The following is a 121,896-nucleotide window of genomic DNA, read 5'->3' as shown; positions in this document are numbered from 1 at the left end:
TGGCTGAAGGCTACAGTTACCTTATAAGGTAACTGGAGAATGCACCCTTACAAGTGTATGTAACAAGACAGAAGGCCATCACAAATTTGCTTTGCTGCTCACTCCCTGATCCCTATCACTCAGCATTTCATTAGAGAATGATAACAGTGACAAGCATAGGTAAAATTCATTATGGGTGACAAATGATGTAGCATTTACAAGTCCAAGTGATTCATAGAGGAACTGAAGTTGTATCAATGCAGTGATTCAGTTGTGGATAAGGTGATACAATCATGGATAGGCATCTGTGTTGGCATGTTGTAAAATGGTGATTGTATCAGGAGAATGCAATTTATATTTCAAGTGCATTATAATGGAATACAAGACTAATTGTTAAAATTACATGGAATCTGGAGGAAATTCTTGAAAAACATTAGGAGGAGCACGTCCCTAGGGCCTGATGGAATCTATCCTAGGGAAGCAAGGGAAGAGATTGCTGGGATGTTGAAAATTATCTTTATATCCTCTTTAGCCACAGGCAAGTTGCAGAAGACTGGAGAAAAGCCAATCTTATTCCTTTGTTTAAGAAGGGTGGCAGGGTCAAACCAGGAAATTATAGAGCAGAAATTACATCAGAGGTTACAAATTTATAGGAGAAGGTTCTTATGGGCAGGATTTACTCACATTTCAAAATGCATGGAGCTATTAGAGATGGTCAGTGTGGCTTTATGTGGGGGAGGTCTCACAAATCTGAATGACTTTTCTGAGGAAGTAGCAAAATTAGTTTGTGAGAATAGGGTAGCAGATGTTATTCATGTGGACTTTTGACTAGTATAACATTTGACAAAGTCCTTCATGGTAGAGTGATCCAGAAGATTAAGTCACATAGGACGCACAATGAGCTGGTAAATTGTCTTGGTTGTAGACGACAGAGAGTGATGGTACAGGGGTCTTATTCTGACTGGAGGTCCGTGACCATGTTCTGCAAGGATCAGTGCTGTAGGCTATAGATATATATTAACGCTTTGGATGAAAAGGCAAAGGTTAAGGGGCAACCTGGTGGAAGGAGAGGATTAGAGGGATAGGAACCAAAAAAGCTAAGTGGGATTTGTTTAAATGGAATCTTGGTCAGCATGCAGGAGATGGGTTGAGGGGACTGTTTCAATGTTGTGTAGATGTGAATCTACATAAAATTATAGGACGCGCAGCTGGGAGAGATGGTCAGAGTCTTTTTCTTGTGTTGGAAATGATGAATAGTAGTGAATACAGGTTTAAAGGAGATTGCCAAGGGAGGTGATAGATGCAGATACGATTTTCAAGTTGAAGAGGCATTTAGATAGCCACATGAACATGCAGAGAACAGAGAGATACAGACCTTAAACACAACAAAGTCTGCAAAGGTGCTGGAAATCCAGAGTAGCACACACAAAATGCCGGAGGAACTCAGCAGGTCACACAGCATCAATGGAAATCAATAGATAGCGACGTTTTGGGCCGAGACCCTTCTTCAGGACTAAGAAGGAAGGGGGAAGATGCCAGAATAAAGAAGGTGGGAGAGGAAGGAAGCTAGATAGAGGTGATAGGTGAAGCCAGTGGGAGGGAAAGGTAAAGGGCTGGAGAAGAAGGAATCTGATAGGAGAGGAGCGTGAACCACAGGGGAAAGGGAAGGAGGAGGGGCCCAGGGGGAGGTAATAGCTCGGTGAGGAGGTAAAAGGTCGAAGTGGGGAGGGGGGTGGTAAATTGATATTCATGCCATTAGGTTGGGGGCTACTCAGATGGAATATAAGGTGTTGCTTCTCCACTTTGACACATCAAAATTAGAATTAAAATGTTTGGCCACTGTGAAGTTCGGCTTGTGGCTGACAGTACAGAGGTGCTCGACGAAGTGGTCCCACGATTTATGACGGGCCTCACCGATGTAGAGGAGGCTGCATCGGGAGCATTGGGCACAGTAGATAACCCCAGAAGATCCACAGGTGAAATGTGGCCTCACCTGGAAGGACTGTTTGGGGCCCTGAGTGGAGGCGAGGGAGGAGGTGTATGGTCAGGTGTGGCACTTGGGCCCCTTGCAGGGATAAGTGCCGGGAGGGAGGTACAGACCATGTGCAGACAGATGAGATTAATTTAGGTTGCATCAAGGTCAGCATAGGCCTGATGTGTCCATTCCTGTGGGCTATTGTTCTACTTTCTATGTCAGAGGTCATTAGGGCCAATTAGGGGATCACTTCGTCAAGTACCCCTGCTCCATCCACCAATAGTGGAACTCCCCATTGGCCAAACATTTTAATTCCCATTCCCGTTCTGACATATTGGTCCATGGCCTCCTGTTCTGCCAAGATAGGGCCATCTTCAGGGTGGAGGAGCAACATCTTATGTTTCGTCTGGGTACCCCTCAACCTGATGGCATTAGTATCAATTTATCCTCTGGTTAAAAAAAACAGAATCCCTCCCCTTCCCCTCTTCCTCTACTCCTCACTCTGGCCTCTTACTTCTCACCGACCTGTCACTGCCCTCTGGGTCCCCTCCTCCTTCCCTTTCTCCAATGGTCCGATCTTCTCTCCTATCAGATTCCTTCATCTCCAGTAGTTTACCTTTCCCACGCACTAGCTTCACCTATCACCTTCTGGCTATCCCCTTCCCCTTCTCCCTCATCTTTTTATTCTAACGTTTCCTCCCTTCCTTTTCTAGTCCGGAGGAAGGGTCTCGGCCCAAACCACCTGCTATTTGTTCGTTTCCATGGATGTTGCCTGACCTGCTGAGCCCCTCCAGCATTTTGTGTGCAGCTCGTCTGCCGAACAGGAGTATCAGCTAATCCCCGTGCTGGCTTTCTTCTTTCCTACTTGTCTACGTACCCTTATGTCCATCTTCGCTGTTTGCATCAATGACTCCTTACGGTTAAACATTGTCTTTACGTATTTATTAAAGATTACCTTTATTTGCCACGTGTACATCGAAACACACAGTGAAATACGTTGTTGCACAACGATTGACACAATCCGAGGATGTGCACACAATTTACTAACCCTACCCCGCACATCTTTGGAACGTGGGAGGAAATAGGAGCTCCCAGACGAAACCCACATAGGCACAGGGAGAATGTGAAAACTACTTATAAACAGCGGTGGGTATTGAACCCTGAGCGTGGCCGCTGTTAGCCGCTACTCTACCGTGCGACCAAACACCCATTTGGTAAAACAACCATTCCCGATTTTAAGCAACACACATAAAAAATGCTGGTGAATGCAGCAGACCAGGCAGCATCTATAAGAAGAGGTACAGTCGACGTTTCGGGCCGGAGCCCGGGACCCTTCATCAGGACTAACTGAAAGAAGAGATAGAAAGAGATTTGAAGGTGGGAGGGGGAGATCAAAAATGATAGAAGACAGGAGACGATTTTACTACTTTTTGATTAATACATTTTTGCTGAATATCCATTAAATTTGTCTGTGTCTATCTTCTATTTAGAGTTCATATTTTGCATAAGCAAAAATAATATGGGTTGATTTTTGTGTACCTTAAGCATTAATTAGAGCCATTACTGGGATTGTGCTGGGACTATTTGGATACAGTATTTCTTTTAAAGACCAAGCTAGCATAATGAGCTCCTTCACTATATAAAATGGTTCAAAAAAAAAGAAAGACCAAAAATATATTTTGCATTACTTAGCATCTAATTTTTTAAACGGCCTGTCAATAGCAATAATTTGGGTTCATGTTCATTTAATCTAGTAGAATATCCCAAGTCTATTTATGGGGTTCTAGCAAACAAAATTTGATAGATTAAACGAGGGTCTGTTGCATTGCAGCTTTTTGAAGAGATGTATCTTGGTGGTAAGATTGCCACTTCTTCCGATCACATTTCCTATATAGAGAAGGGAAATCGTGCATAAAACAAGAAGTCACTCTTAATCAACTTTTCGTGCGTGTCAGAAAAAGACAGACAGCCTCATTCTCTCGGAACTGTTGTGCAAGCCTATGATGCCTTGCCGACAATGGGCCTATCTCGGTGCTGGACCGGTTTCCCTTTGGGAGGCCACGGTTGTATTTGGGTGAGGGACGGTTTTCCGGTGAGGTGGCCGCCTGCCTGTTGTTAGGTTCGGGGCTTGGTTTCTGTGGAGGGGGATGACCGACAGCAGAGTAGAAGTGGCGGTCCCGGTCCCGGTCCCGGAGCCAGGCGCCGGCGGGGCCCCGCAGAGCAACAACAACCCGCTGGCCAGGAAGCTGAATAAAATTCTGGAGACCCGGCTGGACAACGACAAGGTGGGTGAGGCCGGTACCGGAGCACTGCCATCGATGTACAGTATTTATAAAATAAAACCCTCCCCACCTTAAATCCCAACACATTTCTTTTGTAACTTCAAGTCCTGGTCACATTAAAGAATTGTCACACTTTTTTGCACCTGCGGCGTGTTGAAAATGAAATCTGCAACGAATAATCAGCCCAATTCTTGAAAATAGAGATAGTAAAAAATTAGAAGTGAAAACAAAAAATGGTTCTTTAAGTTAGACAGCATCTGTGACAAAACAAAACAGTATTTCAGGTCCTGAACCATTCGTGAAATCTGTTTTCTTTCCACTGACGTTGCCTGACCTGAGTATTACAAGCATTGTCTGCAGTTATCTGTTCAGATAGATTGCCTTCGAAATTGTAATCTTCTTTAAGTTGAGATATTTGAACCTGGGTTTAAAACGTTACTCCTACTCAGAAATGAACAACGTTTGGGGGTGACTGGTTCTTTGATCAGTCACACTTCCCCGAAATAAGACTATACCAAGGTTTTGTCAAGTTCAGCTTGAATGTGTCTGTCACAGAGTTGTTTTGTCCTTCTTTCTCCAAACGTTGGAGTACTGACACTTCTCAATCCTAATTACCTGCCCCGTGTTATCCTGCTGAGTGAAGGTAATCTTGGCCAGCTTTTCACCACCTTCAACTGTCTCCCCTTTTTGTTGCTCTGTATTAAATGCAAGGAATTTGTGATTGCTTTTAGCAGTAGGATCCAGCCCTGCTTATTTAGTTTCTTCTTCCTTTGCTACCTACCTGGCAGCATGGTAATGTTGTGCTTAACACAAGAGACAGTGATTACTGTTGTCTGTAGGTGGTTTGTGTGTTCTCCTTCTGACTGTGAGTTTCCTGTGGGGGAGGGGGCTCATAGTTTCCTCCCACATTCCAAAGAGGCTATGTGGCTGCCAGAAGTGTGGCAACACCTGCAGGCTGCCTCCAGCACAATCCTCAATGATCTGATTGTATGTTTTGATGTACATGTGACAAATAAGGCCAATGTCTTATGCAACATCACATGATTCATTCTTATTCCCTTCCTACCCTACATGATCGTTCATCTCCTTTTCCAGAAAGCATATGCCTTTCTAATATTGTTCCATTTTTGTCAGCTACTGCCTGACCACTTTATAAAAATAAATCCTTAAATTCTTTTACTTCACAAAGTATCACAGCATAACAATATTTTATTCCCTTTGAAAAGCTCTAATTGTGTTATTGCCTTCCAACTCTTTGGCCACCTTTGCAATTGAATCTCTCCAATCAGGTTTCTGTCACTGCAACACACACAAAATGCTGGAGGAACTCAGCAGGCCAGGCAGCATCTATGGAAATTGAATTGACTTTATTACTTACATTCTTCATATACATGAGGGGAAAAAATCTTTATGTTATGTCTCTGCTCAAATGTGCATTATAGTAATTTATAATCAATATTATGTACGACAGGATAATCAATATAACATAGAAATACAGATGTGTCACCATGAATTAATCAATCTGATGCCCTGGTGCAAGAAGCTGTCCCAGAGCCTGTTTTTATGCTTTTATGCTGTGGTACTGTTTCACAGATGTTAACAGCTGGAATAGTTTGTGGTTGGAGTGACTCGGGCGTCCAATGATCCTTTGGGCCCTTTTTATACACCTGGCTTTGTAAATGTCCTGAATAGTAGTAAGTTCACATTTACAGATGCGCTGGGCTGTCAGCACCACTCTCTGCAGAGTCCTACGTCTAAGGGAAGTACAGTTCCCGTATCAGGCAGTGATGCAGCCAGGCGGGATGCCCTCAATCGTGCCCCTGTAGAAAGTTTTTAGAATTTGGGGGTCCATACCAAACTTCTTCAACCATCTAAGGTGAAAGAGGTGCTATTGTGCCTTTTTCAGCACACATCCGGTATGTACAGACCACATGAGATCCTCTGTGATGTGTATGCTGAGGAACTTAAATCTGTTTACCCTCTCAACCCCAGATCCATTGATGTCAATAGGGGTTAGCCTGTCTCCAGTCCTCCTGTAGTCCACAACCAGCTCCTTTGTTTTTGCAACATTGAAGGAGAGGTGGTTTTCTTGACACAACTATGACTTCTTCTCTGTAGGCTGCCTCATTATTATTTGGGATTAAGCCAATCAGTGTAGTGTCATCAGCAAATTTAATTAACAGATTGGAGCTGTGGGTACACAGTCATGGGTATACAGAGAGTAATGGAGGGGGCTTAGGACACAGCCCTGAGGGGCACAGTCAACATTTTGAGATGAAACCCTTCAGCAGGACTGGAAAAAAAAGCTGAGTAGATTTGAAAGGTGGGGGGAGGGAAGAGTGAAACACCAGGTGATAGGTGAAACTTGGAGGGGGAGGGATGAAACAAAGAGCTGGGAAGTTGATTGGTGAAAGAGACAGAAGGCAGTGGAAGAAAAGAAGGTGGGGAGGGGAAGCACCAGAGGGAGGCGATGGGCTGGCAAGGAGATAACGTGGAGAGGGACAAGGGGATGGGAAATAGTGGGAGCATTATTGAAAGTTTGAGAAATCAACGTTCATGTCATCAGGTTGGAGGCTACTCAAACAGAATATAAGGTGTTGTTCCTCCTACCTAAGTGTGGCCTTATCCCGACAGTGGAGGAGACCATGGGTGGACATATCAGAATGGGAATGGGAAGTGGAATTAAAATGGGTGGCCACTGGGAGATTCCGCTTGTTCTGGTGGATGGAGCGTTGATGCTCGGCGAAGCAGTCTCCCTATCTATGTCAGGTCTCACTGATATACAAGAGGCCACACCGGAAGCACCAGCAGACTCAGGTGAAATTTTGCTGCACCTGGAAGGACCATGTGGGGCCCTGAATGGTAGTGAGGGAGAATGTGTGGGGGCAGGTGAAGCGCTTGTTCCGCTTGCAAGGATAAGTGCCAGGAGGGAGATTAGTGAGGAGGGATGAATGGACAAGGGAGTCGCGTAGGGAGCGATCCCTGCAGAAAGCAGAAAGTGGTGGGGGGGGAGAGGAAAAGTTGTGTTTGGTAGTGGGATCCAGTTTGGGGTGGCGGAAGTTTCGGAGAGTCATGTGCTGGACACGGAGGCTGGTGGTGTGGTAGGTGAGGACAAGAGGAACTCTATCTCTGGTAGCATGGCGGGAGGATGGGGGTAAGAATAGACATGCGTGAAATGGAAGAGATGCGGTTGAGGGCTGTGTTGATGGTGGAGGAAGGGAAGTCCCTTTCATTGAAAAAGGAGGACATCTCCTTCGTTCTAGAATGAAAAACCTCATCCTGAGAGCAGATGCAGTGGAGACGGAGGAATTGAGAGAAGGAGATGGCGTCTTTACAAGTAGCAGGGTCAGGCGAGTTATAGTCCAGGTAGCTGTGAGAGTCCGTCGGTTTATAATAGAGATCGAATGGATAAGCTGTCTCTGGAGATAGAGACAGTGAGACCGAGAAAGGGAAGGGAGGTGTCAGAAATGAACCAGGTGAATTTGAGAGCCTGGTGGAAGTTGGGGGCATAGTTGATGAAACCGACAAGTTCAGCATGGGCGCAGGAAGCAGCATCGATGCTACATCAACGACTGCATAGGAAAAGTGCAGGACGCTCGCCAGTGTAGGCTTGGAACATAGACTCTTCCACGTAGCCGACAAACAGGCAGGCATATCTGGGACCCGTGCGAGTGCCCTTCGGTTTGAAGGAAGTGGGAGGAGCCAAAGGAGAAATTATTTAGAGCGAGAACAAGTTCTGCTAGGTGGAGCAGAGTGGTGGTGGAGGGGAACTGGTTGGGTCTGGTGTCCAGAAAGAAACAGAGTTTTGAGCCCTTCCTGGTGGGGGATGGAGGTGCATTTGGACTGGACATCCATAGTGAAAATAAGATGCTGGGGGCCAGGGAACCTGAAATCCTTAAAAAGATCAAGAGAGTGTGATGAAGATGGGGTGGGTCTGTACCAGGGGGGATAAAACATAGTCGAGGTAGGTATGAGTTCAGTGGGGCAGGAACAAGCTGAAACAATGGGTCTACCTGGACAAGCAGGTTTGTGGATCGTGACCAGAGTTTTTTTTTATTTGTTCACCGATACAGTGTGGAACAGGCTCTTCTGGCCAAACAAGCCACCCCTCAGTTCACCTATTTAACCCTAGCGGAATCCCAGGACAATTTACAGTCACCAATTAACCCACTAACTGATATGTCTTTGGACTGTGGGAGGAAACTGGAGCACCCAGAGGAAACTCATGCAGTCATGGGCGGAATGTACAAACCCCTTATAGATTATATATGCATTTGAACTCTGAAATCTGACGTCCCGGGCTGTAATAGCGTCACGGTAACCACTGTGTTACTGTGGTGTCCACCACAACCGCCATGTTACCATGGCTTTCTCTAGAAATGGCTTTATTTCCAGTACTTGTGCTCCCTTAAATACTTGTGATTTTTCAACACCTACACAATGCCCTGGGTGAAATCACTTGCGGACGTGGGATTAGTTTCCACATGTCGATGATTCCACAATCGACTTATATCTACTCTTTTATCTCTTTTATTGTGGGAATTTTGTGATTCCTTTTCTGAGATGTGAGATTCTGGCAGGAGTCACAATATTCTGTAGTTAATCATGAGCAAGATTAGCGTCAGTTTCTGCATAACAAACTTCCTATATTTGTTTGGATCGGTCTCAGGGGGCACTGACTTTCAGTTCTAAATGGAGTATTTTTCTCTTCCCCTTTTTTTCTCATATTGTCTCCTGGTTCTTTGGGATCTGGAATTTGAAATACCTTGTCCTATATGCTTTGCCTTTTATGGCGTGGCCTTCACTATCTCACGAGCTTTCTCACCTTGACATCTCGTCCTCCCCCATGTATTCTAATCTTTAATTTTAGCTTTTTATGTATTCCATTACTGCATTAAGGAAATTATGGAGACCTCAATTTCTTCCACACACCCCTTGGCACTCTATCCTCTTAAAGATATCTGTTAAAAACTTAGACCGTTTCTATAATCTCTGCTGAGACATCTTTTGGCATGTTTTGTTTTCTTGTGCATATCTTGGTATACTTTCTCTTACTTGTAGACAACAAAAAGCAAAGAAAAGAAAGCTTACAGTTATCCCTGGCTACAGGAATTGGAGATTGGAAGATTACTGATGTTGTTCCATTGTTTAACGAGGCAGAAAAGAATAAGATTCAAGATCATTTAATGTCATTTCCAGTATATAAGTGTAAAGGAGAACGAAATAATTTGTACTCTGGATCTAATGCAGCAGGAAAAAAAATACAAGACAAAGAACACAATAATAAAACAATAAACATAAGTATCTAAGATAAGGTGACTTTGACAAGAAATGATAAAGTAGTGGTGGTGGGTGGGTTAGTGAGTGGAGGTGTTGATCAGGCTTACTGCATGGGGAGAGTAACTGTTTATGAGTCTGGTAGCAGAGTAATCATAATTCAGTTGCTTTTCTTTCAGTGGACAGTAAATTATTGGAATCTTTTCTCAAGGACATTGATTTACTAATTGATTTTTGGAGCAGGTAACAAGGAAGGGCATTGGGAGCATAGTAGACAATGTTGTCGATGAATTTAGCTCACGTTTAAATTATAACACAGTAACACACACAAAATGCTGGAGGTGCTCAGCAGGTCTGGCAGCATCTATCAAAAGGAATAAATAGTCAAAGTTTCAGGCCAAGACCCTTCATCAGGGCTGGAAAGGAAGGGGAAAGAAGGTGGGTGGAGGGACGGTGTACAATCTTGAAGGTGATAGGTGAAGCCAGGTGAGGGGGAAGATGGGAGGTTAGGGGAGAGGGAATGAAGTGAGAAGGCGAGAGGTGAAAGATGGAAAAGATAATGGATGAAAAAGAAGGAATCTGAGAGAAGAGTGGTGAATCTGTGGAATTCTTTGCCACAGGAAACAGTTGAGGCCAGTTCATTGGCTATATTTAAGAGGGAGGCCCTTGTGGCTAAAGGGATCAGGGGGTATGGAGAGAAGGCAGGTACAGGGTTCTGAGTTGGATGATCAGCCGTGATCGTACTGAATGGCAGTGCAGGCTTGAAGGGCTGAATGGCCTACTGCACCTATTTTCTATGTTTCTAAGAGTACACCATGGGAGGAGGAGGGGCACCAGAGGGAGGCGAGGAGATGAGAAGGGTACGAGGGTGCGCAGGATTGGGAGTGGAAAAAAGAGAGAAGGGGGAGGGGGTAGAAATGACCAGAAGTAAGAATAATTAATGTTCATGCCGTCATATTGGAGGCTACCCAGATGCAATATGAGGTGGTGATTCTCCAGCATGAGAATAGCCTCATTGTGGCAGCAGAGGAGGTCATGGACTGACATATCAGATTGGGAAGTAGAATTAAAATGGTGGCCACCAGGAAATCCTGCCTGTTGTGGACAAAGCGAAGGTGTTTCCAATTTTCACCGGGTCTCACCAGTACAGAGAAGGCTGCACCAGGAGCACTGGATGCAGTAGATGACCCTGACAGACTTACAGGTGAAGTGTTGCCTCACTGAGAAGGACTGTTTGGGGTCCTGAATGGAGGTGAAGGGGAAACTGTAGCACTTGTCCTGCTTACAGGGGTAAGTGTCAAGAGGAAGGTCATTGGGAAGGTACAAATGGACAAGGGAGTCAGGGAGAGAGTGATTCCTATGGAGAGTGGTGGGGGGTTTGTGGAAGAGAGGGTGTCACGTACCCCGTGACGGGAATAAAGAACCAGCAGAGATGGAAAACACTTTGGAGTCCAGTATTGCTATTAACTAATAATATTTATTAGTAACTACGCAATACAGTAATATAAATGTAGATAAATCAAACAGGTTAGCAATGATTTTATTTTTATATATATGTCAGTATATCAGTGAGTGTGGAAATATATGTATGAAAAACAAAGCTTCTTTAAGTCTAGGGGTAAAAAGATACAGTCTTATGATGATGAGTAAAGTTGAGTTCAGTTCAGTTCGTGGTATTGGGTGGAGTAGTGACAGACAGAGAGAGAGAGAGAGAGAGGGAGAGACTTGAGTCTTCAGGTAAGCTGACACCGTCGACCTTCTCGTTATCCTTCGAAATCCTTTAAAAGTCACCGACTGTGACTTTAGCAAAGCAGACTGGTTTCCTGTGGTGGAGCTATCCCCCAGGCGAGGGTGGACACATGGACAACTCCCCAACAGTCAACCCCTTTCCTCTTTTCACTGCAAGAGCGATGGATCGATCCGCCTGATCAATCCTCCAAAACCTACTTTTCCTGCGGGCACAACAATGCTCAATTCAGTGTCCAAAACATGTGTCTGAGGTCTATCATCTGACCTCCTATTTTATCTTCCGGTGCTGAGCATCAACTGTCACTCAAATAACTCCTCCTTCCTCTCTCTGTGTAAGGAATGCAAGCAGGCGACTGTCCTTGAGAAGTATCAACAACCTGTCGAAAATCATAACATCCAGTGTCCATTAAATAACGCCCCCGGTCACCACAGCAACTTACGAGGTGCTCGGTGCCATCTCCAACTCAGCAGAAATCCAAAAGTTAACCAGTTTTTTCTCATTCCTTAAAGTGACAGTCCAACAGTTAGTTTTCGTCTCTCTCTCTCTTCAAAACAAGATATCGATGTTAAATAACTCTCTCTCTCTCTTTTCAAAAGCAGGGTAATTCAGGACCCCATCACAAGGGAAAGATGTGTTTAGGGTAGGATCTGTTGAAAATGGTGGAAGTTATTAAGAATGATATGCTGGATGTGGAGGTGGTAGGTTAGTATATGGGGAACTCTGTCCCTGCTATGGTGGTGGGAAGATGGGGTGAGGGTGGATGTTGGGGAAATGAGGAAGTTGCTGGTGAGGGGAGCATCAATGGTAGAGGAAGCGATACCCCATTCTTTGAAGAAGGGGACATTTCAGATATCCTGGAATGGAAAGTTTCATCCTGAGAACAGATACTGTGCAGATGGAGGAACTCGGAAGAAGGAATAACATTTTTACAGGTGACAGGATGGGAAGAGGTATGGTCAAGATAGACATGAAAATCAGTAAGTTTATAAAAGATTTCAGTAGACAATTTGTCTCCAGAGATTGAGAAAGGGGAGAGAGGTATCAGAGAAGGACCTAGTGAACTTGAGGACAGGGTAGAAGTTGGAGGCAAAGTTGATTGAAATTATGACATGGTCTGCATAGATTTTAGCAAGACTTGTGACATGGTTCTGCATTATAGGCTGGTCAAATAAACAAGTACATAGAGTCCAAGAGTGTGTAAAAAGTTGTATCTAAAATTGATAGCAAGAGAAGGGTTATCATAGAAAAATGTTGTTATGACCATTTGGCCTGCACAAAAGCTAATACAAAACATGTTTTTTTGTGTGTTTTTATTCATGTTTTGAATTTTGGTGTTGAATTGACTGATTTTCTGTACTATTGGATATTATCTATGTTAATACCATGACACACATTTATATCATGTTTTTCTGTTTGTTAAATAATCCCTTTGTCAATTTTCCACTGAACCCAATGAGTTTAAAGGCACTGTGGGAAATGGCTCCCATGTAAGTTCATTTATTATTGTTACAGAGAAAAATTTTCTTTTGCATCTTACCAATACAGATCATTTCATCATATCTGTACTTTGAGGTAATACAAGGGAAGACATTAACAGAGTGCAGACTGAAGCATTACAGTTACCAAGAAAATGCAGTGCACATAAGCAGTAAGGTGCAAGGCCATAACAAAATTGGTTGTGAGGTCAAGAGTCCATGTTATTATACTAGGGCACTGTTCACTAGGCATACAACAGTGGATAGAAGCTGTACTTGACTTTGGTGGTTCATACTTCAGGCTTTTGTTTCTCCTGGCTGATGGGAGAGGGAAAAAGTGAGAAAGTTAGGGTTCGGTGGGGTCTCTGATTATGTTGGCTGCTTTACTGAGGCAACGAGAAATGTAGACAGAAGGAAGGCTGGTTTCCGTGATGTTCTGAGCTGTGATGCATTGCTTCTATGGAACATTTATTAAAAAAAACACTGAAGGTCAAAGGGGGCATGCCAAACTTCATTATCCTTCTGAGGAAATAAAGGTGCTGGTGTGCTTTCCTGGCCATCATGCCTTCTTGGTTGGACCAGGACAAGCTAATGGAGATATTTACTTCTGGGAACTTGAACCTCTGAATCTTAGTGCCGTCGATGTAAACAGGAGTATGTGCACTGCTCCCTACTTTCTGAAGTTAATGACCAGCTCTTTTGTTTTGGTGACATGAAGGGAGAGATTATTGTCATGGCATCATGCCACTAGGCTGTCTATCTCATTCCTGTATTCTGACTTATCATTATATGAGGTGTAGCCCACTACAGTGATATCATCTGCAAACTTGTAGACCAGAGTTAGTGTAGGATCTGGCCATGCAGTCTGAGTGCAGAGGGAGTAGAGTAAGGGGCTGAGGACGTGGGCTTGTGGAGCACCAGTATTGAAGATAATCGTGGCAGAGGTTTTGTGCTCTGTTGCTCAGGAGATCAATGATCCAGCTACAAGGGGAAGGTAAAGAACCTCAGGTTTGGAGATGAGTTTGGTTGGATTTATAGTTTAGAATTTTGAGTTGTAGTCAATAATCAATAGTCTAACATAGGTGTCTTGACTGTCTAGATATTCCAGAAATGAGTGTAGGGCCAGTGAGATGATACCCACCACAGACAGTTTGAATGTTAGGCAAATTGCAATGGATTGATGTTGTCTGCGAAGCTGAAGTTGATGTGTGCCATGACACTTCATGATAGTGGTTGTCAGAGACACCAGGCACGAGTCATTTAGACTTGTTACTGCATTTTTCATTGGTACTGGAGTGATAGTGGTCTACTTAAAGCAGGTAGGAACTTCAGGTTGAATTAAGGAGAGGTTAACATTCTTTACAAGTATCCCCATCAATTGGTTTGCATAGGATCTAAGGAAGTGGCCGGGGCAATATCTGGGCCAGCTGCTTTCTGTAGGTTTAAAGGAAGACAAGTTCAAAGGGAAGATAAGCACTGGTGGCAAGGTGAGATAAAAAGGTGTGTGTGAAATATCACTTAGTGAGCCAGATGATGAATTATTGTGATTTCTGATTAGCTGAAGAGCAAATTATTAGAGTTATACTGGAAATTGAGAATATATTGTTAGCTAAGTACCCTCAAGATTCAATATTGTTTAATATCATTTCCAGCACACAAGTGAAAAGGAGAATGAAATAATTGTTACTCCAGATCTGATGCAGCACAAAATATGAGATAAAGAACACAATAATAAAAAACAAAAAAAAAATACCTAAGGCAACTTGTATACATAAATTTATTGCATGTTGATAAAGTAATGCTAGCACAGAAATGGTGACTGACAGGAAATGGTAAGGGTTGGTGTGGGGTGGATTAGTAGGTGGAGGTGTTGATCAGCCTTACTGCTTGGGGACAGTAACTGTTTTTGAGTCTGGTGCTCCTTGCATGGCTGATTCATAGCCTCCACACTGATGGGAGTGGGACAAACAGTCCTTAGCACGGTGGGTTGGATCCTTCATGATGTTACAGGCCACCTTCTTTGATAGCATGTAGGCTGGTGCCAGTGATGCGTTGGCAGTTTTGACTACCTGTTGTAGAGCTTTCTCTCCACTGCAGTGCAATTTCAGTACCATGCAGTGATGCAGCGTGTTATGATGCTCTCTACTGTACGTCGGTAGAAGAGACAAGTATAGATGTGCATAGTCCAGCTCTCCTCAGAAAGTAGAGGCATTGGTAAGCTTTTCCTGATTGTGTAGAATGTGTTCTAGGACCATGAGAGGTTGTGTAAATTGTGCTCTCCCAGGAGTTTGAAACTGCTCTGCTGCTAATGAAAAGAGGGCTGTGAGTGGTGCAAGTTCTCCTAAGTTGATAACCATCTCCTTTGTTTTGACATTTGAAGAGGGTATTTGCCTGGCACCAAGCCTTGAGCTCTTCCACCTTCTCTTTGTAGGACATCCCATTGTTGTTGCTGACGAGCCCCACTATTGGCATGTTATTGCCGAACTTGACAATGTGATTACTTGGGTGTTTGGCTATACCGTCATGTGTGAGCAGAGTAGACAGCAATGCAGGCTCAGCACTCAGCCCTGGGAGGCACCCACATTGAGGATGAGGAGGAGGGAGGAGCAGCTGTGCATCCAGTCTGTCCGAGGTATGGTTGGGAAGTCCAACACCAAGTTGCACAGTGGCATATTTAGGCTGAGAAGGTGGAGTTGTTCACCAAGGACTGTGAAACTATAGTGTTGAATGCTGAACTGAAATGCAGAAACGGCATTCTGACATAAATACCCTTGTTTTTTAGGTGTATCTGGGCCAGGTGCATGTTAGATGCTATGGCATCTGTCAGTAAGCATATTGGTGAGCGTCCAGTGTGGCGGGGGGGATCTGAGGACAGAAAGCCATGGAAGAAGGAAAAGGGGGAGGAGCACTATAGGGAGGAGATGGGCAGGTAAGGAGATAACGTGAGAGAAGAAAATGGGAATGGGGAATGGTGAGGGGGGCATTACAGGAAGTTCAAGAAATCAAAGTTTATGCCATCAGGTTGGAGGCCACCCGGACGGAGTATAAGGTGTTGCTCCTCCAACCTGAGTGTGGCCTTGTCGCTACAGTAGAGGACGCCATGGACTGACATGTCGGAATGGGAAGTGGAATTAAAATGGGTGGCCACTGGGAGATCCCACTTTATCTGGCGGCTGGAGTGTAGGTGTTCCGCAAAGCAGTCTCCCAATCTACGTTGGGTCTCACTGATATACAGGAGGCCACTAGTTATGCAAGGAAAAACACCGTCGACCGTACAAATGGCACCTCTCTTCCAGATGCTCTAAACAGCTTTTATACATGCTTCGAGTCTTGCAACACATCACCAGCCACAAAAGCTATCCCCCTCCCTGTTGAGCAGCCACAGTTAGTAACAGCAGCAGACACAAGAAGGACTCTGCAGAGAGTCAACCCCTGTAAGGTGGCCAGGTCCAGACAACATCCCAGGACAAGTACTCTGAGAGTGTATACACCATCTCACTGATGTCTTCATGGACATCTTCAACACTTCACTCATCCAAGCTACACACAAAACGCTGGAGGATCTCAGCAGGCCAGGCAGCATCTATGGAAAAGAGTAAACAGTCAATGTTTCATGCCATCAGGACTGGGGAAAAAAAGATGAGCAGTCAGTTAGAAGGTGGAGGGAGGCGAGGAAGAAACACAAGGTGATCGGTAGAAATGGGCGGCAGGGGAGGGGTGAAGTAAACAGCTGGGAAGTTGATTGGTGACAATGACTAGACACTCGTGTTTTGGATGCATAGTTCACCTTCAGCCACCTGCATACCATCTGTTATCTCAAGACAGTCCAGAGATTTACTGTAAGGCCATCTTGGTCCTTGTATGTAACATTTTTGGTGTATCTTGATTTAAATAATTAGGATACTCCAGTTTATTAAATTTAAATATGAATTTATCCTGAAAAAATAAACATCTGTGTAAAGTCAATGAGATCCTTATTGTTTAGTTCCAACAAGGTATATATGGAGTCTCTGCAATACCTTTATTTGTCGTAGTGATTCACAGCACTTAATTTTTAAGGAATTTCCCAAGGAAAAAACAACTCGTCAGATTCATGACAGTTTTTCTCTTAAGGTATTCTCATTCTCATTTCTCAGAGGGTCTTAGTTTTGACAAACTCATTTCCACAGCTATTCATGTCAATTTCTCAAGATGTGGAAAGTAATCTATCTGTAAAGTATCAGAAGTTATAATGCTCTTGTGTAACAAAGATATTCTCTCTGTTGCTGAAATTGTATGATTGAAGTTTAGATGAAACAAAGTTCTTCATTTAAATTGCAACTTATGAGAACCTTAATATCAAAGTAAACCAAACAAAATTTACAGCTTTGGGTCTTTAGATCTGTCATATATGAATAAAATGCTGCTCTATAGTGCATTCATCGTTTATTTTTCACGGTTCATTATATTTATGGAACATCAAGTTGTGGTATCTCATTGATTTATGGAAGCTTTTTGACAATTTCTTATAAAAGGGCGTGATAGTTAACTCTTCAGCTTATAATTTACAGTATCTAGAAGTGTATAGTCTAAATACATTTGCTATTAAACAATAAGACAAAATATGCCTCTTTTATCCATAGGATATGCTGGAGGCTCTTAAAGCCTTGTCAGTGTTCTTCACTGAAAATAGTTTGCGCACAAGGAGAAATCTGCGAGGTGACATAGAGAGGCGTAGCTTGTCGATTAATGAAGAATTTGTACGCGTGTTCAAAGAAGTCAAAGAGGTACAGTATGTATTTAAATTTAAGGTATCTGAAATGTTGATGCCATTTTAATTGTTGGATAATTGTAAAGTAAGCAATTGCTAAGGAACAAAATATAGCAAACAAAGTAAATACAATAGCTTATATTTTATCAACAGAAAGTTTAAGTTAGCAATGTTCTTTTGGAAATTATATTAGTTTTCAACAAGATTGCTTAATGGAGTTTGTGCTGGTGATATAGTTCATCTGGATGGAGATGAACTGCATTTCTAACACAAGACGATCAGGCCTGTGCTTACAGTTTTCAAACTGATGATCATAATGAAGAACTTACAAATGCTTGATGGTATGGAAATGGCTTTCAGTCGATTAAAAACCTTATAGTAATTTAAACTCTCTCTTTAGCATAATTAAGATTCGAGCAATTCCATTATTTTCATTTAATTAAATAGTCTGTCAGATACCTCAGAACATTCATCCTAAATGCACATTTCACCAATTTACATCATCTACTTCCATGTGCATTTTGAAGCAATAAAATGGATTTGTCTTACAGAAAGGAAATGGACACGCAGAAAGTGGCTGAAGCAAATTATGTAGATACATTGAAAGAGACAGTGGATAATCAACAGAGGGAAAAAAATAAAAAATACACTGATAGAGTTAGATATCGAAAGGCTTGATTTGATTATCAATGAGCACATGAACTGTTTCTCTTCTGAAAATCTTGTGTAATTTTGTCTAAAAGAATCTGGAATAAGTTTTTCATGGTGTAACAAGTAAATTCAAAGTATATTAAGTTTCTAATTGGGAAAAAAAACACTTTTTTAACTTCACAAACAAGAAGTAATTTAAAGTATATTTATTATTGCACACTGAAAAAAAACCATAATTTTAAAAAAAAATTTCACAACATTTAAAAATGTAATTTCTCATAGGCCCTTGAGAGTGTTCATGAAGATGTCCAAGCAATGAGTGCCTGCTGTCAGGATATGACCAGTCGTTTAAAGGTAAAGAGTGAGAAACCTTTATCTTTCACAGAAAATGTGAAAATATGGGTGGATTAATATTATAAAAAGTCGATATGGAAAAATCTAATTCTTCTGACTTGTATTAACTCAGCTGTTGTTGTATTATATGAAGCTGTATTAACTTCAAAAAAAGTGCACTTTGCTGTTTTGTGGCTAGAGATAGGATTGAAAGATGCCTTACCTTATCCCATAAACAGGACTGATAAATCAAAGCATAAGATTATTCTATGCCCGCCTGCAAGTAATAAAGAAGTATATTCATTGTGAACCCTATCCATCATACTAAAGCTTTTAAATCTTAAAAACAAATTTAAACTTCAGAAGCAAATAAGTTCAGAGCATCTTTGGGAAATCAAACAGGCCCTTAAAAGGGCGGATGGAAAAAGCGGGGAACATAACAACGAGGAGGAACCTATCGTTATCGCCTGTCTTCCCTATATTTCCATGGTTTCTGGAAGGATCGCCAGAATCCTGAAGAAGCACCAGGTTATTTCCACCCATACACCTGTAAAGAAGCTCAAATCACAGCTTATGTGAGTCAAAGATGACCTGGGATTCACGTCGGCTGGTGTTTACAGGATTCTCTGTGAATGCGGAACAAAGTATATTGGCCAGTTGGAACACACGGTGGAAACCTGCATCAAGGAGCACAGGAGACGTATCCGTTTGGATTAGCTGGAGAAATTGGTGGTAGCAGAACATTGACTTCAATGGCACAAAACTACTGTGCCTTGCCAATGGCTTCTGGGACTTCCTGGTAAAAGAAGCCATTGAAATAAAACTAGAGGAAAAAACTTTTAACAAAGACGAAGGTCTTGCTCTAAGTAAGAACTGGCAATCGATTGTAAACAAGTTGAAAGAGTGGAAACCTGATTGGATGAGACTAACAAATCGAGAGGGACGGACTACAGGACTATAAATACCACCAGGCTAGACATGCTCAGGCATCATTCCTGATGAAGGTGTCACCGAAACGCCGGTTATAATTGTTATCTGTAACCTGACTAGAAGCCCGAGAAGAGCTTATTCCTCATATACACCAGGAAAGCATTAGATCCTTTTTGAAAGTTTCATTGTTAATAACTTTGTGGGCAGTTGATTCCCTGGGATGGACTCAGAAAGGAGAGATTTAGGAGTGGAAGGCATGTTACACTTTATAATGTTGACACTAGTCAAATTCCACAGGATGAATTTTGCTTTTTCGCTCTTTTTCCAGCTAGCAAAGGAACAGACAGAAGATCTAATTATCAAAACTACGAAGCTACAATCTGAAAAGTAAGTATTGTGCATTATTTTTGGTTTCGGTTATCATGGGAGCTATTGGGTTGGGTTCAGTCACTTTAAAGACATGTTCTGCATTACCTAATTGGATTGCTGTAAATGTCTTATAACAGATTGTAGTCTAATTTAATTTTTTTTTTGAACCTTGGATGTTGGTCACCTTTAATAACAAACAAAAGTTAGTGATGTTAAGTTATGTTTACATCAAAGTGCCACTGTAGATGTCAGTCTTCACTGATTCTGGTTCCATAAATTGAATGGCATGCTAGTTGTGGTCTAACTTTGGGTAGAAAGGATTCATTTCTTTGGAAGTATTAGTAGTAGAGCTGGAGCCACTATCTGCTGCAATTTTTTTTCTGGCACTGGTCGTTAGAAAGACAGTTGCTGGAATGCTGAAGCATATTTACAAAGTAACACACAATTTCATAGTAATAGTTTGGGCAAGAGAATACTAATGGCTTGTTTAGACTGCCTTTAAAATCGCTTAAGAGTTCAATTCATATGATTATGAACCAGTAGTTCTAGCAGCTTTATAGCTAGGAAATGCAACACAGATGTTTAAGAAAGATGGACAGAGGGAAGAAAATGGAGGAAATTATACACTAGTTCATTTGACATCTATTCCTGGTACAATACTGGAATCCATCAAGAAGGATGTGCTAACAAGCACTTAAAGTTATAAGGTTATTACTTAGTCATTGCCCGTTTTTCCGCTGGCATTTATAGCAGTAATGGAAGTTCACCATCTCAGGCGGTGTTCAGGGCTTCTTTCATCAGATCAGTTTCTCTCAGTCTTCCTCTCAGTTTTCACTACTGTCAGTAATACAAGTCCCAGGTGGAGACTCAGGAATACCGTCATAGTCAGATGTAGAAGGATTCTTCATTGCTCTTTCTGTAATAATTTTGTTTTACCAGTCAGAGTTGTTAGCCCTGAGCTGAACCCCACAACCTGGAAGACTGATGGGCCACTCTTGTCTGGCCTCTACTCTTTGACCTGTTTGGCATGGGTGTTGTGACCAATAACCAACATAACTCTCCAGGTCATTGAGGCATGCAAGCTTCCAAACCCAACGACAAGATCTTGGTCCTGTTGGAGATATAAAGTTATTAGGTAGTCTTAAATCCGTTGCTTGAATTTTGCTTGGTTTGTAGTCAAAATACATTTGCATTATAGTTATACTATAGAATCAATTATGATCTACATTTGTTGCAACTTATGGATAACAAATCCTGTGTTTCAAGCTGTGGAAAATCTGGCAGATGTTCTGTAGGAGTTATACAAGATCTATTGTTCTGCCCAGTATAGAAATAAATTATATCTATTTGCTGTTTCTGTGGACATTTTTCATCTTCCAAATGTCAGTTCTTAAAATTTAAGTGATAGTCTTGTCATAGAGGGATAGGAAATTGAGAAGATTTCTCTGGTGACATATTGTAACCATTAAATTCAGTGGCAAATAAATAAATAAATATACTCACTCATGGTTTGTTTCATCAGGTTTTGTGAAGCAGCTTAAAGCTCGTAATCTGCAGATAATCAGAGCTGCTCTAGCTCACGGTACTATAGATAATTATTTCCTTTAATGCAGTTGTCAAATACTGTTTATGTTTGTTAATGCTAAACTCAGGCTCTATTCTAAAGAAGATAAGCTGCTGGAAATGATTGTATAGATGGCTGAATTGTGTATTAACAAATAGCTTTCTGAGAATTTAACAGAAAAAAACCCATTTATCCTGTAACATTAGTAAATGTGTCCCTTTCTGACACGCTGTGTTGCTACCTGCTGATTTTCTGCATTACTGATTTTCTTGTTGGTATTGAACTGACAGTAATTTAAATTGCAAGCACAATATCAATGCTTTTGGATATGCAATTAATTTGAAAATGTGGAAGTAACAGTAGTCACTTAAGTGCAGTGAAATTTCATGCTCTTTGTATGGGGGTTTTAGATCAGATGGTTTTGGACATGTGTATTCAACTGTGCATTAGTGGGAGAAAGTCAGAAACTAAAATGTTTAAGTTGCTGTTTTCTAATAGTGTGATCTCCAAATAATACACAATTTTGAGGAAAAACCCGCAATATGGGTCCAGACTCCCTTGTTAGGAACTGTGTGGCATGAATGTTAGTGCTGCTTATCGGCCGTCATCTGAGTGTTTTTAAGAAACTGCTGTATTTGTGTATTCACCGAAATGCAGTGAAACAACGTGCCTGCATTGGCATTTCAACTTGACATATGACTCTATTCCGCACAGATAGAAACTTCCTGTCAGTGAAATCCAAAAGTGGTCGATTTCGTGTGTACATTAACAAAGGTTGGTGCACAAACTTATCTGTTATTAGTAGTCACTGTCCTGGGGCAATTGAACATCTTATAATTAAATGCCAGCCATATTACTTGCTCAGTGAGTATATTGTCGTGAATAGGCAGAGACTAAAAACCACAACATCAGTGGTGAGGACCAAGAAGGTATGTATGGTCAAGGGAGGCAGAGCAGTGCTTACAGGACTGCTTTTAGTCAGTGGACTGGACAATAGTCAGGGATTCATCTTTGAGTCTGAATGAATATGCCACAGTTGTCACTGACTTCATCAAGACCTGTGTGGATGAGTGTGTGCCTTTGAGAACATACCAGACATACTCAAGCCAATAGCTGTGGATGAACCATAAGATTCATAGTCTGCTGAGGGCTAGATCTGTGGCATTCAAGAGCAGTAAACCAGAAGTATACAATAAGTCTAGGTTTGGCCTATGGAACACCATATTAAGTGTAAAAATGTTAGAGACAGAATTGGAAGCACGTCAACTCGGTGATAGGGTCTGCAGGCCATTACGTTCTACAAAGCGAAACCTAACATCATGACTAGCTGTGATGCTTCACTCCCTAATGAGCTCAAATCCTATTATGCATGCTTTGAAAGGGAGAATCAAACTGCATTTGTGTGAATTCCTGAAGTATTTGGTGACTCTGTGTTCTTTCTCGGAGGCTGACATCAGAATGTCTTTCAAGAGGGTGAACCCTTGCAAGGTGACAGGCCCTGATGATTTACCTGGTATGGGTCTGAAAAACTTTGCCAACCAACTGCAGGAGAGTTCAGGGATATCTTCAATCTCTCACTACAGCTGGAGGTTCTTACCTGCTTCAAAAGGGCGACAATCATACCATTGCCCAACAACAGCAGTGTGAGCTGCCTCATTGACTATTGCCTGGTTCAGTAGTTCCATTTCATATCAGGGAATGTATACAGTATACAACTTGAAAATCTTACTCTTCAGACATTTATGAAACAGTAGAAGACCCCAAAGAATGATTGACAGAAAAAAGTTAGAACCCCAAAGCCCCCCATTCCTCCCAAGCACAAGCAACTGTGAAGCATCAACTCTCCCCTTCCCCCCTTTTTCTAGCAGGAAGCATCAGTGCCCACCACCCACCAAGCAGTCAGTAGGAAAACTCCATAGGGCCTATGATCTGCTGTCCAACAAAAAGCTGCAGTCTAGAACCCAGCACTTTGACGTGTCACACACACACACACACACACACACGCACACCCCCTCTCTCCCTCTGTCCCTCTCTTTTCACACCAAGAGGGAGACCAACAGATCGCTGTTTTAATGTTGTAATCTAAAGCAACACTTATTCGAGCACACCCAACTCAAGAACCAGCAGACTCTTCTCTCCCCATTGAGAGCGAGAGAGAGATTGAGAGTGATTGCCTGAATGCAGAGGCCTCCAACAGCCACACACTGTCTCGATGTTCTAATCTCTGTGACACTCCAATTGGTGACACCAGTGAGGAATTGAGTCTTCCACAGAGACCACCCTAGGCCCCACCCGTGGTCCCTGAAGGTGCAAATCTTCCATACCACTGCTGAAGATATCAAAAACACTCTGGAAATAGGAACCTACCAACAGAAAGAACTGCAGTTTGAGTACAGCTGTAGATCATGGACTCCGACAGAATGCCAGCCACCTAGAAAAGGACGAAGAGACATTAAAGGGAAGAATATAAGCTGTTTCGCAGATGAGCTTGAAAAAGTTGCCCTCTGGCACTACCTTAGCCCCTCCCATCCCAATAGCACCTCCTCCTCATTGAGGATCAACACTGGTCACCTCAAGAATGCATGCTTGGCCCACTGCTTAGTTTACTGTCTCTTCACCCATGGTTGTGTGACTGGGAACAGCTCGAACACCATCCATAAATTTGCTGAAGACACAACTATGTTGGCAAAATTTCTGATGGTGATGAGGTATACAGGAGCAAAATAGATCGACTGCTTGAGTAGTGTTGCAGCAACAATCTTGCACTCAACATCAGCAAGACCAAGGAATTGAGTGTGGACTTCAGGAAGGGGAAGTCAAGGGAACACTCACCAATCCTCATCAAGGGGTCAGAAGTGGAAAAGGGTGAGCAGTTCAAAGTTCCTGGGTGTCAACATCTCTGAGCATCTATCCTAGACCCAACATATTGATGCAATTACAAAGAAAGCATGACAGTGGTTGTATTTCATTAGGAGTTTGAGGAGAATTGGTATGTTACCAAAGATACTCACAAATTTCTACAGATGTACAGTGGAGAGCATTCTAACTGGTTGCATCACCACCTGGTATGGAGGGTCCACTGCACAGGATTGGAAAAAGCTGCAACAAGTTGTAAACTCTGCCAGCTTCATCATGGGCACCAGCCTCCCCACCATTCATGATACCTTAAAAAAGAGATAGCTCAAAAAGGCGGCATCCATTATTAAGGACTCCATCACCCACAACATGCCCTCTTCTCTAAAAGTTAGAAAATAGACAGTATATTGCTACTGACACTTCGTGTGGTGAAAACTGCCCAGCGGATTATGGGCACCCAGTTGCCCATCATTGAGAACATCTACCATAAATGCTGCCTGGGCAGGGCAAAAAGCATGATCAGGGATGCATCTCACCCTAACCATGGACTTCTTACTCTTCTCCCATCCGGTGGGCGCTACAGGAGCCTCCACTCCCGCACCAGCAGGCACAGGAAGAGCTTCTTCCCTGAGGCTATGACACTGCTGAACCTCTCATCACAGCGCTAAGCAGTATTGCATCCGTATTGTACTGTCTCACCTCAGTACTTCTATATTTGTGTGCTGTAGCACTTTTTTTATTTGCAGTTATCTTGTAAATAACACTAATCTTTGCATTTCTGGTCAGATGGCTTTGTATCTGTACTCGGCACAATGACAATAAAGTTGAATCTAACCTAATCTAATACATGATGAGACCCAGGTGGTGTCAGGGAGTTCAGTATCCCTGGGGGAAGAAGCTGTTTCCCATCCTAACCATTCTTGTCCTAATGCTATGGTACCTCTTGCCTGATGGTAGGAGGTCAAAAAGATTTTAGGACAGATAGGAGGGATCACAAACAGCCCCACATGTGTAACACTCTTGATGAATATCTCTAATGGGTGGAAGAGAGATTCTGATGATCATCTCAGTGTTCCTCACAATCCTTTGTAGGGACTTGTAATCGGATGCCTTGCAATTCTCATACCAGAAGCTGATGCAATTTGTCAGGACATTCTTGATGGTGCCCTTGTAAAAATTGTTTAGAATGGGGAGGAGGAACCTTCACTCACCTCAGCCATGGATACGCTGCTGTGTTTTGAGGTGGTGTTGAGGGACCAGGTGAGATCATCTGGTATGTGCACTTCCAGGAACTTTGTGCTTCTAACTCTGTTGATGGAGGAGCCATGTATGTGCAGTAGGGAGTGGTCAGCTGCACCTTCCTAAAGCCCACAGTCATCTCTTTGGTCTTGTCCACGTTGAGACTCAAGTTCTTGTGTTTGCATCATTCTACCAGCTGCTTTACCTCCTCTCTGTATGCTGTCTCATCGCTGTATCATCAGTGAACTTGATGATCCGGTTTGAATTGGATCTAGCCATGCAGTCTTGTGGTCCTGGGGAGCACCACTGCTTAGCGTAATAGAGCAAGAGATGTTTCTGCTCACACGAATTTAATACGTTACCAATGGATTTGTTTTTCAAACCTTTTCTAAGATACTTTCAACTCCTAAGTGTATTGGAGCCAGAATATCTTTTCCATGTTCATAGCTAATCTTGCTACACTCTTCTGCCTCTAGATTGTTTTATTCTCACATTGATAGTGACGTAGAAAGCATAGATACTTGCTGTTATTTTTAATTATAGATAGATATTTTAGTGATCCTAGGAAAAGATTTTTCTGTCCTATGCTTACTTTGCTGCTTGCGTATCATGTTTCTGGGATCATGCTCTCTGATACTAAAATGCATTTTTTAATATAAGTGCAAAAGGGAGAAACATGAAATTGGAACCTAAAGTGGTTGGTGACAAAAACAGAGGAATAGGAAGGCTTGGAACTGGTTATCCTTCTTCCTGCTATATCATTGATGCTGAAATCAATTCCAACATCCCATTGTTGCTCTGATTCTAAGTGGTATACCAGGAAATTTGTTGTCTAAATGGCTTAGTTCAGTTTTGAACAGAACACTGCCACTGGCCAATGTTTCTAATAAGTTAAATGCATTTTAATGGTTTGTGAAGTAATCAGTCTTTGTTTTAAATTTATCTACAGGATGTGAGCACACCTGCTCATCCTTGTTTGCCTGTGAGAAAGTGGTGGTGATCTGCCTTCTTAAACCTTCTTGGACTTGTACTAAAAGGGAAAAAAAATGCTTGGCATGTTGGACGTCCTTCACTGACGAAATTAAAGTAAAGTTTCTTGGTCATGTTTTGTTAAACTTAAAGCCCGTAATAGTCAATTAATTTGACTTTTGAAGGGCATTTGTGGTTTCTATATAGGTGAATGCGGCAACATTTGAACAAAGAAACACTTTAGAGATTTTAAATATTTGGAAATATAAAAGATGACTTTATAAATAAGTGTGTTTTCATATTGTTGGCTTAAATTTAAATATTGGCCAGAACATTGGAAGAACTACTTGTTCTTTGAGAAGTGCCACCTTAATAGGGAGGTAGGTTGTAGTTTTAAAATATTACATGGCAGGGGTCCCCAACCTTTTTTGCACCGCAGACCAGTTTAATATTGACAATATTTTTGAGGATGCAACTATGAAAATGGACAAGGGAGAGCCAGTGGATGTAGTGTACCTGGACTTTCAGAAAGCCTTTGATAAAGTCCCACATTAGAGATTAGTGAGCAAAATTAGGGCACATGGCATTGGGGGCAGAGTACTGACATGGATTGAAAATCGGCTGGCTGACGGAAAACAAAGAGTACCGATTAATGGATCCCTTTCGGAATGGCAGGCAGTGACCAGTGGGGTACCGCAGGGTTCAGTGCTGGGACCGCAGCTGTTTACAATATATACTAATGATTTAGATGAGGGTATTAAAAGTAACATTAGCAAATTTGCCAATGACACAAAGCTGGATGGCAGTGTGAAATGTGAGGAGGATGTTATGAGAATGCAGGGTGACTTGGACAGGCTGGATGAGTGGGTGGGTGAGTGGGCAGATGCAGTTTAATGTGGATAAATGTGAGGTTATCCACTTTGGTGGTAAGAACAGGAAGGCAGATTATTATCTAAATGGAGTCAAGTTAGGAAAAGGGGAAGTACAACGAGATCCAGCTGTTCTTGTACATCAGTCACTGAAAGCAAGCATGCAAATACAGCAGGCAGTGAAGAAAGCTAATGGCATGCTGGCCTTCATAACAAGGGGAATTGAGTATAAGAGCAAAGAGGTCCTTCTGTAGCCGTACAGGGCCCTGATGAGACCACACCTGGAGTACTGTGTGCAGTTTTGGTCTCCAAATTTGAGGAAGGACATTCTTGCTATTGAGGGAGTGCAACGTAGGTTCACAAGGTTAATTCCCGGGATGACAGGATTGTCATATGTCGAAAGATTGGAGCGACTGGCTTGTATACTCTGAAATTTAGAAGGCTGCGAGGGGATCTTATTGAAACATATAAGATTATTAAGGGTTTAGACATGCTGGAGGCAGAAAGCATGTTCCCGCTGATGGGTGAGTCCAGAACCAGAGGCCACAGTTTAAGAATTAGGGGTAGGCCATTTAGAACGGAGTTGAGGAAAAACCTTTTCACCCAGAGAGTGGTGGATATATGGAATGCTCTGCCCTGGAAGGCTGTGGAGGCCAAGTCTCTGGATGCTTTCAAAAAAGAGATGGATAGAGCTCTTAAAGATAGCAGAATCAAAGGTTATGGGGATAAGGCAGGAACTGGATACTGATAGTCGATGATCAGCCATGATCACAGTGAATGGCGGTGCTGGCTCGAAGGGCCGAATTGCCTACTCCTGCACCTCTTGTCTATTGTCTATAATATTGTTGCGGACCGGCCGATGGGGGCGCTATTAATCATGACCAGAATGTAGGTGATAAGTCAACTATAAGTCACTTATCAGTGGCTAATACACTCAATTTTGTTTCTAAAAGAGCTTATCTAACGAATTTAATATTAAACACACAGCGCAAATTTTCCTTGCGTGAATATAGTGATAAGTCAATTATAAGTCATAAAGGCACATGTCCATGGCAGTAGGCAGAATCAATTCTTTAGCCTTAGCAATATGGTTAGCCACTAAGTACGGCGCTCTCAGAGCAGCAGCATTTGTGGAGGTGGTGGCTCTCAGCACTTGCTTCTGTTCCGCTTGCTCATGTTTTTTTCTGCTCAAAAACTTAACGGGTTCGTCTTTCAGTGCAGGGTGCTTGGACTGAAGGTGCCAAAGCAGTTTTGAGGGCTTCATTGCCTCATTAGACAGCTTGTCTCCACATATCACACACGGGGCTTGGAGCGTGCGAGTCACCGGTCGCAATAAAGCCATATTTTATGTACGACTCATGGTATTTTCTGTTGAAGTAAGCTTTCTTTTTTTGCAGTCTCAGCCTCAGCTGTCTGTGCGTTATCATCATCGTTAGGCCTTTTATGTCCCCTTCCTTCTCTTCCAAAGAAACTCTCAAGTAACGTTTGTTTTTTATTCATTGAGTAGTTGTAGGTTAATGACCAACTGATGTCCTCGCATGGGTAATGACCTCGTGTGCGTTCAAGTTCAACAGTGGGCGTGACAGGGAATGAGGAAGGGTGCAGATGACTCATCTCATTTCCTCGCGGCCCAGTAGCACATGCTTTGCGGCCCAGTTGTTGGGGACCACTGTTATATGGCATTCCCTCACTATAGGATTAATATCTCAAAGACTATTTGACTTGGAGCTTGTTAACTAATTTAGCCAATATATTATAAAACTTTTTAAAAAGATTTACAAATACAAAACACAATAAGTTTTAAACATAGTTAACTTTAAGTTGTGAGTTGTTTTGAATGATGGAACAGAATCAAGATCTGGCAAATGTGCCTACAGGTTTGTATCACTGTGATTAATCAGTACAGGAATTTATTTGATCAGGGGCTTTAATTCTTTCCACTTGGCTTCATAACATCTGCAATCAGTAACCAATTGGAATAGTCCCAAATCAACAAGCATTGGAAAGCTCATTAACCCTCTAGCTTAGTAAGCTGAAGACTGAATAAAATCCAACACCAATGCTGTATGTACTAATGAGGCAGGCTGGAGAAATTCAGCAAATTATTGAGTTTGCCTTAGCACTTGACTGAGTTCTAATCTTTAATCAGTGATGCTTTAGTCTCAGCTTGCCTTTCTTGGCTTTTTCTGGAACATAAATGCATCCTTCCACCTTTCCCAGAGGATAGTAATATCTTTGATTTCCAGGAGCATGACCATATCCTTCCTCCATTTCCAGAAGGATATATGCACTCATCAGGTATGTATAGAATAACTGCACCATACTGCCATTGGCACTGACTTGAATCCCTGGGCATTGTGTTTCCCCTTTACAGCCAGTTAAAATGACAATTGTTTGGGAACAATATTGTTTACTATTTCTGGGTATAGCTATTTAATTGAGTTTACCTTTTAATCAAAAATAAAATTATGTTTGTACTTTTTAGGTTTCATAGTAGTTTGGTAATGCATTCAATGTGCCTCATTATAGGAAGGATGTAGAAACCATAGAGAGTATGCAGAGGAGATTTACCAGGATGCTGCTTGGTATCGGTTGGGTGAGCCAGGGTTTTTCCCTTTGGAGTGAAGAAGGATAAAAAGTGACTTGATAGAGGTGTAGAAGATGATAGGAGGCATAGATAGAATGGATAGCCAGAGACTTTTCCCCGGGGTGGAATTGTCTAGTATGAGACAGAATAATTTTAGTGATTGGAGGAAAATATGGGGGAGGGGCGGGATGTCAGAAGTAAGTTTTTTTTTGAGTGGTAAGTGGGTGGAATGCGCTGCCAGGGGTAATGGTAGACATAGAAATATGAGGGGCATTTATGACACTCTTAGATAGGCATATGGATGTTAGAAGAATGGAGGGTTATGTAGGAGGGAGGGGTAGATTGATCTTAAGAGTAGGTTAAAAGGTTGATACAACATCGTTGGCTGATGGCCTGTACTGTAGTGTTCTATGCTATTGAACGTTGTTTTCACAGAGCTACTTTCTCTGTTCCAATGCTGAATTGTTCGTTGGCCATTATTTGCTCTACAGTCTTTTTCATTGATAATGTCTCTGTCTAGATAAAATTATTCACTTAGAATAACGAGTAGCTGGTGAGGGTTTTGTGGATCTAGGTGATATTTAAGTACTATAAGCATTCAAAATATACTATGTTTATAGCAATGTTATCAAATCCAGACAGGCAATTTATCCTGTTCCTGTTTATTATCTAAACCTCCATATTTTTGTTGGCTGAATTCCTGTTGTTATTCACCTCCTTTGAAAGTTATCAGGGACTCTTTAAAAAATGATTTCTTCGGGCAGGATTTTGTAACATAAACTTTCAAGTTGTAAGTTACAATCCTTCAATCTACCAATTCAGAAGTATTTAATCATAGTAACTTTGAAGATATGATCAATCTTCAGAATGCCATGTTGCCACAGTTTTATACCTCTTAGCTTGCCTCATTTTCTTTCAAAGCTTGAGAGTTGCAACAGGCATCCTGTCAAATGACATGAAATTTACACGTGGCCTTAAATGATGAGTGCTACTAAGCTATTCAGCCGTTAGAAAGAATCAGTGAAATTAAATATAATCTTTTCCAATATACCCCAGCCAGCAATGAATATTAATCTAACTACATCTGTACTTAAAATCACAAACAAGAGAAAATCTGCAGATGCTGGAAATCCAAGCAGTACACACAAAATGCTGGAGGAACTCAGCAGGCCAGGCAGCATCTATGGAAAAAAGTACAGTCGACATTTCAAGCTGAGACCCTTTGGCAAGACTGGAGAAAAAAAAGATGAGTAGATTTAAAAGGTGTGGGAGGGGAGAGAGAAACACAAGATGATAGGTGAAACCGGGAGGGGGAGGGATGAAGTAAATAGCTGGGAAGTTGATTGGTGAAAGAGATGCAGGGCTGGAGAAGGGGGAGTCTGGTAGGTGAGGATAGAAAGCCATGGAAGAAAGAAAAGGTGGGGGGGGGGGAGGCTCACCAGAAGGAAGCAATGGGCAGGCAATGAGGTAAGTTGAGAAAGGGAAAAGGGGATGGGAAATGGTGAAGGAGAGGGCGGGCAGCCATTACCGGAAGTTCAAGAAATCAATGTTCATGCCATCAGGTTGGAGGCCACCTAGACAGAATATAAGGTGTCGTTCCTCCAACCTGAGTGTGGCCTCATCATAACATTAGAGGAGGCCGTGGATTGACATATTGGAATGGAAATGGGAACTAGAATTAAAATGGGTGGCCACTGGGAGATCCCACTTCTGGCGGATGCAGCGTAGGTGCTCAGCGAAACGTTTCCCAATCTATGTTGAGTCTCACCAGGAGCCCACACTGGGAGCACTGTACTTTTCTGTTGTCTGTAGTTTAATACAACAATTGAACCAACTCTGAATACATTTGCAATTTTTAAATTCCTTATCCTTCTGATTTGGTGTATTCATTGCCACTGAACTAAAAATCTGTGGTCACACTCTCTAACAAACTTGCATGTGTACCCTTGCTTCATGCTGGTGACTCACCAGAACTTTCCCAAGGGGAGGAAGGGATGGGAAAAATAGTACCCTTGAGAGTAATGCTTGAAAAAAAAATTAAAATAAGTATTTCCCAATCCTTTCCTTGCTCATGAATAAATTTAATTATTGTCAAAGTTCGTGTTCGGACTTGGAAGTGGAGTCAAATTGGAGGTTTCATCTTTATTTATATTTAAGAGTGCAGTATATATTTTGAAATATAACGTGTTCTTATCATTTTATATTTTTTAACCAATATCTATTAAGGTGCCATATTCTCTTAAGCCTGACTGATATTAAAATTGCCTTGTTATTTAGCATCATTTTTGCCCTCTTAATATATGCTCATCCCAATCTAGAAATTTGATCACAACATTCAAAAGGTCTGTTTCTGTACAGTATAGTAGGTTACTACGCTGTTTGTGCGTCAGCATTTGAAAGAGATATCAAGTGCAAACAGGAATTGATGCAGGTGGTGGTAGAACACTGCATGACAAATATGGCATTATAGTGGGAAAAGGAGAGTTGCAATGAGACCCAATTCATCTTGGACACCAATCACTGAGAGCCACTTCAGGTACTCAAGCATTGAGAAAGACAAATCATATGTTGGTTTCAAGAGGATTTGATTAGGTGACAGAAATGTTTTACTACAACTGTAATAGCCTTTAATGAGGCCCCATCTGGAATTCTCTGGTCTCCTTATCTGAGTAAGGATTCTCTTTTTAATATATGTGCTTGTCCCAATCCAGAGGTTTGAACACAAAATTCAAAGGATCCATCCCAGTGCAAGGTTTGAAGATTTATTATACTGGCGGTGCTTCCAACATTTGAAAGAGATATAAAACACTGTCAGAAAACTGCATATACAATTCCAGATGGGTTCTCACCAAAACTATTACAGCTGCATCAAGATATTATTGTCATTCAGAGTGGCAGGACTAAAATGAGATGGGTAGATGAGGCCTATACTGGTGAAGTGAAGAATGAGAGGTTATCACAATAAATCCTATAACATTTTAAATTCTCAGATCTATTTAAAAAACTATAAAATTCAATGTCAGGATGTAGGGAAGATGTTCTCAATGACTGGAGTTCAGAACCAGGAGCTACAGCCTCTGGGCCAAGGATATGCTATTTAGAACTGAGGTCAGGTGAAATTTCTACACATGAAGGGATGTGAATCTACTGAGCTCTCTACAAAATAAAAATACAGGAATAAATTAGCTAGTCAAGCAGCATCAGTGGAATGGGAAACCAGCTACCATTTCAGGTCAAAGACCTTGTTCTGCCATTATTTACCTTATTTGATCTAGGGTCCAGTATATAACCATGAGATTAAATTCCCCTTTTCTTCCAAAGGATAAATTGTGATTGAAATCTCTCTAAATACAGTAGTTAACTGCAAAGTAAAACTATGGTTAAAGTGTAGATGAAATAATTGGAGAGAATGCTTGAAAGGTAACAGCCCTCAGATCAAATTGCTTTCTTTATGATGAAACTTGAGTCAGGAGGTAATGAATATTTGCTTCATTGCACTTTAGCAAAATTGAAGTATTCTGTAGCATCTATAATAATTCTGGAAGAATATTTGCTTTTCATAACCTGTACTGAAAGTGTTTGGATTCTCAGAAAGCACAGATGTCAGCCTTTACAAGCTTTATGAACTGATTAGAAATCTACTTTAGACAACTGCTGCTGATAGATGATTATTTGTGATTAAAATGCTTACTTCTGAAGAAGTAGAATTCACTGCTAAAGCCTCTCATTAATAAATCTGTTTATATTTCTATGGTATCTCACCAATAGCTTTTGATAGTTTATTAATAAGAATCGGTTATCACCAAAAGTGTAATTGGCTGTTTGAGTCCAAGTTAATTACAGAATGCTTTGTTGTAAGGTTGAAGCATAGTCCTGTCAGATAGCAAGTGTTGGCTTAATAGCCTTTTATTATTACTGACACCTATGAGGAATTGTTAGTGTGAGTGCTTTGTGCAAATAGTGCAGTGTGAATTAAATAACAATCCATCAGCCTTTTGACTGTTGCTAATCTGAATGCATTATAGAGGTCACAGAAGTGAGTTAGTCACAAAATACATGTATGGACAGATGTGTTCAAAATTGTTGACAATTTCACAAAATCCATTTGTTGAAAAATATGACTTAGCAATTGGAGGCCATGCGGCAGTGCAATTCAATATATTGGATTTTTCATTGTTAATGTATCCTCAGGTTATAAGCAAGCAATTGTTATACAATCAGCAGCAGTTAGGAGAAAATTATTTAATAGCATGGTCTACTTTAGTTCATTTACCCGTAGGTTCCAGGTAAGAGTTCAGTCCAAACAGAGAAGTCTCATCTCTGGAAATAAAATATGCATTTGTTTATTATGTTGCATCATCTATGTCTAAATCAAAATTCCTCCCAATTTAAATATGTGCATGGAAAGAATGTATGAAAATTTAATAATATCGTAAATATGAGTAGAAGAAGGCCATGTAGTCTCTTAAGACCATTTTGTTATTTAGTAAGATAATACTTCATCTGATCTTTGGCCTCAACTGCTCTTTCTTGCCCATTCCTCATGGCCATTGATTTTCCTTACTGAAAGCATCAAGCTTAGCCTTGAATATATTTAATGACTCAGCTTTCACAACCCCCTGGCCTGGAGAATTGTGGGAGCATTTGTTAAAATTTTTAAATTGCCAACATATTCGTTTTTTAATGCTGTGTAAAAGTGATAGCAGTTGTGTAACAAATCTCATGTAATTTTCATAGTTTACATTTGTAGAAGGGAAAGCCAAAAAGACTGAATTACTAATTTATGCATACCGTGCTTAAAATGGAATTTGAAAAAAAGACACAGCTGTCTGCCTATGATTAATGTTGTAAATGCCTTTGTGTGAACAGTGAGTCAGTTTGGGGTTGAGCTTAGTCATGATCTTCTTACAATCAATAAGCCACCTTATCTATGTCAACTCATAATGCCTATTTAGATACAATTCTAGTATATAGCCTGGGTTTCTAAAACTGTTGTTGAAAACACCTTTCTAATGTAAGAGGAATAAAAAATTGAGTATTTGCACAAACTCCATATAAAGAAAATAAATATTTTCCCCATTCCAAGTAATGAGTTGGAGATAATTAACTTTGAAACAAAGGACACTGCAATACTGTGAATATCATGGAGTATTGAGCAATACAGCACAGAAACAGGCTCTTTAGTCCACGGTGACTGCCGAGCATAATACCAGATTAAACTAATCTCTTCTGCCTATACATAATCTGTATCCCATTCCTGCACATTTTTGTGGCTATCTAAAATCCTCTGAAACCCACTATCGTACCTTTCTCCTTTACTGCACTGGCAGGGCATTTCAGACATTCTCTACTCCCTGTATACATAAAAAAAACTATCCTGCACATCCCCTATAAATCTTTCTCCTCCCAAATTAGAGCTATGATGCCCTTAAATATTTGACGTTTCTGCCCTGGGAAATAATTTAGAAAAAAAATTTCTACCCTATTTGTGCTTCTCATAATTTTATAAACATTATCAGGTTTCCCTTCAGCCTCCAGTGCTTCAGTGGAAACAATCCAAGTCTGCCCAAGCTTATAAGGAATACCCTGTAATCTAGGTAGCAGTCTAAACCCTCTCCAAAGCTTCCGCATCCTTCCTGTAATGGGTCAATCAAAACTGCATATTGTACACCATGTTTGGCCTACCCAAAGTTTTGCTGTATCACAACTATATCAGGACTGCATATTGTACACCATGTTTGGCCTACCCAAAGTTTTGCTGTATCACAACTATATCAGGACTTCCTAACTCTGATAGTGCCCCTGGCGATGAAGGCAAGCCTTCTGTACCATTCCACCTACCTGCAATGGCACTATGACAGGGGTTGGACTTGGAACCCAAGATCCCTTACACATAAATGGTGCTAAGGGCCCTGCCATAAACTGAATACTTTTGCCTTACATTTGACCACCCAAGTTGCAACGCCTCACACTTGACCAGATTAAATACTATCTGCCACTCTGCACCCATAACTAACTCATTTATATTCTCAAAGTTCAAAGTACATTTTATTATCAGAGTACATACATGTCACCACATGCAACCTTGAGATTCTTCATCTCTGGGCAAAACTTAGCAAATGTATCGAACAGTAACTACACTGTAAACATCAGGAACTGTTACCTGTAAACAAACTGCAAATGCAGATATAAATAAATAGTAAATAATGAGCATGAAATAACAACATTAGAGTCCTTAAATGAGTGTAGTTATCCCCTTTTGTTCAGGAGCCTACTGGGTGTGGGTTAGTAACTGCTAGAACATTGTGGTGTGAGTCCTGAGGCACCTGTACCTTTTACCTGATGGCAGCAGTGAGAAAAGAGCATGGCCTGGGTGGTGAGGATCTTTGATGATGGATGCTGCTTTTTTACAGCAACGTTTCATATAGATGTGATCAATGGTTGGGAGGATTTTACCTGTGATGTACTAGGCTGAATCCGCTACCTTTAGTAGGATTTTCCACTCAAAGGCATTGGTGTTCCTATATCAAGCCGTAATGCAGCTAGTCAGCACACATTCCATCACACATCTGTAGAAGTTTGCCAAGGTTTTCGATGACATGCTGAATCTCCACAGGCTCCTGAGCAAGTAAAGAAGCTGTTGTTCCTTCTTCACAACAATATGATGGGTCCGGTACTGGTCCTCTGAGATAGTGACACCCAGGAATTTAAAGTTACTGACCCTCTCTGCCTCTCATCCTCCAATGATTACTGGCTCATTTCTGAATCATTTTCAGGCTTCTGTACTTCCTCCCTGATGGTGGAGTCGAAAAAAGGGCATGTCTTAGATGGAGTTGGTCTTTATGATGGATCCTCCTTGAGGTGCCTCTTGAAGATGACTCCCATGGTGGGGAGGGTTGTTCCTTGATGGATCTGGCTGAGTCTACAACCCTCTGCAGCCTCATAGAGCCTCTGATAGATCCTCTGAGATGTTGACACCCAGGAACTTAAAATTGCTCACGCTTTCCACCACTGAGCCCTCAGTGTGGATTGGGATGTACTCAATCACTTGGTCTTATTGATGTGCTGCCACTCGACCAGCCAAACTGACTCCTTGTACATCTCCTTACCATTTGAGATTTTACCAACAATATTGTTGTCATGGTGATTTTTTAAAATTCCATTTAAGTTGTGCTTAGTCACGCAGTCATGAGTGTAGAGAAAGTAGAGCAGTGGGCTAAGCACACATCTTGAAGTGCACCTGCGCTGATTGTCAGTGAGAAGGAGATGTTATTACCAGTCTCCAGTGACTGTGCTCTTCCGATAAGGAAGTTGAGGATCCAGTTTCAGAGGGAGGTACTGAGGAGCAGGTTTAGAAACTTGATTGTTAACGCTAAGGGGATGATGGTATTGCATGCTGACTAGTAATTGATCAACAGAAGGGTGATGTATGTTTTGCTGTGTCTAAGTGCTCCAAAGCAGGGTGAGGTTGCATCCGCTGTTGTGGCTGTAAGCAAATTTCAGCAATTATGTATCCTTTCTAGCCGTTACCAAGCTCTCAAAACACTTCATTATAGTTATTGAGACAGCCTGCTCTACTAGGCCACTGGTATGATAGCAGCCCTTTGAAGCAGGTAGGCACCTGAGGTCGCAGCAGTGAGAGTTTGAAGATGTCATTGAGCACCCTATTCAGTTTGTTTGCACAGATTTTCAGTACCTGGCCAGGTACACCGCCGGGGCCTGATGCTTGTGATGATTCACTCTCTTGAAAGATGTTCTGGCGCCAGCTCCTACGATGAAGATCACAGGGTTGCTGGGTACTCTGGGGATTCACATAAGTGTAGTATTATTCCCCCTTTCAAAGGGTAAGGTGTTGAAAGTTTGTGAACCCTTTAGAATTTTCTCTATTTCAGCATAAATATGACCTAAAATGTGATCAGGTTTTCATATAAATCCTAAAACTAGAAAAAGAGAACCCAATTAAATAAATAACACAAAACATTGTACTTGTTCATTTATCTATTGAGAAAAATGATCCAATATTACATGTATTTGTTGGAAAAGGTATGTGAACCTTTGCTTTCAGTAACTGGTGTGACCCCCTTGTACAGCAATAACTGCAACGAAACATTTCCAGTAACTGTTGTTCAGTCCTGCACACTAGCTTGGAGGAATTTTAGGCCATTCCTCCTTGCAAAACTGCTTCAACTCTGGGATGTTGGTGGGCTTCCTTGCATGAACTGCTTGCTTCAGGCCTTCCCCAACATTTCTATAGGATTAAGGTCAGAACTTAGACTCGGCCATTCCAAACCATGACACTACCTCCACCATATTTTACAGATGGGATGAAGTTCTTATGCTGGAATGCAACGTTTGCTTTTTTGCCAAACATAGCCCTTCTCAAAAGTTCTATCTTGGACTCATCCATCCATGGAACATTCTTTCAGTCATCTCCTGGCTTATCCACATGGTCTTTAGTAAACTTTAGACAGCCAGCAATGATGTTCTTCTTCTATTTTTGCCTGATGCACACTGACAGTCAATGAAAGAGAGGCCTGTAGCACCTTGGATGCTACCCTGGGGTTCTTTGTGATCTCCTGGAATATTACATGCCTTGCTCTTGGAGTGATTTTTGTTGATCAGCCACTCCTGGGAAGAGTAACAATGGTGTTGCGTTTCCTCCATTTGTACACCATCTGCCTGACTGTGAATTGGTGGAGCCCAAACTCTTTAGAAATGGTCTTGTATCTTTTTCCAACCAGATGAGCATCGACAACTTTTTTTCTGAGGTCCTCAGAAATCTCCTTTGATCAAGGCATGGCACATTTCCAAAAACCTGTGTGGTGGAGATCAGACTTTGATCGCAAAGACCCAGGTTTATGTTCTTTAAATAGGGCAGGGCCTCCCACATCACACCTGATTGTCATCTCATTTATTGAAGCACCTGACACTAATTTCCCCTTTAAAGGAACTGGTATTCCTAGAGGTTCACATACTTTTTACAACAAATACATGTAATATTGGATCATTTTTCTCAGTAAATAAATAAATGAATGAGTATAATATTTTTTGTGTTGTTTATTTAATCGGGTCTGTTTTATCTAGTTTTAGGACTTGAGTGAAGATCTGATCACATCTTAGTTCATATTTATGCAGAAATAGAGAAAATTCTAACGGGTTCACGAATGTTCTAGAATCACTGTATTTATGCTATTAAATCTTGCAGTTTGAAGTTAGCTGTTTAAGTCAAAAACAGTAAATGCTATGGTTTATATGAATACTCTTCAATGTCCTGCAACAAACCTATAGCTTAGAGTATTTTCTTTTGCAAACAGAGGTGCCAAAGCTTTACTCTAGATTATTCCCTCATTTTTAAAAAATTGATTTTCTTCAAAAATGGTTGTAACAATCTGGGGAAAAATAAGCTTTTTCTTTATTAGTTTTGTCTGTCAATTTATGCTGGTACCAATTGAGAGCTTTACCCTGCGACTTTCAAGTTACATTTGTATGATGACAAAACATTCAAGAGCTGAATTGTAGATAGCTGTTACTGCAAATACAAGCTAACAGCAATATAACTCAACAATACAAAGAAAAAATGATGAAAAGGTCATTTCCAATAAATAACTACATCTAGGGTAAATATGATTCAAGTAAACACAAATATATAAGTTTGAATGTTCCTTCTAAGGGAAAATGAAGGCAATTACTTGTATGAATACTGACAAACCCATGGAAATTTACCATTCACCAGGAAGCAATAATTTAACCATCACCAGTATAAACTTAGATTGAAATTGTATTGACAAAATATTTTAAACTTTAACAAACACAATAAAACTATATAATACAAAATAAAGAGAAGTGTCCATCATTTATAGAAAAATATTAGTCTATAACTTGCACATAATCATTGGAGCAATTGTTGTGAAATCATTCCAGTTTGCTTCACTTTGTTTACTCGCAGTTCTGACATGGTTTTGTGCTGAAGAATCCATCCCAGGAAAAAAAATGTAACATCCAAGGAAAATGGTGTTGCACTTTCTCCAAGGTCGTATGCTAGCTAGCTAACTAAAAATTACCTGCACATTCTCTGTGAGATCATTGTCTGCATGAGGATTTTCTTACAGCAGTATCTCTCCTTCCAAATGGGTTCTGTGAGTGTTTCACCATGTTCTTCTGCTCTGTTCATTGTCCATTTCCATTTTCCTTCTTTCGTCTTCTCAATCCTGTACTCTCTCAAAAATAGCTTCCCATTCTTTTCCTGCCGCTCCCGCTCAAAGAAATGTTAACAAGACAACTCTTATTGGCTAATTCAACAAGCCTAACTTATCAATCAACTGATTTTTTTAAATTTTAAAAGTAAAAATGAAATTCTCGATTGTATAATGTAATTATAGGAATGCTTATTGCATTTTGAGAAAATCTACAGAAAGTAAAATATCCAACAGCTTAACTGCATTAATAATAGTGGTCATAAACCAGGGTATTATATTAAAATTATTCCATCTGTAACACATTTTACAAATATACAAAAATCTTGGCAAATAGTTCTACAGATCACATAGACAGTATTTTTGGTGTACTTTTAATAATGAGTATATTCAGAAGCAAGTGGTATGGAAACACTAACTAATTTTAGATGAAATAATTTGCTTTATTAGTCATTAATAATTTTTCTTTCTCTCTTCCTTTCCAGTTGTGTAATTCTATTTTAGTATTTTTGAATGTTTCCAATAAAGATCAATCTATACCACATAGAAAGACAAAAATAGGATCCTTATTTTTATTCCATACTCCGGTTTCCTGCTATTATTGCTACTTGTGGCTTTAAAGTTTTGCTTTTTTTTCTTTCAACCTGCGAATGTTTTGCAGATTAAGTAAACGTATAATTCTGAAATTAACAGAATGATATGCTAGTCAGGGCACTGCATAGCATTATGTTTTTGGAGTAAGATCTTAAAGTACAAAGTTTATTTAAGATAAAATTACGACTGCCAGCCATGTTGTCTTCATTTGTTGCATTTTGAAAAACAAGGGAGATAATCCCAAACAGCAGTGCAATTCTTTATTGTACTAAATAAGAGAGTGTGTTCAGTGTTGGCAGAAACTTCAAAATTTTAACTGTTCTCACACTAAATTTCTATTGCCTTGGAAACTACTAGAACTGTGGCTCACTGATTCCATTGGGTTCCTTCCAAGAATATAAATCAGACTTGTGTTCCAGCTCCTTTTCTGCACAGGAACAATATTTCCCATGTTCTGCATGTTTTGTTTATGCATGAAGAAAAACCTATGAAAGGTGGATTTGTTCTCAAGAAAATATGCCATTTTAGTGAGACTAGTACCTTTGGAAAACCTGACCGACTTAAGAATTCACTTTGGCAAAGAGAACAGAGAATTGTGTCTTTACTTTCAATGACAAAGCACAGTTACAACTAGTAGTCCAGGATTAGAAGTATTTTAAGAAGCATTTATTGCTTAAAAAGGGATAGATAATGTTTCCAAAAATATATTAAGATTGCCTTCCCATTTATTTCCACATGCATTGTCTGGAGAACAAATTCTAAAAGGTGCAAAGGGTCATTGACGGAGGAGTCTGAAATGTTTTAATGTTTTTAATTATGTTCAGAGGGAAAGGTATCCTATTCATCTGATGAACCTTTAAAACCAGTATGGCCAAAATAAATCTGTGGCTCTGATTTTTTAGTATCTGCATTGGCTTATTTTCAAAATTTCTGATTAGTTCATTTTAAGCAGAGTTTTGTGATTGGTTGGACTTTTATAACCTATAAAACTAACAGATAGTAGGAGGAAAAATAGTTCTTTTTAGCTTCCAAGGAAGTATCCTGTTTCAATTTCCATGGCCAAACCAGCAAACCTAAAGAGAAGAACCAGATGTCATAATTCTTAGTCACAATACTTGTCAGCAAATTGCTGATGTCTTCATCATCAGTAAAGCATCTGGCAGAACATGTACCATAATTCCCTTTTTATCGCACTTTTTAATGCCTGAACCCGAACTCAAGAGTATGTGTCAGACCTATTCTTCCCCCATGCTTCTACTGTGTTACTCAGAATTAACAGGCTGAGTAAAAAATGGCAATCCATAGCTACCGTGGAAATACACCTCAGAATTAAACAACTAGAAGTACAGTGACAGATCCCCAATGTGAATCTCCAAGAAGGCACATCCGTCATTAAAGGCCCTAATCATCTGGCATATGCCCCATCTGCATTACTGCTATCTAGGAAGAGGGACAGGAGCCTGAACACCTGCACTCAATATCTTAGAAACAACTTCTTCCCCCTACCATCAGATTTCTGAACAGCCATGAACTTATGAACATTACCTCACTATTGCTCTTTTGCACTATTTATTTATTTATTTATTTATTTTTGTAACTTTCTGTGATTTTTATTCCTTCCACTATACTGCTGCCTCAAAAGAACAAATGTCACAAAATATGTCAGTGATAATAGTTCTGATTCTGTACTGAATAACCCTAGCATTTCACTGGATTGGGGAATCCACTTGAGTGATCTATGCCAGCCAGACCTGGCTAAGGATCTGAATCCTATTCTTTTGACTGAGGAGTCTTGAGCAAGGCATTATGAGGAAAAATAAGTTAATCAATTTTGCTGCATATCAGTGCTTTATCATTTGATTTTATTACTGTGTAGTTTAATTTTATTTTAAAAACAAATCTTTATCTTTGAAGAACTTTTGCAAGTGTATGAAAATCAGCGACTTTTACAAATCCTCATTAACGCAATACAGAAGTTTAAAGGGGCAAAGTTTTTCCTCCAAGTTGTACCACATGTCAAAGACTATCAGGGCATTCTAGGAACCTGGCCTTATAGTACTCAGTGTTATGCTTAGCACCTATATTTGTTAATCGATGTGAGCATTGAGATATCTATTAATTGTTTGCCCTGTTGAAGTGGTGATACTTTGAAGCTTATCTTATGATGGTTTGTCTAAAGTTTCTTCTGCAACTAAATTCTGTGCTTGTGGGCTTTTTTTTATTGAAAGTCAGGAAAATAGTCTTCGAATTGGCTTTTTATCAATCCAACAGCAGCTTCCACTTTGGGATCTCTATTTAGGTCTATGTTCAGATGGAATCTCCTGGCCCTTGTGTCAGTAGACAGCCCACACCAGTATTGACCCAGAAAACATACACTGCTGAACGACAAGAGACATATTTCTGTTGATAATTTGCTCTCGCTTTGCAAACTCCAATTGCAACCAAGTTTTAAGGAGCTGACATCAGTTCAAGTTAGTTCAACCTCCTGCAAAGGAAATTTGAATCAGTATATGGCATGGGTGAAACTTAGAACATAAGACAAAGGAGCAGAAGTAGGTCATTCGGCCCATCGAGTCTGCTCCGCCATTTTATCATGAGCTGATCCATTTTCTCCTATTTAGTCCCACTCCCCTGCCTTCTCACCATAACCTTTGATGCCCTGGCTACTCAGATACCTATCAATCTCTGCCTTAAATACACCCAATGACTTGGCCTCCACTGCTGCCCATGGCAACAAGTTCCATAGATGCACCACCCTCTGACTAAAAAAATTTCTTCGCGTTTCTGTTCTGAAAGGGCACCCTTCAATCCTTAAGTCATGCCCTCTCGTACTAGACTCCCCCATCATGGGAAACAACTTTGCCACATCCACTCTGTCCATGCCTTTTAACATTCGAAATGTTTCTATGAGGTCTCCCCTCATTCTTCTAAACTCCAAGGAATACAGTCCAAGAGCGGACAAACGTTCCTCATATGTTAACCCTGTCATTCCCAGAATCATTCTAGTGAATCTTCTCTGTACCCTCTCCAACGTCAGCACATCCTTTCTTAAATAAGGAGACCAAAACTGCCCACAGTTCTCCAAGTGAGATCTCGCCAGTGCCTTATAGAGCCTCAACATCACATCCCTGCTCCTATACTCTATTCCTCTAGAAATGAATGCCAACATTGCATTGGCCTTCTTCACTACTGACTCAACCTGGAGGTTAACTTTAAGGGTATCCTGTACGAGGACTCCCAAGTCCCGTTGCATCTCAGAACTTTGAATTCTTTCCCCATTTAAATAATAGTCTGCCCGTTTATTTTTTCTGCCAAAGTGCATAACCATACACTTTCCAACATTGTACTTAATTTGCCACTTCTCTGCCCATTCTTCCAATCTATCCAAGTCTCTCTGCAGACTCTCCGTTTCCTCAGCACTACCGGCCCCTCCACCTATCTTCGTATCGTCAGCAAACTTAGCCACAAAGCCATCTATTCCATAATCTAAATCGTTGATGTACAATGTAAAAAAGAAGCGGCCCCAACACTGATCCCTGCGGAACACCACTGGTAACCGGCAGCCAACCAGAATAGGATCCCTTAATTCCCACTCTCTGTTTCCTGCCAATCAGCCAACGCTCTATCCACGTATGTAACTTTCCCGTAATTCCATGGGCTCTTATCTTGTTAAGTAGCCTCATGTGTGGCACCTTGTCAAAGGCCTTCTGAAAATACAAATATACAACATTCACTCATCTCCCTTGTCCAGCCTACTGCTAATTTCCTCAAAAAATTGTAATAGGTTTGTCAGGCAGGATTTTCCTTTGAGGAATCCATGCTGAGTTCTGCCTATCTTGTCATATGCCTCCAGGTACTCTGTAACCCCGTCCTTGACAATCGACTCCCAACAACTTCCCAACCACGGATGTCAAGCTGACAGGTCTATAATTTCCTTTTTGCTTCCTTGCCCCCTTCTTAAATAGCGGAGTGACATTTGCAATCTTCCAGTCCTCCGGAACCATGCCAGAATCTATCGACTTTTGAAAGATCATCGCTAATGCCTCCGCAGTCTCCACAGCTACTTCCTTCAGAACACGAGGGTGCATTCCATCTGGTCCAGGAGATTTATCTACCTTTAGCCTATTCAGCTTCCTGAGTACTTTCTCTGTTGTAATTGTGACTGCGCACACTTCTCTTCCCTGCCACCCTTGAGTGTCCGGTATACTGCTGTCTTCCTCAGTGAAGACTGATGCAAAATACTTGTTCAGTTCCTCTGCCAACTCCTCATCGCCCATTACAATTTCTCCAGCATCATTTTCTATCAGTCCTATATCTACTCTCACCTGTCTTTTACTCTTTATATACTTGAAAAAGCTTTTAGTATCCTCTTCGATATTATTTGCTAGCTTCCTTTCATAGTTAATCTTTTCTCTCTTAATGACTTTCTTGGTTTCCTTTTGTAAGGTTTTAAAAACTTCCCAATCCTGTCTCTTCCCACTAATTTTTGCTTCCTTGTATGCCCTCTCTTTTGCTTTAGCTTTGGCTTTGACTTCTCTTGTCAACCACAGTTGCATCCTTTTTCCACTCGAACATTTCTTCTTTTTTGGAATATACCTGTCTTGCACATTCCTCATTTCTCGCATAAACTCCAGCCACTGCTGCTCTGCTGTCTTTCCCGCCAGTGTCCCTTTCCAGTCAACTTTGGCCAGTTCCTCTCTCATGCCACTGTAATTTCCTTTACTCCACTGAAATACTGACACATCAGATTTTGGCTTCTCTTTTTCTAATTTCACAGTGAACTCAATCATGTTATGATCACTGTCTCCTAAGGGTTCCTTCACCTCAATCTCTCCAATCACCTCCGGTTCATTACACGATACCCAATCCAGTACAGCCGATCCCCTAGTAGGCTCAACAACAAGCTGTTCTAAAAAGCCATCTCGCAGACATTCTACAAATTCTCTCTCTTGAGATCCAGTGCTGACCTGATTTTCCCAATCTACTCACATGTTAAAATCCCCCACAATTATCATAACACTGCCCTTCTGACAAGCCTTTTCCATTTCCAGTTGTAATTTGTAGTCCACATCCCTGCAGCTGTTTGGAGGCCTATAAATAACTGCCATCAGAGTCCTTTTACCCCTGCTATTTCTTAGCTCAACCCATAAAGATTCTGCACCTTCCGATCCTATATCACCTCTTTCTAATGATTTAATATCATTTCTTACCAATAAAGCCACGCCTCCCCCTTTGCCTACCTTCCTATCCTTCCGATACACCGTGTATCCTTGGACGTTCAGCTCCCAGAGACGTGCATCCTTCAGCCACGTCTCAGTGATGGCCACAATATCATACCTGCCAATCTGTAGCTGTACGACAAGATCATCCACCTTATTCCTTATGCTGCGTGCATTTAAGTTCAACACCTTAAGACCAGTATTTGATACTTTTTGCTTTGATTTCACTGCAACTTAATTGCACTGCAACCCATCCCAATGGCTACAAATTTGCCCCATCACCTGCCTGTCTTTCCTGACATCTTTACTGCTCACTATCTTAGATTTATTTCTGTTTTCCCCTTCCTCCGCTCTATCACTCCGGTTTCCATCCCCCTGCCAAATTAGTTTAAACCCTCCCTAACAGCTCTGTTAAACTTTCCTGCCAGGATATTGGTCCCCTTCGGGTTCAGGTGTAACCTGTCCTTTTTGAACAGGTCATACTTCCCCCAGAAGAGATCCCAATTATCCAAGAATCTGAAGCCCTGCTCCCTACTCCAGTCTCTCAGCCACACATTCATCTGCCTGATCCGACTACTCTTGCCCTCGCTAGCACGTGGCACAGGTAGCAATCCCGAGATTACTACCCTGGAGGTCCTGCTTCTCAGCTTCCTTTCTAACTCCTGGAAATCTCTCTTCAGGACCACCTCCTTTGTCCTATCTATGTCATTGGTACCAACATGTACCAAGACAACTGGCTGCTCGCCCTCCCCCTTTAGAATATTCAGGACCCGATCCGAGACATCCCGTACCCTGGCACCTGGGAGGCAACACACCATGCGGGTATCTCTGTCAGGCTCACAGAATCTTCTGTCTGTTCCCCTGACTATGGAATCCCCCACGACTACCGCATTTCTCTTCTCCCTCCTTCTCTCCTGCACAACAGCGCCAGGCTCAGTGCCAGAGACCCGGTCACCATGGGCGTCCCCGTCAGGTCATCCCCCTCAACAGCATCCAGAACAAGATATTTGTTGCTGAGGGGGACAGCCACAGGAGTGCTCTCCACTATCCGGGCATTTCCCTTCCCTCTCTTGACAGTGACCCAGTTTTCTGACCCCTGTAGCCTAGGGATGACTACCTCCCTGTAGCTCCTGTCTATCACCTCTTCACTTTCCCTGATAAGCAGTAGGTCATCAAGCTGCAGCTCCAGATCCCTAACACGGTCTCTGAGGAGCTGCAACTCGGTGCACCTGGCGCAGCTGCGGCCATCAGGGAGGCTGGAAGTCTCCCAGGGTTCCCACATCTGACACCCTGAACGAAGCACTAACCCTGCAGGCATGCTATCTAATTCTACAGGAATGAAACAGGAAAAATAAGTGTACTCACCTACTTACCTCGCCAAACAGACGAACTTTTTAAACCATTAGCTCGTACCGTTAGCTGTGAGAACCCTGCTGTTCCTGTCCGTCTGGGCCGATTCGCGAAAGGGGTGGGGGGGGGAAGAAAAAAAAAGAGTTGGCGCTTCGCTCTCGCTTATTCCCGTTTACCACCGAAGCCCGTTGAAGCCAAAGCCCTACACTCTGCTCCCATTCACTCGGCTGCCCGCTCCGACAGCTGCCCGCTGTATAGGGTGGCCTCCTTTTTAAACTCTCCGCGCGGTCCTGCTGACGTCACACGCCTGCGGAGTCTCGCCCTTCTTCCACTCGAAGAAGTTTTTAAAAAAAACTGCCTTCCTTCAGAGTTTAGCTCCCACGACGCTCTGTAGTCCCGATCCAAAGGAGAGCCGTTGGTAGTAAACCTGCCTATTTAAACTCTCCGCACGGTCCTGCTGACGTCACGCGCCTGCGCAGTCTCGCCCTTCTTCCACTTGAAGTTTTAAAAAAAAACTGCCTTCCTTCAGAGTTCAGCTCCCACGACACTCTGTAGTCCCGATCCAAACTTGTGTGTGTGCAATCCATACAACTTTTACCCATGTCATAAATGATTTGAATTCTACATACAATAACTTACTTTTCCTGTTTACTCTCCTGTGAGAGTTAGGCTGAAGGAGGTGGTGCTGGTATGGAGTATAAGGGAGCTGGTGGTGGTATGGGTGTGAGAGCTTTGGGAAGGGGATAGGGATGGAAAGGAAGTTACTTTAATACCTTTTCAGGAGTGAATTAGGTTTATCGATGATGGGGAGGGATCTCAAGCAGTGGTGGTGTTGACTATGGTGATTTTCAATTTTTTGGAGGCTTGTTAAATTTACTTTGAGATTGGAATTTAAATGTTTGCTATATAATTTTACCTATTGCTTGTAAAATTTCAGTTTGTGGGAAGATATTCAGCATTTCTTCTACACCTTGGGTAGCTTTTGCAACTAACCCAGAAAAAAAGTCACACTGTGATCTTCTCTATGTTAAATCAGTTAAAGCATGGTGCTGAAATATTTTCTTCCCTGACCACTCTTGCTTGGTTCTTATTCTTTGACTGTTTTCCAAACCAAGCACTGGTCGTCTTAGTCAAAGCAAACAAATTCCCTTTATCTGGCTTATCGATTTTTCTTATTATCTTGAAGCCTTTGAACAAACACCGTAACTTTTCAAACTCTTTTCATTATTTAGATCTGCTAAATCCACAGATTCTCTCAAACGTCTATACTGTACTAACACATACAATATGCTGGAGGAACTCAACAGATCAGGTGGCATTTACGGAAAGGACGTTTTGGTCCGAGACACTTCATCAGGGCCATTTGCCTCTAAGGTCCACATATCTGTCTTCAGGCATTGTGCCCAAAATTGTTTACAATTCTACAGGTGTAGATTAATCAAAGCCTTATATTGCTGCAGAATAACTTCACCTTATTTATATTGGCCCTGTAGATAGGAAGGCCAGCACTTCATTGGCTTTTTGGGGATTTTTGTTTAACTGGATGAATATATAAATGGGTGGGTTAGTAAGTTTGCAGATAATACTAAGATTGGTGGTGTTGTGGATAGTGTGGAAGACTGGCAAAAAATACAGTAGGATATAGATAATTTGTAGATATGGGCAGTGAAATGACAGATGGATTTTAACCCAGATAAATAGATAAATGTGAGGTGTTGCACCTTGGCAGAGCAAATGCAAGGAGAGAGTACACTGTTAAGGGTAAGATCTTTAACAGTGTTTTTGAACAGAGAGATCTTGGGATCCAAGTTCATAGCTCTTTGAAAGTGGCCACACAGATCAATAAGGTGATTAAGAAGACTTCCGGAATGCTCGCTTTCATTAATTGAGGCATTGAATTCAAAACTTAAGAGGTTAGGTAGCGACTTTATAACACTGTGGTTAGGCCACATCTGGAGTATTGCATACAGTTCTGGTTGCTCCACTATAGGAAGGATGTTGAGGTTTACTGGATGCTGCCTGGTTTAGTGGACGTGTTGTCATGAGAGGCTGGATAAACTTGGGTTGTTTTCTCTGGAGCACCAGAGGCTGAGGGGAGATCTGATAGAGGTTTATATGATTATGAAAGGCAGAGATAGATTGGGCAGAGAGTATCTGTTTCCAGGGTTGAAATGTCTAGTACCAGAGGGCATGTATTGAAGGTGAGAGGGAGGAGCTTCAAGGGGAATGTGAGGGGTAAGTTTTTTTTTATTTCAGAGTCGTAGATGCCTGGAATAAGCTGTCTGGTATGGTGGTAGAGGCAAATACACTAGAAACTTTTAGGAGATGTTTGTCATGGATGTCAAGAATGTGGAGGGATATGGACATGGTGTGGATAGGAGAGTTTAATGTTTGGGTGATCTTGTTTTGCTTTTTAGCTGGTTCAGCACAGCATTGTGGGTCAAATGGCCTGTTCCTGTGCTGTTCATTGTTGTACAATCCATGGGCCCATGGACGACTTTGGAATTCCATAGTTTCCAGCTCAGTTTATCATCACTTACTCTCTCTAGGGGCTAAAAATTTTGATCTCACATTTGCCTCAAAGTGTTTCACAATTGTTCCTATTTGTATAACGTATTAATAACATAATTTTGATGTTTCTATCCTCACTGATTCCAAAGCTGTGTGTTGCAAAGTGATGTTACTATCAAACTTTGTTGAGTGATTTTCTAAACTATCATGAGTCAAAAGTTCAAAGTAAATTTATCATCAAAGTCCATAGTATATGTCGCCATATACTACATTGAGATTTATTTTCTTGCAGGCATTCACAGTAGAACAAAGAAATACAATGGAATCGATGGAAAAACTACAGACAAAAACTAACAACCAATTGAACAAAAGACAATCTGTACAAATAAAAAATATAAATAAATAAGTAAATGAATACTGAGAACATGAGCTAGTGAGTCCACGGGTTGTGGAGTCAGTTCAGACTTGAGGTTATTCATACTGGTTCAGGAGCCTGATGGTTAAAGCGTAATAACTATTCATGACCTAGTGGCTGTTTGACCTAACGCTCCTTACCTCCTTTCCCACTGGCAGCAGCAGTGAGAGTGTGCCTGGATGGTGGTGGTCCTTGATAATAAATACTACTTTCTTGTGACAGTGCTCCTTAATAATTCATTAATAAATAAGTCATATATGCAGTGATTGATGGAGCCCAGCATAAACCAGTCTGAATTGCCTCTTAGCACATTCTGCCCATAAGTGAACCAATTTATTATTTATACTTTTTGATTCTTCTGCCAAGCTGTCTTTTTTTTTTCTAGACAGGTTTCATGAACTTAAGTTTTTTTTTGCCAAGTAGGACTTTATTTATCATATTTGGATTTCCAAATACATTTGATAATGCATATTGGCATTCCCTACTCCATTTCATTAGCCACCTTTTCAAAATACTTAACTAGATTTGTCAGCTGTGACCTGTCATTTACTAACCAACACCGGCTATTCACTGCTTAGACTCTCTTATGATTATTGTGTGAGGCACTCTAGGAGAAGGTGGAAATAAGAATTGTAGAAACCATTTGCTCAGTAATTTGATCAACATCTGATTTTACTTTAGTGCATTTGTTGATTTAACTTAGAGTAGAGCACATATTATTCTGGTCAGTTCCACAAGTTGTTAAATTAATCTTATTTTGTGTTTTCATTGTTAATCTGTCATTGTTACGGACTTTATTCCGAATCATTATTGCAGCTATGCACTGTAGACTGAAGAATGTGACTGAAAAGAATGTATGATTATGATGCAACCCCAATGCAATTTGAATGTCATGGCATATAGGACAGAGTGCACAAAGTTTGCTTTTGAGCAATACTGGGGAACTTGGACTTGGACAGCAAGTTGAAAACAACATAGATTTTCATTGTTCCATCACTGCAGCACCTTCCAGCACAAACTCTAAAGTTTTGCTTTGCAATTTCTGGGCAGTTGTATTTAGAAGAAGAGTGGATAAAAAGAAGGAAAATGGGATTTGAGCATTCAAAGACTCCCTTTGAATTGAAATTTGAGCTTGCATGACTTTTTTTTAGTACAATTTACTATGTTTTGTTCAGGTACAATGATGTGCTGATTTTTGCTGCCATCATGTGGATTCCTCATAGTACTACATTTTATAAAACAGTGCAATAAAACCAAAACAGTAGAATATTTCACTGTATAATTCTGAGGCATTCTCTGCCTGACAATGTTTTACGGTGAGATGCCATCTCCTGGATACCTTATGATTATATCAAGATCATCTCATAAGTGCTGTTAAGGCCACAGCTGATGCATTTCAAGCAGCAGTGAAGAATCTCTCTGAAGTATATTACAAGATGAATCTAGGTATTCCTAAGCAAACTGCTGTAAATCTTTGCAACAGGATGCTCAGGAATCTGAAATCTCCTCTACAGCAAAATCTGCTGTCTGATGGATCAAGGCTAATTTTAACTTGTAGTTCTTAAGATATATGACAAGTCATCAGCTCAGTATTGCATATAGAGTTAATGACTGTGATATATTGTGACAACTGTAAGAAAGCTACAGAGAGCATCACTCTTGCTCATCCCCCAGTAGACATCTGCAATAACTGTACCACAATAGTGACAGCAGAACAGTAGAGGCTCGACAGCTGGAACTAAATCACAGCAGTAGTTACTTCTCAGAAGAGTAAAAAGCTTCAGGATATCCTGAAGCCATGAAAGGTGCTACAGAAATGGATTCTTAATTTCCACGTTGCAGACCGAACTACCCCTCTGTTATCAGACTCTTGAATGGACCTCTTGTACGACAAGATGGACTCTTGGCTTCACAATCTACCTTGTTATGATGTTGCACTTTATTGTTTACCTGCACTGCACTTTTTCAGTAGCTTTTACACTTCATCCTGCTTTGTTACCTTATTTTACCTTATTCTAGCTCAATGCACTGTGTAATGTTATGATCTGTATAAACTGTATGCAAGACAGTCTTTTCACTGTATCTTGATACATATGACAATAATAAACCAGCATCAAGCTGATAAACATAATCATTATTTACGTATCATCCATTTCTTGCCTTGGTACTTTTCAGAAAAAGAAATCTGAACTGCATTACTTTTGGGAAGTGCTCAATCAGTTGCCTTAATAAAGCTTCTGAAAGTTGTTTGTTCCTTGAAAGCCCTGAAAGTGTCTATAGTCAATAATTGCTTTGTCCCTTACATTCTGAAGCACCTATCTGCAATGGGTTTTGGTTCAGCAGATGCTAAAAGAGCTAATATTACCAACATTCTGAGGGAGGAAATTTCATGGTTCTTTCAAAAGTCCAATGTCTTAAAGGTGTTGCAGATAGTTATCACTTCCAATGGGCTCTAGAAAGCTCTTAGAATTGAGTCCGCTGCTGTGTCTGAGTTGCCTGTCCCTCTATAACAAAACCAAAGCCTGCATGGAAGTGATTTAAATTTTTAAAAAGGTATATTCAGTCTCGAGCCTGTAGGACTTAATGAGATGTCTGTTAGCAAAAGTAGTAGTCTATAAAGACCATAAGACATAGGAGCAGGATTAGGCCATTTGTCCCATCAAGTCTGCTGTGCCATTTTATCATGGCTGATGCATTTCTCTCTCAACCCCATTCTCCTGCCTTCGCCCCATACCCTTTCACGCCCTAACTAATCAAGAACATATCAACCTCTGCCTTAAATGAACCCAGTGACCTGGCCTCCTGGCCTCCACAGTAGCCTGTGGCAATGAATTCCAGAGTTTCACCACCCTTTGGCTAAAGAGATTCTTCATCTCTGTTCTAAACGGACGTCCCTCTATTTTGAGGCTAGGCTCCCCCACTAACGAAAGGATCCGCCTCACATCCATTCTATCTAGGCCTTTCAACATTTGATAGGTTTCAAAGAGATCGCCCTTCATTCTTCTAAATCCTAGTGAATATAGGCCCAAAGCCTTCAATTGCTGCTCATATGATAACACTTTCAATCCTGGAATCATTTCTCATGAGCATCCTCTGCACCCTCTCCAATGTCAGCATATCCTTTCTTAAATAAGAGGCCCCACCAGTATCTTATACAGCCTCAGCATTACATTCTTGCTTTCAAACTCTAGTCCTTTTGAAATGAATGATAGATAACGTTGTATTCGTCTTCCTCACTACAGATTCAACCTGCAAATTAGCCTTTAGGGAATCTGTGAGGACTTCCTAATCCTTTTGCATCTCAGATTTTTGAATTTTCTTCCCATTTGGAAAATAGTTCATGGTTTTATTCCTTCTACCAAAGTGCATAACCATGCACTTCTACCAAGGTGCATTGCCATCACTTTGTTCATTCTCCTAATCTGTCCAAATGCTTTTGCAGGCCTCTCTACTTCCTCAACACTAGCTGCCCTCCATACAATCTTTGTATTGTCAGCAAACTTAGCCACAAAACCATCAATTTCATCATTCAAATCCTTGACATACAATGTAAAAGGAAGCAATCCTAACGCAGACCCCTGTGGAACACCACAAGTCACTGGCAGTCAATCCGAAAAGGATCCCTTTATTCCCAGTTTTTACCTCCTGCCAATCAGCCACTGCTCTATCCATGCTAGTATGTAACATTATCTTGTTAAGCAGCCTCATGTGTGGCACCTTGACAAAGGCCTTCTGAAAATGCAAGTACACAACATCCACTGATTCTCCTTTTCCTATCCTGCTTGTTACCTCCTCAAAGAATTCCAACAGATTTGTCAGGCAAAATTTTCCGTTAAGGAAATCATACTGATTTTGGCCTATTTTATCATGTTCCTTTAGGCACCTTGATACCACATTCTTAACACTCGACTCCAACATCTTCCTAACCACTGAGGTCAAGCTAACTGGCTTATAATTTCCTTTCTTCTGCCTCTCTCCCTTTTTGAAGAGTGAAGTGACATTTGCAGTTTTCTAGTCCTCTAGAACCATTCCAGAACCTAGTGATTCTTGAAAGATCATTACTAATGCCTCCACAATCTCTTCAGCTTTTACAACCCCAGGGTGTATTCCATTAGATCCAGTTGACTTATCTACCATCAGAACTTTCAGTTTCCCAAGTGTCATCTCCCTCGTAGTAGCAGCTGCACTCACTTCTGCCCTTGACACTCTAGAACTTCTGGCATGCTACGAGCAAAGACCGACACAAAATACTTATTCATTTCATCCACCATTTCTTTGTCTCCCATATTATCTCTAGCCTCATTTTCCAGCAGCCCAATATCTATTCTCACCTTTCTTTTACTCTTTATAAATCTGAAGATACTTTTGGTGTAATTTTTGATATTATTGGCTAATTAACCTTCATATTTCATCTTCCCCTTTTTTTTGGTTGCCTTCTGGGTTTTTTAAAAAATTCCCAATTCTCTAACTTCTCTTTTGCTTTTATCTTGGCTTTGACTTCCCTTGTCAGTCATGGTTGTATGATCCTGTCTTTAGAATACTTCCTTTTCTTTGGGATGTACCTATTCTGTGCCTTCCGAATTGCTCCCAGAAACTTCAGCCATTGCCGCTCTGCTATCATCCCTGCTGGTGTCCCCTTCCAATTGACTCATGCCTCCGTAACTCCCTTTACTCCACTATAATACTGATATATCTGACTTCTCTATCTCAAATTGCAGGATGAATTCTATCATATTATGATCACTCTTTCATAAGGGTTTACCTTATACTCCCTAATCATATCTGGTTCATTATGCAACACCCAGTCCAGAATTGCTGACCTGTTAGTGGGCTCAACCACAAGCTGCTCCAGAAAGCCATTTTGGAGGCATTTCACAAATTCCCTCTCTTGGGATCCAGCATCAACTTGATTTTACAAACCCATCTACATATTGAAATCCCCATGACTAATGTAACATTGCCTTTCTGACATGCACTTTCTATCTCCACTGTAATTTGTTGACCACATACTGGCTACTATTCAAAGGCCTGTATAGGACTTCTCTCACAGTCTTCTTACCCTTGTAGCTTCTTAACTTTACCCACAGGGATTCTTCTGATCCTATATCACCTCTTTCTTAAAATTTGATCTCAAGCTGCTCCTCCTCCTCTGCCTACCTTCCTATCCTTTTGATAGATTGTGTATCCTTGGATATCAAGCTCCCAACTACAATTGTTTTTTGGCCATAACTCCATGATACCCACATTGTCATACCTGCCAATCTCCTAGTTGTGCTACAAGATCATCTACCTTATTTCAGATTCCATATGCATTCAATATAACAACTTCAGTCCTGTTTTTGTCCTCCTCTTAAACCTCAACCTATCCCACTGACTGCAATTTTGTCCTACTGGCTGTGGTTCAATTGGCAGCATTATTGCCTTTAAGTGTAGAAATTTGATCACAAGATGTTGGTCTTACTTTATTATGCAGTACCAAAGGTGTGATGGAGTGACAGATGTACTATTATTTAGATGAGATGATAAGTCAGTGTCTTTCCAGAAAGTGACTGTTGCCATGGTACTGTTTCAAAGAGTAAGTTATTCTCCAATGCCAGATAATCTTCGTCGTTGAATCAATATTAAAAACAGATAAAGTGGTCATATCCACTTTGTACTGTGTCATTTGCTGCGATAATTCCATTATTTTTCCCTTATAAGGCCAATGTGGGAAGACTCCTCATTTGGGAGTCAGAGGTGCCTGATAGGGAATATGGATAGGTAGTTCGTGAAGTCGTACGTGCCTTCCATGACTTGTGTGCTTCTGTGTGCTCCGGATGCATAGACTCAGGATTCTCAAAACCACCCCCTGGGTACTTAGGGATTCCCAAGAATCAGTAGAGATGTTGCACTCCTTCACTAACAATGTAAGCACGTACCTGAATCACTTCCTGTGACAGAGCTTGGGAGTAGTCTGTTTGTTTTAGGATTCTACACCCAGGCATGTGAGTGACATGCCCTTCCCAACACAGTTAATTGCATTACCTGGGTCTCGGTGCTGGGTATGTTGGCCTGGAGGAGGACACTGATGTTGGTTTGCCTACCCTTTCACTAAATTTGGAGGATTTTGTGGAGAAACCATTGTTGGTAGTTCTCGCGTGTCGTGAAGAATTTGCCAGAGTTAATCCAGGTTTCAAGAGCATTTTTAAGAAGGTGTTGATCACTGCTAGCGAGGAAGCCAGGAATTTGTGAAAGGTCTGGAGTCTGGAACTTCAAATAATCTTTTTGTTAATTGACCAAGGCCTATTTGATCATCAACATTTGCCTTTGCTCAGCGGTAGTTCCTGACATTGGGATAGCGGTCCATGTTTTCCCTTGTCTTTCTGTGAATTTGTTGTCAGGGAGCAGTGGGGCAGAAAACTGGCACATTGGCTCAGAACCACTGTAGCATCACCCGAAGCATTAAGGGCGCAATATGAAGTCTCTTAAAGTGTTCAAAAGAATAGTGATACTGAAACTGTTATATTTGTCTTTTCTTCAGAATCAGGTTTAATATCAGCATATGCTGTGAAATTTGTTAATTTAGCAGTAGCAGTACAATGCAATACATGATAAATATAGAAAAAAAATTACAGTAAGGATATATATGTATATTAAATAGTTAAGTTAAAAATACTGGCGCAAAAACAGAAATAATAAAAAAGGGATGTTTATGAATTCAATGTCCATTTAGAAATCAGATGGGAGTGTGGAAGAAGCTGTTCCTGAACCACTGGGTGTGTGCCTCTAGGCTTCTGTATCTCCTTTCTGATGGTAGCAATGAAAAGAGGGCATGGAATGCACTTGAATTTGCTAAGATCAGATGTCAGCTAATGAACTTGTTTACCATATCTTTTGTTCTTGCCCACTGTTTACAAAGCCGGTGTACTTGTGAATACCAGTTCCATCATAATCAATTCAGTTTTTCTTATATAACAGCTGTAGTTGATATACTGGTGACCAGGTTAGCAGAAAATGGTACGACAGCCTAGTGATGTACAATGTGATCGAATTTTTCTACCTGTTTCTTTTTGTGCGGCAGTGGTGTATGTTTGCCCAATATACTGAAGGCTGAGTGTTATAGTCCAGGCAGGAGAAAATTGTAATTGTATCTCTGATCTGAATTTTCATTTCAATTGCAGTCAGCGATTAGAAATCCGATCTGAGGTGGCAAATGCTTTCTTGTCTAAGTTTCAATTAACTGTAGAAGAGCTGAATATTCTTCGAGGTCCGAGAGAGGGGCCGATTACAGAGGTAATCCATATATTACGTTGTAAATACATGCTGATATTTATGTATTTATGCATAATTTATTCCATATCTGTCCTTTAACCTCTATCTTTGTTTTATGTAATTCTTTATTCTTTATAATTTTGGATATTTTTTTTTATTGCATGTCACACCCTGACCAACATATCATAGGAAACTCCTAATACATGTAAATGGATACGCTGAATAAAGTTGATCCTCAATCTTCGATCATATGTCTATTATGTAGCAGAAGCATTACATTTACAAAATTGTGCTGTGTAATTTTGTGTATACTTTTAGGACTTCTTTAAAGCACTTGGAAAAGTGAAACAGATTCACAATGATGTGAAGGTTCTGTTACGAACAAACCAGCAAACTGCAGGGTAAGGAATATCCTTAATTGTTCTTCTGCATGAACTTCTATTTTCCAACTTATGAAGCATTTTGGTTTGATTTGAGAAATTATAAGGAACAGTAACAAAATATTACATCTGAACAGCACCATGAGAGAGATAATCTTGCTTATAAGCTATGGAGTAAGGTATTTAACAGCAGCAAAGTTGAGTAGAAGATGAACACAAGAATTGTGCAGACGCTGGACGTCCAAGGCAGCACACACACGAAATAGTGGTGGAACTCAGCAGATCAGGCAGCATCTATGGAAAGGAATAAACAGTCGGCTGAGGTCCTCCTTCAGGATGAATAGAAGAGCTGAAAGACAAAACAATCATGAATCTGGATTACAGCATGTAAAATGAGTGCTAAATACTATTAAAAACTGAGCTGAAATAATAATAAAGTTATCTCTTCTCTTCTGCACACCTGCTCTTCACCTCCTTCTGGTGCTCCTCCTCATTCCCTTTCTCCCATCGTCCACTCTCCTCTCCTATATGATTACTTCTTCAGCCCCTTACCTGTTCCACTTATCACCTCAGCTTCTCACTTCATTCCCCCTCATCCACCACCTACCTTCCCCCTCAACTGGCTTCATCTATTACCTGCCAGCTTGTACTCTCTGCCCTCTCCTCACCTTCTATTCTGGCTTCTTCTCCCTTCCTCATGAAGGGTCTCAGCCAGAAACATCAACTGTTCCTCTCTTTAAATGCTGCCTGACTTGCTGAGTTCCTTCAGCATTTTGTGTTTATTACTCTTGATATAGATGTAGAAAAATGGTTTGAAGTCAGGGAGTTTCACTTTTATTGATTAAAATAGCAGATTTCAGGGACATCACTAGTGCCTAAGAAAAGCAGAATCCATTGAATCAAATATAGAAATCCTGGACAAATTTTCTATATTCCTAATTCTGAAATTAAGCTATTGGTGGAATTCAGAATGGCAGAAATAAAATAATTCATCACATGCTAAAGGTTGAATCTGGAAATCATCTATTTTGTGTAGGAGATGTTGATCTGAAACACTCTCCATTTTTCTCTCCACAGATGCTAGTTAACTTGCTGAGTATTTCCAACACCTTGTTTTATGTTATTTCAGACTTCCAGCAGCCTTGCTTTAAGTTAATTACTGGATAAATAAATGTCACTGAAAATTTTTGTAATACATTTTCTAAAACAAAAAATCAAACAATATGATAATTTTACAGTAAATTTGTGCAATATTTAAATGTGAAATAGCCTAAACACTGAAAGATCACAGACATTGAAGATTTATGTTTGGTATATTGTCATCAGAAGTAAGTGTAGTTGCTACTGGGAAACTGAAAGGTCTGAATGTAAATAAGACACCTGGATCAGATGGACTACATACCAGAGGAACTGAAAGAGATAGTTGAAGAGATTGTGGAGGCATTAGTAACAATCTTTCAAGAATCACTAGATTCTGGAATGGTTCCAGAGGACTGGAAAATGGCAAATGTCAGTCCACTCTTTAAGAAGGAAGGGAGGCAGAAGATGGAAAATTATAGGCCTGTTGGCTTGACTTAAGTAGTTGGGAAGATGTTGGAGTCCATTATTAAGGCTTCAGGGTATTTGGGGACATATGATAAAGTAGGCCAAAGTCAGTGTGCTTTCCTTAAGGGGAAAGCTTGCCTGTCAAATGCGTTGGAATTCTTTAAGGAAACTATAGGCAGGATAGATAAGGAAGGGTGTGGATGTTGTTTACTTGGATTTGCAGGCCTTTGACAAGGTGCTGCACATGAGGCTGCTTAGCAAAGTAAGAGCCCATGGTATTACAGAAAAGCTACTAGCATGGATAGAAGATTGACCAACTGGCAGGAGGCAAAGGGTAGTGAATCTGTGGAAATCATTGCCATGGACAGCAGTGGAGGCCAAGTCATTGAGTATATTTGAGGATGATAGGTTCTTGATTAGTCAGTGTGTCAAAGGTTACAGGAGAAGGCAAAAGAATTGGGTTGAGAGGGATGATGGATCAGTCTCAGTGGGCTAAATGGCCTGTTTCTGTTCCTATGTCTTATGGTCCGAGAAGACAAACTGCACTTGAGAGAATGAATCCATTTTTCAAAAAGTGCTGAATAATTATGTAGGTTCTTATATTGTTCATTATATAGAATTGTAAATCCAGATTGCTCATCAATCAATCAAAGTTTTACTTGCTAAACCAGATTGTTTTACAAAGTTGTGTATGTTTCCAGGAAAGTGCTTTCTCTGTAATACAGCATTTGCAATGTAGACAAGTTTATATATACAATGTTAGTGGTTGTTGCAGAATGTTAATTCCTTTCTATATTTCAAAGTTTGGAAATTATGGAACAGATGGCCCTCCTCCAAGAGACATCATATGAAAAACTTTACAGATGGGCACAAGGTATGTCTGATGTCAGAAGCACATATCAAGTATATTGAAGTTCGATATATGTAAAGGACTGTTAATGATGTTTTGAAAAACACATAAACTAAAAATGATTCAAATAAGTGAATGATATATCTATTTTTACATTATTCATAATGAAAAGCTGTTCTGTCTATTTCATGTTTTGGTTTGATGTAGTCACTTTGTTTCAGCGGTTTATTCTTTGGAATAAGTTCAAGGTAATTTTAGATGTGCCACACACCAGTTAAATTCCCTTGTATGTAAGAACATTAGAAATAGCAGGAGCAACTGGCAATATGATGCTTTGAGCCTACCCCATTTATGTAATCAAGTCCCTTTTATCCAAGATTTGATTGAGTCTATTGTTAGTGTCCTGTCAGGCAAAATAATCTATTGTAACTATTATTTACAATAAAATACAATACAGTGGTGCTAGAAAATTTGTGAACCCTGCAGAATTTTCTCTATTTATGCATAAATATGACCTAAAATGTGATCAGATCTTCACGCGTCCTAAAACTAGATAAAGAGAATCTATTTAAATAAATAACACAAAACATTATACTTGTTCATTTATTTATGAGAAAAATTATCCAATGCTGCCTGTATTTGTTGGAAAAAGTATGTGAACCTCTGACGTAGTGCTCTCTGCAAAAGCTATTTGGAGTCAGGTTTTCAAATCAATGAGATGAGATGGGACATGTAGATTCTAGAGTTGCCCTGCCCTATGAAAAAAGACACACACAGTCATATTACTGACAGAGCCTGCTCTTCTCAAGAAAGATCTGTTTATGTTCACTGTCCCTCGATCAAACAACTTTCAAAGGACCATAGAAGAAGAATTGTAGAGATGTATGAAGCTGGAAAAGGCTACAAAAGCATTTTAAAGACCAGAGTGTTCATCAGTCCACAGTAAGAGAAATTGTCTACAAATGGAGGAAACTCAGTACTGTTGCTACTCTCCCCAGGAGTGGCATCCTGCAAAGATCACACCGACAGCACAACATGCAATGCTGAAGGAGATGAAAAAGAACTCAAGGGTAACAGCAAAAGACCTACAGAAATTTCTAGAACTTGCTAAAGTTGCTAAAGTATCTTCATGTGTCCACTATGAGTAAAACACTAAACAAGAATGGTGTTCATGGAAGGACATCGTAGGGGAAACCACTGCTCTCCAAAAAAAAAATATTGCAGCATGTCTCAAGTTTGCAGAAGACCACCTGAGTACAATGCTTCTGGGACAATATTCTGTGGACAGATGAGACAAAAGTTGAACTTTTTGGCACAAATACATCTTGCTACATTTGGAGGAAAAAGGGTATTGCACATAAACACCAAAACGTCATGGTGGAAGGAGCATCATGATTTAGATTATGAAGACACGTAGTCCCCTTTTTATTGTCATTTAGTAATGCATGCATTGAGAAATGATACGTTATTTCCTCCGGTGTGATATCACAAAACACAGGACAAACCAAGACTGAAAAAACTGACAAAACCACATAATTATACATATAGTTACAAACAGTGTAACAATACCATAACCTGATGAAGAAAGTCCGTGAGCATAGTAAAGTTCAAAGTTTCTCAAATGTCCCACATCTCATGCTGACGGGAGAAGGAAGAAAAACTCTCCCTGCCTTGCTGACCCCAGTTCGACTCTGAGTCATCCGAAAACTTCGAGCTCTGATCAGCTCTCCGACACCGAGTACTGAGCGGCATCTCTGCCGAACGATTCGACCTCCTTCTCAGTCGCCAAAAGCAGGCAAGGCCGGGGATTTTGAGGACTACCCTCTGAAAAATTCCCGACTACATAGTCACGACAGCAGCAGACGGGCGTTTCAGAAATTTCTCCAGATGTTCCTCTGTGCTTTCACGTCCATTCTCCATCAAATCAGAATTGTCCACGGCCCCTATTTAACAGATACGACATCATTTTCCACCGGAGAGCTGCACAGACGCGGTGCGCTGCCATCTTCTCCTCCCGCCGATTTAACTATATAACATATAACCATATAACAATTACAGCACAGAAACAGGCCATCTCGACCCTCCTAGTCCATGCCGAACTCTTACTCTCACCTAGTCCCACCGACCTGCACTCAGCCCATAACCCTCCATTCCTTTCCTGTCCATATATCTATCCAATTTAACTTTAAACGACAACATCGAACCTGCCTCAACCACTTCTGCTGGAAGCTCGTTCCACACAGCTACCACTCTCTGAGTAAAGAAGTTCCCCCTCATGTTACCCCTAAACTTTTGCCCTTTAACTCTCAACTCAAGTCCTCTTGTTTGAATCTCCCCCATTCTCAATGGAAAAAGCCTATCCACGTCAACTCTATCAATCCCCCTCATAATTTTAAACACCTCTATCAAGTCCCCTCTCAACCTTCTATGCTCCAAAGAATAAAGATCTAACTTGTTCAACCTTTCTCTGTAACTTAGGAGATGAAACCCAGGCAACATTTTAGTAAACCTCCTCTGTACTCTCTCAATTTTATTGTCATCTTTCCTATAATTTGGTGACCAGAACTGTACACAATACTCCAAATTTGGCCTCACCAATGCCTTATACAATTTCAACATTACATGCCAACTCCTATACTCAATGCTCTGATTAATAAAGGCCAGCATACCAAAAGCTTTCTTCACCACCCTATCGACATGAGATTCTACCTTCAGGGAACTAAGCACCATTATTCCTAGATCCCTCTGTTCTACAACATTCTTCAATGCCCTATTTACCTTGTATGTCCTATTTTGATTAGTTCTACCAAAATGTAGCACCTCACATTTTTCAGCATTAAACTCCATCTGCCATCTTTCAGCCCACTCTTCTAACTGTCCTAAATCTCTCTGCAAGCTTTGAAAACCTACTTCATTATCCACAACGCCACCTATCTTAGTGTCATCTGTATACTTACTAATCCAATTTACCACCCCATCATCCAGATCATTAATATATCTGACAAACAACATTGGACCCAGTACAGATCCCTGAGGCACACCGCTACACACCGTCCTCCAATCTGACACATAGTTATCCACCACTACTCTCTGGCGTCTCCCATCCAGCCACTGCTGAATCCATTTTACTACTTCGATATTAATGCCTAACGATTGAACCTTCCTAACTAACTTTCCGTGTGGAACCTTGTCAAAGGCCTTACTAAAGTCCATATAGACAACATCCACCGCTTTACCCTCGTCAACATTCCTAGTAACCTCTTCAAAAAATTCAATAAGATTTGTCAAACATGACCTTCCATGCACAAATCCATGTTGACTGTTCCTAATCAGACCCTGTCTATCCAGATAATTATATATGCCATCTCTAAGAATACCTTCCATCAATTTACTCACCACTGATGTCAAGCTCACAGGCCGATAATTGCTAGGTTTACTCTTAGAACCCTTTTTAAACAATGGAGCTACATGAGCAATACGCCAATCCTCCAGCACCATTCCCATTTCTAATGACATTTGAAATATTTCTTTCAGAGCCCCTGCTATTTCCACACTAACTTCCTTCAGGTCCTAGGGAATATCTTGTCCAGACCCGGAGACTTATCCACTTTTATATTCCTTAAAAACGCCAGTACTTCCTCTTCTTTAATCGTCATACTTTCCATAACGACCCTCCTTGTTTCCTTTATTTTACACAATTCAATATCCTTTTCCTTAGTGAATACTGAAGAAATGAAATTGTTCAAAATCTCCCCCCATCTCTTTTGGCTCCGCACATAGCTGTCCACTCTGATTCTCTAAGGGACCAATTTTATCCCTCACTATCCTTTTGGTATTAACATAACTGTAGAAACCTTTTGGATTTATTTTCACCTTACTTGCCAAAGCAGCCTTGTATCTTCTTTTAGCTTTTCTAATTTCTTTCTTAAGATTCTTTTTACATTCTTTATATTCCTCAAGCACCTCAGTTACTCCATGCTGCCTATATTTATTGTAGATATTTCTCTTTTTCCGAACCAAGTTTCCAATATTCCTTGAAAACCATGGCGCTCTCAAACTTTTAACCTTTCCTTTCAACCTAACAGGAACGTAAAGATTCTGTACTCTCAAAATTTCACATTTAAATTACCCCCATTTCTGTATTACATTCTTCCCATAAAACAAATTGTCCCAATCCACTCCTTCTAAATCCTTTCGCATCTCCTCAAAGTTAGCCTTTCTCCAATCAAAAATCTCAACCCTAGGTCCAGTCCTATCCTTCTCCATAGTTATATTGAAACTAAGGTATTGTAATCACTGGACCCGAAGTGCTCCCCAACACAAACCTCCGTCACCTGTCCTATCTCATTCCCTAACAGGAGATCCAAAACTGCCCCTTCTCTAGTTGGTACCTCTATGTATTGCTGCAAAAAACTATCTTGCACACATTTGACAAACTCCAAACCATCCAGCCCTTTTATAGAATGGGCTTCCCAGTCTATGTGTGGAAAATTAAAATCTCCCACAATCACAACCTTGTGCTTACTACAAATATCTGCTATCTCCTTACAAATTTGCTCCTCCAGTTCTTGGTCCCCTTTAGGTGGTCTATAATACACCCCTATTGAGCATCACAACACCGTTCCTATTCCTCAATTCCATGCAAATAGCCTCCCTAGACGAGTCCACTCGTCTATCCTGCCAGAGCACCGCTGCTTTTTTTTCTCTGACAAGCAATGCAACACCTCCCCCTCTTACCCCTCCTGTCACACCTGAAGCAACGAAATCCTGGAATATTTAGTTGCCAATCACACCCCTCCTGCAACCACGTTTCACTAATAGCTACAAGATCATATTTCCAGGTATCAATCCATGGGGCTGCTTTGCTGCCTCAGGGCCTGGACAACTTGCTATCATTGAAGGAGCAATGAATTCAAAATTGTATCAAGACATTTTACAAGAGAATATCAGGATAGCAGTCTATCACCTGAAGTTTAACAGAAGTTGGATAATGCAACAAGACAATGATCTGAAAGATGAGTAAATTAACAACAGAATGGTTTAAAAAGAAGAAAATTTGCATTTTGGAATGGCTGAGTCAATGTCTTGAGCTTAATGCTATAGAAAAGTTGTGGAAGGATCTGAAGCAAGTCGTCCATGCAAAGAAGCACACCACCATCCCAGAGTTGAAGCAGTTTTGCAAGGAGGAATGGCCTCCAGGCCGATGTGCAGGACTGATCACCAGAAACGTTTGGTTGACATTATTGCTGTTCAAGGGTGTCATACCAGTTACTGAAAGCAAAGGTTCACATACTTTTTTCCAACAAATATATGTAATATTGGATAATTTTTCTCAATAAATAAATGAGCAAGTGTAATGTCTTTGTGTTAATTAATTGGGTTCTCTTTATCTAGTTTTAGAACGCATGAAGATCTGATCACATTTTAGGTCATATTTATGCAGAAATAGAGTAAATTCTACAGAGTTCAAACTTTCTAGCATCACTGTATGTTACCTCAGGTTCTGTTGACCATCACTTTCAATCTACATTTTCCGGATATTGGCTCTTCAGCCATAATAGTTCTGAACTTTTTGTAACCATATCTGGTTTAAGCAATTCTATTTAAGCTCATTCTTCTCTGCAATGTTGACAACCGTTAGTTTATTCCTAGAATTGTTCAAATAAATGTTTTCTGCACCCTTCCTAAATTGCCATGTCCAAATGGCACATAACTAATATTTTAACAGTACAATTAGAGTCATGACTTGTGATTTAAATTTGAATCAGATTCTTGGTTTGTTCTTGAACTGGTACGTCTTTGTTTAATAATTAGAGTACAATGGTAACATTTTGATAGTAATAGCATTATGTTAGCTACTTGGAAAGCAAACCAGCTTAATTTAATTTAAATGCGAGGTAATAAAACTCAGAAAATACTTAGATTTTTTTTGTTTTTTTTAAATATATATAGTTGAATCCAGAACTCTTACTCAGGAAGCCTGTGATGTTTCTCCAGCACTAACTCAAGCGATGGAGGCTCTGCAGGATCGACCTGTACTCTACAAGTTAGTATTGTATTGTTTTCACCACATTATTCTTTACCAAGGCAAAAATAAAGAGAAAAAGGAATGTGCTTTATAAGAATTGCATCTTGTCCTGGTCTGAGGAGTTTTATATTACATCAGACTTTCATCAACTAATCTTGGCGTGAATTTGGATGTTATATTGTGTCGTCTTCCACCTCTGTCTCTTCACTTCTCCCTCTAATTCATTACTTTCTTGTCCATATCCAAAATTTTAATGTAAACTGTTGTGGAAGATTCCTTGATCATTTATATTGCAACATGCAATTGTAATTCAGAAGCTAAGTATACAGCAAAAGTTAGTTAAATTCTTTGGCCTTGTATCTTTGTGCAGAACAATAGCTATCCTTGCAATGGTGAAAATCTCCATTTGCACAAAAACACTTCAGTCTTTGAAGTTTCATGTTAGACCATAAGACATAGGAGCAGAATTAGGTCATTTGGCCCGTCGAGTCTGCTCCGCCATTCAATCATGACCAATCCTTTTTTCCCCCTCCTCAGCCTCACTCCCTGACCTTCTCCCTACAACCTTTGATGCCATGACCAGTCAAGAACCTATGAAGTTCTGCCTAAATACACCCAACAGCCTGGCATCCACAGCTGCCTGTGATAATAAGTTCCAAAAATTCACCATCCTCTGGCGAAAGAAATTTATCTGCATCTCTGTTTAAATGGATGTCCCTGTATCCTGAGGCTGTTCCCTCTTGTTCTAGACTCCCACACCATGGGAAACATCCTTCCCACATCTACTCTGTGTAGGCCTTTCAACATTCAAAAGGTTTCAATGAGATTCCCCTCTCATCCTTCTAAATTCCAGTGGGTACAGACCCAGAGCTGTCAAATATTCCTCATATGAAAACCCTTTCATCCCTAGAATCATCCTTGTGAACCACCTCTGAACCCTTTCCAATACCAGCACATTTTTTTTAAGACGAGGAGCCCAAAACTGTTCACAGCACTCAAGGAGAGGCCTCACCAGTGCCTTATAAAGCCTCAGCATCACATCCCTGCTTTTGTATTCTAGACCTCTTGAAATTAATGCTAACATTGTATTTGCCTTCCTCACCACTGACTCTAACTACAAGTTAACCTTTACGGTGCTCTGCACAAGGACTCCCAAGATCCTTTGCATCTCAGATTTTTGGATTTTCTCCCTGTTTAGAAAATAGTCTGCACGTTTATTTCTACTACCAAAGTGCATGACCATGCATTTTCCAACATTATATTTCATTTGCCACTTTCTTGCCCATTCTCTTAATCTGTCTAAGTCCTTCCGCATCCTACCTGTTTCCTCAACACTACCTGCCCCTCCAGCAATCTTTGTATCATCTGGAAGCGGCAACGAAGCTATCTATTCCATCATAAATCATTGATTTACAGCATAAAAGAAGCGGTCCCAACACTGACTGCCGTGGGATACCACTGGCAGCCAACCTTCCTATCTCACTGATACAACGTGTAACTTTGGACAATTAGCTCCCAACTACAGCCATCCTTCCGCCATGATTCACTGATGGCCACAATATCATACCTGACAATCTGTAAAAGTGCAACGAGATCATTCACCTTATTGAGATATAACACTTAAGAGTATTATATTTGCTACCCTTTTTGATTCTGCATCCCTAATGCACTGACACTCACCCTGGCTGCAATTATGTCCTATCATCTGCCTGCCCATCCTGACAGTCTGACTACACACTATCTTTGTTTTTTTGCTATCTATCCTGTACTGAGTCCCTTCACTCTGGTTCCCACCCCACTGTCAAATTAGTTTAAACCCTCCCCAACAGCTCTAACAAACCTGCCCACAAGAATATTGGTTCCCCTTGGGTTCAGTTGCAACCTATCCCTTTTGTACAGGTTGTACCTCCACCAAAAGAGATCCCAGTGACCCAAGAACCTGAAGCCCTGCTCTCTGCATGAGCTTTTCAGCCATGCATTAAGTTGCCAAATCATCCTGTTTCTACCCTTACTGGCATGTGGCACAGGCAGCATTCCAGAAATTAGTACCCAGAAGGGCCTGCTTCTCTAAACTCTCTTTTCAGGACCTCTTTACTTTTCCTTCCTATGTCATTGGTACCAATATTTTCCAAGACATTCGCTGCTCTCCCTCCCCTTCCAAAATGTTGCAGACATGGTCTGAGACGTCACTGACCCTGGCACCTGGGAGGCAACATAACATTCGGGTGACCCATTCACGTCCAAAGAATCTCCTCTCTGTTCCCCTGACTATTGAGTCCCCTATTACTACCACTCTCCTCTTCTTCTTTTCCTTCTGCACCAAGGATCTATGCTCAGTACCAGTATCCTGGTCTCCTTGGCATTCTCCTGGGAGGTCATCCCCCACATCAGTATCCAAAACAGTATGCTTATTATTGAGGGGAATGGCCACAGGGGTGCTCTGCACTAACTGCCTATTCACATTTCCATTTCTCCTGACAGTCACCCAGCTATCTGCCTCCTGCTACTTAGGAGTGACTACTTCCCTGTAACTCTGATCGATTATCTCCTCACTCTCCCATACAAGCCAAAGGTCATCCAGCTGCTGCTCTAAATCCCGAACACGGTCTTCAAGGAGCTGCAGACAAATGCACTTCATGCAGATGTAGTTCCCTGGGAGACTAGGTATTCCAGGTCTCCAACATCCAGCATAAAGAACACACAACAGCCATTTACTACACCAGGTACAGCAAGAGAAAGCTTACCCAGAGCCAACGCTTCTTTCGAGCCGAAGCCTGACGCTCCTACTCTCACCATTGGCCTACTCCCAGCAATGGCTGTCCGGCTCTTCCCTTCCATCCTTTTAAAGAAGTGTCGTAAGCCTGTGAGAAACCTCATTGCTGTGGCCTGCTCCTGCCGCTGATTGGGCTGCCAGAATGAGTCCAAACGCCCACGAAGGTCTTCTTTTAAGCAAGCGTCACTGACTTGCGAGAATCCTCGTTGCTGTGACCTGCTCCTGCTGCTGATTGGGCTGTTGGGTTAGCCTGGCTACTGTCTCTGGAAATGTGAAAAGGAAAGGAAAATTACATTTTTAAGCAAATGAGCAGACCATTCCCAAGAAAGGCATCAAGTACAAATGAATATTATTTACCTACATGCATTTTTAAGAAAAAAGTTAAGAAAAAAAAGCTATATGCCTTCATTTTACAATTTATGTCTTATCACTTTAATCATTCTAGAAGAAAATTGAAGCTGTTTTCTTTTTTAAAAGCTTTCAGTGAGAGTAAGGATCAAGTGATTGAAATCTTATGAAATTTATTAGCCCAGATTCCATGCTTATAATAATAATGAAATTATATGTTATGATACCAAGAAACTACCACCAAAGAATCTAAAACAAGAGAAAATCTTCAGATGCTGAAAATCTGAGCAACATACACAAAATGTTGGATGAACTCAGCAGGCCAAGCAGCATCTATGGAAAAGAGTACAGTCGACATTTTGGGCCGACAACCCTTCAGCAGTTCTTTTCCATAGATGCTGCCTGGCCTGCTGAGTTCCTCCAGCATTTTGTGTGTGTATCAAAATATCTAGTTCATCGACTTTCCACTTGGATGCTGTCTTTCAACATTTTCCAATGTTAATATCAAGAAATTAGGAAATTAATAAAAAAAATTTCATGATGTAATGAATTTTAAAATGATACATCTGTATTTCAACTATCATGAGAATATTATGTATATCTCCTAAGTTCTGTGGTTTATAAGATTTTAAAAATATTGTGAGCCTTTTCCTCCTTATTTTGCTCGCTGTCAGAATTCTTCAAGATGATTAACTGCTTGGCTGGGTTGCTTGACATGATAGATATTGATATTCTGATTCTTGATACCAATTATGCTGGGAAAAGGCAATTCCTTCCCAAAGGGTTCATTAAAATGCAGTTTCTTCAATTTGGTAGTGAGTGCCATTGCTTCACCAATGGGCACGAAACCTGTGGAAAACAAAATACAATTAAGTTTCATGCTGTTGATCCATGTCAGAAATGGAAAAGAGAAAAAATAGTTAGGTTTATGTTGCAGGGAAGGTGGGGAAGTGTCTGATTGGTCCACAGATAAAATAAATGAATGAATGTATGTATGGTACTGCAAAGTAGCTCTGTAAATGAGATAATTTGGAAAGCTAATTTTTATAGAATATCTACTCATTTAGGATTTGGAATACTAATTTATTTCACTGTTTTTCCAGTTTTCTGTCATTCATTTTGCATGTATTTATTAATCTAGCTACATACTTGATGAATTTGGAACCGCAAGGAGAAGCGCAGTAGTTCGTGGTTTTATAGACGCTCTCACCAGAGGTGGACCTGGTGGAACTCCTCGGCCAATTGAAATGCACTCTCATGATCCTTTAAGGTATGCCATTAAACGCTCATCATTCTTTTTGTTGTGTTAGTGTTTTCTGAAATCCAATTTTGCTTAATTTTGTGTTTTCAGATATGTTGGAGATATGTTGGCATGGTTACACCAAGCAGCTGCTTCAGAGAAAGAGCATCTTGAAGCTTTGCTGAAGCTTGTAACTATGCAAGGTAATTGTCTCATTTAATTTCTTCCATGGGCTGTCTACATTGAAATTTTCCAGAAACCTTGTATAACCAGTTCTCTAAAATTCAACGACACTTCAAAGCCAATTTCTATCACAAACTAAACAGAAGAGTAAGAGCAAGAATTTCGGGTTTTATACTGTATACATTCTCGTTATTAAATGGAACAATTGAATATTGTACAAGCTAATTTGCTTTTACACTGAGGTTTTTGTTGTAGCCATAATTAATTTCAGGAGAAAAAGCTATACGTGGTTGTCCCATTAAAATAACTGAACAAAAATCACAGGGATTTTGCTCTCTTTACTATTTGCAGATAAATAAGGAAAATATAAACAACCGATTCTCAAGTAGAAGACATAATGCACAAAATAGAACTGTACAAGGATGAAGAAAATATATTATGTATTCTAAAATGTGTCAGGGCTTCCTTAATTTCAAACTCTATCATGTGTCCATGTTAGTTTGTTGGAATATTGATAGTGCCAGAACCATAAATGTCAATTGCATTACTGAAGCTATGTCATAATGTTGAATGAGGAGCAATCACAGCATCAGAAGGATAGAAAAAATAATAATTGCAGTTTTGCATTTAAGAATACTAGTGGCCCCAAACTATAATTTTAAAATCTAATCTGTGTAAATTTATAATCTAATAAAATATTGCCATTATGGGCGCCAAGAGGCAATATTGAGCCAAGTTGGAAGCCCAGGCTAACCAGAGGGATGCTGGTAGACTATGGCAGGGTCTAACTGAGATCACTGGGCGCAAAGAAAAGGCTGGGAATATCAATAACTGTGGCGCTTCTCTTCCTGACGAACTTAACGTATTCTACGCAAGATTCGAACAGAAGAGGAGCGTTCCGCTCCCTCCGGATGAACCGGACATGGTGGCATCGAGATTCCTTGTCACCGAGGAGGACGTTAGAAGGGCCTTCCTGAAGATAAATCCAAGGAAGGCGACGGGCCCAGATGACGTCCCAGGACAGGTTCTCCGGGCCTGTGCAAGCAAGCTAGCTGGAGTGTTTGCTGACATCTTCAACTGCTCCTTGCTTCAGTCTAAGATCCCCTCGTGTTTTAAGAAGGCAACGATAATCCCAGTGCCGAAGAAGAGCAAGGTGGCATGCCTGAATGACTATCGACCTGTGGCTCTGACATCAATTGCTATGAAGTGCTTCGAGAGATTGGTTATGGCACACATCAACCACAGCCTACCGGTCAACCTTGACGCTTTGCAATTCACCTACCGGAGCAACAGGTCAGCAGCAGATGCCATCTCTCTGGCCCTACATTCCTCCTTAGAACACCTGGAGAATAAAGACGCATACATAAGGCTTCTTTTCATTGACTACCGCTCTGCCTTTAATACCATCATTCCAAATAAGCTGATTCCTAAGCTCTGGAACCTGGGCCTTAGCACTCAGATCTGCAGCTGGATCTTCAACTTCCTCACAGACAAGAGCCAGGCAATAAAAATAGGGGACAAGCTCTCCTCTACAATCACTCTGAGCACCGGTACCCCACAAGGCTGTGTACTCAGCCCCCTGCTGTACTCACTGTACACCCATGATTGTGTAGCCAAGTTTCCATCAAACTCAATATATAAGTTTGCTGATGACACAACAATTGTAGGCCGTATCTCGGGTAATAATGAGTTTGAGTACGAGAGGAAATTAAGAACCTGGTGGCATGGTGCGAAGACAATAACCTATCCCTCAACGTCAGCAAGACGAAGGAGTTGGTTGTTGACTTCAGAAGGAGTAGCGGACCGCACGACCCAATTTACATCGGTGGTGTGCAAGTGGAACAGGTCAAAAGCTTTAAGTTCCTCGGGGTCAATATCACAAATGACCTGACTTGGTCCAACCAAGCAGAGTCCACTGCCAAGAAGGCCCACCAGCGCCTTTACTTCCTGAGAAAACTAAAGAAATTTGGCCTTTCTCCTAAAACCTTCACTAATTTTTATAGATGCACCGTAGAAAGCATTCTTCTAGGGTGCATCACAACCTGGTATGGAAGTTGTCCTGTCCAAGACCGAAAGAAGCTGCAGAAGATCGTGAACACGGTGCAGCACATCACACAAACCAATCTTCCATCCTTGGACTCACTTTACACCGCACGCTGTCGGAGCAGTGCTGCCAGGATAATCAAGGACATGACCCACCTAGCCAACACACTTTTTGTCCCTCTTCCGTCCGGGAGAAGGCTCAGGAGCTTGAAGACTCGTACGGCCAGACTTGGGAGCAGCTTCTTTCCAACTGTGATAAGACTGCTGAACGGATCCTGACCCAGATCTGAGCCGTACCCTCCAAATATCCGGACCTGCCTCTCGGTTTCTTTTGCACTACCTTACTTTCCATTTTTCTATTTTCTATTTATAATTTATAATTTAAATTTTTAATAATTACTATTTTTTACTATTTTTAATATTTAATATTTGTAATCCAGGGAGTGGGAAGCGCAGAATCAAATATCGCTGTGATGATTGTATGTTCTAGTATCAGTTGTTTGGCGACAATAAAGTATAAAGTATTTGGTACCCCAGCCACCGTCTATTCCAGCTGCTACCATCCGAGGAACGGTACCTCAGCATAAAAGCCAGGACCAACAGGCTCTGGGACAGCTCCTTTCACCAGGCCATCAGACTGATTAACTCTTGCTGATTTGAGTGTATTTCTCAGTTACTTATTACAAATCACTATGATTGCACATTGCACATTTAGATGGAGACGTAACGTGAAGCTTTTTACTCCTCATGTATGTGAAAGATGTAAGAAATAAAGTCAATTCAATTCACTGAAGCAAACTCATACTCAGTACACTAGGTGGCAGTCTATATTGGTCATTCTAAGTGTAAATAAAAATTTCTATTATAACAAATATGGATAAGACTGAGTAAGCTTTCTCATGCAGACCAGTAACTGCTTTATTTTTATCTCAAAATAAAATGAAGCATTAAAATCAAAATTAATTTTTTTAAAATTAAGAATGTTGCTGTTAATCAAGTATCCTGTCAGAGCCACATGGGTCTGGAGGCTCAATAATTAATTGAGACCTAAAACAGAATGTGAAGATCTGTTTGCACCTGAGATTTATGCAGGTGGTAAATAGATTTAAAGTTTTTAAGACCTGCAAGTATTACATGTATGTACTTTTATGTAAAACACAGGCAGATCTATTTTTAAAGGATAATAAAAGCTCAGAATTACTACATTTAAAAAAAATCTATTTCTGCTATACCCATCAAAAAGAATTCTGATTTTTAAATGTTTTTGTAACATTTATAAATGTCACACTTCCTTCAGGCTAATTCTGTGGTATCAGTAAAGCTCCTCTTAGTCGCTGGTAGTGGTACTGTTAGTGGTAAGGGTTTTGTTAGTTTTAACCAATGCTGCATAAAAAATAGCTTAATGAAGCAATTTGATTATTCATGCTGCCAAATTGTAATTGAAAAGTTAATTACAATTAGAAAGTACGAGTAGATCTTACAATCAAATGATGGTCAGTATAGTGTTGATTTCACTGTTAACACTAAAAGAGAATTCTAGAATAGGTCCTCTTTCCAGAAGTTTGCCTTATTGACGATTGAAGTGTTTTTGTGGTAGCAATGGGGTTTCTGATTTCGTCACGAAAAAATGTGCTTTTGTAAAAGGAATGAGCAGCTTGGTTAAGCTATACCTTTATGTAAAGGAGAATGTTTATTATTGCAGGCGTGGATGAAAATATTCAGCAAGTGGTAGGACATATCACTGAAGGAGTATGCCGACCTTTAAAGGTACAGACTGATTTATTGGAATTTGTTCTGATATTAAATAAATATGCAGTCACATACTTAAAATTTGGTGAAAATATTAGCTTCATGATGCCTTTCAGTTTATCCATACAGATGGGAAACTCATGAGCCTGCAGCTATAATTGAAACCAAAGTTACTACAGTTAACTTCATGATTCCTGGGGCAAAGAAGAACTTCAGACAACATTTCCAAACACCTGTTTCCAGAGTGTGTCAATGCACAATAAGAATACCAAATTATAAATACAAGGGATTCTGCAGATGCTGCAGATCCGATGAGGGAACGGTTTGCTTTTGCATTTGAATGGTGTGACAGGAATCAGGAATCAGAAATTGAATATGAGAGTATAAGTGAGATCTTGGTAAACTTGCTTGTAAGGCGATAACAAGCAAGATGAAATCTGGAAGTCAAGTCTGAATCAGATTCAAGTTTATTATCACCGCATTATATGACATTAAAATTGCTGTTTTGCAGCAGCAGTACACTACAAAAACACAAATTACTTTAAAGATAAAATTACACCTTGAAAAGGGAGGAAGAGAGATTTAGTTCTTTATTACTTCAAAGATACTATTGGCTTAATTTTTTGACTATCTAGCCAAATGGTGGAATCAATTTTCTCAAGAAAGGTGAGTTTTAGAAAATTAACCTATATTAATTGGATGTTTATTGAAAATAATATGATGTGAAGCATACTCCTTAAGGAGCAATTGATGCAAGTTTGCTAATTGATTCTGCAGCAAAATACTGATTCTAGCTTAAGGAAAATAGAAAATCTGTCCACTTAGCTTTTGCTCTTTCAGGGTGATTAATGCGTGAAATTAAGTAGTCTGCCTGATCACTTGGCAAGGATATGCTCTGAAAGATTATGTGAACAATGAGAGGAATCAGCTTGTAGTACAATGCATTAGTGCTAATCTTAACATCTGATAAAGGGAATCCCCGTCCAGCACCAAAACAGTAGACTTGAAGTTGTGCTTTTTAAATTCTTTTTCAGCCTGTAAACATACTCTCATTTAGACCTTGTGTTAAATTAGAAAATAGAGATGTAACAGGAAGAGCCTGCATGCTCATCAGACTTGTGTTTCATTCTTTGATCCTTGCATCTCAAGTACCTTATCATCCTGTCCTTGTGTCCATTGTTTCCCTTAGTGCCCGAATATTTTGTGTACTTAGCTTTGAATATACATGGGGTTTTTGATTTGTACTGTACAGAAACAAGACCTTTGACTCACGCTGACCCTCTTGCCCCTTTACACGTATTCCACTTACCAATTTTACCACCTTATCCTTGTGTGCCTTGCCTCTTTAAATGTCTGTCCAAATGTCTCTTAAGTAATTATAATTGATTCCACCATCTCGTTGGCATGTTTCAAATATCAACCGCTCTCTGTGTTTTTAAAAAAAACCTCCAGAACATCCTTGTATCTGGAGTAAACATCCACATCCGCAGGAGAAAGGAATTCTGAAGGTTTACAGTCCTCTAGAGTAAGAATAGTTTCTTCTCAACTCACACCTTGAACTGAAATTTTGCCCCCAGTTCGTAATTCTTCATAAGAAACAGCCTTTCAACAGCTATTAATTCCTTGCAGGATCTCTGAAGTTTCAGTGAGATCCCCTTATTCTTCTAAATTCTAATGAATTCAATCCAGGAATCAATTTTATAAATTAATGTTGCACTTTCACCAAGTCAAATATATTCTTTAGGTGCAGTGACCAAAATTCCAGTTGTACATACTGTAGAATTGCAGCTAAATTGACTTACTGTAGCTCAACTTAAATAAAGGCCAACAAAAACATTTGCCTTCCTAACTGTTTACTGTTCCAGCTGGAATCCCTTTGTGAATTGCAAGGTGTTGGCAGTGCTAAAAATAATCGTATTCAATTTTGTTCCTCTTTTTAATGCAATTGTTTAATAGTTTTGTCTTTGCTGACTGCTCAGCTGCTTAGTTCAGTTTTTCTGATAAATAGAATAGCTCTTAAATGCGGTTATGCTATTCAAAATGGCAATGAATAGTAGTTGTAAGTCTATAATGAAAATAAAACGTTTAAGTAATCAGATGAAATGTAATAACTTTTTAATTAAATCACTTAAAATTAATTTGAATTGAGACAGTACTCATTGCAAAGATAATCTGATGGGTGGCAGTATGAATTCACAAGAAATGATAAATTCTTTGTTAACGAACTTTAGCAGTTTTGAAATAAATAGAGCAATGGTATTGAATATTTGCGGAATGGCAGGTGCACAAGTCAAAACAATGCCTTTCAAATATATTTTAAGATAGGTAATGCTGGAAGAATTTGGCAGATCGTATTGCAAACGTGAGAGAGGATTTCAAGCTAATATATTAGATCAGTGACCTTTTATCAGAACCAGAAAAAGTTGGTGATACAGCAGCTTCTTGTGCAAATACACAGCCAGGACACGTGAGAAGGGAAAGAAAACTCAAGAGTGTTAACTGTGGAATACAAAAGGTGTTGGTAATGAGATGATCAGAAGAAATAAAATAGAAGCCAAGTATAGGAATAGTAATGCAATTGGGCTAGACTGAACTGAAGGCTAGCCTGCAATTCAAAACTGATAGCAGGCTACCCTATAACATCCTGTTGAACAAGAGAACATATGCAGATGCTAGAAATCAAAGTAATACACACAAAGCACTGGAGGAACTCAGCAGGCCAGGCAGCATCTATGGAAAAGAGTAAACAGTCGACATTTCGGGCTGAGATCCTTCATCGGGACTCTTGGCCTGAAATCGACTGTTTACTCTTTTCCAAAGATGCTGCCTAGCCTGCTGAGTTCCTCCAGCATATTGTGTGTATTACAACATCCTCTTGATTTCTTGACAACAATAACAAATGTCCTGTGGTGTTTTATTTTGGATCTCCAAGATTTTCTCTCAGTGCATTAATTTGAAGGTTTAGAAGATGGACAAACTCAATGAGTTTTGATTAGGCCTCCCATTTATATTGTAATTCAGAATTGTATATTTAGGGGAGAAAGTTCAATAACATACATTGTTTAGACATGAGCTTGCAACCTTTGATTAGAGTTGCTGATTGATTAAGCAAGTTACAGAAACTTGATCAACATTTAATTCCATGTATTCTGTTTCAGGTTCGTATTGAACAAGTTATAGTAGCAGAGCCGGGTGCAGTTTTATTATATAAACTTTCCAACCTTCTCAAGTTTTATCATCATACTATCAGGTAAGACAAAAAGAAAGACATGTTATTTAGTTACTAATACATCTGCCTTTTATTGATAGCACGAGTCCGATTCGAGAAAATAACTACACTTAGCGCGTACACTGTATTCCAAGGAATGTGAGCATGAATAGAATTGGTGCTGAAGTGAATCACCATGGTATTTTATATAGAGAAACATTATGGACAGAAATATTGTGTTGGGAACCTGATGGGAATTTCTGTTCTCCCCAGAGCTGTCCTGGGAACTTGGCACAAATCCAACAATAAATCATCCCAAAGTGTGGAGAAGTTGGTTGTGCCAACTGGTGTAGTGTAGACCAGAACAAATATTGCAACCACTTAGCATTGAAAAGTGGCGTTCAGGGCTGTATTCTTGCTAATGCAGTGTGTACAGATGATTGGTGAGACCTGGCAGCACCTGCTCTGTGTGCAGAGAAATGTCTGTGCAGCCAACCAAAGTTAGCAGTTAGTGACAACCAAAGAATCCAGACAATCTATCACTATGCAGAGCAGCTGCTGCCAGTCCCTAGCAATGGCCCACATCCACATACCAGCCAGGTGGAGTCTTTAGCCCCATATCTCGGAAATCAGCTGCTGCACTACTCTCCCCAGCCTGCCCATTTCTGGCCATCATCGTTGTAGGAGCACTGACAGAAAGGAGGATGGGCTTTTGTACAGGATCCCAGTACTGCAGTGCACAGCCTAAGCAGACATAGTTTTTGATACAATGAGGTACACAGCTGGGAGTGTTAGTACTGGAGGACCAAGAGCTCTCTCTATGGGGTATTGATGAGCATGCTCTCAATTTACAACAGACAGAATGTGTATTTTCTAATGCGAAAAGCTGTAAATGCTGAAAATCTAAAATAAAAAAGAAACTTAAGAAAAAATATTCAGCAATTCAGGCAACATCTTTGAAAAGAGATAAAGGGGTGATGTTGCAAATAGATGACCCTATGGCAGAGTCTTCAACTTGAAGTGTTAATTCTGTTTTCCTTTCCACAGATGTTCCTACCTTGTATTTACAGCATTTTCTACTTTTATTGTCTTTTGCAGCATGTAAAATCTATTTTAGTTTTGATTAGAATTAAAATGGTGCTAGAATATAAGTGTGTGTATGAAATCACGAGGGGCATAGCTTGGGTGAATGCACTCAGTCTTTTTCCCAGGGTTGGGATTTCAAGAACAACAGAGCATAGCTTGAAGATGAAAGAGAAAGCATTTATTGGGAACTTGAGGGACATCTTTTTTTTACACACGAAGTGTGGTATGTATGTGGAATGAGCTGCAGAGAAAGTGGTTGAGGCAGGTACAGCAATAATTTTCGAAAGACATTTATACAGTTGGACAGGTACAAAGATTGGAAAGGTTTGAAGTTCAAAAACTTAAAGTAAATTTATTATCAAGGTACATGTATGTCTGAGCTGGCTGGTGGCGCAGTGGCATCAGCGCCGGACTTCGGAGCGAAGGCTCCCGAGTTCGAATCCAGCCGGCTCCCTTGCACGCTTTCCATCTTGCTGGGTTGAGTGTGGAGCTAGCAACTTGGCCTTGTAAAAATAAGAAAGCCTGCTAAAAAAAAAAAAGCTGTCATGACGGCGTCCCGATGGCTCCACTCGGAGTTGAGGGCTGTCTTCTTCACATATATGTCACTATATGTTTCTATTTCACAGTAAATAGAAACACAGAATAGAATAATTGAAAACTACAAATACACAAAGATGGACAAACAGCAGCATAAGAAGACAAACTGTAATTATATAAAAACAAATAAGAGTAAAACAATAAATAATAATATTGAGAACACGAGTTGTAGAGTTTTGAAAGTGAATCTACAAGGTTTGCGAATCAGTTCAGTGTTGAAGTGAGTGAAGTTACCCATGCCGGTTCAGGAGTCTGATGGTTGAAGGGTAATAATTGTTTCTGAACCCGGTGGTGTGGGACCTTAGGCTCTGAACTTCCTTTGTTAGGGGCTAAAAGGTGGCAAATGGGATTAGCTTGGATGGGGCATCCTGGTTGGCGTGGATCAGATGGGCTAACAGGTCTGTTTCTGTGCTGTAGAACTCTTATGAAATCTAGTCTGTTGTACTCGAATCCCAGCATTCAGTACTACTGAAGTTGGTAGAACACAGGAAACCTGTGCGTGCAGTTAAGCTATTAAGATATCAGATGTTGCAGGGAACTGGCTGGAAATTGCAGTGGTATCACTTGTGGAGTTCCTGAGCTACTCTGCATGGGCTTTGTTGTTTCAGCATAGAAAAGCAATTTTCCACATTTGAATGATAATATGTCACAAAACATCTACCCACTAGTTATATTCAACCAATACTGATAATCTTTTACTTTCCCCTTCCAACAGTGGAATTGTAGGAAATTGTGCTGCCACTCTGCTAACCACAATTGAAGAAATGCATGTTCTAAGCAAGAAAATGTTCTTCAATAGCCTGGGTCTTCATGCCAGTAAATTAATGGATAAGGTGATTTGTTGAATTAACATCAATCTTTGTAGCTACCTTTGGTAGATCTACTTCCAGTATAAGTGAAATGATAGTAAAAGAAAATAACTAACCGTTTGTGGCTTTGGAATGTTTTCTGTTTTCACATTTCTTCAATCCTGTTGCCAAAATACACATTATTGTAAAAAAAGCTGCTGGGATACTTTAAAAATACAAGGAATACATTAAAAAAACTTGTACTTATCCTTTTGAGTAGGCATAAGTTTTATTGTTTCTATCTTCTGTGAAGTTATTAAAATCCAGGTCATTGGGTTAAGCTAATTAGCTACATTCTATAGAAGTTGTGATTAGTAGTCATTACTTTTAATTATTTTATGTAAATATAAACATGTATATGGATTAGAAGAAATCTTGTTTACTCCACTAAGTAAAATGTTAATCAGTTACAGGATTGTATATATGTGAAGGGAAAAGCAATTTTTTTTGCTCATCAATTTCCCTTCATAAAGTTACTCACCTAATTAGCATCATCCATTTCGATCTTTGTTTTATTTCAACAGTGGTCGTTATCCTTGCCTTTATTTTTTTCGTCAAAAAATACAATATACTCAACCACCCCTGCACCGCATCCAACTTTACAAAGTGAAACTCATGCAGACGTCAGCTGTCCATATCCTAGTTTACACCAAGTTCCAGCCACCCATTAGTCTTTGCACACTAACTTGTATTGGCTCCCAGTTTGACACTGCCTCAGTTTTAAATGTTCTTCCAGTTCTGGGCTCTTGCAGAAACAGAGATGTTTTGCTCCATCATCATTTATGACTTCAGTCGTTCATTAACCATCTTTCCTTATTCAGAACTTTCCTTAAAACTACCTCTTTAACAAACCCTTTAGATATCTAATCCCAATAATTCTCGGAGTGCCACAAATTGTTTGATAAATGAATTGAGGCTTTCCTCTGCATTAAAAGTGAATAACGATAAAAGGTACAAGCTGGTGTTTGAATTTCAATTCACACAGGTTGAGCTACCGCCACCTGACCTGGGACCTACCACTGCTCTGAACCACACATTATCCCTCCTGCGTGAAGTTCTTTCCTCTCACAATTCATCCGTTGTCCCAATGGATGCAAGGCAAGCAGATTTTGTCCAGGTAAACTAAAACATACTCTGAAATTTAATTTCATTGGCCAAAGACTCTGAAATTCTGTTTTAAATTTTGAACTTGATTATATGCTAGTAATGTTTGCGGTCTGTTAACCTTCTGGGACTGGAGTGCTAAGAACTTGGTTTTGAATATATCAAAGCTCTTTCTTTACTTTCAACACCCTTCAATTTTTAAATGTCCTAAAATTTTTGATTAGTTTTTAACACCTTTCAGTTTTCAGATCCTTTTTAGAGGGATTTTTGCTTCACCAGGGTGGGGATATCCATGTTATGGCTTGTGGCTGAGGCAACACAATTAACTTCTGCATTCAATTATATATTGCTCATGATTTGATTTTGTTGACATTCTTGAATCTTTTTAATATCTGTTTTAAGTCTAATTTGTGAATCCATTCTCAAATGGAGCATCGATATTTATTGGTTAAATATTCCTGTGTGGATATTTACCCAAAGTGCCGATGAAGATTAAAAAAAAAGCTTCACCAGTCCCATGCTTTAGGGATTGATAATATAATTGCCATTATATCCCAGTATTAAAAAAATCTGCAAACACTAAGCCTTCAACACAAAAGATTCTCCAGATGCTGGAAATCTTGGGTAACATTAAAAAATGCAGTTGGAACTCAGCAAGTCAGAGAACATCTATGGAGGGAAATAAATGGTTGATGTTTTGGGCCGAAACCTTTCATCAGAACTGAAAAGGAAACAGGTAGAAACCTGAATAAGAAAGTGGGGGGAGTGGAAATAGTACAAGCTGGCAGGCGGTGGGTGAAACCAGGTAAGGGGGAAGAAGTTAGAATCTGGGAGCTGATAGATAAAAGAGGTAAAGGGCTGAAGAAGAGGGAATATGATAGGAAAGGCCGGTGGATCATGGAAGAAAGGGATGGAAAAGGGGCACCAGAGGGTGATGAAAGGCAAATAAAGAGAAGGAAAGGGTGAGTGGGGAACTAGAAGGGAAATGGGGAAAAAAGAGAAGGGGTGAAAAGGAAGAAATTACCACAAGTTAGCGAAATCTATGTTCATGCCATCAGGTTGGAGGCTACTTAGAATATGAGGTGTTGCTCCTCCAATGTGAGAGTGGCCTCATGGTGACAGTAGAGGAGGCATATAAAAAGATGCAAAGGGAAGTGTTAGAAGTAACAAAATTCTATTTAATGCATAATCATTTTAAAAAATTATTTTTACTTAATATCTTCAATACTTTCCAAGTATTCCTGAGGCCAGCAGGAATTTCAAAGGAGGAGGTATGATCTCTTGCTGATATCCTGATGAAGGTCTAGCCCTGAATGGTTGACTGTTTATTCTTTTCTATAGATGCTTCCTGGTCTATTGAGTTCCTCCAGTGTTTTGTGTGTGTGTTGGTTGGTTTAACGTAGTTGTTTGGATGTATATATGAAATTAAGTCATAATGATTGGGTTTCTTTCACTTGCATACTTGCTTCCCATGGAAGGCAGGAATGTAAGTAGCTTCCCAGTGGATTTCATAACTGTTGGAAGATTTTGAAAAATGGTATGTTTATTGCCTGCAGGGAATAAAATTATAAAGCAAGCAATACTTGGTTTGTTTGTAAGGCAAGTTGGTGCATTGCATGTGGGCTGAGCTGGTGATGATAGAAAAGAATGACTTTGGATACAGTTTAAAGACTTGGGATACTGCAGTTATGTTCAGATTTTGATTGTGTAATTCAATCAATTGTGAAGTATCTTACTTTCTACCTCTAGGTACTATCCTGTATAATGGACCCGCTATTACAGTTGTGCACTGTATCTGCCAGTAACCTTGACACTGCTGACATGGCAACCTATATGGTAAACTCTCTGCACATGATGAAGACGACATTAGCTCTCTTTGAATTTACTGATAAGCGCCTTGAGATGCTTCAGTTTCAGGTATATTCAGTACTTGCGAGTTAGGTTTGTTTTAACCGGATAATCATGCAGAATATCTCATACAAAACTTTGAACATTAGGCATTTCTTCCATCCTCACTTTAGTGGTAAATGTTGACTGACTTGCTGTGTATTTCAAGCACTTAGAATTTTGATTTCATTTTGTGATTCACTGTTTAAGTTAATAAATTGAGGCCTGTAAGAAGTTCCACTCATTATTTTGGGGAATTTCCCCCTTTCCCCATTATCGTTTACTCCAATCTGATTCACAGTTGATAGATCTATTTTCTAAAATTCTTCAATTTTCTCCTCTCGCTTTTTCCATGCGTTTACTGAAAATTTACTCTCAGTTTTGAGACCTTTGGAAAACTGCTTCCAAAACTATGTGGTGTTCTTTTTAACCTATGTATAAATGTTGGAGTTTTCTTTTAACCAATGGGCAGTTTGATGGTCAGCAATCAGTTTTAAACATGTAGAGCAGTGAGAAAGGTTTCGGCCCAGAGCTGTTTACTGTTTTCCATTGATGCTGCCTGGAAATTCTGCAGTGTTTTGTGTGTGTTACTTAGTCATGTAGAGCCTCCTTGATAGTGTGGCCACGTCATCATTTGAATTTGGCAGGCAAGCAATTTCATTGGACTGAGGCAGTGACTAGCAAATTAGGGTGTGTGTTTGGGGGATTATAATTGGGAAGAACAACTTAACATTTGAAAACATTTCTCATGAAATCTTGCAGTGCAAGAACAGACCCCTCAGCTTGCCATGTTCATGCAAGCTATGAAATCCCTCTTATTGGCAGATGACATGCATATTTGGATCAATGTCTTCTCAAATGGAGACCAGTTGGAGCAGTAATTATTCAAACATCATTGAAGTAAAATGTAATTGAATGAAATAGATGCTGCTGCTTTTAGTCTAATAAATGAATCAATTAAATATACATTCCCAATTCCCAACAATCGTACTATTGAATACTTTAGAATAAATCTTGAGAGTGAGAGGAATTCCTGTCAAGATCCAGTAAAATCAAACAAAATATTGCAAATACATAAAATGCGGGAAAGTGGAAGATCCATAAGGAGAACAAAAGTAAGGCTGCGACCAGAGCTATCAATTAATATTTGATCAGTAAGGGTACAAAACCAGTCAGCTGATAGTGACTAAACAATGGAATAATTTTCTCTGTAACCAATGCATGTTTACGGGTTTAAAGAAAGCACCTATAGAAATGCATACAAAATTTTGTGAGATACACTGTGAGAAACCTTTCACTTGGCAGTGACTGTCAATTAGATTCTGTGTGTGATGTCACTCAAGTTAAAAAATTTTTAGGTTCGGAATACTGTTCGCTTCAATTGTTTGTATGATTTATATATTTTTCTTTCACTTGTATATCGTGTTGGTCTTTTATATTTTTTTCTTGAATTGAGTTCTTTCGGATTTCTTGCTTTCTGGCTACCTGTGAGCAAGCAAATCTCAAGGTTTACATTCTTTGATAATAAATGAATGTTGAACCTTGATCTGCCAGATGGCTTAATGGGTGGAGTCACATAGACCAGCCCACACCTTGTGTTTGTCTCTTACAGGATGCCCACAGTTGTACTTAATTGTTGCCACTACTTCACTCAGTGATCATTAGGGACATTTATAAACTATTAGGGAAAATAATTTTAAACTTTAAATCCCTAACTTGTGTAAACTGGTGTAAAACATTACTGTTAATTAATGTTTATAAAATGATGCACCCTTACTAGTTCTTTTCAGTAAGAGTCAACTGCTCCTTTTAAGTAAATGGGACCAAGTTAGATCTCTGTGCAGTCACCAGATGCTGTCAGTGCATCCATATCAGTATTCAAAGTGGAGCCCATTGTATCACAAAGTGGTAGATTGGCACAGAAGCCTATTTGGAAAAGCTTATTGTTTATTTCCAGGCCACTTAGGACAGTTGAATATTGTTCAGTATTTAGAGATTTTAAAGATGAGCTTCATTTATTGCATGTACATCGAAAGATGCAGTGAAGCACATCGTTTGCGTCAGTGACCATCACAGTCCGAGGATGAGCTGGGGGCAGCCCACAAGTGTTATCATGCTTCCACTGCCAACTTATCATGACCACAACTTACTAACCCTAACTCATACGTTTTTAGAATGTGGGAAAAAACAGGAGTACCCAAAGGAAACTTGTGTGGTCACAGGGAGAACGTACAAACTCTTTGCAGGCAGCAGTGGAATTGAAAGTACGCTGCTGGGTCTGTAATAGCGCTACACTAACTACTACACTACTGTGCCATCCCCAATTCTACAGTGCCACCAACCTTTCAAGGCCCTTCCCATTACTTGCTTAGAAAAGTATGATCACAGAATGGAAGTTAACTATTCAAATTTCAGCAATTTTGAACTCTATACAGTATTGTTCAAAAGAAATGTGGATGCTTATGAACGAATTTTAAACGTGTTTTACATTTCTCTCTGCAGATTGAAGCCCACTTAGATACTTTAATAAATGAACAGGCCTCATTTGTGTTAACCAGGTCAGGACTAAGTTATATTTACAACTGTGTACAGCAACACAAACCGGAGCAGGTAAATATCTATCATCATAAGTGATTACAAGCCAGAACAACCATGTATGTCACATCACTCAACCATCTTTTATTCAATATGTAGGGTCCGATATCCAGTCTTGCCAATATGGATGGTGGATCATTGAAAGTGGCAATGGTAAGTGTGAAATTAAACAAAAATTATTTATAAATATTCATTGATTGGATCCTCCACAGTTACTGCTTGACTTACTGAGTTTTTCCAGCATTTTGTTTTCTGCCTCAGATTCCAGCAACTGCATTTTCTTGTGTCTCAATAGTCTCAACCGACTCCATACTTATTTTGATTTTTCACTGGGTAAAGTACACTTCTTGTGCTGTGGTGGCCAAAGTCATTTAAGTATAAATGAATCACCTACCCAAAAACTCATCAAAAATCAAACTTATAAAATTAGCAAAAATAGTGAAAACTGCCGATACTTAAAAAAAGATATCCACCAAGAAACACAGTAATAGTTCAATACTTATAGTTGGCCATTGTGAACTCTTGGCAGCCTTTATATATATCTATCTCCCCCCTCCCCACCCACCCACCCCCCGCGTGTGTGTTCGTTCTCGTTCGTTCTCTCTCTCTCTCTCTCTCTCTCTCTCTCATTCATTCATATATATATATATCCCTCTCCCCCCCACCCCAAAGGCAATGAGCTCCTCCTTTAAATCGGAATTACCAACAAAGTTAACTTAAAACTACACATGACTTAGAATATGAGTATATTTACCAAGTGCTCTCCATCACATTACCCAACTCGAGTACTAAAGTGTGGGTGGTGGAGTGAAGATGCGTCTCTACGAAAGGAGGCGTAAGGTACTCGTTCCCTCCACTAGCCTGCAGGTCAGTCTTGGGCAAGGTGTAGCATGTTACCCAACAACCATCAGGCTCCTGAACTGCTGTCAATAACTTCATTCACCACTACTTTTATGTAGATTTAAATGCAGGCTGTTAACCTATTGAGCTTATTCTCTTGATAGAGCTGATTCTATGAGCTACAGGCTCACCTTCAAGGAACCTTTACAACTCACGTTCTCAGTATTACTTTTACTTGTATTTGTGAACATTAGTTGTTTGTCAGTCTTTGTCTATTTGTGTATCGTTCCTTTTATAAAATTATTTTTTCTTTTTTTTCCTGTAAATGCCTGCAAAAAAAATGAATCTCGAGGTAGTCTGTGGTAACGTGTACATAGTTTGATAGTAAATTTACTCTGAATTTGAAACTTTGTGCAGCCACTTTGCCTGAAGTGTTCTAGTCAGGACTGGCTTCCAAGATGGCCAGCTTCCAATTCTTTTGATGAACCACTCTATCCTGCATCAACTGAAGGTGATGCCTCTCTAGGTTCCAATTATTTCCACACCAAAATGAAGGCTGTTTGCCATTTCCTGAAAGTAGTTCAGCTACAAAGCAGTTTCCACCTGAGAAAAAAAACCACAGGAAATCTGACAAAAAAAAACAAATGAAAAGTGCATACTTCTGTGAGCTTAGTCGGTGTATCTGTGTCGTGATGAAACTGTGTTTCCTTTATGTATTGCAACAATTCCTCCATCTTTCCCACACTTGTGCAATAAAGATAAACAGAATTCATGAATCATTTTCTCAGGCAATCTCAACTCATATTTAAAAGGAGAACATTGGCACAATGTGTATAAAATACTTTTTTCACTTCTGCCATAAATCTAATCTGACTTCACTGAATACACAAAAAGCACTTGTCTGGTAATTGTTCACAGGAAATGGCTTCAGCAACTGCGTAGTGCCATGTGAGGCCATTTCCTTCCTGACGCACTGGAATCTGAGTACGTCAACATGAGGGGAAATCAGAGTTAAGTGAGGTCGTAGGTTTTGATATGTTTATGTTACAGGTTTACGCTTGTAAAATGGAGCCCTCAAATAGAATATTCTGTCTTTTAAAACTAAATTTGGCAATATATAGAGATTTTCTTGTAAGATTCAGGACTTTTTTTTAAAAAACTAAATAATATCTGGTGAAGCCCGTGTTTGCTTCCAAACCAAATCAGGTTCTAAGCAAACCGATCAAAATGATGACATCAAGGACAACATAAAATGCGTAGTCTCCTCATGTGGTTTGCACTCCACTCTGGTACATTTCTATTTCTGCATCCATACAGTACTGAAGTAAACAACTTTAGCTCCTCCTTAGCACTAGTGTCACCTTATTTATTTCTCCTTCTTAATGTCCCCTTAAATTGTATCTTACAAAATAGAACTTGAGAATTGTCCAATGCATCAATGTCTAATGCGTCACTTAGAGGTCATTATATTTTTAAAATATAAGTTATAATATTGCAAATATTTTGTATCTGGTTTATTTCTGACCAATATTATATGGTTATATTTTTGCAAAAGACATGTATTAGTGCAAAATTTGAAAATATTTCCTCTATCCCATTGGCTATTTTTTTTGGCATAAATTGCTGACAAGATCTACCTAAATAATTGTTTAGATTTTCTTAGCAATGCAGAACCACATATCTGCTGCTTCACCATTGTCCAAATTGTTAGAGAGAAAATTGAATGTACACCAGCAATTCCTAATAAGGATTTAACAGAAGGCACAAATAATGAAACATATTTAAAAATATCATTTCAGTTTCATTTCAGTTATTTGTTAAGCTAACAAATTTCACATCACACGCCGGTGATAATAAACCTGATTCTGAGCTGATAAAGTTAGAAAATTTCAACATAAAAGTTGAATCTTGCTGAGGTTGATTTGAAATTTATGCTGCTAACTTGCATTTCTTTTAAATTATCAACCCGTGCTGCAGAGATGAGATGAAAGTAACTGCCCTTAGTTTCTAGGCAGCTTTGGACTCTGAGGGTCAAGAAACCTTACAAATATTGAAGTCAATTGAGAGGAAAATACTTCACCTTCTGGAGTCATACCTCACACAAAGAAAGAAGCTTCTGGATTATGGCGGTCAATTATCACAGCCCCAGGATATCATTGCAATGATTTTACAAAGACTCCTTGGTTTAGCATATTAAATTGCTTTATTAAGCTCATACCTCCATCATAAAATCAAGATGTCGGCTGAGGGCCAATTCCACTGATAACTTTTGTATTTAAAGGAGTTTGTGTTCAGTGAGCTATGACTAATAAATGGCCAGTAATTCCATCTTGCACTTGAATTGAGATTATGACAAGCAAAGTATAAACAGATCTCCAAAGCATTCAGCAGTATTATCACTGCTTACTCTACCACTGCCAACATCCTTGGGTCACCATTAGTGAAAAAGTTAACTTGAGTAAATATGGCTACAAGTGCAGGTAAGAGGCTGCGTGTCCTGTGACCTTCCACCTCCTCAAAGCTTCTGCACAATCTGCCTGCATGACTAACTCCAAAATCATTTTGAGAAGCTTAGCATTATCCTGGATGAAATAATCATCTTAGCAGAGATTGTCTATCCTAGTCACCCATTTCTCACTACTGACACACCAGCAATCTGCAGTGAGAGTCCTGGTCTGTCTGTCATTTATGTTTGTCATTGCACATGCCCCAGAGCTTCTGTATGAATGCACTTAGTCACAGAGAATCAGAAGAAATATACAATATGGAACCTTACCAAATGAGGACAGAGGCTTTTGTGACTCAGGTCAATTATTTTGGATGGAGCATAAAAATAATGTTTGGTTGTAATAGAATTTATATGTCACAATTTAAGGGGCTATTATCCGCTGTCTAGGAAATGGTCTGCAGCTGACTGGGACTACCCAATATTACTACCAGTTATTATATAATCTGGTATGTCACCATTTGACCTATTGTACATGAGCATGCCTGGCAAAATCATCACACAAACACAAGTTGCTCCTTCATTTAGCATAGTTACTAGGAAATAGATGGAGTCCTATCAAGCCCAAGCCACTAAAGCAATCCCATTGGATCCTTTCCCTTTCATATTATTCCCCTGTAGTCCTGTAACTTATTCTCTCATCTGGTCACCAACTTACCTTTTCATTTTTTTCCCACATTTAGCTACACTAAGTTTCAGCAGCCAGTTAACCTACCACCACATCTTTGGTTTGTGAGGGGAAACAGGACCATCCAGAATCAACGCATGTTAAAAGAGAGGACATACAATTTCACACAATCTACACCTGAGGTCAAGATTGAACCAGATTCCTGGAGCCATTGGGCAGCAACACAGCATAAATATGGATCTACAGTAGATTCTGGTTAATTGGGACTTAGCAGAACCAGCACATTTTTGCCGAAGTTTCATGGTATAAAAGAGACAAGCTGCTTAACAAATTAGGTATTTAAATAAAATACAGAACAAATTGGAATACTACCAAGAGTACTGTAAAACTGTATTAGTTCCTAATAGTTATCGACGGAGGAATTCATTACTACCGTGTTCTTTTGATTGACTATAAGTGAACAAAATCATGCTAGTTAAAACCTGTTTAGCAACAGTTCCTGTCCCAATTAAGCACCATAGTGTCCCAAATAATTTTCTTGAGTTCTCAAATAAGCAATGGCCCAAATAACCAGAATCCACTGTATTTTTTCTTTCTATCTATTGAAATGGTTGCCGTTGCAATTTGTAGTAATTGAATTGCTAGTATGCTATTATGTACTGAATGGAGTATGACTGCAATCTCATTGTTCTTAGCAATGACAATAAAACTCTTAACTAGCTAACAAAAATTCAATTTCCACCATTCTAGCTAAATGAAGAAACATTATTGCCTTATTCAATATTATAAAACTGCATTTTAGTTACGTAAAAATAATTGAAAGCTGTGTCTGACTTACTTGAGTGCATGTATCTTGTAGGTCCAATTTGATCGATATTTGTCTTCACCGGACAGTCTGTTAATGCCGCAGCTAAATTTCATTTTGAGTGGAACACTAAAGTGAGTATGTGGAACACATTAAAAATGTAAAATTGATTCTAACAGTGGTCTTAAACTTTGAATATTTCTGACAAATACATAATCCAAGTGGAAGCCAATATAAGTAGGTTGATAGAGGTTAACAATAAATCACAGCTGCAACTCTGAGAAAGTACCAGGTTATGTTGTAATCACAATGGAGATTAACTAGAATCTGAAATAGAAAAGGTGAGAAGATTTGGGTAAGCTTGAGAACTTCAAATATTCATTTTACTTTATTTAGTTTAGTAAAACCACGCTTCCAAATAGAAAGCGTTTAAAATACTAGAGCTATTGGCATAATTAGACATGAAGTTTGTCACATTCAGCTGTAGTATTTCCAGTCTGATAATTTTTGATTTGGCCTTCAGGGAGAAGATTTTCAAGCAATCTACAGAACTTGTGTGTGGTGCTTATAAAGATATCTACACAGCAGTTATGAACCCTGCCAATGAATACAAGGAACCAGCAACAATTTTGCAAAGATCTCCACATCAAGTGCAGACATTGTTATCCTAACAAATTCTATCTGGGTTTACCTTTGGACACTGTACATAATGTATTTAGCTATCATTTTTAAATTAAAATTTAGGTTTGTATTGGGCAGTTTGTTTCTATGATGATTTCTAAGTTCGCTTTTTTCGATCTGTTTTGCGCCAGAGAGCCATCTTAACATTTTTGGGTAGGATATACTCTTAATCTGATTTTCAAACATTATTTCATGTGATTAGTGGGTAAGACTGCTCTGATTACTTTGAAGTTGGTACATTTTATATTTTAAAGCAATTTTGCACCATTTTCCTACTATTAACGAGCCACTTTGTAAATGGAAACTGCCACGGCTTAAATTGGTTAATGTTGTTCATACTAAGCCAACAAACATAGCATGCATTGCTATCATTTTCAGTTTGTGATTAGGAATCACTGTGTAATTGATATCTAATTGGAAGGCAGGATGATATCTTAAGTGAGAAAAAAAATAGGAATGCTATTTGCAAGCCATTTAAATTTATAATGAGGTGGGTAAACCAAAGGAGATAAAAAAAAGTTAATAAAAAGCCACCTTTTAGTGGTAATTTGGTTGTATTTGCATGCAGCACAAATTCCCCATTAAATGATGCAACTTGGAAAAAAAACACTGTACAAATCCTCCCCAAGTTATAGTATGTTTCCATTTCTGAGAACTGTCCATAACCCAAACAGTTCACTTGTTGGAAATGTGGCCATGAATTGAGTTACCACACAGCAGAAGATGCTTGCAATATCGGAGCAACTCATTCATCCCACTAGTCTCCCAAGCACTGATTTGTATGTACATATATCGGGCATTCATGTACTGGGAATGATCTGACTGGTGAAAAAAGTAAAATGAGTTGGGTCTTAGATAAAAGTTGGTTGAATATTCCTGTTCAAAAATTAACTTCAAAATTGAAATTACAGAATTATTTTGTATACTATATATTGATTATTGAGAAAATAGTAAAACAAACATTGAACAAAATTTTGTCATTTATTGTCTTTGGCATAAAAAACTTAATTTTTGTATTTAATACTACTTGTGATTATAATGCAGCAAATCAAAATTTTTAATTTTGTTACTTTCCTAATGGTCAAAGGCAATGGACTGATAATAGAAAGCCTATGTTGTGAGATTAGCAATTACTGATCTGTCTGAAAAGTAATTAAAGAGAAGGCATATAATGCTGTTGCTGAACGTTTTCTGCTCCACAGTTGTTAATCAAAGCCAACATTCTAAAAGGGCAACACACATAAAAGTTGCTGGTGAACGCAGCAGGCCAGGCAGCATCTCTAGGAAGAGGTGCAGTCGACGTTTCAGGCCGAGACCCTTCGTCAGGACTAACTGAAGGAAGAGTGAGTAAGGGATTTGAAAGTTGGAGGGGCTCTAACTTTCAAATTTCAACTTTCAACTTTCAAATCCCTTCCTCACTCTTCCTTCAGTTAGTCCTGACGAAGGGTCTCGGCCTGAGACGTCGACTGCACCTCTTCCTAGGGATGCTGCCTGGCCTGCTGCGTTCACCAGCAACTTTTATGTGTGTTGCTTGAATTTCCAGCATCTGCAGAATTCCTGTTGTTTGCGATTCTAAAAGGGCTATCACCATTCCAAAAACAATTCCATCTATGCCTCGGGTGATGTTGGTGAAGGGAAATGCCCTGTTTATTTCTCATTTTTTGTCACGTTTGGCAGTTACGCTGTCAAAAATTGTAAAAAATTATTTTTATTTAAAAAAATAGATTGCGAATATTATTCAATGAGATCCATCATATTCTTATTAACGTTTCCAAAGTTACTGTGCTTTTCAAACATGCCACGTTGTGTATCATTTGAGTGTTGGATCTCCTATGACTTGAATGTCTTCTGTGTCCTTTTCCTTCTTCCTCCTTCCACAAACTTGCAGCATACGAGTGTTTTATTCAATTAATTTGTATTCAGATTTTGGAATGCATCATCTAGAACCTAACATAAAGTATGTACTGAAGAAGAATGTAAATAGTCTCACAGCATAATATTTCATGGATGTGGAATCTAAACTCAAAAATCTCCAAATTAAGCTCTGCCCCTTGTGGGGTGGCATGGTAGTGTCGCAGTTAGCCTAACACGTTACAGATCCAGGACCCAGGTTCAACTCCATCGCTGTCTGTAAGGAGTTTTACCTCTTTTCCCATAACCATGTGGGTTTCCTCCCCGTGCTCCAGTTTCCTCCCCGTTCCAAAGGCCTACGGGTTGATAGGTTAATTGGTCACATGGGTGGAATTGTGCTGCACAGACTTGTTGAGCAAGAAGAGCCTGTTGCCATGCTGTTACTCTAAATAAAATAATATAAAAAATAAAATAAACTTTTTACGTCTAAAATGTAGTGAATATACTTGATGTAACAATGGATAAAAATTGTTAACATGACTTCTTTCCCAACTCTGGTCAACCAGGTTTTCCTTAAAAACTTATCCCATCGATGGGCACATCATCCTTAAATTAGGGGTAGTTCTAAGATTACAGCTCAAAGGTAATCATGTAAAAGTGACAAAAAAGATCACTTGTTGCTGATCTATGGAAGGCCATTTCACACATAATATTAGCAAATACGTTATGGAAACTGCCTAAATATTGTAAATCAGTTCATGCATCTGATTACTAAATGTAAATTTAATAGTTCTAATCTGACACAATTACCTTGACCATGCTGGATCTAAGAAGTCTTGATGAAGGGTCTTGGCTCAAAATGTTGACTGATTATTTTCCTCCGTAGATGCCAGATGACTTGCTGAGCTTCCCCAGCAATTTTTGTGTGCTGCTCTGCATTTCAAGCATCTGCAGAATCTCTTGTTCTTCTGTAATCTAACCTTCCTTCTATTCAAGCAGTGTAATCACTTTGTCCAAGGACACAAGAGATTCTGCAGATGCTGGAAATCCAGAGTAACATGCACAAAATGCTGAAGGAACTCAGCTGGTCAGGCAATATCTATGGAAAGGAATGAATAGTCAACGTTTGGAGGGTCTTGGCCTGTAACATCAACTGTTTATTCCTCTCCATAGCTGCTGCCTGACCTGCTGAGTTCCTCCTGCATTTTATGTGTGTTAATATGATTATGGAGTTTAGTTTTCTCTGGCTGGAAAGCAAGTCCTAAGATGTCCTGTGAGTGAAATGATGAGTGTAACACAGGATGTGTGAATGTGTTGCTGTTATCAGATTACTGTATCAGCATACATCTCACCCCCTTAAGTGGATGATGCCATGTGTTGAAAGAGTTGACAGTGCATAAAATGACCAGCAGATGTTGTCCTAAATCTGAAAAATTGTACATGAGCTATAGCTGGTATATCCTTTTCATTATTAAAGAACATAAACAGGGCAGCATCCATCTTACAAAGTCATGCTTCAAATATCCAAGTCTAATGCCACTAGATAGGCTTATTTATCATGCACTGCTTAATTACGTTCCTCCATTTGCAGGGCTTTAAATGAGTGGTGTGTATACAATATGGTTGTCTCCGTTGCAGATCACTTCATAATGGACCAGGTTAGGTTTGGATTTTACTCTGTGCAGCTGTTTCTTTATTATGACAAAACCACCTCTCCCCATGCTCTGGAATGTTTATTGTCAGGAGAAAGCCCTACCAATGTATTTTTTTAAAAAAGAAATCTGAATAAATTTTATCTCAATAACTCCAGAAGCTTAGTCTATATCTGAACAAAGACAAAACACCTTTTACTGCTTCAGAACACGAAACTGGAGAACCAACTAGGTCAAATATCTTGAAATAATTTTCTAAGCCTCATCATAACCATCGGGTCTTCATCAATTAAGAAAAAGGGCATTTGAAAATCAAAACCTAAGTCGGTCGGTCAGTCAGTGGGTGCCGTCCTGAATCCAGGGTTGGCAGCTATGCACCTCCATCTTCTTCGATCTTGCACTCTTTTTCCGGCCTCAGCATAACTCAACCCAGTCCATTGCCTCACCAAGTGGTTTGCTGCCTTCCTCTTTCCCTCTTTCCTTCTATCATTCCTTCCAATAACAATTTCTGCAGTCCACCACCTTTTAACAAGTGCCCGGCATATTCCAGCTTCCTTTTCTGCACGTTCTTCAGCAACTCCTTTTCTCTCCTCACTCTCTTCAACACTTCCATATTACTGACCTTCGTCACCCATCTAATTTTCTGCATTCTCCTTAAACACCACATTTCAAATGCCTCCAGTCATCGCGCTTCCTTGCGTAAGGTCCACAATTCGACTCCATACAACAGACTGCTCCAGACATAGCATTTCCAAATTCTACATCGCAGCCCAAAGTCCAACCTCTTGCCACACAGCATGTCACTCAGACTCCAGAACATTGATCTTGCAATCTCAATTCTTCATCTAACTTCTGTATCACTTTTCCCATTCCCTGTGACCATCTGTCCCAAGTACACAAACTTCTTGACTTGCTCTATGCCTACGCTGTTAATTTTGATACTGATTTTGGGGAACTTCTTTCTTCCGTGACACTACCATCATCTTCCTCTTTGCAGCATTTATTTTCATTCCAAATCGTTCACCTTCAGCATTTATCTTATCTACTATTCCGAGTAACTCATCCTCAGTCTTGGCTAACAACACTGAATCATCTGCATACCTCAAATTGTTCACCGTCACTCCACCAGTTTGGACACCAGCTTCATCATTCAACACCCTGAAGTTTACCTCTGAGTAAATGTTAAATAATAAAGGGGAGATAATGCAGCCCTGGCGAACCCCTTTTTGGATCTCAACTTCTGGTGAATTCCCACTACTAGTTCTTATTACTGCCTTCTGATGCCAGTACAGACTTGCAATCAGTGGAACATCTTTCCCATCCAGCCCCAATGAGTTCAGGCAATTAACCAGCTGTTCACGATTGTCTCGGTCAAAAGCTTTTTCGTAATACGGGAAGCACATGTAAATATCTTTTTTTCTAGACTTCGTTCCACAATCATTCGCAAATTGAAAATTCCTTCATGGGTACCCTTACCCGGTATAAATCCGCTCTGCACACTCATTAATTTCATTCAGAACGGTCCTTTTTATTCTGCTTAGAAGTATTAATAACAAGATCTTGGAGGCATGACTTAAAAGACTTCTATTTCTAACATTTCGTGCTCTTACTTTTCTTTGGGACCATGACAAACTCTGACACCACAAAATCTGTTGGCCACTTTCCTGTTGAGTAGATTGTATTGCAAAGCCTCGTGATCTCCTCAACCTCTGAGTCGTCAAGGCATTTCAACATTTTGGTTGTAATACCATCTACACCACAAGCTTTACCAGTTTTTAACTTTCCAATGGCTGCTCTTCTGCTACGAAAATTTCCGGACCTTTTTGTGTTCTTCTCACTCACTTGATCATTTCTAGCATCGTAGTACAATTCCCTAATGTATTCCATCCATCTACTTTCCACCTTGTCATTCTGAAAGAGTATCTTCCTTTCCTTGTCTTGAATAATGCCAGTCCTTGATTGCTTTTTGTTCCTGTTGGTCATCTCTGCAATCTCCCTGTGCATATCCCTTGAATGATGCAACATGTCTGTGGTCTCTCTTTTCACACCCTTTGATAAACCATTGTTCTTTAGCTTTTGCACATTCTGCTCTTATTTGTTGGTCCAATTCCTTGTACTTAGATGTGTCCTAACCTAAGACCTGGTACAAAATTCATGGTCTAATACATAATGGTCCCTGACCTCTTATTTGTTCTGAGACCTGGACTACTTACAGAATGCATTTCAGGGCATAGGAAGAATGCCTCTAACTCTGTCTCCAAATCCACTGGAATAGTAAGTGAACTAATCCTTTCCCAAGGCAACATCCCTAGCATTGAGCCCTAGTTATTCAGGTAGATATGTTGAGCATGCCCATTACCGTATTTACAAAAAAGGCTCTTCATTCTGATCTTTTATGGAAAGAGATTACCGAAGTACACAGAGGAAAAGTTTCAGGGATGTACTCAAAGTCCCTGTGAATAAATACAAGCACAACCACTCGGGAATTTCTGGCCCAGGAGTGTTGAAAGTGGAGAAGGAACATTTCAGATGGTATTGAGAAGTTAGAGTATGCACACTGGATGCACTAAGTGACGGAAAGAGTGTACAGCCTCGCAGACTGCCCACCCACCTGCTCCTTACCCAATCAGTTTCCTCCTTCCCATCTGAAAAGTCCACTTTTCCAATTAGGCACCTTAGAACCCACAAAATCAGAATGGAAGCAAATCAACCTTGATCTTGAAAGACTGCTGAACCAAAAGAACGGTACTAGGCCATTGGTTACATGTGTAAACAGATTCTACAAAGATGGTTGTTAGTGATTTAACTCCTCTTGGCTTGGTGCGTCATTCACCTCTCAGTTCAATAGTGGATCTATCAGTTGAAAATATTCCTGAAGTTCTTCCTGCTGCTCTCGGATCAAAATTCCAATCCAATTCTTTCATTTAGCTGAAAAAGTAAATGATCATTTGAAAGTGAGTTTTGGAGAAGAAAGCAAAGAAACAAAGTGGCTGAATTTAAAGAGGTAAAATATGAGGGTGCATAGAAGGAAAAGGGAAGAAAAAAAGGAATATTATTTCAATCTATTTATATGAGTTTTTTTTAGTCCATGTTAGTATCCAAGAAAAAGTATTTCTGTCACTTCAGTAATGCTATTGCTAAGAGATTGAGTAAACTGAGCTGCAATGTTTGAGGTTCCACCTTTTCAGGTATACAGAATTATGAGAAGTATAGATAGCGTAAATGCAAACAGACTTTCCACTGAGCTTGGGAGAGACTAGAACTAAACATCATGGGTGAAAGATGAAATGTTTAAGGGGAACCCAGAGGGTGGTGAGAGTATGGAACGAGCTGCCGGTGCCAGTGGTGGATGTGGGATCAATATGCCCCCTAAGAGAAATTTGGATGGGTACATGGATGGGAGGGGCATGGAAGCCTTCGTCCAGGTGCAGCTCGATGGGACAAGGCAGCTTAATAGTTTGACATAGAGTAAATAGTTTGAAGGGCCTGTTTCTGTAGTATCATATTCTATGACTCTTTGACACCATCATTTGCAGGGAATTCCTCAGGGATGCAGTTGCAGTACTTATTAATATACTGTACTAAGAATAGTGTTTTATATGGAATACATACTGGTAAATTCTGCACTTTTTCAAGCCATGTCACTAGGGGGCACTGAATGGCTGCATTTTGCCTGATGAGTGTTGTTTTGCACAACATAATTTAGAGTATGACATTAGTTCTATGTATAGCTTAAGTGTATAATGTTTTCCAAAGTACAGATTTTAGTGGAATACAGAATTAGTTCTTGTTAAAGAGGTTGCTTAATCTATAGATCATTGAATTACACAAAATTTACAACACTGAGGAGATCATTCTGTGTGCATTAGACAGGAAAAAAAAGATGCTGTTCAGCCTAGTTCCATCTTCCAGCAGTATACAGACAGCTGTCTGCCAACATGCAAGTATTGCTAAATGTGGTGAGAGATCTTGCCTCTATCACCTTTTCAGACAATGAGGTTCCCTCTAATTCTCTTAACTATTTCTTTTGAATGTATGCCCCCTAATTTTAACTCCGTTGCTCAAGGGAATAGATTATTCCTGTTTATCTAGACACCCAGTTATTTTATACAGCTCAATTAAATCTATCCTTTTCCAAAGAGGGGGAGAATATATTTTTCTTCTAATTGGTGACCAAAGCTGTATGGGCTACTGAAACTGGCCTAATTTGTGTTGTACATCCCCATTATATTCTGTGCCTTTGCTAATTAAGGAAAACATCCTATCTGCCTTTATAACAACTTTATTAACTGTCGTAACTTTAAGACTGTGAATGTGCACTCCAAGGCTCCTCTGTTCACCCACACCTCTCCAATACCTCCCATCCATTTTATATTCTCTTCTTTGTTGCACCTCCTAATGTGCATTACCTCACACTTCTCTGGATTAAATTCCGCTTGCCAGTTTTCTGCCCACAGACCAGACCATCTATGCTTTCCTTCAGTGTAAAGCTTTCCTCATTGCAGTCAACCACAGAGCCAATTTTGTTTTAGCTAGAAACATCTTTATTCATGCTCTCTATGTTTAAATCAAACTATTTAAATAACATTACACAATTCAAGAGATCAAAACCAGCGCCTTGTGGTTATAACCATCCAGTCACAAAACATTCATCGACCATTAATCTTTCCTTTATGTCACTGAGAAATATTATTTAAATGCATTTTCTTCTTGCCTAAGTCTTGAATCTGCTTTAAAATTGCATACAGCCTCATTTTCACAATAAATGAGATAAAAGCATAATTTGATTGATTTATAAATTATAAATGAATTCGGTTTAGTCTTACTCATTAGCTTATTATTGTAATCCTCTTCATTCGCTGATCTAAATGTGAGGTGATTGTGCCAAAGGATTATTTCAGTTCAATATTGTTAAAATTAAACACTGTATTTATTCCTAGTTAAATAACCACACCTCCCCTAATAAAAAATAATGAAGTAAGCACTGTTGAAAATCCCAGTGGAGCTTAATTACTTTCTCCATTTGCTCACTGACAAGACCTACACACTCCTTGCCTTCCAGAGCATGGACATTTCCTCCTATTAGTGTCAGTGAGTTTGGTCTGTTTTCAGAAAACATTTAGTGAGACCGTCTGCTCGGTCTTTGCAACAAAAAATATTGTTTAAACTGGTCTGTCACTCAACAGTGCAAATGCACATAGTTGACTGAAAAGTTTAATCCATGCATTACTAAAGGGAGACTGAATAATCATTAAATGTGATTATTTGCACGTTTTCTCAGCGTTTTTCACTTCAACGAAATGGATGACACAATCAGAACAAACTGTGTTTCAGAAGCATTACTTTACTCCTGTATGGCAGTTCAACCACCATTAATTATACTGGACATTCAGCACAATCCCCGTGTGCTGTTCTAGAATGGGCAGTATTGACTTCGGATGAGCAAAAATTACTATCTCTCATTCATCTCAAAATTGTACAACTAGCAACATTGAGAGATATTCACTGTGGCCATAGAATGAACTTAAATATTCTTGAAAACTACTGTTAGAAGATTGTGTCTTGTTGGCAATCTAACAGAATCTTTTTTTTTAATAAAACCCAACCATACAATTCAATATTTAAATATTTAATAAAATACAATAACTTATTTTATAGAAGGATTGTTAATATTCTTAAGGCACTCTGTAAGTGGACAGTGTAGGTGCAAATAAAGGAGAGGATCAAAGTAAAGTTTATTGGTGATGTCTTAATATATGATGTGATACCTTATCTTTTTCTAAATAAAACTAAGAGATTTTGAAAAGCTAGGCTATGGTTCAGGTGCAAAGCAACTAGGCAGAATAATAGTTCAGCATGGACTAGATGGGCTGAAGGGCCTGTTTCTTGTTCTATTTAACAAGGGGGAGGGGGTGTAGGCAGACAGATCTGTAAGGTAGGTAGTCTGGTCCACAAAATGGAGAAAATATAGTGTTAGTTTTCACTTTTATTTCTTAGCTTTTGTACTTCATTAAAGTGCATTGCCGTCACATCGACAGATGACTCTTGAACCAGAACACAAAGAATTATTCTCAGGGTCAACACAAGATGCACTTGATAAAGGAAGAGTCAAGTTGAGGACATTTTAGCCCTGTGACTCATTTAAATCTATTAACTATTAACTCTATTTCCTGAGGAGACTGAGATCCTTTAACATCTGCTGGACGATGCTGAGGATGTTCTACGAGTCTATGGTGGCCAGTCTGTCATGTTTGCTGTTGTGTGATGGGGCAGCAAGCTGAGGGTAGCAGACACCAACAGAATCAACAAGCTCATTCGTAAGGCCAGTGATGTTGTGGGGATGGAACTGGACTCTCTCACGGTGGTGTCTGAAAAGAGGATGCTGTCTAAGTTGCATGCCATCTTGGTCAATGTCTCCCATCCACTACATAATGTGCTGGTTGGGCACAGGAGTACATTCAGCCAGAGACTCATTCCACCAAGATGCAGCACAGAGAGTCATAGGAGGTCATTCCTGCCTGTGGCCATCAAACTTTACAACTCCTTCCTTGGAGGGTCAGACACCCTGAGCCAATAGGCTGGTCCTGGACATTTCCTGGCATAATTTACATATTACTATTTAATTATTTATGGTTTTATTACTACTTAATTATGGTGCAACTGTAACGAAAATCAATTTCCCCCGGGATCAATAAAGTATGACTATGACTATGACTAAATCTGAATTATCCAACAAACTAATAATCTCTAACATCAGTGGCAATAGGTTTGGCCTTCCCTTGTGACTATAAGTGAACACTTGATGCTTTATCAAATATTCAGTCATACATGCTCCATTATTAGTTCTGAGGTGGGAAGGGAATGTTACTTGGCATTTGGGAAGGCTGTAGGTTTCCTGAGCTCCTGGCTGAATTATTATTTCTGTTTCTCAGACTGAAAGATTGCCAAGTGAGGGGCAATTGGCCACAACTGGAGAACAAGGACAAGGGAGAAAGAAAAGTGGAATCAGCCAGGGTTTAGGAGGAGATTGGATACTGCAAAGGGCTGCTTTGGAAGGAACATTGACAATGAAAATAGGTCACTGTCTGAAGGGAAATTTCCATTGAAACTGGAAGAGGCATGGAGTTGAGGCAAGATGAGTAGTGAAGGAGGTAGTGAGGGAGGTTGTGAGGGAGGTTGTAAGGGCTGGCAGATCATAACCATCAATGAGAGAAGTGAAAGAAGTAGACTGGAGTCTTAATCAAGCTCTAGTGTCAGAGGCAGGTAAACTGGAACTGCAGGTGTTTGGAAAGGGGCTTGCATCACTGCACATCTTCTTTTCGCTGGGTATTTCTTTAAAGCCCGGGAAACCTGGCCTTCCAAGTTCCTAGATTAAATAGATGTGTAATATTTAAATCAGGGCATGGTGCCTCCTCCCATTCTCCCTCCATAGAAACCAATTTGTTCTGACCAAACATACCTAATTATGTAGGTTGAAAGCCCTTCCACTCAGCCTCTGATGTTAAATTCCAATACAATCATCATCATCATGTGAAACTAATAGTCTGTCATTTCTCATTCCCACACTGCTGAATCAATAGGCAACATTTGAAATTATCTAATCACAAACCATAGTAAAAGAATCTAAAGAGCTTTAGAAAATTATGACTCATGCATCTGCAATTATCCCACCTATAGTATTTCTTATTATTCTCTTGGGTGTAACCGATCAGGTCCCTGAAGATTTGTCTGATTCTTTCAAACCTTGGAGCAGTATAGGGCAGGAACAGGCCCTTCAGCCTACACTGACTGTGCCAAACATGATACCAAATTAAATTAATTCCTTCTGCCTGCACATGACTCATATCCATCCATTCCCTCATAGATATTCATGCGCTTATCTAAAGGCTTCTCGTAGGCCACTATCATATCTGCTTCCACTACCACCCTGGCAGTGTGTTGAAACTTGTCTACATATCCCTTTTGAACACGGTCCGTGTGCAGGTCAGTGGGACTAGGCAGAAAATGGTTCGGCACAGCCAAGAAGGTCCAAGAGGCCTGTTTCCGTGCTGTAGTTTCTATGGTTTCTATAACCTTAAAACTCTGCCCCCTCGTTTTCAACATTTCTATCCTGGGAGAAAGATTCTGACTCTTTGCCCGAACAAAGCTTCTCATCCTTTGACAATTGTTGTATGCACTTAAAAATCGTTTCTAGTAGCACCTTCTAATGTTGGAGTTTGTCCCCATCCTCCAATGTGCAAATAGATATAAGGACTAATTTAACATGTGAAGTGTCCTCCTTTCCATCATAGGCTTTACTCCATTATCTCTAATGGCTTTCCTTTTTGCTCTGTCAATGTGTCCAAATATGTTTAAGAACTTCTGCTATCAATACTTCCCAAGTTTTATCAAGGTTTCCTTGTTGCCCCCCCCCAGTCACATTGTCTATAACATTCCCCATTTGCACTTTAAAGCTGTCAGCTTGCAGTATTTCTACTCAGAAATACATCACCAGAAGTGAGCAAGGGAAACACAAGTATGATAAAAGGGTCATTGGCAAAGTATAAGCAGGAAGTCTCCAGAGAGATTTCAGTCTACATCCCAGAAAGATATTTTAGCTGAAACAAATTAATTTGTCAGTGGTTGTAATGATCAGACAATTAGTTTAAGAGATAGTGGTATCTGGTTTACTGTTTAAATTGATTTAAGATCCAATCTAAACACATCCACAGAAGCAAGGCTTTATATTACACAGATACGTCACACTATTTTTTGGAAAGGCGCAGATTAATGTTTGCCTTTTATTGTCATGGGCGGGCAATGACTTAATTGAATTAATTACGCAAGAACAGGGAAACTGAGAAGAAGCTGAGGTGAAACTAGGAGCTAGGAAGCTTATAGAGCTCAAAATCTGTGGGGCAGAGTTGTAGCCAGAACTAGTTATATCAAAGAACAGCTTGCACTTGCACTGTATCTACAACAGACTCAGGATATCCCAACTGTCTCCCATATACATTTTGAAGGGTAGTTGCTGTTATATTGCAGGGCATGTGGCAGTTAATTTGCACTCAGCAAGTTCTCTCATACAGCAAAGAGAAATTGTGACTGTATAATATGCTTACCTGTTGTTGATTGAGGAATAAATATTGATCAGGTCACAAGGAACAACTTCAGAATAATGCCATTAGATCTTTAAGAAGAGCATGAGTTCAATATCTCAGTCAGAAGGTGACACTTGCAACCAAACCCTTGTCCCTTGGTACGACAGTGAAGCAGGGACTTTAGAGATTTTAGTGTTTGGATCTCTGTAGTAAGACTTGAACAAGATTCAAGGTTGTTTAATGACATTTCCAGTATGCACGTGTAAAGGAAAATGAAATAATTATTTCTTCAGATCTGAAGCAACTCAAAAAAAACACACACAATAAGATAAAGAACACAATAATAAAAAACAATAAATATAAATACAAAAGTAGCTTGTATGCATAGATTAATTGTATGTACTTGTAAAAGTATAAAAATTTATAATAGCACTGAAAATGCTACCAGTTGAGGCATATTTGTGTGAGTTACGAGTAACTTAGAACAAATACTCCCTCATCTTGTTTGAAAAGCACTGCATAGTTACAGACCCAGTAATAAATAATTTATATTAGAGTTACTCCTTGGAATTCTAAAAAAAAGGATCCATTATGAGGGCCCGTGTTGCTTAAGTTAAACAACTGGTGGTGGATTAAATACCTCCAGCTAATCCATTTATTTATTAATATAACTTTGTTTATTTGTATGTTTCTAGGTTCAGAGTTTATTTAAATATACAGTGGAGATTTATCAGGATGCTGCCTGGTTTAGGGAACATGTCTTACTGGGAAAGGTTGAGCGAGCAAGGACTTTTCTGTTTGGAGCAAAGGAGGATGAGAGGTAACTTGATAGAAGCGTATCAGTTGGTAAGATGCTTAGAAAGAGTGGGCAGCCGGTGCCCTTTTCCCCGGACAGCAAAGGCAAATATGAGGATATCCTTTTATGGAAATTGGAGGGAAGTATGGGGGCAGAGGTGTCAAAGGAAGTGTTTTTTTACACAGAAGAGATAAGTACATGAAATACACTGCCTTGGGTAGTGGTTCAGAAAGATAGATTAGGGATATTTAAGAGACTCTTAGATAGGCACACGGATGAAAGGAAAATAGGGGTCTATTTGGGAGGGAAGGGTTAGATTGATTTTAGATCGATTAAAAGTCAGCATAACATGAAGAAGGCCTGTACTGTGCTATACTGTTCTCTTTTCAATGTTTTATGTTCTAAGAAAACTCAAGGTACAATTTCAAATCCTTTGTTTTTTGCTAAGACTGGGGTTTTGTTGCTAAGGTAATTTTATTTTGGCAGGAACAGAAATGATACTCTCCTAACTTTCTTTAAACTACAAAAGCAGGTAGAGCCTTTTAAACCTATCAGGTGCCCAGAAAGTATTGAATAAAAAGCAATTACAAGCATCTAAACACATTAAAATTCCAGCAACATCTCTGGAGAATTGTAGGCCTGGGTAGAGAAAGTTAGAGGGATTTCTAAAATAACTAAGTATAGCAATTCCTCTGAGAATCGTTATTTGCCTGTTTATTATGTTACAAATAAAGGCCTGCACTTTCTGCTTGGTTTGCTGGCATGACTCCAGTGGATTGGACTGGGACATCTTTTTATTACTACTCCACCTGCTCTCTGTTCACTTCCACTGCTTTTGGGATTTTCCACTGGAAATAATGCCAGGCATGCAATCTACTTGTTCTGAAATGGGCAGGTGTAATGTGATTATTCACAGATGAAAGATCTACATGTTATTACGTACCTCCCGTAACTAATAAAGTGGCCACTGAGTGTATGTTCATAATCTTCTGCTGCTGTAGCCCAGCCACTTCAAGGTTCAATGTATTGTGCATTCAGAGATGCTCTTCTGCACACCACTGTTCTAACACGTGGCTATTTGAGTTACTGTCGCCTTCCTGTCAACTTGAACTACTCTGGCCATTCTCCTCTGCCCTCTCTCGTTAACAAACTGTTTTCACCCACAGAACAGCCGCTCACTGGATGTTTCTTGTTTTTCACGCATACTCTGTAAACTCTAGAGAACGTTGTGTGTGAAAATCCTAGGAGATCACAATCTCTGAAATACTTGAACCACCCCATCGTGCATCAACAATCATGGTCACTTAGATCACATTTCTTCCCTATTGTGAGGTTTCATCTGAACAACAGCTGAACCTCCTGACCATGTCTGCATGCTTTTATGCACTGAGTTGCTGCCACATGATTGGCTGATCAGATGTTTGCACTAATGAACTGGTGAAGAGTTGTTCCTTGTAAAGCGGCAACTGAGTGCATATCCTTTACCATTTCTACTGTAGTAGTTCCATTACCTTCTGTGACTGGTACAGCCATGAGCAGGGGTGGTGCCATGTCTAAAACATATGAGTGCAACATAATCACCGATAGGGAATCAATTGCTTGTTACTTTTAAACAGTTTACATTTTTTTCCCTTGGTCTTCACTCCAAAAGTAACATCTGTTGAAAAATTCAAATTTAAATTCAGGTTTGTATATCATATATACATCGAAAGATACTGTGAAAATCTGCATGCTTGTTCTATTTAACCTATAAATAATACTGTTATACATTATTGAGGGGTAAATTAGACTGGATTCATTCTCCATTTAGCATTTAGTTGTAAAGGATGGTAGACAATGTAGAACCTAGCAAAACATGATAACTGTTTAAATCTGGACTCTTTCAAATGTTACTTTTCTGGCATAGAAGTATGCACTATGTAAATAATATCTTTTAAAAATTAGCTGTCAAATCTTAATCTACGTGCCCGGTTTTGCTATGTTCAAGCTATATCACAAAAGCAGCTATTCGGTCCATCTAGTGTCCTGTATGTGTATCTCGTTAACCTTCTCAGCCCTTCCTTGTACTCCTTTGTCCCTTATGAGATTATCCTTCTTCCTTTCAAACAGGTCTTTGTTGTTTGCCTCCAGTACCACCCATGGTAACTGCACATGATTTTAGAACAGAGAACATTCATCATTACAGCACAGTGCAGGCCATTTTGCCATTTTGCCATTTGTGATGACCTTTTAACCTACTCTAAGATCAAGCTACCTCTCCCTCCCACGTAGCTCTCCACTTTTCTATCATTCATGTGCCTGTCTATGAAGATCTTAAATGTCCCTAAAGTACCTGCCTCTACCACCATCCCTGGCAGTACATTTTCACACTCCCACAAATCTTACCCACTAAACTTACCTCTTTATACTTTCCTCCCACACCTTAATATTATGCCCCCCTCATAGTAATAGTTTCTGCCCCGGAATAAAGTCTATGGCTGTCCACTCCATCTAGGTCACTTATTATTTTGTACACTCTGAGCAAGTCACTTCTCATCCTCCTTCGCCCCACTCAACCTATCCTCGTAAGGTATGCTCTCCAGTCCAGGTAATTTCCTGGTAAATCTCCTCTGTACACTCACCAAGGTTTCCACTTCCTTCCTATAACAGGATGAGCAGAAATGAACACAGTACTCCAAGTGTGGACTGAGCAGGGGTTTATAGACCTGCAACCTCTATTTTTATTTACAGCCGCACGGACCGATCATTGCTCTCAGCAGGAATTTTTATGTGGCCTGAAAACTGTGTGGCGTGGCACTTTAACGTTAACATTATATAAAAGGAAAATTCCACCTGTGCGGCAACAGAGGCTATGTGCACGGGAACATTTCAGATACTGCGTGGCCGTGTACCCATACAGCTTTGAGAGAATATGCCTGCAATATTACCTCATGGCTCCTGAACTGAATCCCCTGACTAATAAAGGCCAATACATCATACACCTTCTTAACAATGCTGTCAACTTGCATGCTAATTTAGAGGAATCTATGGATATGGACCAAAGGTTCTCTGTTACTCCACACTGCTAAGAATCCTATCGTTAATCCTCTATTCTGCCTTCAACTTCGATCTTCCAAAGTGAATCACTTCACATTTTTCCGTGTTGAATGTTTACTTTGTGTTCAGCTTGATTGTGTGTGGTGTAGTCCCATTGTTACCATAATCTGTTGTAAGTGATAACCAACACTTTTTGCAATTGCTTTCCTGTTTAAGAGTTCCACTTCTTCAAGATGTTATGATTTAGCAATTAATTAAACCAGTGAAAACCCCAGTGGTGAGGTAATTTCCAGGGTGTGCCCAACAAATATGCTTCGTGACATGGATTTTTGTCAAGAGGTCAATGAATGCCAAAAGTGAGGAAATGCCATTAAATGACACAACAAGAGGCAAGTTGGAAGTCATATCATAGAAACATAGAAACATAGAAAATAGGTGCAGGAGTAGGCCATTCGGCCCTTCGAGCCTGCACCGCCATTTATTATGATCATGGCTGATCATCCAACTCAGAACCCCGCCCCAGCCTTCCCTCCATACCCCCTGACCCCCGTAGCCACAAGGGCCATATCTAACTCCATCACAGATATTCTTGATCAAGTTCCATCTTCTCTTTGTAGCAAATTTGGCCGTGTCATCTGTGAACACCCAGACGCTTTTTAGTGTTGTCCATTGTCTCTGAGGGAGATTGGACTGGGGTCAGTACTGGGATATCTTAGATGCATTCCACAGTTTCTTCCTGTGACGTGGATGTTGACCACCATTTCGCAAATGCTGGGTATGATTTTAAACATGGAACACTACTGCACAGTGGAGTCCTTTTGGCCCACCAATGCTGTGCCAATTCATCACTCCAAGAGGAATTTAACATTTCCCTGCTACATATCCCTTCATTTTCTGTCATCTATGTGCCTATCTAAGGATTTTTTTTTGAATGTCCCTAATGTGTCTGCCTCTGTCACCATCCCTGGCAGCACATTCCACGCACCCACTCCTCTCTGTGTAAAATATTGACCTCGGACATCTCCCACCCCCACCATACATTAAAATTATGCCTTCTTGTATCAGCCACAAATTTCTGTGGTGATTTTGTCAAGTCGTTGTGAATGGGGAGGTGCAGGAAATCTGAAATCAAAAGTGAAAAAAAAGCCAGAAACTCTCAGCAGGTGGCAGGATTCATGGGAAGAAACAGGTTTAACTTTTCATTTCAAAGACACTTGGTCAAACATTTTCATCTGAAATGTCTCCTTACGCTGATGATAGCTGACTGACTGAGCCTTTGCAGCATTATCTGCTTTTGTTTCAGGTTTCCAGCATCGGCAGGCTTTGATTTTTTAATCTCTGAATGAGGATGTTGGGGTTGTTCAAGCCATTTTTCCAACTTGGAGAGGACATTAAAACCACAGTAAGCAGGTCAAGTGGACTAGAAGTGGCATTCTCACAAAGTAAATAATATATGCTGCAGATTTATCTTGGTATGTTGGTCAGAGATAGCATCCCTAACAAACAATAGGTTAATTAGCCACTGCAAATTCCCCCTAGTGTAGGTGAATAAAGATCAAAGGCCAATTGATAAGTATGTAGGGAAATACAGACAGTGGAAATATGACTACTGCAATTACTAACTGGAAGCCATCATGGAGCTGATGGGCTGAATAATCTCCTTTTGTGCTGTTATAAGTGAACATTAGGGAAACAGGGAATGAAATGATATGGGATATATTATTGGATCAATAATCAAAAGGCCTGCATTAATTTCATTCTTCTTGGCAGCTAAGGTATTTAAATACAGTTTATTTAATACAACAGAATGAAGGAAAGCTGGTAGCTGTAAGTGACCCCGAATTGAATTTACCCAATTGTCATCAAATCCATCGAGTTCCCTGATGTACGGTATAGAATAAAATCTGCCATTGCTTCCCAACCTGGTCTAGCATGTGATTGACCTCTGGTCACTCTAGGTTGTGCCAAATCGTTTTAGGAATCATAACCTAAATAAAATCACTAGAATTATCTGTTTTTTGACCAAGGTACCAGATTCGGATGTGGAACAAAAGTACACCCCGTACAATCAAGCCAAGAAGCTCATACTTCATTACATCACAGAAGGAGTCGGTCCAGCTGAAAAGTCAATCCCAGTTCTGGGAATAATTGAATCATACTCATTTAGCGTGGTAGATAGCAAAATCACCAGCGACCGTTCCTGCAGTGGACTGTAAAGAGCATATGTGTTCTCCTCATGGCTGTATGGGTTTCCACCAGGTGCTAGCATTTCCTCCTATGTTCCAAATATGTAAAGGTTGGGCTCAGTGAGTTGTGGGTATGCATTGTTGGTGCGAAAGCTCGGCGACAATTGCGAGCTGCCCCCAGCGCATCGTCGCTGATCTGATTTGATGCAAACAATGCATTTCAATGTACATGTGACAGATAAAGCTCATCTTTCATCTTTTATCCCAACTTTCTGCTTGTTAATATCCGGTTAAACTGGGAGAACTGCCTTGCATGCAACTGACATGATCACAGTCGCACAACCTGATGACTTAACCTCCATGCTGTTGTTTACTATATATTCCATTTAACAAGAAAGGCAGACACATCAAGGATAGCAACTCAGAAGGGTACAGATGGAAATATGTGGTCATCCCATGTCTATCCATGGCCTCCTCCACTGTGGTGATGAGGCCACACTTAGGTTGGAGGAACAGCACCTTATATTCCATCTGGCTAGCCTCCAGCCTGACGGCATGAACTTCAATTTCTCAAACTTCTGGTAGTGCCCCACAGCCCCCTCCCTTCACCAATCCCCATCCCTTTTTCCCTCTCTCACCTTATCTCCTTGCCTGCCCATAGCCTCCCTCTGGTGCTCCTCCCACCTTTTCATTCTTCCAGGGCCTTCTGTCCTCCTCCATCAGCCTCCCCCCTTCTCCAGCCCTGTGTCTGTTTAACCAATCAAATTCCCAGCTCTTCACTTCATCTCCCCCTCCAGGTTTCACCTAACACCTTGTGTTTCTCTCTCACCTTTTAGACCTACACCTAGCACTTTTTCTTCACTCCTGCTGAAGGGTTTCGGCCCGAAACTTCGACAATATTCTTTTCCATACATGCTGCCTGTCCTGCTGAGTTCCTCCAGCATTTTGTGTGTGTTACTTGGATTTCTAGCCTCTGCAGATTTTCTCTTATTTGAAAATGTGATCTCCAGTGACTTTAGACCTGATGAATTATCCTGGTGTCAGGTCAACCTTTGACCCCACCCTCAACTATCAAATCAATACTCCTACGTACCCAGCACAACTTGAAAGAAGAAGGGGATAACAAGAATATAATCTGGCTGGGGGACTTAAATATCCATCAGTAAGAATGGTTCTGTAGCCTCTCAACACTGGCCAAGCTCGCCAAGTCATTAAGGTTCAGCTCTGAGAGTGAGCAATTTTAATCTCTTGTAAATCGCCAGCAAAATGGCAATAGATGTTGATAATAGTGTAGAGAGCTGGCATTAAGTTACTGTGTGCATGCAGCGAAAATGAAAGAAAGCATAGTCTGGCCTCATGCCACAGCTCCAATGCCACATGCAAGTTTGCTGACGACACCACTGTCGTTGGCCGAGTCAAAGGTGGTGATGAGTCAGCATATAGGAGGGAGATTGAAAATCTGGCTGAGTGGTGTTGTAACAACAACCTCTTATTCAATGTCAGCAAGAGCAAGGAGCTGATTATTGACTTCAGGAAAAGGTAACCAGAAGTCCATGAGCCAGTCTTCATCAGGGAGATCAGAGGTGGAGAGGGTCAGTTACCTTAAATTCCTCAGTGTTATTATTTTGGAGGACATGTCCTGGGTCCAGCAAGTAAGTGCAATTAAAAAGAAAGCACAGCAGTGCCTCTACTTCCTCAGGAGTTTGTGAAGATTCGGCATGACAACTAAAACTTTGATAAACTTCTATAAATATGTAGTGGAGAGTATATTGACTGACTGCATCACAGCCTGGTATGGAAACACCAATGCCCTTGAAGAGAAAATCCTACAAAAAGTAGTGGATTCAGCCCAATTCATCATGGCTAAAACCTGTTATGGTTAATATTCAGCAGGCCAGGCAGCATCTCTAGGAAGAGGTACAGTCAGCGTTCCGGGCCGAGACCCTTTGTCAGGACGAAGGGTCTCAGCCCGAAACGTCGATTGTACCTCTTCCTAGAGTTGCTGCTTGGCCTGCTGCGTTCACCAGCAACTTTGATGTGTGTTGCTTGAATTTCCAGCATCTGCAGAATTCCTCGTGTTTGCATGGTTAATATTCTATGGATTTATTAGGTACGCCTGCAAGAAGATGAATCTCAGGGTTGTATATGGTGACGTATATGTACTTTGATAATAAATTCACTTTGAACTTTGTTTTGTGATCATGGATGTGATGCAAATAGTGAAATGACACTATCCCCTGCTTGGGTCCTGTAATAAAATGACTGAAATTCTCCATCTTGGATGAGTGGACCATGCTGCTGGCACCCACAAGCGCAGCGGTCTCTCTCCGGTTCCAGGCCCACTTGGATTTTGGCAATCCCTCCCCCTCCTTGCCTGGAAAGAAAATGTTTCTTCACCTTGGCATTTTCCAGTAGGCCGCCTAATCACTAGCACACACTCAGCTCATGAGGAGGCTCAGAAGACTTACACGCTTCCTTGCAAATCAGGCTCCTTTAACCTTCTACAATGACATCTTACCAGGAGGATGATTAGAGAAGTGATTTCTGTTTTAACTAGATCTCTCAGACCGGGCAGAGCTCCCACGGTGTCAATGAAATCCTTCTAAACTGCTTCAGAATCCAAATCAGAAGCAGGTTTAATATCACTGGCATATATCATGAAATTTGTTGTAGTACAAAGGATTACATAATAAAAACAATAAATTACAATATGAAATATATATACATAAATACAGTGGATTGGGTCATTGGTTAACTGGGGGGGGGGGGAGAGAAAGCTGCTTATTTGGGACAACTCTTAAAGAACAATAACTAATCAAGAAAATATTCCGGATTTCCCTTCATTCATTTGGGACACCATGACGCTTAACTGGGACAGGAACAGTTGCCGAACAGTTTCTATCTGGCATCGGTCGCGTGTCCTTGTGTGGCCGTTAAGACACTATACCGTGCTTAGAATGAACAGTTCTTAAATCACATCAATTACGTGCGCTTTTGTTATGTTACTGATTTGGGTCAATGGACGCCAATTCAAGAGGTTGCGATTTTTGATCATTTTGTTTTTCTTTATCTTGGCTTTAAAGTATTTCAGACCCTTGCTAAGATTTGGCACTAGGTGAAAAAAAATTACCCTACTGGACTAAATTAAAAGCCATCTGCCTAGCACATCTTCAGCTGGCAGAGATAACTGGAGCGCTAGAATCTACAATTGCACGCTTGATACATCAGCAAGATAAACTGGGGGAAGGACGAGCATTACTAGAAGGACAAAAGGAACATCCTAAAAACAAAACCGTGAGGATAAGGATCCAGACATTGCAGAGAACCTCAATCAATGGTTTTCCGTTGTAACTGGACAAGCTTTGAGTGCTTCTGGACCAATGTTAAACAAAAAGCAAGTCAGAGGAGCTAGCTGAGAAACTGAGTCATAAAGATTTCAAAGCAACAGATGGTTGTTTGACTTGATGGAAATGTTGGAACGACATTAAGCTCAAGAAAGCACAGGTTGAGAAAGAGAGTGCTGATGCTGGAAGTGTAGAAACATGGAAATCTGCAAAACTCCCTGATTTGCTTCAAAAAAAAATTGTGTAGATGATATCTACAATGCTGATGAAATAGGCTTTCTTTTATCACGCCACACTGAACGGCTCCCTTGGCTGTTAACACGCAACACTACCAGGTTCAAAGACAGCAATCGATTGCATAGTGAATCGATTGTTTGTATTGGGTGTCTGTGCTGAATTTGGTCACTTACAGTCAATCAAAGGAACACGGTAGCGTACACAGCATGAGTTCCTCTGCCAATAAACTTTACGAACTAATGCAGAGTTTTGTAGTACTGTAGTAGTATTGTTAGTGTTCTACTTTTTCCTGTATTTCATTTAAATACATAATTTGTTACTCAGTTAAACGGTAGTTTGTCTTTTTCACACCTTTTTAACGATTTCCATGAAATTTTGGATAATTCGGGCAGCTGTTTAATCCGGCCAAAATGTATTGGTCCTGATTTGTCCCACTTAACAGGGATCAACTGTATATATAAAATTAAATAAAGTAGTGCAAAACGAATGCAAAAAAATTACTCAGGCAGTGTACATGGATTAATTGTCCATTCGGAAACATGCTGAGGGGAAGAAGCTGTTCCTAAAACGTTGAGCTTGCGTCTTCAGGTTCTAGTACTTCCTTCTTGATGGTAGCAATGAGAAGAGGGCATGCCCTGGGTGGTAGGGGTCCTTAATGATAGATGCCGCCTTTCTGAAGAAGTCCTCGATGCTGGAGGCTGGTGCCCATGATGGAGCTGGCTGAATTTGCAGCTTTCTGCGGTGTTTCTGATCCTGTGCAGTGGCCCCTCCATACAGTATGAGGCAATGATGCGACCAGATAGAAAGCTCCCCAGAGCGCATAGCGCAGCACATTACAGATCCTTCGGCCCAAGATGTTGTGCCGGCCATGTAACTACTCTAGAAACTGCCTAGAATTTCCCTACTGCATAGCCCTCTGTTTCTAAGCTCCATGTACCTATTTAAGAGTCTCTTAAAAGACCCTATTGTATCTGCCTCTACCACGGTCGCTGGCAGTGCATTCCACGCACCCACCACTCTCTGTGTGAAAATTTACCCTTGACATCCCCTCTGTACTACTTCCAAGCACCTTAAAACTATGCCCCCTCGTGCTAGCCATTTCAGCCCTGGAAAAAGCTTCCATACGATCAATGCCTCTCATCACCTTATACACCTCTATCAGATCACCTCTCATCCTTGAAATTTGCTAGAGTCTTACTTCAGAAGGACTCACTCGGGAATTATAACATTTTGGACCTGCATTCTGGAGCACTGGGGAAAGTTATCAACTACTTGTTTGCCCTTAACCCAGCTGAGAAGCCAGGATCTGGTACTGAAGGAAGACTGAAGAGCTGGCACCAGTGGAAAAGAAGGGAGAAAGCCGGTGGTCTTGGGTGAAATTCCATCTATCGGTTCACAGGGGCAAAATACCAGGCAATCAAATGGTCCTCAGCACAATCTAACCTCAGTGCAGACTGCCAAGGAAAAGAAAGCTCAATGGCTCTGAAGTGGTAGAATATCATGTACAAAATATAGCATTTGTAGTCCAGGTAACTGTAGTGGAGGAAATGATGTGCTGATGCCAAAAAGAATTATACATCAGACACTTGGCTCCCTATGTACTTGCATGGAACACACAGAAACTAAAATTCCAAATAAGACCACTGTGGAAGCTGCCAAGGGAAAATTCTGTTTGAAGTATCACCGACCACTTGAAAAAGAAGTTTAACTCTCAGCCACCGATTTTGTGACTGAAATGTAGGCAGGAACAACGGTTAGCTGGAAGAACACATTAAAAGCTCGAGTAGCCAAATTCCATTTGACAAGATGTTAAAGAGATCTGGAAATGGCACGTCCTTCTGAATCAGAACTGCTTTACTGTGCCAGACAGTGGCCAGCGTTTATTAGAGAACCTTTAGGTCAAGTTCAGTTACAAGTAGACAAGCAAAGAATCTAGTTAGTAACCCTTGATGGGCTGCATTTGGCTATTTAAAACATGGTAATGAAGCATTAGCAAGTTAAACTTGTGAAGCCATAAGGAGCTCCTCTAGCTACAGGTTAAACCAACATCATTAAACTTAGGTTTTTGCTATCACTGTATCCCCTCACCGTGATGTCCCTCAATTACACTCAGTTTTGTTGCGGTTTTGGTCACCCACCTATAGGGAAGATGTAGGTAAGGTTGAAAGAGTACAGAGAAAAGTTACCTGCTGACACTGGAGGACCTGAGTTATAAGGAAAGATTGAATAGGTTAAGGTCTTATTCCTTGGAACGAAAAAGATTGAGGGGAGATTGATAGATGTATACAAAATTATGAGGGGTATAGATAGGGTAAATCCAAGTAGACTTTTTTCCACTGAGGGTGGGTGGGACTACAACCAGAGATCATGAGTTAAAGGTAAAAGGTGAAAAGTTTAAGGGGAACATGAGGGGAAACCTCTTCCCCCAGAGGGTTGTGAGAGTGTGGAACGAGCTGCCAGTGCAAGTAGTGCATACGAGCTCAACGTCTTCAACGTTTAAAGAGAAGTTTGGATAGGTATATGGATGGCAGGGGCATGGAGGGCTATGGTCTGGGTGTAGGTTGATGGGACTATGAGAAAGGAAGTTGAAAGAGTTGCCCAATTCTTACTAGGATATGGACCTCACTGGCATGGCCCACCTCTATTATCCACAACAGCAAAGACATAGGAGCAGCATTGGGCCTTTCGGCCTAACAAGTCTGCTCTTCCACTTGATCACGACTGATTCGTTATCCCTCTCAACCCCATTCTCCCGCCTTCCCTTATAAACGCAACTCTAGTTCATCTCTAATTTCCCACTTGCTGAGCCATTTTGGAGGGCTGGTGAGGAGTCAACCATATTATTTTGAGTCCAGGGTCACAGATATCTAAATATGGCAGATCTCCTTCCCTTAAAAGGCCATCAGTGAGACAGGAGAGGTTACATGATAATCTAGAAGTTTCATGGTCCTAGAGAGCTTTTGGAACATTGGCTTTCAAAAATCAGAGTACTCAGTACAGGAACTGGGATGTTATATTGAAGTTGTATAAGACTTTGGTGAGGCCAAATTTGGAGTGCAGCTCCAGTCACCTACCTACAGGAAAGATATAAATAACATTGAAAAGTACAGAGAAAATTTACAAGGATTTTGCTGAAACTTCAGGACCTGAGTTATAGGGAAATGTTGTATAGGTTAGGATACTTTTCCCTGGAGTGTAACAGAAAGAGTGGAGATTTGATAGAAGTGCACAAAATTATGAGGGGTACGTAGCAGACAGGGAAAATGCAACCAGACTTTTTCTACTGGGGTTGGGTGAAACTAGAACCGGAGGTCATAGATTTAGGATGAAAGGTGAAATATTTAAGGGGCACATAAGGGGGAACTTTGTCACCTAGAGGGAGACGCAAGCTGCCAGCAGAAATGGCAGATGTCCATTCAATTTCAACAGTTAAGAGAATTTGGATAAGTGCGTGGATGGGAGGGTTATGGAGGGCTATGGTCCATGAACAGGTTGATTGGACTAGACAGAATAGCAGTTCGGCATGGAGTAGAAGGGCTGAAGGGCCGGTTGCTCTGGGCGCTGCTGTATGACTCATGTCTCATGACGTATGGGTTCTGAAATGACAGATACGACTAATTGGGAAATAACAGAATCAACCACAGATGGGGTAGGAGGTGTCTGATTGAAGAGGTGCACAGATGAGTGAGTGTTTGTGAGGTTATTTACTCTAAGCTACATTTACCTGGTATGTAGACTCACTGTTCTTCGTGTCATCCCAAATGATCTACCTCCAGTCTGAATGGTCATTCCCCAGAGCCAATGGGGCTGTTGCATTTTTCAAGGAGGCTTTGAGAACAAACTTGAATCTTTTCTTTCATCTGCCTAGTAGTCTCCCCCACAACAGCAGAGCTCAGAATAAAATGCCTGTTTTCCAGGAGTCTGTTGTCAGCCAGACTAACAACGTGACCTGCCTGTGGAGCTGATTTGAGGGGTTAATCAGGCTTCAGTACTGAGGATTCTGACCTGGCAGAGAACATTGACAGTAGTTCACTGAACCTGCCAAAGGATTTAGAGGAAAATTAGCCAGAAAGCATCATTCATTTTCACAAAATTCCAGGAAACGTGTGATTTTAATACTGTAGCATTGGAATTTCTGTTTGTTATTTCTTCCCTCCGGTCTTTGGGATGGCTCATGTACAAACGTTTGTATAAGGTGTGCTGTAGGTGACAATTTGTTTTCACACACATATAGAACATAGAACATAGAACAGTACAGGCCCTTCGGCCCACAATGTTGTGCTGACCCTTAAACCCTGCCTCCCATATACACCCCCCCCACCTTAAATGCCTCCACATACCTGTCTAGCAGTCTCTTAAATTTCACTAGTGTATCTGCCTCCACCACTGACTCAGGCAGCGCATTCCATGCACCAACCACTCTCTGAGTAAAAAACCTTCCTCTAATATCCCCCTTGAACTTCCCACCCCTTACCTTAATGCAATGTACTCTTGTATTGAGCAGTGGTGCACTGGGGAAGAGGTACTGGCTATCCACTCTATCTATTCCTCTTAATATCTTGTATACCTCTATCATGTCTCCTCTCATCCTCCTTCTCTCCAAAAAATAAAGCCCTAGCTCCCTTAATCTCTGATCATAGTGCATACTCTCTAAACCAGGCAGCATCCTGGTAAACCTCCTCTGTACCTTTTCCAATGCTTCTACATCCTTCTTATAGTGAGGCGACCAGAACTGGACACAGTACTCCAAGTGTGGCCTAACCAGAGTTTTATAGAGCTGCATCATTACCTCACGACTCTTAAACTCTATCCCTCGACTTATGAAGGTTAACACCCCGTAAGTTTCTTAACTACCCTATCCACCTGTGAAGCAACTTTCAGGGATCTGTGGACATGTACCCCGAGTTCCCTCTGCTCCTCCACAGAACCAAGTAACCTACCATTTACTTTGTACTCTGCCTTGGATTTTGTCCTTCCAAAGTGTACCATCTCACACTTCTCCGGGTTGAACTCCATCTGCCACTTCTCAGTCCATTTCTGCATCCTATCAATGTCTCTCTGGAATCTTTGACAATCCTCTACACTATCCACAACACCACCAACCTTTGTGTCGTCTGCAAACTTGCCAACCCACCCTTTTACCCCCACATCCGGGTTGTTAATAAAAATCACGAAAAGTAGAGGTCCCAGAACCAATCCTTGTGGGACACCACTAGTCACAACCCTCCAATCTGAATGTACTCCCTCCGCTGCGACACTCTGCTTTCTGAAGGCAAGCCAATTCTGAATCCACCTGGCCAAACTTCCCTGGATCCCATGCCTTCTGACTTTCTGAATAAGCCTACCGTGTGGAACCTTGTCAAATGCCTTACTAAAATCCATGTAGATCACATCCACTGCACTGCCCTCATCTATATGCCTGGTCACCTCCTCAAAGAACTCTATCAGGCTTGTTAGACATGATCTGCCCTTCACAAAGCCACGCTGACTGTCCTTGATCAGACCATGATTCTCTAAATGCCCAGAGATCCTATCTTTAAGAATCTTTTCCAACAGCTTTCCCACCACAGACATAAGGCTCACTGGTCTATAATTACCCGGACTATCCCTACTACCTATTTTGAGCAAGGGGAAAACATTCGCCTCCCAGCAATCCTCCGGTACTATTCTTGTGGACAACGAGGACATAAAGATCCTAGCCAGAAGCTTAACAATCTCTTCCCTCACCTCATGGAGCAGCCTGGGGAATATTCCATCAGGCCCCGGGGACTTACCCATCCTAATCTATTTTAATAATTCCAGCACCTCCTCTCCCTTATTATCAACATGCTCCAGAACATCAACCTCACTCATATTGCCCTCACCATCATCAAGTTTCCTCTCACTGGTGAATACCGAAGAGAAGTATTCATTGAGGGCCTCGCTCACTTCTACAGCCTCCAGGCACATCTTCCCACCTTTATCTCTAATCGGTCCTACCTTCACTCCTGTCATCCTTTTGTTCTTCACATAATTGAAGAATGCCTTGGGGTTTTCCTTTACCCTACTTGCCCAGGCCTTCTCATGCCCCATTCTTGCTCTCCTCAGCCCCTTCTTAAGCTCCTTTCTTGCTACCCTATATTCCTCAATAGACCCACCTGATCCTTGCTTCCTAAACCTCATGTATGTTTCCTTCTTCCACCTGACTAGATTTTCCACCTCACTTGTCACCCATGGTTCCTTCACCCTACCATTCTTTATCTTCCTCACTGGGACAAATTTATCCCTAACATCCTGCAAGAGATCCCTAAACATCGACCACTTGTCCATAGTACATTTCCCTGCAAAAACATCATCCCAATTCATACCCGCAAGTTCTAGCCTTATAGCCTCATAATTTGCCCTTCCTTAATTAAAAATTTTCCTGTCCTCTCTGATTCTATCCTTTTCCATGATAATGCTAAAGGCCAGGGAGCATTGGTCACTGTCCCCCAGATGCTCACCCACTGAGGGATCTGTGACCTGTTCTGGTTTAATATACTAGTTCGTTAACTAGTACTAGTTCTATTATGGCATTGCCCCAGTTGGCCTGTCAACATACTGTGACAGCTCCTCTTTCCTCAAAGCCTCTCTATATGTTAAATCTGGCTTTACTCCATGCACTTCTTCTACTGCTCTATCGCTCTGAGTCCCATCCCCCTTGCAAATTAGTTTAAGCCCTTCCGTACCATGCTAGCAAACCTACCTGTAAGGATATTGCTCCCCCTTGAGTTCAGGTGCAACCCATCCAATCTGTACAGGTCCCACCTTCCCCAGAAGAGATCCCAATGATCCAAAAATCTAAAACCCTGCCCCCTGCACCAACTCCTCAGCCACGCATTCAACTGCCATCTCCTCCAATTCTTACCATCACTGTCACGTAGCACTGGCAGCAATCTTGAGAACGCCACCCTTGAAGTCCTGTTCTTCAGCCTTCTATCTAGTTCCCGAAACTCACACTTCAGGACCTCATCCCACTTCCTGCCTATGCCGTTGCCTTATCATCCTAGTCATCTTTGAGTTGAGAGTGTAGTTTGTTGAAGAGAGAGTACTGGTTTGTTGTGGCATTAATTTAGCTTTTATGAGGTTGGTGGTTAGTTCTCACCAACTTTGTAGGTGGGAATGATGCAGATACTGTCTCACTTCACTATCCAAATCACCTCCCAACCTTACACAGTAGATATAAAAAGATGCACAAAATGCAGATTCTTTGAAATAATCCCTCAACAATTGGGTAGTTAGGCCTTATAAAATTAATGATAAATAAGCCTCTAAGACACCTCTTCCTTCCATTCACAGTGACACCAGCCTACACCCTAATGCTGGGGTCATCTACAGGCCACATATTGTGTTCCATTTATCAAGCCAGCAACAAATGCAAATTAATAAAGTAACGGCGGTTACCGCTTTTTGATGCAAAAACAGTTACAGCAACAAATGTAGAAGAAGTTACAGACTTAAGGGAACATTATGCCCAAGAAGCTGCTCTGAAAGGATCAAGATATTGGTAGCCATTGGCTAGGTTTCAGTACTTCTACAGGTGAGAACTGAAGTCGCTGTTTCCGGCAAGTGAATTTCATTTATACTGTAAGTAGATTTTGATGTTTTGGTTGTCTCATAATTCTGTGGCTTGCTAGGTATTTAATATTACAAAGTGCCACTTCAGGAACTACTACTGATATTCAGTTCTGCATTTTAACCTTTTGTTCTAATTTTTATTTGTAGAAACATGCTTTATGCAAGCTTACACATCCCGAATGTTGTTCATTCTGTAAAGGTTAATGAGGGCTTTCCTGTGAACTAAAAAATAATTGGACCTGCAATTTGCCGCATGCCCATCTGGTGCTAATCTCAGGCAGTATATGATGTTTGACAATGTATTCACAGGCCTAGACTCCATCTACGAGTTCATTGATTTTATCATGTCACGGCCTCCAGTTCTTTGGGGATTTTTCTAGGCCACGAAATTAGTCAGAAACTGAAAAGCAAATGTCAGGTTCATCTGCTGGTGGATGCCTTCATCAAAACAGCTCTGATGATCAGTCCTCCCAAAAAGACCCATCCGAAAATCAGCATATTTACAGATGACACCAAAATTGGGGATGTAGTGGACTGGGAGAAAGACCATCAAAGCTTGCAGCAGGACCTGGACTGAAAAATGGGCTGAAAAATGGCAGATGGAATTTAAGACAGCTAAGTGTGGTGTTGCACTTTGGGAGAACCAACCAGGGTAGGTGAGTGGTAGGGCTCTGAGGAGTGTGGTAGGGCAGAAGGATCTGGGAATCCAGGTCCATAATTCCTTAAAAGTAATTTCACAGATAGATAGGGTCATAAAGAAAGCTTTTGTATCTTTGGCCTTCATAAATTAGTGTTTTGAGTACGGG

At 40.3% G+C, this 121,896-nt stretch overlaps 1 protein-coding gene across 1 annotated transcript; it reads left to right on the top strand.

The window, feature by feature from the left end:
• The first annotated feature begins 3,966 nt into the window (after positions 1-3,966).
• On the top strand, positions 3,967-92,558 carry cog6 (component of oligomeric golgi complex 6). The gene is made up of 19 exons (XM_072262859.1): positions 3,967-4,239; positions 17,361-17,504; positions 18,422-18,493; positions 19,731-19,789; positions 57,298-57,409; positions 57,707-57,789; positions 60,117-60,187; positions 66,116-66,209; positions 70,454-70,582; positions 70,664-70,755; positions 74,481-74,545; positions 77,686-77,777; positions 80,134-80,251; positions 81,252-81,383; positions 83,120-83,287; positions 85,760-85,867; positions 85,952-86,005; positions 90,686-90,765; positions 91,155-92,558. The coding sequence occupies exons 1-19, from the start codon at positions 4,102-4,104 to the stop codon at positions 91,300-91,302; spliced, it is 1,959 nt and encodes a 652-aa protein (XP_072118960.1). The 5' UTR covers positions 3,967-4,101; the 3' UTR covers positions 91,303-92,558.
• The last annotated feature ends 29,338 nt before the right edge of the window (positions 92,559-121,896 follow it).

Source organism: Mobula birostris, chromosome 7 (assembly GCF_030028105.1).
Source record: "Mobula birostris isolate sMobBir1 chromosome 7, sMobBir1.hap1, whole genome shotgun sequence".
NCBI classification, from domain to species: Eukaryota; Metazoa; Chordata; class Chondrichthyes; order Myliobatiformes; family Myliobatidae; genus Mobula; species Mobula birostris.
Note: the sequence above shows the minus strand (reverse complement) of the source record. Positions and strands in the feature narration are given on the sequence as shown.

Bases quoted from the DNA above. Each gene is read 5' to 3' on its own strand.
- cog6 (XM_072262859.1), top strand. From the start codon at position 4,102: ATGACCGACAGCAGAGTAGAAGTGGCGGTCCCGGTCCCGGTCCCGGAG. The intron at 4,240-17,360 runs GTGGGTGAGGCC...TTTTATCCATAG, and splicing joins CCCGGCTGGACAACGACAAG to GATATGCTGGAGGCTCTTAA. The intron at 81,384-83,119 runs GTAAACTAAAAC...TTCTACCTCTAG, and splicing joins GGCAAGCAGATTTTGTCCAG to GTACTATCCTGTATAATGGA.